Source organism: Gordionus sp. m RMFG-2023, chromosome 3 (genome assembly GCF_954871325.1).
Source record: "Gordionus sp. m RMFG-2023 chromosome 3, tfGorSpeb1-WG-v2, whole genome shotgun sequence".
NCBI classification, from domain to species: Eukaryota; Metazoa; Nematomorpha; class Gordioida; order Chordodea; family Parachordodidae; genus Gordionus; species Gordionus sp. m RMFG-2023.
In genome coordinates, this window is record NC_088777.1 from 46239664 (window position 1) to 46383842 (window position 144179).

Sequence of the window (144179 nt, forward strand, 5' to 3'; positions counted from 1 at the left end):
GGACCGATAAAATATCTTAAAAGAAATTTCGGGTTCCAGCAGGGTCGGCAAAACTTTTTTAAAAGAATTTTGGGCCCGGCCGGGCTTGAAAAATTAGGCCCGATATAGATCACTATCACTTATATTAGTTTCTTTGATTAAATATCATTCATACATTTATTTTCATTAAAAGAAATTTCATTATATTTCTTAAAAAAACGGAAAGCCCTGAAGAGGGATTATTTTTTTCCCAAATTATATGAAAGTTATAATGAGCAGACAAGTTCTAGACAGGTGATAAATATTATATGAATAAATAACTTGCTGATATTTGGTATTCTCTTAGGATTCGCTATATGAATAAAATTTAAAGTTACAAGGCCAGTCAAAGGTAAAACTAATCCCCGATTATATATTTTGCTTAATAAAACTATTTTCATACTCAAAAGATTTTTGGCCTTTATTGCTTGTTAATTATTTAGATATTTACCTTAGTCAATATGTGTAATATCTTATAAAATTGTCTGAAAATATAGCGTAAGATATATACATTTTCAGCAAAATGAGATTCTTTAAATATTTTAAAAAAAACACGATATATAAAGATAAATGCTAAATAGCCTAATCCAGACGAAAAAGTAATTCTATTTATTCTTAAGTGAGCAAAAAGGGGGAATTTATCTAAAATTAGCAACAACATTTGCAGAAAAATTGAAATTTGGAAATGTTTTAGGGAACTCTCAGTAGTTTTAAGGAGGCATGAACACCTACGCGCCCACCCTTCCTACATAATTCTATTCATGCAATCATGTTTATTTTAATTCGAAAGTCTAATTTTGGCTGACAGGTATTCCAGTATATATATAATACCTATCCTATAAATTTTAGACAATTTGGTTCCTGAGATTTTTAGCAATTTTTAATTATTATAATCAACCAGAGTTGACTTATATAATATTTAATTGTTAAACAATTTGATTTGAGCAACAATTAATTGTCAAAATGATTATAAAAATTAATGTGATTTAAAAATGTAAAATGAAATACATTTAATTAATCAGATAATTATTTATTTTTTTTATGCTTTGTATAAAAATTCATGTAATTAAAATATAAAATGAAATACATTTAATTAATCAGATAATTATTTTATTTTTTTTTATAATTTGTATAAAAATTGTTTTAATGTCAAAGATGATAAAAATATATATTTATAATTATTATAATAGTAAAAAATTAATAGCTATTATAACGGTAAAATTTGTTTTAGTAGCATATTATTTTCAAGGTTAATACATCTCACAAATAATCGCTGTCTCCGCAAACCTTAAACTCTGAATTTATCTGTTTCCTGATTAGTGTTTAAGTCAGTTAAGCCTAGTTTTAAGCAAATTCCAAAAAAGTGTAATCCAATAAAAATTAATATCTCTTCATCAAAATTTTAATTTAGCTTAAATTTGAGGTAAACCTAAAAAAATTTTTATATCTATTCTCAAGAGCGTTTTTTTGCCCATTTTTTACGATTGAGCTGAATTTTCCGATTTATAGAGGGCGCATAAAAATTGATTATAACTGGCTTATAAGCTCTAGTTACATTTTTCTATTATACCGATATCAGTATAATTTTATGTTATATCATAAACAACATCTACACAGATGAATAACATTTAAATATCATTACATATGACATTTGATTTTATTTGTCCTTGTTATGAATCAAATCATTTTTTATGAGGCATAATCCCATAAAACAGAGATAATTTGAAAATAAATTACCCTTTTTTTCCCCATATATCTTAATATAAACTAGTCTGGTTAATGTCTATCTATTTTTTTTACGTTACTATGGGAATCATCTAATTTTTTTTGTATAAAGTCTGGAAATTATATGTAATTATACCTCAAAATCTGAATAATCTTTTCTTTTTTTTAAAATGTATTTTGAACAAAAATATTTCAAACTTATGCCTCATTTATAGTAAGCGTGATTTGCTCAAGAAATGCGAAATTAATCGCCAGTAAAATCACAGCTCATTTGTCACAGCTGTACAATACTTTTTGATTTATACGTAAATAGCTATCACGTTATCGTTTCGCTCCTTATTTATAAATTATTTATCTCTTATTGGCTCGCTATGGTAAATTACGCAGCGTTTAATTTCGCGCCGCTTGTGCAAATCGCGCTTACTATAAATTGAGGCGTTGATAACGGTTTGCAGAAACGCAAGAGAAAAATTTGCAGAGGTCTACAGAGGTTAAAATTTTTGGTTCCGGTAAAGATTTGAAGAAGAAAAATATATTTCACTTTTAAGGCCCCGATAATTTTTCTATCATTTTCAAGTCCAGGCCGGTTTTGGAGATTCTTTAACCCCCCCCCCACCCCAGTTTTTATTTTGTGATTACCTTGTGGGCTCAGCCCGAAATAAATTTATCTTTATTTTTTTTTACTAATGTTGGCTCTTCTATTTTGCAAATCATTCCAAAAGGAAATTGAAAATATGAAACAATAAATAAATATACCACGTATCAATATATATAATTTTTAAAAATCGTATCTTTATTTTCTTTTAATTCTCAAACTCGGACCAGATCTTAATTAAAAGTTTTTAGGCCCGGCCCGGTGATAGAGAAATGTAATAACCCGTAATTTGTTCCGAAGCCTGAACTGGGCTTTTAAAATTTTTAAATTCGAACCGAACATGGATCTAATGATAAAATTAGTTTATTTAGGATCTTATTTTAAATTAAGATGATGGATGAGATTGGATTGGGTGGAATATTAAAATCCTTTTTTTGTAAAAAAAAAAATAATCAATTTTTTTTGTTCTCAGTTCTCACAAATAGCTATGTGCATAGAATCAACATTCCCAGGAAAAAAAATATATTCTTTGTTTCAAGAACGTGTATGATTTTTATTTCATTTAAAAAAAATCTAAGTGTGCCACCGCTAATGGCGATAAATTTAAATAATTTCGATCATATATCTTTTTTTTTATTTTAATACCAAAAAGTCAATTTTGAATTTTCGATTAAATATAATATTTAATACAATTTTCAATATAAAATAAAACCTCTTCTCTTTGTTATTTTTTAATCAAATAATTAATTAAATATAAACAATAAATACTTTTTTTTACAAAAATGACATTTTTATCTTATATGTAAATGAGATCGATTTGTAAAAGAACACGACACGTCTATCCTTAACAAGTCATAGTCCTTATAATGCGCACAAATTTAGCATTTCAAAAGGCAAATAATGCATTTTAAATGCATTGGTTTATATTGGAGACCATTTTTTTTTGTTTTAAATTTAGACGTTTCATATTAAAATAAAATTAACGGTTGAATTTAAACATAGCTGGGTTATTTTTTTTCCATTTGCGTTTTGAAACGCTGCGTTGAAACGTTCAATTTGTGCGCACTATTACATTTAAGAAAAAAATGATACAACATAATATAAATGCGTTTCATTAGTACATAATAATTTTAATTTTTTAAATATATATTTAAATTCACTATGCGACAGGATTCGGCCAGACATTAATTCCATAAATATTCCGGCATTAGTTGCCTCGTAGCGGCTTGTTTGAACTATCTTGTTCAAATATGGCAGAGACCTGCTGAGAACGGGCCTGCCCAGATTTTTTTGTGAATTTTTTTATTTTTCTTTAAATACACGGGTATTTTGCATATGGCCGAGCCTACCCGGGTTTAGGGCTACCTGAAGGTCTCTGAAATATGACTTAATTGAACATCAAAGTCCACATATATAAACAAAGTCTATCATACATTTTTCATGTCTTAGAACAGGAAAGAAATTCCGCTCGTATATGATACAATTTCCCGGATCACTTTACCCCTATAATAACAATTAAGAAATACTTAGGTTTTCAGGCCATTGGAATAGCTGCTGAATTTGCTACGAATTTCTCAAAGAAATGAGGCTTTTTTATCCATAGGAGGACGCCGTTCAATTCGTCTTATTTGCGAATATGGTCGAATCACCCCTAATTACTCATATTTCCGAAAAAGAATTTATATACGCTAATAATTTACTAGATGATTTTAATTTTTCCCAAATTATATTTTTGTTTAATATAGCAGCATGGCGACATCCCTCAGAAAAACGATTTTGAATCATTTGTATTCCGCGATTAGTTTTATAATAATATCCCCAAATAATATATTGACATTTGAGAGCCTATACGACTCTCTTCCGAAAAATGCAAATATCGAATAATTCCCTCTTGATTTCTTTTATTCCCAAAATTATATATTTGATAATATAGTAATATTACAAATTTTAGAATATTTTTATCATTTCATTTTACCATCACCCACTTCTTTATACGAATCTGGGATATTAATTTACTAGATGATTTTAATTTTTCCCAAATTATATTTTTGTTTAATATAGCAGCATGGCGTCATCCCTCAGAAAAACGATTTTGAATCATTTGTATTCCGCGATTAGTTTTATAATAATATCCCCAAATAATATATTGACATTTGAGAGCCTATACGACTCTCTTCCGAAAAATGCAAATATCTAATAATTCCCTCTTGATTTCTTTTATTCCTAAAATTATATATTTGATAATATAGTAATATTACAAATTTTAGAATATTTTTATCATTTCATTTTACCATCACCCACTTCTTTATACGAATCTGGGATATTAATTTAAATGTTAGATTGCAGTTTTACCTTCAAATAATTTTGATAATAGATAACCCGAATATCGGAAAAATAACTATTATATCCCCCTTCTATTCGCCTATTTACAATCTCGTGATCAGCTAGGTTTGACAGGTTATATTAAATAATATGGTTAAATTTTATTAAAAACCATTAATGTATTTCTACCCTAACTTGAGTTGTTAAACGGCTCGATTTAAGCCACTTTTTAAAAACGGCTAAATAAATATTTTAACCAAAAAAATATTTCCCAAGCCTCAAGATTTCGATAATAGATGTTCAAACCTTCGTGCCACCTATGAGCAAAATCTTAAGGCTTGCATAATATTTTTCCTTATAAAATATTGAGTCAGCCGTTTTTAAAAATCGGTCCAAAATGAGCTGTTTAACAACACTAACCCTCAATCTCATTAACCTTTAATCTTACATCTTTGAATTACCTATGCTTTATTTAATTAAATATATCTCATCTAATTTCAAACAAAAGCACCTTCAGTTGAACGTTCCTTTAGCTGCTATTATCTTAACATTTAACATTATAAATTGTATATTTTTTTTTAAAATTTTTTTATAATATTTCTTTCTAAATTATAATTTATTTCTTTTTACCTCTAACTTTATAGCGAGAAAAAAACCTGTCACATATTATTATAACACTGACTAATTACGACTTAAATAGTAGTACTATACTAATTAATTGAAAATCGATATATGTCTAACACCAATCCCTTATTACAATTCGTGTTTTAAGATTAAATGCGATTTTATTAGAAGAAAAATCGTTCCTCCCCTCACCCCCATAATTTTTTTTCAAATACTAATAGTATACTAATAACACCACTTGTATAAAATTTTATACAATTTTTATTTTATCCATTTTAAAAAAAATATTAAATTAACAATATTTCGGTTCATCATAAACATTTTATTTTTAAAAAAGCATTAAATATTTTAAATTTGAAATATATTAATAATACTTACATACAGTTTAAAAAAAAAGGATAAATTTTTAATAAGAATTTGTATATTTGCATTGTAAAAGGTTAAAAGGGTATTATGCTAGTATACTAAAGATACAACTAGTTGATATTACATTGTAGAGAATAAAAAATTAGTAATAAAAATAAAAGGCACAAGTAAAAAAAAAAAATTTTTAAGTTAAATTGTAAGTAATAAAAATAATAAAATTTTGAATGGGAAAAAAATTTACTTGAAACCAATTCTGTCTCAAAAATAAAAAAAATTAAGCAAAAATTATATACCATAAAAAAGGAAAGGCTAAAAATATTTTTTTAAAATTCTTAAAGGAACTTATTATTGAATCAGTTTGGAGAACAAAAATAAACGAACCATATTGAATTAAAGAAGAAAATTGGATAATTTTGTTGAGAATTATTATATAAAAATTTACTAAAAATCTTATGGTTCGAAATCAATTTTAATGAAAATATAGGGTGATAGATGAGAACAGAAACTAGTACAATAAAAAAAAATGCTGAGCTTGTTGTTTAAATAAAATTATTTATTTAGAATCTTTGGGAGTTACGAATTTATTAGAAATTTAATTATTTCCAAATTAATTATATTATTTCAAATATGTTATATCAGAACCCGCCATTTTTCAGACTTTTTTCTGATTTGTAAATTTAAAAGATTGATAATCAACTTTTTTTAAAAAAAAATCTATTTTGAAAGCATGATTGCAAAGTAATTTAATTATTTTTTTCGTATCCTCAAAATACAAATAATAAATTCTATATTATAAGGAATCTATTTTTTGACAATTTTAGTCAGATGATCTTTAATGTTCAGCAACCTTTTGTTCGAAATCGGAAATATACATGATATGGATTATTATAATTGATAATGTACGCTCATTTATTTTTAACCTTATACAGCTATAAGGTAAAGGGTAATTTTAAGACTAAATAATTTTTTTAATTCTTAAAATCATGATTTAGTCTTAACGAAGGGATAAGAGATCATAATAGTCAGCAAGCTTTATATAAAAATCGAAATACTGTGGTATGAAATAGTAGGGGAGACCGGGGTTATCCGGCAGATGGGCTAAAAAAGCAAATGGCTTTAATATTTTCATCTTTATGGCTAATTTTTTAAAATTTGATCAAAGGATGTATTTCTATACATACTATCTATCACAAGTTCATTTAGTAACGCGAGCTCCTTATTCAAAATATATTGATCAGAAACAATTTTTAGCATTTTTCAACAACTTTTTACTTTAAGTATTTTTTTTTTACCTTGAAGAAATATTACTTCTTCAAATTTTAGGAAATTTATATGCCATGTTGCTCAATGTCTGGACTATTGTAAAAATTTAGTGTGAAGTTTCTAGCTCACTTAAAAAGGTTTTCATAGCAATTAGTGTTGTTAAACGGCTAGTTTAGAGCCGATTTTTTGAAACGGCTAACTCAATTTTTTTACCCAGAAAAATATTGCCTTAACCTCGAGATTTCGATAATATATGTCTACTAGACCTTTGTTCCATCTATGAGCAACATCTTCAGGCTTGCGTAATATTTTTCTTGATGAAATATTGAGTTAGCTGTTTTTAAAAATCATCTCAAAACGAGCCGTTTAACAACACTAATAGCAATTTAAGCTAATTAATTACCCCCCGAGGCTAATCGTCAGGGGATAAAGTAACAAATAAAAGAGAATTAAATTGCATTTAAAAAATATGGCAAGATCTAAAAACGATGAAAAATAAATAATCAATTGAAATTGTCTAAATTATAACCATGATAATAAAAAACACGAAAACTGGATAAAATAGACCAAATGTCCTTAATGGGGGCATTCAAGTTGTGCTAGGAATGATCCATTTTATGTGAACCCTTATTGTGAAAATTAATTAAAATATTTTGAAAATAATAGTGTTCATTAATAACAATAAAAGTAAAAATTTTGTGCGATATGTTAAATTTTATATTTTTCATCTTACCCCAATGGTTTTGTCATCATACCCAGGGTCAAGGTAAATAGTAAAAAAAAACGCTACTGGCTAATTAAAATTCTATATAAAAATGCAAAACACCTGCCGTATAGCCCCGTCGCCTATATTTTAAATGCATAAATTAATTAATGTAATATGATTTATATTTTTCATCTTACCCCAATGGTTTTGTCATCATACCCAGGGTCATGGTAAATAGTAAAAAAAACGCTACTGGCTAATTAAAATTCTATATAAAAATGCAAAACACCTGCCGTATAGCCCCGTCGCCTATATTTTAAATGCATAAATTAATTAATGTAATATGATATTTATCTTTCTGCAAAATCGTTCCATTTGAACCGATTTTTAAAAACGGCTAACTCTGTATTTTATCCGAAATATTACGCAAGGCTGAAGATTTTTTCCCTCATAGATGGCACAAAGATTTGGACATCTATTAGCGGAACTCGAAGCTTAGGCTTTTCTGGCTAAAATATTGAGTTAAGAAGAGAAGAGAAGAGAAGAGAAGAGAAGAGAAGAGAAGAGAAGAGAAGAGAAGAGAGAAGAGAGAAGAGAAGAGAAGAGAAGAGAAGAGAAGAGAAGAGAAGAGAAGAGAAGAGAAGAGAAGAGAAGAGAAGAGAAGAGAAGAGAAGAGAAGAGAAGAGAAGAGAAGAGAAGAGAAGAGAAGAGAAGAGAAGAGAAGAGAAGTGAAGAGAAGAGAATAGAAGAGAAGAGAAGAGTTTAAAAATCTACTCATATGGAGCGATTTTGCGGCATTACTCAATTGTCTTTTATCAACATTGACTGACATACTAGATTTATATAATTAAATTTATTCGTTTTTTTTATTATCTCTACATGATTAATGTGATGGAGGCATACATATAATTTTTACACACAGTAGTTGGAGAGTTTGAACCGGGGCATGTCAAACCTAATATTTAAATTTTGTTTTAATATAGATTTTAGTGGCGTGTATTTATACAAAAAAATTTTTTAAAATAATTATATATATATATAAAATTTTGAATAAGATAAAAATGTTTGCAAAGATTATCATTTCTACTTAAATTTAAAAAATAATGTCGCATTGGGATATGGAATGTGGGGATTGGAAATCTCTCAATTTTAAACTCTTGAGCGATTTAAAAAAATTTAAAATCGGATTTAACCGGAAATGTATTTTATAGAATGTGTAAAATATTTACCCTAAGAATTTCAAACAATTTTCGTCATAGACATTTTAGTATTTTTTTAAAATCTATATGAAAAATCCATATAAAAATCAATATAAATAAGTAGTATCTAGAGTTTATGGCGAAATTGTTTGAAATTTACAGTTTGAGCTACTCTATACATGTTGAAATGCAATTCCTGTCAAATCAGATTTTTAACATTTAAAAACCGCCCTTAATAAATGATTCAAAATTGAGTAATTCCTAATTCCCATGGATTTCATATCCCAATACGACATATACAATATAAATTTAACCTTTATAGGAAGGTTTGATTGAACCCTCTTTTATGATTTGAGAAATTTATGGATATATTTATATTTGTAGTTGTCTCTAGACATTCGCTTAATTATCAGTAAAGCTACCACTCATGCATCATTAATGTAATTTAAATTTACATTCTATCTGTCATTTTATAGATTACTTATATATTTCATAAGACATTGTATAAAATGTATTTTAAAAAAAACCAAGTAATTTATATGTTTTATCTAAATGTTAATAAAACATTAATGTATCATACGATAAAATTGTTTAGTTTGCATTGCAAACTTATTGCATATTCTCTTTCCTGATTCAAAAATAATCAAAAAAAAACATAAAAATTACGAGAACAAAATACTAGTGATCTGCATCGGGCCTAATTTTTAAACCTGGCCCGAACCCGAATTTTTTTTTTAAGAAAATTTACCGACACGGCCCAGCTGGAACTTATTTAAATATAGAAATTAATTTTTATAATTACTCAAAATAAAAGACATATGTTATATTGCGTCTAGTTATATAAATAAAATCAATTGCGATTAAGAGAAACATTTTAGAGGATTTGATGGAAAATTATCCCCTTTCTTTATTAACGGATACCTCAAATAATGAAGAACCAAAAAATTCCCACTAAAATGCCCGATTCGATTTTTCAAATAGGCCCGCTTAAGATTTTAGCTAAAATTATATTTTGTAAGCATTGAAACTTGGCAATGAGATGTCAAAGCATTTCTGCCAGCTATGTGCAAAATCTAAAGGCTTACATAATGTTATTTTGGTTATAACCTTAATAAGGCCGTTTTTTTAAATTTACCAGTATCGGGCTTTTTAACGACATTATGAGATATTAATAAAGAAGCTGGTACTTCAAATAAACTTCTAAAAAAAATTTTTTTTATCGAACTTGGAGAAATCGAAGTATATAGAATCTAAGCTTGCGCAGAATTTTGATTTTAAAACAAAAATAAGCAATTTAATTAACAAGTATAAAATCTTTTGAAAAAAAAAATGAATAAGATTGTGATTTTATATAGTGATTTTTAGAATATTTTTTGCGTGCTTTCTTATGTAAAAATTAAATTGAATAAATTTTAGAATTATGTTACGAAAGAATCTGGCAACCATGGTTAAGCTCCGCTCATTATAAACCTTTAATTCGACGTTTTTAACCTAATTTTAAGTCATGCAATAACGATTTATTTAATACATATTATCTTAGGGTAAAAGAGTTATTTGTATAAGGGGGTTAAAATGTAAATGTTTCGTCTGATACAGTTGTAAAAAAGGGATTCATGAAACATTAGTATCTACATCTTATTAGAAAAAGTATTCTTCACCTTTACGACTATTTTTAAAATTTTCATTCCATACAACGCGCTATTTGTTACTTTGTTTGGGCACAACTAATTAATTTCTTTATATTTACTTATTGTATTGGTAATGATATCAAAATTGATAATGTTTTGTTCAATGTGTTAAATTTTGTTTTAACTATTTTACCTCCTGCTTAGCCATCCCTTGGATATGGGGTAAAGTTGCGAAAATGTCTCATTTTACACAAATAGTTTTCTAAAGGTATCATAGGTTAGAAAAATTTATTTTGTAGTTGTGAGATTGGTCTACATATTCATCTAATTTATTATGTTATACATTTGTTTTAAGTTTTTATGGTAAAAATGCAAAATACCGACCTTCTTGTCCCTGTCACCCCTGATTGATATACCAGTTGAAGGTATCTATTGATAAGAAAAACTTCTCAAGATATAAAAAGGTAGGGAAGAGCTTAAATTTTTAGTTCCAGTTCTACTATATCATAATAAACTATTACCTTACCAAGTAATGGGCGCCAAATTGAACAAGGCTAACTGGATGAATTATTTTGTTATGCTCCTATAATTTATAAATTTAGGAAAAATATATGCCCTCTAGAGCTGAGATGGAAAAAATTTTAAAGCGAATTGTGAGGTAGTGTATATTAGTGATATGCATCTAGCCCTAAATTTACAAGCCCAGCTTGGCCGCAAATTAATTTTTAAAAAATTTGCATAGTCCGGTCCGATATTGAATAATTTTTTTTTATTTGTCACTAAAAATCCGACCCAAAATAAAAATTATTCCGAATTTATTTAAATTTTTTATTTAATTTTTTTTTTTAATTGTAAATAAAATATTATGCAAATAATAAATATTGGTGCCTTGTTTCTTGCAAAAATTTATTATATCAATTTATTTTATAAAAAGGAAGATTATATTTAAAATTTAAGCCCAGTCCTGTTAGCCTTTTTAAAAAATAAAATGTCAAAAATAAAGCAAAATTGCTATTAATTGCTCTTCTCATACTTTATACTAGAGATCTGCAAATAACATCCCGGTCCGTACCCGACTCGAACCTAAGTATTTTAAAATATAATTTCGGTTTGGACTGGGTCGGGCCTAATGTTTTTGTTTCAGGCCGGGCTTAAATTTTTAAATATCATGTCATTATATTTTATCAAATAAATTGATATATTTTAAAATTCTTATAAGAAACAAGATATCACGTAAATTCGGAATAACGTCAAATCGGCGCGGCATCAAGTCGAAGCGTATCTAATACAAGTGCAATTTATTATAAATTTATTAGTTTATAAAATAAAAGGATAATTAAATAGAAGTCATTTTGAAGTATGGTTCAATTAATTATTTTTCCATTTTTTTACAAAAATCTCAATTACATTTACTAATTGTGTAATATCAATAAAATATGTAATAATATCAAAAAATCAATAAACCATTATTTATACCCTGAATTCTTTGGTGGACCAATTTACCAAGTAATAAAGTATGTTGATTAGTATGAGGTTAAACGGTCCGATTGAGACTTTAGCCAAAATAATTTTATGTAAGCCTGGAAATTTTGGGCATAGATGGCAGAAAGGTTTGGATCTCTATCTCAAATCTTGCTTATTTTGGCCAAAATCTTAATCGGCCGTTTTTTAAATTATTAATGTTGATCCAAAAAAATTCAAATTATTTTTCAGAATTCTTGGTAAGGGATTAACAATAGGGAAATCACAATAGTTTTTAAAAAAATTTAGTTTCAAATTATTAACCTAAGTTTGTGACTATTTTCCTTGGGGCAAATTTAAATTAATAATTAATTTTTTTTTAAAAATATCAATGAATACCAAGTTTATTATTTTTACTTTATATGCTCACTCAATTTAATAGAGATTAAGGCAAGCTACATTATAAAAATATAAATTAAAAAAATATTTTTCTAAGATTAATATATATATATATATTATATATGGTTTATGATTAATTTTTCTAAAAAATAGTATTTATAGAAACCGGAACGAACCGAAAAGAACTGTAATGAATTCTAAACCGAACCGCTATAAATTTTCAAAAACCGAAATAGAACAAGACCTTTTATAAAATTTTAAATCAAAAACTGAGACGAACCGAATAGCTATTCCTAACGGTTCGAAATCCTGGTTTAAATAATGATTTTTATTCTGATCAACATATCTTATAACATGGTAAATAAGGTCCACCAAAGAAATCTGGGTATAAATATCGGTTTAGTAAATCAATTTTTTTTTTTGATTTATTAAATATTTTATCGTTATCATGCAATTTGTAAATAAAATTGAAATTTTTGTAAAAAACAAAATGAAAAATATCCTATTAGGACGAAACCTCAACATGACTTCTATTTAATGATCCTTTTGTTTTATACTAATAAATTTATAATAAATTACAACTGTATTAGATAGGCGCTAAGTTGATGCCGCGCCGAATTTTAAGCGCTGAATTGTTGTACGTCAAATTTTCCGTGCCGAATTGACTTGGAACCCCGGGCGGATATTTTATTTTTTTCGAATCAGAATTTTCGGGACAAATAAAAAAAATTCGTTCGGGATCGGGCCGGTCCGGACAAATTTTTTTAAAAATATTTCGGCTTGGGAAATTAGGCCCGATGCAGTTCAATATTTTATATTGTAAAAATCTACAGAAAGCAATAATTATAAGTTAATAATGTATTTCTTTTAACTTGTGTGAGTTAAAATGCGAGTTTTTCTAAATTATAGTAAAATAGGCAAATATTGAAATAACCAGTTCAGTATATCTAACATAATGATGTCTAAAATATCTAGGGAATGGAAACATTACTCCATAAAACCCTTTAGAGAGTTAAAAACTTGATTCTATTCGATTTATAATACTTAAAATTATAAATATTTTGTGTTTAGTACCATGAGAAAAGATAGGAGTATTTTTCTTAAATAACTATAATACCATTGTTTGACAATGAGAGAGGTAGAATTAATTAATTAGTAATTAGATGAAATGGAAGTGATAAATTAATTATATAAATCGAAATTTTCCTCATCACAACAAAACAGAGTGCTGAAAAAATTGAGAAATTTTGATTTTAATTATATTTTCAAAATGTTATATACCACTATAGATTTTTCAATAATTAAAAAGACTAAAAAAGTTACATAAATAATATCATGAATTATTAATGAGATTCTATTTAAGTCTCACTTTTCCAACCTATTTTCTGGTATATAAAACAGATAATAATAATTAAAATGGAATAAGAATTTTTTTTTAAAAATATATTAGATGATATAATTTATATTATATGAAATAAAACAAAATAAAATACCTTGATAATTTTTAATGATTTATTATAAAATTTAATTTATTTTAGTAGTGTTTATATGAGCATCGAGGCTTGTATCTATTTTAATTATTAAATAGGATAATAATGGTCAAAAAATTTTATTCCCCTTCAATTTTAAATGACGTACCTAGAGTTGGACAATACCGCGAAAATTTGTATCTAAAATACAAAATCTTTATGTCATTTTTAAATAAAATACGTATATTTGTATTGATGATACTTAATTTTCAAAAGAATTTTAATTCCTTTATAGCAGATAGAGAAACGACTTTTTCATGATAAGTATCTTGTATCTAAGATACTTTACTTAGTGGTATTTGTATCTGTATATAAGATATATATTTTATAAAATATCTAGATCCTTTTTTAAGGAGCATCCCCTACTCTGTATACCCATATAAAGTTTCTCGATGAATATCAAAACCATGGTTCATTCTCTTGTTATTATCATACTAGTTACTAAAGATATAGGTGTAATGTAAATATAATAAATTTGCGTTGAAGTTCATTATGATCTCCTGAGTCTTTTTAAAAAATATTGCTATGATATCTATGCAAAAATAGGTTTTGTCCGATTGATGAAATTATAAATTCTTTCGCTATCTCTTCTCCTAATTTGTTTAAATTATTAATTTGAAAATAATATTTTTAAAGTATACACATTTTTTACATTTTATTTTTATTATATATTAAAGATTGATGCAATTATTTTTGAAATTTATGGGTGCTAAAAAATAATTAACCATCTTTTTCGAAGGGAGGGGGGGGGGGGTACTTTTTAATGGAGTATTCTGCTTCCATCGCTCAGAAAGTGTAGAGGCCACTCTCTCGTCATAGATGATCGAAGACAATTCTTCACACGTTTCATTGTGCAAAAATTTCGTACGATTGTATGAATTTTAATTAGTAGAGATAAAGCAAAAAGTATTGTTTGATGGATTTCAAAAGGGGTTATATATCTTGAAATATTTACGATTGTCACATTTAGATTTATATTTTATGATTAGATATACTTATTCTTCACTCTATTTCTAAATATTGTAAAAATGTTTGCCTTCCAAAGTGATGATTTTAAGATATTTCTTTTTCTGGCATGGTATATAATCAAAAGTCCGTTGTTATGTAATGCTGCAATTTAAATAATAATCCCTACCAGTTTGATTTTAACACAAAAGTTACTTGAATGGGGGGGGGGGGAGTGGCATGCATTAAACTGTGAAATAAATATTGTTCTCCTAGAATATTATTTATGTCAAGGATTAGATGGATTAAGATCCGATCTCCTCGGTAAATTGGTTGTTTGCCTAAATGATTAATTAATGGTAATTTATGTGGACTCACGATCCATTTGTTTTGATCACATTAGGATCCCTCTGCTTCAATTAAGTATAAGCCATTTTAATGCCTGGCACCTGGCATACTTATTTATTACAGGATTTATATTTAGCACACAAGGCATATAATAAAATCAACAAGCCAGTTTGGGAAAATTTATCATTTATGATTAAAATTATAGTTATTGGATTATTTCACTATAGCAAACAAAACTAAATTTAAGAGACCTTGTATCCTTTATAAATTGGAATATGTTTATGAGAACAATATAAAAACTTATATAGCTCAAGAATATTTTGATTATAGTGAATAAAATAATTGTTCCACCTTCAAAGATTTTTGAAAAATTAAAATTGATTGTGATCTCTCAATCTCAAATAATATATAGTTGATGTCTGGACTGAGAAAATTTTAATATTGAACTACGCCATTTAGCAGGTATTAATCCATTAAATTTATAAAACTGCTTTAAGAAAAGATAAGTAAATGATAAATTTTTCATTTTCCAACATATGGAGTATATTATGAGCCTTTATCTTGCTATATATTTTAAATTACTATATTTCAGAAAATAATTTCTAAGTATTATTTTACTAATTTTACTTTAATAACTTTATATTATAAATAAATATTCTCCATATGCAAGCAAACAAACTGTCCTAGTTTTTGTTTAATTTATACCTAGTTGTCGTTTAATTTGTAAAAGTTATAATATTTTTTTAATATATTTAAATGACAATCAACAATACTTATTGTTGATTGGTAGAAATTAAACAAAGCATCATTATAAATAAGAAATAATTATTCAGGGGCGGATGGGCCATAAGACCAGATGGGCATTTTGCCCACGAGGCCGCGAGAAAATGTCGATTTTTGAGGCCGATCAGAGTAAAATATCAAAAAAAAAAATTATTATGTTCTCATTATTTCCTCTTATCATTTATTTATTTTTAATGATATCTCTATGATTTGAATATCACATTCCTTGACAATTGTCTTTACTATAACTTAATGCATAAAATACCAGTAACGTCGTTTGACGCTATATATCATTACCACGTTCTTTTCTTTGTTTTTTTTTCAAATGAATTAAAAACGTTTCCGTTTGAGTAGAGTGAAAGCTAAGTTTTGATTAATTCATTATATTACATTTTTATACATTGATTTATTGTAGAAATAATATAGCCAACATTTCTTGTTCTTAATTCATTGAAATCAAATAAAATCCAGGTCGGTGAATCAGATTAAAGGATGAATGGTTGGGTGAAACAGAATAATTCATCTGGCCAAAATAAGTTGAGAAAGCTGCAAAAAATAGGTTAGATAAGGTGGTAGGCACGTGAAAAAACCCTTAGAGGATATATGGTAAAGAGAGCTTGCTGCCAATAACGATAAATGCACTTCAATTTATAATAGATAATAAATCATTTGAGACAAAAACTTGATAATTTATTTAAATTTAAGACTCTAAGTACAGCTATAATATATTTGGAAATTTTTGAAATAATTGGGCCACTGTCATATCTTCAAACTAAAAAATTAGTCACTTTGTCAGCATGGAAAATGATAGAAAATGCTAAGTCTTCTGTATCATCGATTCAAAATAAAGCAATAAAATGGCTTCTAATTTATGTGACACTTTAATATTTAAAGCTCCCGAAGAGTATCAGGGTACAGAATGCTCTGCCAAAAAATCAAATAGGACGAACGAAGAGAATATATAGTGACAAATGCCAAGATAAGCGTCCTCAAGAATCGATTGATCTTTATAGGCTCGGAGTATTTCGTCCTATAATTGATCAATATATAAGCAGCTTGTCAGAACGGCTTTCTGCGAATTGATAGCTTATTTTGAATGTGCAAAATTTGCATCCTATGATGCATACAAGTGACTATTTTTGGCATATGAATGCATTTTAACTTTATTATTTACGCAGGTTAATTGCGAGAAAGCATTTAGTAAATTAAAAATTATAAAAATAAGCTGAGAGCTAATATTGACCAAGAAAAATTAGAAGCGTTTTTAATGATGTCAGTTGAATGAGAACCATTAGCGCAGATTGAACTAGAAGATATTCTTGTATATTTGCGAAAAGGTTCAAAATTAATGGGAGATTCATTAAGGTAAAAATTATATATTTTCTTAATTCTTTTATTTGAATTTTATTAATATCTATTTACAATATGATCGGTGCCTGATTTTATAAGTGCAGCAATTTTATAGCGGTAATATTGTATAATTGCAATAATTTTATGTGTAAAATTAATTGATTTGATATATTGAGTATGTATTTTTTTATATTCAACATGTGGATGTATGATTTGATTTTATAGTGCAATATCGTTATAAATCTAATATAAAATAATGTTTATTTTATTGGTAAATCATGATCATGTATATACAAATTTTATAATTTATAATAATAATTATATTGGTTGACATCGAATATTGAAGGATATCGCTCTTATAAAATCTTGAAGGCTTCGCACCCCATCACGGTATTCTTCACAAAGTTTCTTTAGCCGAATCTGGTTGTTAGAACTCTGCGATTTTGTTTTCGATGTCCAACTACCTACGCGCCATCTTTCAAGTTTGGTTTCGTCGGCAGCCATCTCGCATTTCATTTTTTTAATGAGTACCCAGATTGATGGGTGTTTATTCCCAACCAGATTAGAAAAAAGATGATTCCAACCTTCGCTTGATTATTTGTTCGTTCTTCATCTGAGAGAGTGCTCTGATTGACGTTCCAGGTTTCATCGAGGCTCAATTCGACGTGTTTGGGATTGAGAATTGCTTCTCATGACCTCCCTTGATACTCCACTGACATAATTTTTATCGAAATAATCAAGTATGTCCTTACCATTGCTCGGAGTAACTGATCTCAGGAATGTCATTGCAATGTCCATATCACATAACGGAACGAATGCTAAGCCGTCCATCATGCCACAAAAAAAACTTAGAGTTTCATCGGTCCTGTATTCGCTTTCCAGACCCAGCTTCTGAATTTTTCTATGTGTACTTTGACACAAATGGTAAAAACATCCTCTAATTACGATGTGATCCCCTAATTGGAAAAATAAATATAAATTATTAAACATATTAATAATCATACCAATGATACTCTTAACCGCGGTCATAGCAGACTTTTCGAAATCCATGTATATATATAATGGATCAGGAAATAAATCCCTTTCCTGACATTTAGACATTATTGTTTGAAATATTATTTCATAAGTACTTTGAGTATGGAGTACACAATAAACCGCTGTAATAAAAATATTGTTTATTGCTACTCTAATCACATATAATTGTAGAAAATTTTGAGGGGACATGGCAAAATTACCATCCATATACCACTCTGTCCTATTAGATATTAGATTCAAGGAATCATATGTTGCGAACATTATTATGCGTTCTTCAGCTTGTGGGCCATTATCAAATAATAAAAATCGTTTTGAGTTATGGGAGCCACAATTTGCCTAATCACCTATAATATTTAAATTTTTATGAATATATAATTATATTTAAACTAATACCTTCAATAACTAGGTCTTCCAAATTCTCAAGATTTGAAGGGTTGTGATTCCTTAGAGTTCTTTTTATAGAATCTTCCGATAACATATGCGACTGAACTCGTTGGTCTAATTTTACAATTTCCTCTGCATAAATTTGAAGAGGTTTTGCCAAAGAGTCTGCACATCGCTTCTTCATGTTAGCGATGGATTTCATTGCTACTAGTCCATTAATATTTGATGGATGATTATGAGCTGTATCAAGAACCGGGTCTTGATTATCGAGTGTTGAAAAAAGTATTGCTCGGCATTTAAAAGAAGAATACTTTGAGCAGCGCCAAAGAATACCCTCCATATATGAGCTTTCCAGGATGAATAAAATCTATTAATTTTTTTTATAAAATATAAATTTTATGAATAAAATATTTTTGTAAATTTAATTTTTTTTTGTCTTTATATACGGCATAAAGATCCAAATAATTATTGTTTAATTTTATAAATAAATACCAATTATAGCGTTTTTAATTGATAAACAATTTTTATTCTTTTGATTAAAAATACATTTTAAAACATGATCATAATACATTTTAATATTTGTTCATTTAACTAGTTGCTGAACAATAATATTTTTAACAAATTATTAAATTGCAATTGTCTAAATACCAATTATAGCGTTTTTAATTGATAAACAATTTTTATTCTTTAGATTAAAAATACATTTTAAAACATAATGATCATAATACATTTTAATATTTGTTCATTTAACTAGTTTCTGAACAATAATATTTTAAACAAATTATTAACTTGCAATTGTCTAAATACCAATTATAGCGTTTTTAATTTATAAACAATTTTTATTCTTTTGATTAAAAATACATTTTAATATATGTTCATTTAACGTTGCTAAACAATAATATTTTTAACAAATTATTAACTTGCAATTGTCTAAATATCAATTATAGCGTTTTTAATTAATAAACAATTTTTATTCTTTTGATTAAAAATACATTTTAAAACTTTTAATAAGCTAAAAACTAAAGGTAGTTGCATATCAATGAGGTGATAAATCATGAATAAATTAAAATTATCACATATATTCAAAATACCAAATGCAAAAAAATCGAGTATTTCCCATTTGCATTTTAATGGTTTCAACTGAATTAAATTGTATATTGGGTGAATGTATATTTGTTTCTATTATAATAAATCACGAATTTATTTCAATATTCATCTTTTAAATATGCAATGAATTAAGTTTCTATTTCTTTATATACTGGCTGCTAACAACCAATCAAGTTATATACAGATGTATTTCTAAAAATTGATTATCTGCTTAAATAAATTTGTATTTTAAAAAAATCTGTTTGGATTGGCCTATTTATGCAAGCAGTTATTTCTAATAATTTATAATATATACATAACGTTTTAAGTATCAATAGTAAATATAAATAACCCATCATATTGGGGGGTAAATTTGGATGGTGCATCATATTCATAGGAGGTACACCAACTCCAGCAAGGCCCATGACAGTAGGAGGAGGAAGCATGAATGGTCTATCAGCAAAAAGTTGATGAGGTCATAATATTTTTAACAAATTATTAACTTGCAATTGTATTGCTAGATTATACTTAAATATGAGAGTGTATAAAAATAATCCCAAGGGGTTTTTTTCCTGGGGGTTTATTTTCCGGGGTTTTTTTTCCTATTACCATAAAATATATATGTGCAATGAAAATTATTTTATATCTGTAGTGAATATGATTTTAGATGTGCATTTTTTAAAAATAAAATATATGACTAACGTATAATACTATTCTTTTTTTTTACTAAAAATGTATATCTTTTGAACTTATTTTCAAAAATAAGAAGTAATAAAAATCATGGAAATCGAAGAAGCCATATAAGGGAACCCGGTCGAAGACCGAGCAAAAGCGGGGAGATATGGGGGAGCCTCCATATAATTGAGGCCGTTATAAAAAAAATGCCCACGAGGCCGTAGCGTCGCCATTCCGCCCCTGTAATTATTAATAGATTTTTCTTAACTTATATTTTTGTGAATATGAATAAGGATTTATGATATTTTTCTGGAAAATTTTTTAACTTTTGATTATGAATTATTAAATTGATATAAGAAATAAAAATGATTAAATATATTTGAAAGTTTAAAATAGTGTAACTCAGTTAATTAATATTTATTATTAAGTTGAAGAAAAATTAAGACTTAGAAAGTTTGTGATTAAATTAAATAATTATATTAAGTTAAGAGAAGATAAGGTTTGATAAATTAAGTTTATTAAATAATAATTATCGTACTCCGCATCTCTAGCATTTAATACTTGTAATAGTTTCCATAACTATATAATATTAATCTTAGGTTAATACTTTAATATAATTATAAAATATGTGAAATTCAAAATAAAAACGCAAATAGATCTTGAAAAATTTTTTTTCTAAAGATACATGGAACCGTGGATTGATAAGAAATTTGAAAGGCATATTTTTCAAGCCAATGTTTTGGCAAAGATAAGAGATTCCTTGGGATCAGAAAAAGCATATCTTTTATTTCCTATTACTTTTAAGAGAGGACTCGGAACCAAAGGCTCCCAATGTAGAGGTGGTAACCAAAGCGAAGTCCATATTGTTTATAAAAAAATATTTGTTCTTTTCATGCACGTGTAATTTCATGCGAGACGATCGGTAACAAAATCTGCCATGGAATACATGTCAATCCATAAGGCCTTCCTTACCATCGGTTATACCGAGGCCTAGAAGTTCTAGAGAGCATGTATGTTGGCTCGTTTTAAAGCTTCCTTATGTTGATTGAAAAATATCTTGGATGGCATCCTTCGAGAATTTGCGCAGTATAAAGGGAGGCGATTTTTCTCGATCTGAGTTTTACACACGGAGTATGTTTAGTGTTACAGTTAGCCGAAAGATGGAGACCAATAGTAGGGACTGGGGATTTTTTACAACCATTCGTGGTCAATATCCATATTTAAGTAATTTATTTACTTTTATTAATTATTATTAAACTTGTTTCTATAGTTATTATTCATTGTAATTGCTTCAATAAATTCCTTTTTTTTATTTTTGCTTACCTACTCTATATTTATCAAAGACCTGCAGACCGGGCCCAAAACGGGCCGAGAAGTATATTTTTTGTAAAATAAACCCGTGGTGACCAGCCGGGTCTAAAATGTATTTTATGGAGCCTGAATATGTCCATAGAACATAATGTTTCGGCCAACAAAAGTAGTGGTTGAGAGAATTTAGAGCATAAAATAAATAGTATAATTAAACTACTAATACTTTATTAATTAATATAAATACTAATTTCATAATCATAATTAAAATAAGAAATTAAAATAATATAAAAAAATTAAAATTATAAGATTAAAAATTAAGTTCGTAAAATCATAATTCGTTACAAGAAAAATATCCTCGATTATATATAATTTTCTATAATATTCATTTACATAATGTTTTACCCACAAACTGAAATAATCTTGAACTTTATTTAATCTGAATAATAAATCTTTTTTCTTTCTCATTTGAATATCACAACACCCTTCCACTTAGATTAGACCCCACATTCTGCGAAATACCAATATTCCTGCATGTATTCGATTACTTCTTCTCACCGGTAGATTCTGTTTCTTGCCTTCGTCTGGTATTGATTGCATGCTTTTAAACGATTCCCGATTGCTAGTCAATGATTATCGATACCCCATCTTAAATTCTCCTGTTAAATTATTTTAATCTTTGCTTGTTTCTATCTTCTTCTCTTGTAACTAATGATAAGTGCATTATCTCGGTCAACGATAAGCGAAGCTTGATCTGCGATTAACGATTGCATCCTGGTCTTGACCACTTGTTCTACCTAGTCGCTTATCAAGATATCCACGTTGCCTTAAGATCTCTTATACGATAATGATTTGTTGTATCTTTTGATCCAAAATAAAAATCCGATCTCTAATTGAGCTCGATTGCGACATGAATTTTCTAATGACGAAAGCCGTTTCTCTTCTTGAAGATTTTGGTTAATCAACAACCTAGTATTTTGCTAAATATTATCAACTAATATAAGAGTTAAACGTATCTTTAATAAAAATTATAACGAATTTATTTTTAGCTACATCGATCATTTGTACGTATAACGATCTCTTGTGACGAATTCCTTTTAATTAAACGACTAATTCTATTCTTTTTCGAATTACGACCATTAATATTGATACCATTGTTTTATTGCTCTCATTCTTTGTCTTAGTCGATATTCATTTCATACATCCCCTTCCCCCTTTATTTAGAATTTCTTTTCAGAGTTAATTAGACTGAATTGTTTAAATTGCCCTGTCGCCTCCACTCTCCAACACCAATGTAATATTTTAGTATTTTATGGAGCCTAAATATGTCCATAGAACATAATGTTTCGGCCAACAAAAGTAGTGGTTGAGAGAATTTAGAGCATAAAATAAATAGTATAATTAAACTACTAATTCTTTATTAATTAATATAAATACTAATTTCATAATCATAATTAAAATAAGAAATAATAATATAAAAAAATTAAAATTATAAGATTAAAAATTAAGTTCGTAAAATCATAATTCTTTACAAGAAAAATATCCTCGATTTCTATAATATTCATTTACATAATGTTTTACCCACAAACTGAAATAATCTTGAACTTTATTTAATCTGAATAATAAATCTTTTTTATTCTTTTTTCTTTAACTCATTTGAATATCACAACACTCAAATTTACCTACAAACCTAAAATCATACAAATTACATTACTTGTTTGGCTTATTTATATTTAAAATATAGTGAACAAATATTTTAAAATTTATTAATATTTAAACATATTATTACTCAATATATTATTTAATATATGTGTAAATAATAACAATAATTTTTCCTTTACATTTAGATTAATTTTTAAAAAAAAAAATTTTTTTTTAATATTAATTTGTCTTTTCTCTATATCTGTTATTGTGACATTATTTTTTAAGCGTTTCTATTGCCTCTCAATTGTTTGAATGTATATTAAAGGTGACCTTAATACATTTTTTTTGAATGATTTACCACATAATGATCATAAACTTAGTACAATAATTTTAGTCTTATGCAAATACTTTTTAATTATTCCTAATATATGCATATTCCCATAAACAACTGTCTCAAAGAAACAATTTATTGTTCTTTTACAGATTCCCCTAACAATTTAGCTAGCCCTATTAAATAGGCAACCTCTATTATGTATCCTTTTAAATAGATAAGTCATCTTTTTCTACTGGTCACCCAAGGATATAAAATTAGATTATATGCATAAGTCAATATCAACTATCATTTATAACTTTTATAATTCATCCTATACACATAAAAAACCGCTATTTTAAATGAAACATTTTGGGAATTTTTAAATGATTCTGATGAAGCATCAACATAGCGTTGAAATTTGTGAGGATGAACTCAATTCACCGTTGATAAAACAAATAACAATGACAATATTTTGAAGTTTTGGAAGCAGGAAAATTCATTTCCTTTTTTTGAGAAAATTACATGAAAAATTTTGTCAGCCCCGACAAGTTCGGCTTATAATGAAAGATTATTTTGATCGCTTGAGGAAAGGCGAACATAATTGAAATTAAAAAAAACATGGACAATCTTCTTTTTCTATATAAAAATTTTGATTTATAAATTGTAATTATTTTGTGTTATTAATTTAGCATTAGAGATAAAAACTATGATAGAATAAATTTAAATATAGCAACAAAGTTTTGAAAATTTTAACGCCGAGAATTCTAGGATGTGATTAAAATATGGTCTTTCGTGAGCAGGCGGATCGAGTCAAAAATTTATTTAGTGGTAAACGTGAAAAAACGTGAATATTTTTTATTACCACCGTAAAAAATTAAACCACGCCCACCTGTAATTTCGATTAAAAATTGCATATTTTCATCAGATTCGACTAAAAAACGCATATTTTTATCACTCACTTTTATTTATTTCACAATAAAAATAATCGTTTTTTTAGTTTTGTAAAGTAAACTTAGGAAAAAATTCCGGAGCTATTAACATCGTCGCTTACTTTTAAAAAAAAAAGCTAAGATTTTTTAAATTTTTTTATAGAATATCAAACATTTTCAGTAAATATATTATATCCATACGTTTTATTGACTCGAAATATTGATTCAAATCAATGACAAATGTTTTGCGATGCCCAGATTATTTTTAAGAGTTCACACAAAACAATACATAATTTAAAAGGCATAGGTCATATAATATAATAAAATGCTAGATTCCAAATAAGCCATCAGGGATTGTACCAGTCTAGAAACAACAACGAAAAGGTCAATACGATTAAAATGAATAGCATCCAAACTCTGACCCCTGCTTTGTGTTGAAGTGCCTAGAGTTTCATTTAAAAAAATATAATAAATAGTTTTGGGCTATTTGTTATAATTATTATTATAGTTCACTTGCAAAATTTCGACATTCCCTTGTTTAACATTTTCTGTAGTGTTAACTGTACTATCAGCAACCCTGTCTATGCTTTCATCCTTTTGAGAATAATTATTTAGAAAAATTAATAAATGAGAAGAACATGTATAGTGGGAAAGATTGTGACAATGTTTTGATATTAAAACAAAACAAAAAAAGGAGTAACTAGATTAGAAACGGAGGGTAAAATGAAAATGTGGTCTATTCACAAATTAAAACGTGATAAATTTTAAATATATGGAACAGACACAAAATGTCTAATTATAGGTAAAGGATTTGGCTTAAGCCATAAACAATCATCCCTACGAGTGTATGAACGTATAAGTATAAGGCCCCTTTAAGTGTTTTAACAAGGCACCTGTGTCAAAAGGTTGTCCGTCAGTACATCCTGTAGACGCGATATTTCGACCATCTTTTTCTCGATTGATCTGAAGTTAAGTATTTTCATATATTTAAGAATATAACATTTTTTACGGAGCAAAAGTATTTTTTCAAAACTTAAAGTAAAATCATTTCAAAAAACGATACTTTATGAGATAAATATAAATAATGAGGGAATTTATTTTTCTTTACTGTATTTCATTTAACGATGACGTGTATTCCTCGTATATTTTCCGATTTTCTTGTTCGAACTAAATAATTAATTTTCATCAAAAAAAAAATTTTTTAATTTACGAACAATTTTACGAAAAATAAATGAAATACATTTTCAAAACTACACTGTATATTTATAGTAAGGGAGATTCGCTCAAGTGGTGCGAAATTTTTCGCTAAGCAAATTTGCATAATCAAGCCAGTAACATGTATAATTCTTAAATACTGAGCGAATTGATGATATTTCGTGAAAAACACATGTTGCGATGCGATAATAGACGAATCAGCTGTTATTTTGGCTAACGATTAATTTGGCACGCTCGAACGAATCGCGTTTATTGTAAATGCAGTGTTAGAATAATTACCTCCTGGATCTCTTCCTGAGTAAAATTCGAACTTTTCTCATTTGCCCGATCCTCTGTATTTTGATTTAAATCCGCATCCAAATTAGTACCATATTTTGAATAATTTGTTTTCTTATCAGTAGAACCGTCAAGGCCATTATTTAAGGCATTGGAATGAGTGGTCGATGATGATGCGTAAGGAAAAACATCTTTTGCAAGAAAAAAAAATATTTAAATTAATATTTAAAAAAAATGTTGACATTTAGGTAAACGAACCCTTATTTATTTTAGGTTTGGCTTGTTTTTTTTCTTAAATTTAACTTTTGTATATATATATATATATAAACCAGACGATAAAAGTTAATGGTTACTACTCGATATTTTGTATTTATGCGTGATATTAAAATTTTTTTGTTACTTTTTTTATCATAAATATCATAACAATTGTCACATTATGTCTTCCCTATCTTTTTAACTTAATTTCCTAATTATAAATTTTCTTGTGTAGCTCGCCACTCACTTATAGTTTTATCGTCATCCCCTCTCCATCGGGGCTTTAATAGATTCCGATGAGTTCCCCATCTGGTCTTTCATGTTGCTTACTAAAATTTTCTCATACCATTCACTAAAAATTTCTCGTAAAACATGCTCTATTTTTTCTTGGGGTTCATGAATCGTTTTGCTCTATCCTGTAATTTCTTGATTTTAAGATTACTTTTTCGCAAAACTCTTCCTCCTCTTTACATCAAAGTTGAAGATATCTTGCTCTCGGGAGAGGTTTTCAAGGACTGATGCCACATACATTCGATATCGGTAAATCTCTCATACCCAATTAATATTTTAGTCAACATACTAACATCGTTTTAGAACGTCGGACTAAAAAAACTGCAAATAATTTTTGAAGGCAATGTTTGCAGCATTATAAAACTTCGATTTATTTATTTTTTTATATGGTATCATAATATTTATTAATATTGATCATAAATTATATGAGATAAAAGCATTAAGAGTAGTATTCAAATAAAAATGAACGCCATTAATGCTCGAGAAATAAAATAGTGGTCATTTTTGTGGAAATTCTTTTAGACAGAGGTAGACTAAAGGTCTAGCAAATTTTTAACTTGCCCCTATTTATTTGGATTTATTAAGGTTTATATTTGCCTATATCTTTTTTTATAAAAGCTCAAACACTTTTCTGGGCTTTATGCAATCCATTTCAGTAGCATCATAAAACTGATCGATGGAAACCAGAGGAAATAATTTTAGGAGCGTAACAGGAAGCGATAATCCAAGGGGCGAGGTAAGGAGAAATAATTCTAGGAGCGAAACAAGGAGCAATAATTTAAGGAGCGAAATAGGGAGAAATCATTCCAGGAGCGAAATCAGGGAAGATAACCCAAGGAGCGTAACGGGAGAAGACCCAAGGAGCGAAACAAAGGGAAATAACCCAAGGAGCGTAACAAGAGGAGCCAGACGAAGGAACGAAGCAAAAGGAAATAACCCCAGGAGGGTAACAAGAGAAGTCAATCCAAGGAGCGAAGCAGAGGGAAATAACGCAAGGAGCGTAACCGGAGGAGTCAATTCAAGGAGTGGGGCCGAGGGAAATAACCCAGGGAGCGTAATAAGAGAAGCCAAGTTAAGGAGCGAAACAAGGGGATGTAACCCAAGGAGCGTAACAAGGGAAGACCCGTCAAGGAGCGAAATAGACCAGTTAAGGAGCAAAACAAGGGAGACGCCTAGAGAAAATTGGGAATTAATGAGGGACAGAACACCGCTTAGGAAGAATTGATAACTAAGGAGGAGAGAGGAGAATTGGCTATGACCCAAGTACAAGAAGGAGTCCGGAGATTAGTACAAAGCTATCAGGAAATTTTTAATGAAGACTTAGGATGCCTCAGGGACTATGAAGTAGACGTTAAGTTGAGAGATGGTTGTGCCAAAGTTCTGTGCGTTACGGCGGATACCATTTGAGTGGAGAAAGGAAGTCGAGTTGGAATTGGATCAATGGGTACAAAAAGGAATTGTTTGTCCTGTGGAATACAGTGAGTGGGCAACTCCATTGGTGCCGGTGAAGAAAGCGAATGGAAAACTCCGTTTATGTGCTGATTTTCGAGTTACATTAAATCCATGGGTCGTGGAGGTCAAATATCCATTGCCAAGAATTGAGGAAATACTGGCCAATTTAAAGGGAAGCGTGTATTTTTCAAAAGTGGATTTTTCTAATGCCTATCTGCAATTACGTGTACGATCAAAGGTAAGGAAGTTATTAACTATTACTACGCCGAAGGGATTGATCGCGTTTTGTAGATCACCATTCGGACTTAGTGTCTCAGCTCCTATTTTTCAGCGGACAATGGCTGCTGTTTTCCAAGGAATGGAGGGAGTTTTCTACTATGTGTTGGTGACTGGAAGGACGCCTGAACAACATGAGCGGAAATTGGAGGAAGTATTTAGAAGAATAAGGGAAAAAGGATTGCGGGCCAGTGCGGAGAAAAGTGTGTTGGGAGTTATGGAAGTGACGTATCTGGGGCACACTATTACGGGAAAGGAAGTGAGACCCTTAGACAAGAATATGACGGGTATTAATAATATGATAAGACCTAGTAATAAAGCGGAAGTGCAGGCCTTTTTGGGAATGGTCAACTATTACCATAGGTTCGTGGAGGGATTTGCTCAGATAGCCGCGCCGTTATATCAATTGCTAAGGAAGGGAGAGAAATTTGAGTGGGCAGATGAACAGGAGATGGCCTTTGAGGAGCTGAAATTCAGGATTGGAAGGGAACCCATTTTAGTATGCTTCAACAACGAATTGGAGGTATTTGTGGCTGTAGACGCGTCAAATAAAGGGGTAGGAGGAGCTCTATTACATTGTATTGATGGGTTGGAAAGGCCAGTGTTATTTTTCTCAAGGATATTTAGAGCAGCAGAGACTAGGTATTCGGTGATTAAACAAGAAGCGCTTGCCGTAATTTTTGGGTTGACGAAATGTCGAGAGTATTTGATTGGGCGCCGGTTTGTGATTTACACGGACCATAAGCCGCTGGTACATCTGTTTAAGAAAGATAATAAGGAGCTGATGCTGTCGCCTTGCTTGCAAAGATGGCTATTGCTTGTAGGCAGCTTTAAGGAGCTGATGCTGTCGCCTCGCTTGCAAAGATGGCTATTGCTTGTAGGCAGCTTTGACGTACAAGTGAGGTATCGTCGGGGAAAAGAAAACTACTTACCGGACATTTTATCTCGGTGTGGAGCGGGAGAGGATTTTGGTGAGAAAGAACAGGAGGAAAGAGATGAGGAAAATGAGCAAATACTGATTAGAACGATGGCTGGGATATCCAGGGGTGGGCCAGTGACCTGGGAGATAATTAAAAAGGAAACCTTAAAAGATCGAGAATTAAGACGAGTCAAAGCATGCCTAAAGGGACGGAAGGCCTGGCAAGACGGGGATAAAACGTTCAAGTATATAGAGAAGGAGTTGGCAATTATAGATGATGTTTAGTGCGAGGGAGTCGGAGTGTAATACCGTTCAAGTTAAGGGAAGCCGTGATGGCAATGATTCATGCGGGACATCAAGGAATGGAGAGAATGAAACAGTGGGGGCGGGAGTATGTGTGGTGGCCAGGAAGGAACAAAGACATTGAAAACATCAGTCGAGCTTGTGTGAGGTGTAATTCATGGGCGCCTATGCCTCGAAAAGACAGAGAAAGTGTATGGCCGAAAGCAACCCAGCCGTGGGACCGCATTCACTTGGATTTCTTTGATTTCGAAAATGAGATATATATATTAGTGGTAGATGCTTTTTCGAAATGGGTAGAGTATGAGGAAGTGAAAGAATTAACCACTCAAGTAGTCATAAAAGTATTGAAAAATTTATGGGCTAAATTTGGGGTCGCGAAGACAGTGGTTTCAGATGGGGGTCCTGCATTTATAAGTAAACAATTCAAAGTCTTTTGTGCGGAAACTGGAGCGAAACACGTTTTAACGCCGCCTTACCACCCAAGTTCCAATGGACAGGCGGAAAGGATGGTAGCGGTCGTAAAGAATTGGTTAAAAAAATCGAAGGATGGGGGCGGAGAGATATGGGTAGCTGTGGCGTATTATAACAACAGTAAAAAAGGGAATGAGCCGTCACCGGCAGAAAAGTTTTTAGGACGGTGAACGCGAATTTGGTTGGATTCATTGAGGCCGGCAAATCAAGAAAATGAACGGGTAGATACGAGAAATGAAGCGGAATTTATGATGGGGCAAGCTGTATGGGCAAGAATATTTGGAAATAAAAAGAAATGAGAGCCCGGGGTGATTGTGGAAAATATGGGAGATCACGTAAATAAAGTCGAATTTGCCGACGGAAGACAAGGAGTTAGGCATAGGGATCAACTCAGGAGGCGAATCGATCCCGAGACCCTGAGGGAAAGGATCTGGGAGAACAAAGTAACAAGAGTCCAAGGAGATAAGGGAGAGGGGAATGTATAAAAGGGAAAAGCAAGAATACGTATATATGCATCTATTATGGTTAAAGTATGGAGTGTGTTTTAAAAAAAATAAATATATATATGTAAATTATGGGGGCAACAATGAGCCATTAAGCGATAGTTCTCCTTTCAATATTTTAATAAGCGTATCAATGAATATATTAATAGAGAAATAAAAAAAAAGGAAAAATATATATATATATAACCGTTTGGGAAGGGAGCGTTTTATTTACTTGTCCGTCTTAAAAGGGTTTAGCTTAATTTTAGCTCAAATATGCGCTTAATGAGAATATGTAAATAATAATAGGGCGCCTTTTATTCGTAATAATCTTGGTTGGTAAATTATTTAGTTTTAGAATAAAATAGTTAATTTGGGTAATAGAGAGATAAACAGCGGAAAAAAGGGGGTCTCCGTTTGGAAAAGAGTTTTTTTTTTAAAAAAATAAAAAATAAGAGAAAGTAGAAGTATCTTCGTTTGTTTTTTGTAAGGGAATTGTGAGGTTTGAAAGTTAAAAGAGAAAAAGAAAAAAACGCTTATTAAATAATTTAATTTTAACAAGGTTATCGTGTGAATAAGAAGTTGGGGTAGAAAATAATAGAAATTATTTGAAATTTTTGAGCAGGTGATAAGAGGAATGAGTAAAACATAAAATGTTTTGGGTAAAAGAAAAAGAGAAGAATTATATAAATTTGGCAAGCGAAGTAAGTAATTAATTAATAAATGTAGAAAAGTTGTCAAAAAGGGAGTTTTAGTTAATAAATTGGGAATATAATTAGCTTGATTTGAAAGTAAACATGACTGTGTAATTTAAGAGTATAGGGTATGTCATATTTTGTTGTTGGGCTTGTAAAAGATCGGAAATTCGCAAATTAATTCGGTTTGAAAAATCAAAGATTAGGGAATTAAGGTAAATTTTTTTTTTAGATATTTAAAGGGAATATTTTTTTTGGGAGGTTTTTAGTTTAAGGAAAAAATTGTTTGTGTGGAGAGTTTAAATTTCCGTTTTAAATTTTTTTGGGTGAAGAGTTTAAATATATGATGTAAAAAAAAAAATTTTGTGAAGAGTGTAAAGGTACGTTTAAAAAAAATTTTTTTGGGAAAATTTAGGTTTAAAGGAAAGGGAAAATATTTTTTTGAACAAAGAAATTTTTGAAGAACTTAAATTTATGTTTAAAAAAAAAAAAATTTTTTTTGTGTGAAATTTTTAAATTAAGTTTAAAAAAAAAATTTTGAAGAGTTTAAATTTACGTAAAAAAAAAGGGAGAAAGGAGGGAAAAGCGTAGAGTTTTGTAAAAAAAAAAAACCAAAAAATTAGTAAAAAAAAAATATATATTCTGCAAGGTTGTAATGAAAGGAAAAGGGGAAGGTAAGTAAAGGGCCAGAGCTAAAAGGGATGTTTGTGTAAATAAGTTATAAAATTAATTATGTTAGGGCAAAATAAGAAGAAATGGGAAAGTTAGAAGGGGAAGAGTGAGGGCAATCAATATTATGTTATAATATACCGAAAAGGAAAAAGAATAGCTGGCATGATCCGAAGCTGGATATTTGAAGATTATGAAGTGCATCTAATTGTAATTCCCAGGTATGCAGGATTACAAGGATTTGCCCAGTGGAGGGAACGACAACGATGAAGAAATGTAAGAATGCGATTTCCATGGAGGGATTAAGGATCATGGAGGGAACAAGGAACGAGATTGGGAAGCGACATAAGGAATATTCGGAGGATGCAGGTGGATAGTAGACGGTGCTACAACTGCGGGGAGCCAGGGCACCTACGGGCTCAATGTACGCGTAGCGGAAGGAGAGCGAGAAGAAGACGGGCGTCGAGAAGAGGACGGAAAAGGAGATCAGAGTTATCATGGGAAAATACAGCGGGTCAACCGTATGGATGTGTGGAGGAGCGGGAGCGGGTGGAGTCGAGGAGGGAGGAACAAAAGGGCAGACGATGCGTGACAGAAGATAAGAAGTCCGAGAAGAGGAGAATGCGGAGGAGCGGGAAGCTAACGGGGAACAGGAGCAACTAGCGTTGGAGCAAATGAGGGGAGCGGTGGTGGAAACCATGACGGATCCGGATGAAAGCCTGGCGTGGGAGGAGCTCATGTAGCTGGGAGAGATTGGAGTAGGGGAACGAAACGGAATGACTATGGAAGACTGGGAGCTGGAACATTATTATTTTTTGTCTTACTTTAATTTCTTCTTTTTTTAAACATACACCAATTTTTCTTTTTCAATAACTTCTCTCAACCAAAAAAAATCAACAACAAATTTTCTTCCCAGAATTAATAACGAAAATTTTTTCAAAAACCCGATTTTCTCTCTTTTTTATTATTTTTTTTTTCTTTTTATATTCACAATACAACTTAATTAATGCTAATAATATAATAATTTTTTTTTTTAACAAAACGATTGCGCAAAATAATATAATATTGAATTAAAATAATAATAATATACTGAAGTATACTAATCCTATTTAAAACAAATAACTACAATTAACTTCTTTTAATGACTATATTATAATTATACTATCAACTATATTATAATTTAATATCCCCAAACATCACACTTCCCCCTTTACATAAAACCAGAGTCCCCATCATCTTCATCCTCATCCTCTGACAGGATGAACTCCAAAAAGTGTTCCAGCTCCCAGTCTTCCATAGTCATTCCGTTTTGTTCCCCTACTCCAATCTCTCCCAGCTGCATGAGCTCCTCCCACGCCAGGCTTTCATCCAGATCCGTCATGGTTTCCACCACCGCTCCCCTCATTTGCTCCAACGCTAGTTGCTCCTGTTCCCCGTTAGCTTCCTGCTCCTCCGCATTCTCCTCTTCTCAAACTTCTGATCTTTGGTCACGCATCGTCTGCCCATTTGTTCCTAGTTGTTCCTCCCTCCTCAACTCAACCTGCTCCTCCACACATCCATACGGTTGACCCACTGTATTTTCCCATGATAACTCTGATCTCCTTATCCGTCCTCTTCTCGACGCCTGTCTTCTTCTCGCTCTCCTTCCGCTACGCATACATTGAGCCCATAGGTGCCCTGGCTCCCCGCAGTTGTAGCACCGTCTACTATCCACCTGCATCCTCGGAAGATTCCTTATGTCGCTTCAATCTCGTTCCTTGTTCCCTCCATGATCCTTACTCCCTCCATGGAAATTGCATTCTTACATTTCTCCATCGTTGCCGTTCCCTCCACTGGGCAAATCCTTGTAATCCTGCATACCTGGGAATTACAATTAGATGCACTTCATAATCTTTAAATATCCAGCTTCGGATCATGCCAGCTATTCTTTTTCCTTTTTGGTATATTATAACATAATATTGATTGCCCTCACTTTTCCCCTTCTAACTTTCCCATTTCTTCTTAGTTTGCCCTAACATAATTAATTTCATAACTTATTTACACAAACATCCCTTTTAGCTCTGGCCCTTTACTTACCTTCCCCTTTTCCTTTCATTACAACCTGAAATATATTATAAAAATATTTAACTTTTTTCTTTTTCAAAAACTCTGGAAACTTTTATTTGTTTTCTTTGCAAGCGTGAACTATAATCAACATATTATATAATATGTAGTGGTATATAACAAACACAGTGATATAATAACATACATGTCAATATGTTGCATAATCTTTTGTGCTTTCATAGTTCTTTCTTGAACAAATGACTGAGAGACTCCTATGTACATTTATTTTATAGATTAAAAATTTATTCAAAATTACTCTTTATTAGGGTCAATATTGAATCACAAACTAATTTACGATGCATATTATGTTGAGGTGACAATGATTCTAAATCTTATATAAAAATAATAGAATAGGTACAAAGATATATACATGCATTTTTGAGCAAAGCTAATTTTTGAAATGAGCTATTTAATACAATATTAACTAAATCTTCCATATTTTTTTCTTTGTTACAATCAAAATATTGTTTTAAAAACCTTTAATATATAAGGCTTTATAAATTTTAATAAAAATACCTGATATCCTGATTTTTTACTCTGTTGTCATATATTAGAGATTGTAATTGATTTAAGCAATTAACCTATATAAAATGATAAGATATTATTTTATAGCTATTTACAATTTCATTTGATTCCTGAGAAAATGAGTCTAAATCTTTTATTTTTTTAGAATTTTTATTTTTTTCTTCATTAAAATACACTTTTTGATTGCTTACATTTGTTTTAAATAAAAGTGTTAAATCTTTGCCCATAACTAAATATCTACTCTACTGTAAAATCAGATGATTGCCAATCTACACATATTAGGCATGTCAAAATTACACATTGACAGGTACAAATATTTGTTATGTTAATAACATACTCGTTGACAAAGATTACCGGTATTTAGATAAAGATTTAAACGCCTATATCCTTATCTGAAGATGAAAGAGTGAAGTATAATAATTTGTATTTATAAAATACAACGATATAGTTTAATCCATGGCAGTTTTCTAAATAGTTTAATTTGGTTTATTAATGATAACGAAATAAATCGTAAAATAATATTAGGGAGCATTTACATGATCAGTATTGGAGCAAAAATGCCTGAATTAAAAAGAGATCTTAGGGTTCTATAATTTAATAATACTTTTGATGAAAAATATAATTAATTTAAATGTTATAAATGTTAGTTTATTCATAACCGAGAGAAATGTCTGCGTACTAAATGTAAAAAATTAGTCATTTTGCAGTTTGTTGCAAATGAAAGAATTTAATATAAGAGTGTCATCAAATAATTCTATTCTTAATACATAAAAGATTCGATAAAATAGACAGAATTGAGCAAAACTAACTGCAGAGATTAATGTAGATGTTGAATTTGATATTGACTCTGGTGTATAGGCAATACCAAATATTAGATCGTCAAGTCATTGACCTTATATCTTGATTATCTAGTGAATGTTAAGGGCAAAACCCAAGTCAATGTTCAGATTGGTTCCTTGACAAGGAGCATACCAGTAGTAATAATGAACACTAATTGGGTGCCTTTTTTGGATTACCAAATAGTAGCGTTTAAATTAGGAATACCTCTTTATGTTATAATAAAACAAGTGTAGAATTCGGTTAAGGATGTTCCCTTGGGTCAATCTAAAATATCGAATGAGAATTTGAGAATTGGTTTATAAACATCAAGCAATTTGTAATGATAAAATATGACATACACGATTTTGCAGATACTGCTGTACTATTATTATTTTCAGCTTGCAGAGTACCATTTCCTTGGAAAGTAATTGAAATGGATAGACCGACTAGTGGCTGCCATAATTATAGAAAAGATAGTACAGTGGTCAAAGACAACGGTAAATGTGCTCAAGGAGATATTCAAATTTGCGCTGATTTTAAGTTACGCTTTATGCGTGTTTATTATCATCATGTTACTCACCTTAGACGATTTGTTAAAGAAAATAATTCCGAGTTCATGATAAATTTTACCATAATAGATCTGAATGATACATATTTGCAAATGGCAGTAGAATCGGAATCTCAGGCATTTATAACTATAGCGATTCGTAAGTGTTATTTCCGTTATCAACTAATGACTTTTGGACTGGCAAGTCCACCTATTATATTCCAGAGATATATGGATGAGTTTAATTTCCAAATGGCCGGTGCAATACCAAGATGATGTAATAATTTCTGGTCTACAGGCGGCTGGACTTAAGACGGAATTGACGAAAGTTCGATTTTACCAAAATCAGTATCATTTTAGGGGTGATTTTTAATTAATCCAGTATATATTCTAATCCAGAAAAGATGAAGACTATCTTGTAATGCTCCAAAACATAAAAATATACAATAACTTGGATCTGAACGTTTTCGTAATCTACATAGTAAAAAAGCGCTATTACATAGATTAACGAGCATGAAAGTACCTTGGCAGTGGACAGAAGATGAACAAAATCCTTCGAAGAGGTTAACAAATTATTTTCATCCAAGGAAATGTTAATTCCTTATAACGCGCAGTTTCCGATCATTTTTGAATACGACGCATCTGATTCACGATTAGGGGCTGTATTGTTGCATTAATTAGTAGACGGAAGGACAAAAACTATCTCGTTCGTGTTGACTTTATTAGAGTCAGAATTACGCTTCGATTGATAAAGAAGCTCGAGCACATTTATTTGGTTATTTAAAATTTTATTTATCCATTTATAGTAGAAGACTTTTGCTTCAAACTGATCACAACACATTAGAGCATTTATTTGGGAAGAAACGCTCTATACCTAAATTATCTTAAACGTTTGACTTGTTGGCAGTGCCTGAGCAGGATTTTCACTGCACTGAATGTAAACCCTCCTCAAAAATCTCTGCCTATCCATTTAGATGTATTGGATATTAAATAAAATATAGTCGAATTGAATAAAAATAAAATATCCTTCATTGATTCAATAGTTAATCCCATTAACTTCCTCAAATTTATTTTAACTTATAAACTTTCCTACTCCCAAATTTAAATTTCTATGAATTTTTTATTTATACTTTCATTATTGCTAGCCCAAAAGAATATATCAAAAACGAACTATGATATTATTTTTATTAAAAAGCTGTATTTAATAATTGTTATAAATATTTCTACAAATATAGCGTTCAGCAGGACGCTTAGCCCTGTATTTTCTTAAAAAGAATAGTTGTTATAATTAATATGGCATTTTCTAAAAAAAAATGTGGGAAAAATATAATTTTGCCTATTTAAAGCAAGAATAAATTTATCAGTTGCAAGTTACCATTTAAAATACATTATTAATATAACTTAAGAGTCAGAACTTCAATTTGTAAACTAGGGTCTGATAATTTCAATGATATATATTTCCACATATTGTCAATTTAAATTATCGGAATTTTAAATATTATCGGGATTTTTACACCTAACTAGTATTCACATATGGAATATAATTTAAAAAATATCAAAAAAACTTTGACGGAATCCGAAAAAAAACATATTAAAGAAGTAGAGGATGAAGCAAAAGTTTATTATATATATTATATTGTAATAAATATATTTCAGAAAATGGAAGTAGATGATTTAAGAAGACCTTTAGAAGGCTATTTGCAAAAATTTACAAATTTGATGAAAGGATATCAATATAGATGGTTTGTTTTAAATCCAATAACTGGAATGTTGGAATATTATTTAGTTTTTAAATTAATTCAATATTATAATGAAATTTATTTAAGTTAGAAGATAATTATAAACAAAAATGCAAACCTAGGAATGCAATTCATCTTGGGGTACCTTATTATTTTATTATCTCTTTAGCAGTTTCAATAGGGGGCTGTTATATCTCCAAGTGAAGAAGATTCATATACATTTATAATAAATGCAACTAATAATGAATTTTTTAAGATAAAAAGTAATCATTTATTAAATAACTACAATGTTTTTTAGCCATTGATGCCAAAGAACGTCAAATATGGATTAATAGGTTAAGATCTACTGCAGAGTTACATGTAAATGCTGATCTAGATCATGTATGTCTTTATATAATTTATTGTATATCTTAATCTATAATAAATTTATATTATATATCAAAAGAATTTGTCTATATCCAATTTACCTCCAATATCAGCAAAATCACAAATTATAAATACTTCTTCTGATTTCATTAACAATTTATTTTCATTTGATTTGTTATCTGGAAATGCACCTTCCATGAAAAAGTATTATGCTCCTCAATCAAAATCAATTGGAAATATCCCCATGTTAGATGCAAGCATTTCTCTTATTGAAAAAAAGTTATATATAATTATTCTCTTTACATTTGTACTTTTGAAATTTACTTGGTATTAAAGATGGGTGTGGCCCCCAGGCTGAGCAAAAAGATTTTTTGGGCTAAACAACTTGGTCAAAATATTTTTAGGGGCCTGAAGTTTGTTTATTTTTCTATAAACAAGTAGTAATCAAATTTTATCTGTTAAAAAGCTCATAAAAAATATAGTTAAATATTAAAAAAGGAACTGATTCAAATCATGATATATGGTCAAATACAATTATTGATTTTTATCATGTCTTATTTAATTTGGCTTGGCTGAAAACCTTTTCAAATATTTCCATAGATTGTTACAGACTTTACAATATATATATCAAAGACATGCAGAGGTACCATTTGCATGACCTGGTCCAGATTTTTTTAAAATATATTTTATTTAATTTTTACAGGTAATAATGGCAATTTAAAATATTTGATTTTAAAATAAGCCCTGTAGTATTTTTTAAAGAAAATTTTTTAGTCCTGACCCAGGTATTTTTTAAAAAAAAATTTAGGTCTGGCTCGGGTTAATTTTAAAAAACTTAATTACAGCCTGTGTACCCAGGCATGGCTTAGGACTGGGTCTGGCTTTGGGCCAGGCCTGCAGATCTGCTATTTCAAATTTTTAAGCATTTGCTTATTCTATATTTTATTATTTTTCAATTTTCTAACCCAACTCACCCTGGATTTTATTTAAAAATTTTTTTTACCCGCCCTGTGTTAGAATCTTGTAGGTCTGTCCCATTGGCCCAATGCAGAACAAGAACATATTAAGTTATATTTCCTTCACATTCTTCCTTTATATTTGCCTAATGAAATATCACCACAATTATAATCTTAATAAAAATAAGAAAAATTATTTAAAGAAAAATCAGGTGACATAATATTACATTTTCATTGTATATCTTGTTATAAATAGAATAAAATTGATAATGACCACTCAATTTTTCAAATAGTTATTAAAATTTAGAGTATTTTTGTTTAACGGCTCGATTTGAGCCAATTTTTATAAACTGCTGCTAACTTGAATCCAGGAAAAATATAGTGTAAGCCTTTATTTTGTTTATAGATAGCTCGGGTGGATATCTATTAACGAATTCTCGAGATTTCGCCTTATTTTTCTGGATAAAATACTGAGTTCGCCATTTTTTAAAAAAATCGGCTTAAATCGAGCCATTTCAAATAACACACATTTAATAGAGTATAAAATAAATTTTGAGTTTGAGATCTTATGCTTTTATAAAAAAAAATTTGAGCCCTAGCTATATGAGCTCAGAAAAAAATGTTGATTTTGCCAGTCACTACCCTTAGTTTTGGGGGGAGGGGGGGTTTCAAAAATTTTGATCACCTGCCCCAGATGTTAAAATTTTGATTTTATCATTTTCATTACTTTTTATTTTGATTAAAACGATTACAATTTACAATAAATTAAAATACAATTTTATAATTGAGTTCCCAAAGAGGAACCATAATGATGTCTAAAAATTATTATATTTTCTAAATTCTAATATTTCTATATTTTTGTAACTAAACCCCACAATAGTAAACGCGTTTTGTCCAAGCGTTGCGTTATTTAACGCAGCGCTATTACAAAATTAAGCCAATAAATAGGCATAAATTTAAAAATGTAGAGCATTATGATGATAGCGCTATGATAAAATTTCAAAAACATATTAGCGAATTTTGATTTTTCTTAAATATTATATAAAATAATTATCACCATTTTAACCTTATCTTAAATTAACTTTTGAAACTGAATAAGAACGCAATGTTTGAGGATAACGCATATACTATAAGCGCAGAGTTACAGTTCGAATATTTTTATGATTTTTTTATTTTCCAAAAATTTTGTGCAAAAAATCTTTTAAAAATCACAAAATGGAAGAATTTGAAATTTGATTTTAAAAAAAAACTTGCTTGAACAATTCTCAAAAATATCTTCTTTTCAAAAAAACAATCTTCAATGATCAAAATTTTTGAAGATTTTTTTTTTTGAAAAGCATTTCTTACTTTGATAAATTGTTTCAAAAATAAATTTAAACAAATATGAACAGTAACAGAATATTAAATGATTCATTTTGTAATTCTACAACTGATTAATTGATATATATATTTTTATTTAAAAAAACACTAGCTTTGTATCTTTTTAAAAAAATATAATTTTATGTCCTAGCCAACATATATAATACCTGACGATTCATTCATTAAAATGCATTTTTAAGCGTCGTTAAAAGCAAATCAGCTGGATCCGCCATTTTGGTAACACATATAGTAATTATTCTCATGTTAAAAACTGCTATTAAATTGATAACTTGCTTCCTTATTATCTCGATGATCCGGTAACTCTTTAATAAAGTTTGCATCAGATATAGGAATAAATTAGGCTCTCGTTTAAAATTTTAATAATGATTAGTGTAACCAAGATGACGTCTCCAGCTGATTTGCATTGATGTACACTTTTAATGAATGAATCGTCAGTCTAGGTATTATATATGTCATTGGTCCTAACCAAGTTTTGAAAAATTGTAACCATTTTATGAGACGCACCTGCAAGTTTCTGATATATAATTTCAAAGGAAAAAAAAATAGATTAGTGTAGAGTAAAGACCTCAAAAATATTTTGAGGGTGGGGAGGGGGTAAAAAGGCTCTTTTTGCCAGGGTATAATATTTAGTTTATTAAAGTAAATTTTCGAAGGAAAAGAAACTAGTTACAATTATAAGTTACGTTTCAAAATTAACTATTTAAATTTATATGCATTATTTTTGAAGTGTAATTTTTTTTGTTTTTTATTATACCGAGTAATTTGGGTGATTTACAAATTGTAATCAAAGGAACTTAAAAAAAAGAAGTAATAAAAATATCAAAATTTAAATTTTTTTTTGCAACTATGGGAAATTTTTTTTTATAAATAACGCAATATAATAATTATTTTCAGAGTTTGAAAAAAAAACATCTATGAGAATTCTTGGGCAAAGATCTTAAAAGATTTTTTGAAGAAGGGAGATTTTTTGAATAAATTTTACCTAAATTTATATGAATTTTAAAAAATTGAGCTATATTTTGCAAAATTGAATCTCACTTATTATAAATTTTTATTGTTTATATTTTTCTAAAGTAGTTACAAATAAATTTTTGATTTAAACTACATAACCATAATTGGATAAAATTTAACTATTATTTATTAATGATTAAGAATATAAAAGTAAAGCAATTTTTTTAAAAAAAAACTTAAATCCTTTTTAAATAAATTATATAATGCAAAACCAAATTTTATAGCATTAATTAAATGTCTTTTTTCTATTTAATTTCAAAAGAATAAATTAAAAACATGTTAACTTTTAATTTTAATGATTATAAATTGAAAAGAAGAAATTTTATATTTTTCTTTTTGTTGCAATAAATTACAAAAAGTAAAAATGTATAGTATATATATAAAGTTTACTAAATCATCTGAGCACAGATCTTAGAATTTTAATTTCGAACTAATCTATCTTTTTATATAACATTAATTATTAATTATATATTTTTTTTACTCTATTAATAATCCTTTTTGAATCAATAAAATTGAAATTAAAAAAGAATTTCGATTTTTTGTTTTCCTTCTTGTGAGGAAAAAAATATATATTAATATGTCAAGGCCAAAAATAATTGGCAAAAAAATAATAAGAAATCCGAATCCGGTTGATTATCTAAAGGGTATCACGTCAATTCGGCTTAGCGTCAATTCAGTGCGGCGACAATTTGGCGCGTATCTAATACAGTTGCAATTAGTATAAAGTAAAGGGTTCAAAAATATATAAATTTAAAACAAATATTTATTCTTAGATTTCTTTGGTGGACCAATTTACCTTGTTATAAGATATGTTGATCCAAAAAAATTCAAATTATTTTTCAGAAGTAAGGAACTAAAAAAGGGAAATCTCATAGTAGAGGCTGAAATTTTTGATCATATACAGCGATTTTATTAATTTGGAACATAATTATTGACTTAAAAATATATTTTCCTTTAAGGCTGGCTTATTTTATTGATACTTAAAAATCCTTAAAATTATTCTATTAATCATAAAAAATAAATATCATTTTTAAATCAGGGTTTCGAACCGAACCGCGAAATAGGAACGAACCGTTATAATTGAACTTTAACCGTAACCGAACTTAAAAAGAGCTAACCGAACTGTTATAAATATTCTTGAAACCAGGGTTGGCAAGTCAGTCAATTGACCAGTCAAATTTAGTCAATATTGACCGGAGGAGTATTTGACCGGTCAAATACTCTAAAAAAATTAAAGGAAAAATAAATTAAAAATATGTTTAAAAAAGGTAAAAACGATGTAAATACATGTGATCACAATGTTTGCTTATTTTTTGTGTCCACAATATCAAGAGAACTCACTAGTAGTGAAATTAATGAAGTATGTGATATAATTCAAGAATTAGCTATTTTACAAGGAAGTGATGACCAAAATATTTTAAGTGATATAATTAATTTCAGTAGCAAAAACAGCATGTTTAATATAGCAAATTATGTGGAAAGTAGTAATTTCCAGAAACAACAAATTCCGACCTCTAGTTAATAGATTAAACTTTGTCCACCCTGCCTATTAAGAGACTAACAATTCCTAGTTCTACTTCTTCTTTAGAAAGAAATAGGTCTGCTACAGATAGCTACACGTTAGTTATTGAATGACAATGAATTTAAAAAATTAATATTATAGATTCATTTTACTATTATATTCAAAATAAAGTTAATATTAACTTAAAAAAACATATATTTGAATTTGACCACATTTGACCGGTCAAATGCACAACCCTGCTTGAAACAAAATAATTCACAACAGTTTTTTAAAATAATTAATTTAATATTAACCTAAATTTGAAAATTTAATTTTCCTTGTGGGCAATTTAAATTCGTGATTTCTTATCAAATTAAAAAAAATTTATATTTAGCTATTATCTTCTTATCAATAAATACCAAGTTTATTGTTATTACTTTATATACTCAATATAATAGAGATTAGGCAAATTACTAGTTAATTAGATAAGAAATAATTTTCATGGTTAAATTATAAAAATATAAATCAAAAAGATTTTTATTTAAGAGTGGAACGAACCGAAAAGAACAGTTATAAATTCTAAACAGAACCGAACCTAAATGATATTCTTTAAAAAAACGGAAATTGAACAAAATCTTTATAAAATTTTAAACTAAAAATCAAAACGAACGGGACCGCTATACTTAACGGTTCGAAACTCTGGTTTAAATAATTTGATTTTTTTATAGATCAACATATCTTATAATATGGCAAATTGGTCCACCAAAGAAATCGGTATAAATATTGGTTTGTTAATATTTTTTTTTTGATATTATTAAAATTTTATTGATATTATTAAGATTTTATTGATATTAGACATTTAGTAAATAAAATTGTGATTTTTGTAAAAAAAATAAATATGAAAACATAATTAATAGGCAACATTCATAATGACTTTTATTTAATCATCCTTTTGTTTTATACTAATAAATTTCTGCGCGTCGCCGTGCTGAGTCGACACCAAGCCGAATTGACATGGAAACTACCTAAAGCAAAATCCCAAAATTCTTATTTCCTTCATTTTTATAAAGCCCTGCCCTGGCTCTTAAAGAAATAATATTCCGTTAACATTATTTTTTTTTCTGAAATATAAATAATTGCACAATATAATATGTTATATAAAATATGTTCTAAGTAATTACACATAGATTTTTTTTAAAAAAATATATAAGAAATCTATTAAATCCTTTTTATGCTTTTAAATATATTACCTAATGATTAGCCTCTTCCTTTTTTTGGAAATAGAATATACAAGTTTTTAAACAACCTACCTTCAGATCCTCTTATACATCCAACTATAAGAAACTACATGCAGAGGGCAAAATTTTCCCTGTCCAGGTTTTTATTTTGAATCATTTTTCGTTCGGCCCAGCTTAGAACTTTAGAAATTTTGTTATTTTGAAATAATTTTTACGAATCGTTTCGACTGGAAAATTGAAAATATGGGGGAGTAAATGAATATCGACTCAAATATAAGATTTTTCCCCTGGTTAATTGATATTTTAAAAAAATTAATCGATCCGTCCCGAATTTCAGTTCTACCCGGATTTTTAAAGTCATATTATTATCCGGGCTAGGTCTGCAAACTTGAAACAAAAAAAATATAGAGAGAACTTGAGTTGTTTTTTTAAATGGATTTAATCAGCTGTAAAAATAGTGATATATTGACAGTATATGATGTTTCGAATTGGGAAAAAAAAACAAGACAAAACATATTCAATATGTTTTTTTGTTCTTGTTTATAATGTAAGGGGATCCGGACTAAAGCTCCGCAAGGAAGAAAAAAATTTTCACCAAGCCCGACCCACCAAATTTTACTATTCTTAACCCATACATTATCAAAAATAAAAAAAAATTTACGATTCCTCCATCCAACTCACGGGTCGAACGGATTTGGTCAGATTTTGTTAAACCTTAACGAATATCGGATGGTTGAGCCTTTTTTAAAACGTGGTCTAATCGTTTTGCATAAACTCATTAGAATTATATACAGAAAGGCAATTTTATTATTTGCCATTATAAATATGCCTAATATGTACATTATGACAATTAGTTGGTATTTATTAACTATAATTTAAATAATTAGTTTTGATGTTGTTAAACTGCTCCAATATGTAAAAACGGATAACCCAATATTTCACCAAAAAAATATAACGCAAGCCTGGAGATTTTGCTCTTAGATGGCAGAAAGGTTTAGACATCTCTTAACAAAATCTGGAGGTTCGCGTAATATTCTTGGCTAAAATATTAGGTTAGTCGTTTTAAAAAATTGAGCCGTTTAGCAACACTAATTGGTTTCCTTTAAAAGTTAAAAGTACTATTGATACGTATGATTAAAATATTTTCGAGATTCTTATTCCTTCAAAATATCTATAAGGAAGAAAAAAAATAAAATCAATAGTGAGATGAGAATCTATTGCGCGACATAGTTTTATAAGATTTTATTATAGGAAGAAGCACTATTTGATGTGTTTTTTTTCATCATACATTTTTATTGGATAGTTTTAGGTACACTTACTTTAAGCCTAAAATAAAGCTTGGGACTTTTGGGTACTTTATTGATTTTTTATGTGTTTTATATAAATATTGGATAAAGTTGTAATATCCTTATATACGAAAAAAATAATTTGATATTTTCGATTAGCGTCTATGGCCTAATCGGTTCAGTGCGTCTATCACAATCCGATAGTTCTGGGTTCGAATCTAACAAGGACCATGATTTTTTTCTAAAGCTAACTAGGTGGTTCCGTGGGGGGGGGGGGGTGATATATAGTTGACTCGACTCTACCACGTGATTACGTTAATAATATAAATATTAAAAAATAAATAGTTCATATTGCATTTCAATAAATTTTTGTCGTTGTTTAGCAAAAAGCTAAATGCCGATTAATGTCATATATCATTTCCCAATGCTTTTTCTGAAAAGTTTAGAATTATATTCATTACTTTTAAAAAAGTATTAAGGCTATGTTCAAGGTCGGCTTAATACTTTATAGCCGTCTATTTAGCCATCTTTTAAGTATTGTCTCAATAGCTAAAAAAAAGTAAGAGAATTTTTTTTTTATAAAACAAAATTAAGAAAAATAACATAACCAAAAAAACAAGAATAAAATACGAAAGATAGTAATGCAACCAAATACTTAAAATCAACTAAAATGGGGTGTTCTCGATCAAATCCTTTTTAGCTTATAATAAAAAGCAATTAAGTTTCCAAATTAAGCCTATTTAGGACACGACCTAACTGAGTGGTATATTAGTAAATATATTTTGGGGAAAAGGGATGCATATAATGGGATGCTTAAATGATATTTACGAAAATAGGCAAATGCTTCCAATGGGAGAAGCCTCCCAGCACCTTCTCTTAGATACGCCTATTATTCTAACCCAACTTGAAAAACTGCTGGCATCTGCAAGTAGGGATATACGAAAATATCTAAAAATGTCAACTATTTATAAAATTAAAATTGATACATAATAATCTTTAAAACAATTCGTATTATGTCGAAATTTTTTCGAATCCGTTACAAACCTTTATTTTTAGAGGTTTATGTTATACATTTTTTTAACGTTAGGGTTCGGTTTGAATCTCTGAATGTGAAAACACAAAGAAAACCCTTGTAATAATAGTGATCTGCTTCGGGCCTAATTTTTTTAAAAAAATTTGACCTGCCCGACCCGATCCCGAATGAAATTTTTTTCATTTGTCCCGAAAAGCTTGTCCCAAAATAAAAATTATTTGTCGTCCCGGCCCGAATATATATTTAAGAAATATTTTGATTGTAACCAAAAAAAAATATAAAATATTCTACAAATAAAAATAATTAGCGCCTTGTTTCTTGTAAGAATTTTAAAATATATCAATTTATTTAACAAAATGTAATGATATCATATATTTATAAATTTAAGCCCGACTCGGCCGGTTCGAAATTATTTTTAAGACAGGCTAGAGATAGGCCATGTTGCAGATCTGTTTATATTTTCAGAGAATCGGCTTTACTTATGGATTATTTTTGCTCACTTCATGTTAGTTTTTTGATTGTCAGACCAAACCGATATCCAGATCTCTTTAGACCATTTATTTTTATGATGCAAAATGGCATAACCTCCGTGATTAGAAATCCTTGCCAACATCCCGAATCTGTACTGTTAACAAAAAATTTCATCTGACCCTGTATATTGCTATTTTAATGGTACCTACAACACAAGTTGGCAAATATAAATGATCCCAACGATTTAATTTATTTTCTCCATAAAATATTATGTGACTAATAAAAATCTTGGAAATTCTTTATTCTTTTAGAGAATGATAAAATAAAAAAATATGCACTTCTCTTAACATATATATCTCTTTAATGCGTTTGTATGTGAAAAGGTTCAATAACAAACCGTTATTGTTATTTGAATCTATATAGTTCCCGATCCATTGTCTGCTAATGTCTACCACGAATTATTGGCTCCTTATATTTACCATCGTAATTTAAATCTAAATGTCATTTGAAAAAAAAAGGAAAACAACTTCAAATAATCAATTCAAAGCTGTAAAGGAAGTATTGCGCTGCACCGAAAAGCATTACAAAGATATCAAGTATATGATAGAAGTATAAAAAAAATAAAATTTTGCCACTTCTTTTATTATTCTTATTAATTCAAATTTTAAATTTGTAATTAATATCTTCTTTCTCTCTTTTTGATATTTCATTTTTAAGACCTTACCGAAACCTATCTCTTTCGATAAAGCGTCTTATAAAAGCGCCGCTCTTACTCAATCTCCAAGCAATGATACTCCGCTCAATTCGCCCGAGCCCGCGGATGATGCATATCGTGACCAATGCTCATTATTAGGCCCACTCGATCCCGATTTATTGTTGCTCAAAGCCACCGGCTGCGCCACGTTCAATTCTCTTAAAACCTGCCTCTCCATTTTGGAACATCAACTTCTCGAATCCAATCTCGTCGTTGTTGTCCGCGACGCAAAATCCGCCGCGTGCCACGACGCATTGACTAGTCCCTTAATTTGCAACGAGTTCACTCGGAGCCCTTATAATAACAACGGGTCCAAAAGTTTAGACATTCTCACGCGTAGCAATAATGCGGACACGATCAAAGGGAAGAGCACGTCGTGATAAAGATAAACTTTGATTCATTTTCAACTTGCCATCCCTTTTTTAAAGAACCAAAAGACAATCTAGCGAATGATCGTTAGGTTTGCGTGTGATAATGATCAAATATGCCTTCCATTTATATTTTGCACTTACAAAGATTGTGATAATTTATTTTCCCAAAGAATCTACATTTTTAGTGGATGTTCGTATAGGCATGCATTATTTTGGGAATAGCTGCTAATTTTTTTGGGCATAGCTGCTAATTATTTTGAGTCATTTTTTATATTACCAGTGTTCCAAATTTATATCTTTTTTTTGTACATGTATTTTTATATTACATTAACCAAACATTCCCATGCTTCAATAATTCATTAATTTCCTATATTTTTTTATCGTATTTAATTTGTTCCTCCCCTACAAACTCATCATGCTGAAATATTATAATTTATTTTAACTGTGCTCACCAAAGAAAAATGATGTTTATTTAATAAAAAGTGATATTTATTTAGTAAAAGTGATATAATTTCGTATAATTTTTAATTAAATTTAGATAATAATCATAACTTAGTGGTTAAACGAGCTCGATTTTGGAAAAATAGCAAAACCCAATATTTTAGTCAAAAAAATATTACGCAATCTAGACATTTTGCTCACGTCAGTAAGGTTTAGACATTAACAAAATTTCTATAGCGGTGAACCTGAACCCTTTTGAACCCCTCAATATTTTACAAGCCCTTTTTTAAATTTAGGGTTAAAGGAAAGATACTGAATAATATAATAATATATTTATTTTTGTTTGTTGAATTATAAAATTAAGAGTATAATCAAAGAAAAGAACTTAATCACGAATTCGCTTTAAATGCAAGTTGCGATGCACTGTCAAAGTTAGGGATAAAAAATCGATATTTAAATTATAACATCTCGATTTTGGAAGATATCATGCTATAGCTTATGTTCTTATTGCGAAGTTGTCTTCTTATTCCCATACAAATTTACTTTTATCCAAAAATCAAATCAATGCGAGAATAAATCAAATAATCTTTTATTTTAAATCAAGATTAATACAAAGTATACTTTCTGGTTCAGAGATATTTCACTGAACATGAACCCCCTTTTTTTAGAAGGAGGATTTACAGCCCTAAAAATTTTGAGGCTTGCATATTGGCTAAATCAAACCATTTAACAACACTAACCGTATCTGGCCTACAACAAAAACACGGGTTCATAAATTATAAAAATTTCTTTATTATTAATAATTATAATAATTTATTCTTCTAAGCCATGCATATGAGCAAGCTAATCTTTTCAAAAACAATTTTTGATTCAATTATATATATATATTTTTAAAAAAAAAGATTTATAAAGGGTAACAATAAGATTTTAATAATATAATTTGTAACGATTTGTTACCATGTTAATAATACTATCAATATTTTTTAATTGTTTTTATATAAACAAAATTACGAATCAAAATTGGTTTTTTAATTGTTTTAAATAAAAAAATAAATTATTATTATTCGATTAAAAGATGTTAAATTTAAATGCTGCCTTATCGCTTATTCACATTTAGCCCGAATTCATGGCGAATTATACGATTTTTATATACTTCGCCGGGAATCCGCGCCAACTATGAATGCAGGGTTATCATAAATACTCCTTATTTTTAAAAAATTGGTCGTTTGGCGAAAATTAGGCATTTGTAAGCTTTATTTTGGATGCTAAAAATGAGTAATTCCTTTTTAATTAACTAAAAAAATGATTATATTAAAATGCACGTGTTTATAATCATTTAAAATAGGGTAGTAAAAGAGGTAGATAATGTTTTTAGAAGGCGTTGTTGGGATCGTTATTTTGTTTCCTGTCGAGCGGTTATCTCTTCTTTCAATTCAAACAAGGCGACTTCCAGCTTCCCCTTCAGACAAACTAAGCTATTCAACGTATTGCTACGGTCCCTGGGTTTACTCCCGATCTTTTTCAAAATTTTTATAGCGTCCAAATTGTCGAAAGCGTAATGATTGCGATTTAAATCGATAAAAATGGCCCAAGTTCGATAAAGAGAATGGCTGGGGTGGGCCAAAGGATTCGTTTCATATTTATTCACGCCAAATATTATTTTCACGTGATCGTTCAAGAAATTTATCTGAGTAGTGCCGTCGTTCAAGCGCATGAGCAAAGTTTGATACCTAAAATTTGTTTAGAAAGAAAAACAGGTCATATTAGGACTGGGAAAAATAATTTTTTTTTAAAAAAAAGCGCAGTTTTAGAATCATTCTTTTTGGGTTAAATATTTAAAAGTAAATTTAATTTACCTTACGAATTTAAAAATACAATAAATTCGATTTTATTCTAGTTTTTAAATAAATAAATAATTATGCGCGTCAATGTTGTTCTTTCAATCAATATGTTACTTTTTCAGCTCTTAATCCTTTATTTGAGTGCGTTTTTTTAATTAAAAAAAATCTTATTTTGCTGGAAATGTAATCCGACATGCGAAAAAAACCTAATCTGTGATTTATTAAAAATTTTGTCATAAATTTTTGAACTTAATATAATTTATATTCGTTTTTATAATAGATTTTTTTAATAATAAATGATTTAAAAGTTAACGGCAATATTGTCTGAAATGGGTATCTGGTAAAATTAGATTTTTAAAAACAAAGCGTTCAAAAAATTATCTAAAATTTATAACACAATTATATTAAAAAATTAGACGTTTTTGATTTATTTTGTCGAAATTCATTTTAAGTACAAAAAAAAAGAAAATTCTATACCTTTCTCGGTTTTTGTGTCCATGAGATCGGTTTTGAATACCACTAAATTTTTTTAGAGTAACAAAACGTGACGATTCATCTGTCATGGATGATTTTAGGGCGACGTAATCCATTCCATCTATGAGATTTCTTTCCATGAAACTGGCGAAATGAGAGTATATGCACAATTTATCGTGGGCCTTATTAGCAAATTGATTTTTGGCATGATTTATATTGCTGGCTTGTCCAACCTTTATAGCGTCATTTAATGGCATGGCGAGTCTTAGCACGTTTGAGTTGTCGTATAATGATAATCTTTAATTTTCGATTTATTTTTTAGGTAGAATACATATATGATTTGCGCATTGAAGACCAAATAATTTTTCAATATCCGAGAACTGCTGGCCCGGGATAATTCACTTTAGTGACCCCGGTAAATTAATTTTTTGAAACCGACTTGTCGGAAAGAATAACCGAATAAAATACCCAGGCTGAGCCGACTAGATAAAAATATTTATAATATCAAATTTCTAATATGTTTGTTCAAATCCTTATTTTTTTAAAAATCTTATATCAATGTTATATAGAAATCATGAAAATGTCGCTCAAAGGTGGCACAGATGTTTATCACAAGTAAATCAAGTTAGAAAGTGTAACCTTTGGCCTTCGACATAAATTCGTTCGTCGTCCTTGAATAAAACACCTTGTGAGCCGTTTGATAATTGATAGCCAAAACCATATTTTTCGGCGTAGTCTACCCATTTAGTAACCCACACAAATGGAGAATCAATTAATTGAGCATTTTTGTTCAGTTTATTGCATAATGATACATCTAAATATAAAAGAATTTATTATATATTATTATTTAAGTAATATGTAGACGGGAAAAGTAAACGATGTTCATTACATATTTCGGATTATTAGAGTGTTCCTGTGTCAGACCTATTTTTCAAATCCGGCCAGATTTGGGAAGAAAAAAAATTATCCGGCCAATCCAATCCGAGTGATAATATTTTTTTCCGAAGATTCGTGTCCAATTAAAAATGGTATTTTAAATATGTCCAGATTATATTTCAAAAAAAAAAAATAGGAAATCAAAATATTTTAAAATTTTGTTGAGATACGAGTCTCGCCTGAATTAAATTTTTAAAATCAAAGTCCGAACCGCGTCGACCCAAGTTCGATCGGTTGTGTCTACGTAGCTCTAGTTGGCATAGTCATAAAAACGTGATCCAAGCTTTTATAATTTTTATTATTGATAATTTTTTTTACAACTCAACAAGCATATATATTGTTTTTTTAGGCCAAACTTTAATGTAAAATAAAATATTAAAAACCTAGGATATTTTCGAAGGATATATCGTGAGATTGCTTATTACAACTTTCTTTGATTTGAGCATCGAAAGTTTTCGAGTTAAGATAGGAAGAGCAAGAGAGTCTATTCATCTCCAAGATGGATCTTTCGCATTGATCAATCAATTTCTCGACCGAGCTCCGTAGCCTGTTTAAAATACGAGCGGCTTCGCTTTCTGAGTTCCTTTTTTTGGCCAACACCGATAAGACTTCTTTACGCGTCTCCATTACATTTCCTTTTTTTTTGGAGTCACGGTTAAAGGGGGGATATTTGTCTACATTATCCTCGTGACTGACCAGCAATATTTCGGCCAGCTTGTCTTTCTGACTATTAGAGCCCGATGAAGGGGAGTGGCACTCTATACCGCTACTGCTGTTGCCAGAGTCTTCCTTATTGTTACATGCCCGCCTAGCACCGCATTTTAGACGATCGTAGCAAAGTTTTTCTTCGAACGACGAGGGAAGAGGAGAACTGGACAAATCGCTGCTAATTTTATCGGTTAATTTTATGAGAGATTGAGCCTTTTTGGCCGGTCTATGATTGCCTGTAATCGATTCCTTGGAAGCAAAGTAAAGAGGTTTTCTGCCATTGCCTATACGCTTATTTTTAATAGCAATTTTAGAAAATATGGCATCGTAATCGTTTTCGGCATGAAACTCCTCGTTCTGGGAGGGGCCAGCGTCATGATCCAGATCGTGAAAACCACCGAGAGTCGATTTGAAGTCGGTTTTATCGTTATTAAATAAATATTTATCGCCGTTCAATACGCAAGAAAATCGTTTCTTAATGTTTAGACCAAGAGAGGGTTCAATCGAAGTCTTGACTTGTTGGGGAATGAGTATGGAACGAGATCTTGATCTTATATCTTGGCCACCTTTTACGGATAATTAAAATCTTTATTACTGAAAAATAATTTCAATTTTTATCATATTTCTTATGTTCACATCAGATATCGGATTTTTAAAAACAAAATATATAAATTTTGTCCGCAAAAATCAGTCTGGATATTTAGTTAATCCGTCCAGTCGACCTTAACTAGAAAATTTTTTTCTCTCTAAACAAATCAATAAAAACGGGATAAGAGTTTATGCATTAGCTCTTTATAATGTTGTACTTGTTTCATTGGCAAGGAAAACTCTGTACGAAGCTGATTTTTGGGGTTTGGCGGATTTGATCAAATCGGTCTCAGCATTGCTTTTGAAAGTTTTGACCTTATCAACCCAGCGCATAAATTTACCTTTAATCCTTTTCGGTTCGAAGGGTTTGAAAAGCTTTTTCAAAGGGTAAGGATGAGGGTTAGAGTTGTCAATATATTGGTTGTCGTTATTGACCACGTCGTTTTTCCCGCGATTTTTATTTATTTGGTTATCTCCCATGAATATGGTAGACACTGGTCTCGCGGGACGCTATTTAACATGTTATTACAACATATATATATTAATATCAATATAATTTTTAGATATTTATTTGGAGATTATTTAATATTAAAATATTGGGTATAGAACGATACTCTTTAATTGGCCTATTTGATCCTATATATTGAAACGACTTATAAAAAAAATTGAATACAACGTTAATATTGAATCAGAATAATATTTGGAATAGCCATAAAAAATAAAACTTGTAAAGTTCTAAAATTTTTTGTATTAATAATCTTAAAAGGCTTAAAGTCGTGTCTTAGGGGGACTTATTACTAAATAGCCAAAAAGGTTAAAGAAATCAGGGAATTTTCAACAGAGGGAAATTTTTTGATTGGGTGAAATATATTTAGTATCTGAATTAAGGAGTAGAATTAAGGGTTAGAGATATGTTGGTTATGGTTATTTAAAGATTTGAGGTTAGGGCTTAGATTGGTTCTTTTTAATAAAATTTAAACGTTCTTATTTATAACCTGTCATACCTGACAGGCCACGTGATTACAAATATACGAATAAAAATTTTAACAAATCAGCTGTTGTAACAGCAATTCCCCTTGAGTTGGGGTCATAATTTTAACATTTCAACCATTTTTCTTTTTATATATAAAGTTTCTTAGTATAAATATGATAGAATAATACATAATTGTGTTTGCGCATACTTTTATTGGTTTTCCTTGATTTGGGTCAAGTTTATCGCTATAATATTTTATTTATTGCAAATGAAAAAAAAAGAAGTCAATATTGTATATAATGTAAATAATTTGCGATCGATAGTAAAATAAAACATAATATAGTTCATATTTTAATTATTTTGTTAATTTGTAATTTGATACGAATTAAAATTAAAATTTCCCCAAATAACTATATAATTTAATATGATGGATCAAAATTTAGGATTTAGTCAAATTAAAATTCAGGGTTTGCTATTTTTATTATTGTCACGTTTTAAACAATTTAGGACAAATATAATATCCGAATAAGGAAATTTGAAACATTTTATTTATTTTTTTTAAAAAACCACAAAAAGAACATTATAAACCTATCCTTAAAATCGATGGAAATATCCAATAAATGGCGCTGTCCCAGCTCATTTACGTGAGTTGATTGGTTCGAAGCTGGGCAAGCCAAGCTGTAACGTTTGAGGTGACTTATTTTATTAGTTGGCGTACGCTTTTTAACCAGTACGCAGGATATCATCTCAGGTGCGCTATGCTTCTTGGCGTTTTGTAAAGGGGAATGAACGGAAGCCTTACTTTTTCTTCGCGGTCAATATAGATTGTTTAATTTTAAAAAGTTTAAAAAACTGAGTTGGTAACCGAAACTCGAACCCGGATCAAATTTTAAACGTAAGAACAACCCCCCTCTTCGCCTAATTTGAAAAATTAAAGTTATAATTACTCTAAAAGGTGTCGTCTCTCGTGAAGGTTTTCCATAAAATAAGGGTGATCTATGGCGGCGCACAGATCGATGCGTAGGTGTGGTTGAGCAATTAGAAATTTGGCGATAAGATCTTTGGCTTCGGGGGATAGATGGTGAGGTATCTTATAAATATTTTTCGAGATTCTATGATACGTTTCCCGCAGGCTTTCGGATTCGAAAGGTGGCTTTCCGCTCAGCATTGCGAACCTAAAATTTTTGAGGAATACGTTAAAAAAATATATATTTATCTATACAATGTCTTGTGGCATTGATCCAAAAAAAAATTTCACTTCCACTTTTTAGAACCATATTACACATTTTAAGAAGTAATGCTATGTTAAATATGGAGTGGTTTACTTTAATAATCATTTATAATTTAGATAGTTATGGCCAAATTAGCATTTATTCTATAAAATACAGTGTGGGTAGGATTTGTTATTCGAGCAAAAATAGCAAATTGATAAGTTAAACAATTTGTTAAAAAAGTTGTTATAAATATATGGAAATGTTTTACAACAAATCAAATTGATACTGTAAGTGAATACCACCAATGTTTAAGTTTGTGAAGATATTAAGATTTGATATAAATTCATTAATTATATTGTATATTATAAGTAGTAAAATTAAGTCGGGGAAAAAAAATTAATTATTCAAATTGACTATCAATTAATTTGATCATCATACATAAAATAAATAACATAGACTTAAACAAAAGGACCATTAAACTTTATAGCATACACAGTACAAAGCACCTGCCATTTTATAAATTAAAACATTAAGAAATTATATTATCTTAACGATGTACCACCATAAAAATATGACTTTGTCGCGAATTTTGAAGAAATAAAAAATTGAAATACATACTAGTAAAAAAAAACACTTGTGCTAGAGCTAATTCATCAATATATATATAAAGGGGTGAGAGATTTTAATACTATTTTTTTTGGCGAAACTACGCAAAATTTAACACCTCCTCCCCCCCCCCTTTAAAATAATTTATGCATATTATGATTTTAAGCTTTTTTTTGTACTTAAGGTAGTAAAAATTTTACGGTTCCCATATTTAACAATGTGTCCATTCCTAAGTTCCTTATCTTATCTTACCTCAAATATATAATGAATTATAAATAATAACGTTTATAAATGGATAATAAATTCCCCGAAATTGTTTCAAGATTATTATTTATCGTTACCATCTTATAAGAAAATAAAATAAATTAGTTTGATACCTCCCTTTATAAATTTTTTTTATTGTAAATGATTTTAAAATATTTAATTTTACGATATAAATAATATTTTATATTTTAAAAAAAAGTTTATCACAGATGGCGATTTAAAGATAAAGTTTATAACGTCGTGTCCTAATATACATAGAAAAAGAAGAATAAAATATATAATGTCGCACTGGATATTTTTTTTTAATATTCATTTTTTTTATAATTACTCTACCACATCAAACATACCAATCCCATCAAATCAACTTTATGTATTTATGATCTTTTGGTCGTTTATTGATTCAATAAAAAATACCACCATTTTTTTTTGTAAAGAACTTATTACACATTTAAAATTATATTCAAATATTTTTTTTACATATCTTATGCTTATCTTAATATTTATATCGTCATTTTTATAACATATGCAACAAAAGAGGAGACAGAGAAAAATAAATATTGACTCTATTTTTAAAAAAAAATTACCCTTTTTTCTGTGGTTTTTAAAACGGGTTAAAAACTTAAAATTTGATTTTAGTTCTTTACATCTTCCACATTATAACAGTTTTCTATATGAACTTTCCTAGTGATGATTACAATAAATCGTAGTTTTTTTTAAAAAAAAGGTTATAAAAAGATAGTAAATAGTAAAGTCAATCTTGATGAGAAAGAACGTTTTGGTTTTAATATACAAAATTAAATTTATAAATATATATAATATTATGATTATAATTTTAGCCAAAGGATATTTTAATTGTGAATAGAATGAATGTAAGATTTATCAATGAAAAAAATTAAAATTTTATTTTTAAAAGGTAATACCAACTAATAAATATAAAAAATTAATTTTTATCGCAAAAATATAAAGGCTTAAATTATACTAAAATTTTTCTTTTTTTACAATAATAAAAATCTCTACGTGATTTTTTAAAAGAAGAAGGGAATATTTGTGTATGCGGTTTGTGGAGGTTTTACTTTTTAAATATAATTATATTTTAATGCATTTACCTAGTGGATAAATATAAAATTGTTTCTTTCTAAAAACAAAGAAAGATAAAAATTATTTAGAAACAAAAGTGTTAAATAATTAAAAACCTTAAACTTATAATAATATAAAAATAAATTGACAAAAACAAAAAGTGCCCCTTTTTCTTCTATAAATTATTTTTCGACGAAATATTGACTTCTAAGGGCTCGGTCGACTAAATATTGACTTCTAAGGGCTCGGCCTGGATTGGGTCCTAAAATGAATATTTTAAAAGTCGAGGCCATGTCGGGCTAAAAAAAATATATTTACAAAGCGGTCGTGAAATATATTTTTTTTACAAAACCTGGGCCAGGCCAATTTCCTTAAAAATAAATTTAAATTACATTAATTATATGACATATGATAAAAATTCAAATTAATCCGCTAGCTCAAATTTCCATTTTTAAAACAATTTTTCCGACCCCTGGTCAAAAATATTTAAAATGACAACATTTTAAAAATACTGCCATTTTTTAGAAGTAAAATTCGAGCAGGGTTTGAAATTCAATCCGGTCCGGGTTTTAACAAAAATTAATCTCTGCATATCCCCTTAATTTCTATTATTATGATAAATTGGAGCTTCTTTTAATAAAGCCGCATAGTGGTCGAATCGATTTCATCGCATTATTAAGAAAATTTATTACTACTTTTTGATAGTATTATATGTAAGTAATGTACCGAGGTGGAAAAAAAAGAAGAAATGGAGAAAATTAACACGTCCAACCGACCGCTTTTTCATAAAAGTATGGTTGGTAGAAGGAGAAAAAAAACTTTAATAAAAGAAATTAACATATCTTTCCTCTCCCTATATCATCGATATTCTTTTTATATAATAAAATAATCGCCGACAAATATTTCGATTTATATATTTCTTATATTAGCTTTTCGCAATTTCATTAGTAGTATAGGTTTTTTTTCCCTTTATAAAACTTAAATGAGATAATATAATATTTTTTTTTAAAAAATAAATATAAATTAATAAAATATATAAGAGTTCAATTATTGGTTTAATTTAATAGGCGAACGCGAATATGAGAAGAAATACAAAAATGTAAACGTGGTGATATTACAACGTTCCCGCTGCGAAATAACCATCTGATTGATTTGCATAAATTTTGGCTTTTATAATTAAAGAATTCTTTTATATAAATCGAATATGGTATTTATTAAAATAAATACTTCAATATTCTCTTCTTAATGATATGCATAAATTAATTTTTTTAAAAAAATAAATTTCAATAAGAAAAAAAAAATCCTTATGTAATTGAGTACCAAGGTTAAAGTTTAGAATTCTGAACTACATATCGAAAAATTCATATATTGATTTTGATTATATAATTTTTTAATTATAGGTTATTCATAATTTTTTATAAAAAATGCATGTAAAATATGAGTGGAGTTATTATATCATATATATTTTTCTAATGAACCGTTCGTAAATAATTAAACTTACATTATGCAACCAATTGCCCATATATCAGCTGGAAAGCTATGTCCCGTTTTGGATAATATTTCAGGAGCGATATAATTGGGTGTCCCGCAGATGGATCTAAATGATATATAATATACAAAATATAATTAATAAAAATAAAACGCATTCATTATTATACTTTTCACTTACACTTTTTTGTTGGTCTCTTCTAATTTGGAAGAAAGTCCAAAGTCTCCGACTTTCAGGATGAATCGCTTAGTTAAAAACATGTTACCAAGTTTAAGATCGCGGTGTAATATTTTGATATTGTGGAGATATAAAACAGCGCCAAGAATTTGCTTCATAAAAAATCTCGTTTCTTCTTCCGACAAAGTACCATTATCTTTAATTAGATCGACCAGAGTCTGCGATTTTAAAAAAGGGAGTATAAAAAAAAATATAACATTTATTTGAGTCTTCTCTTTAAGAGGGTAGAATGTTGTAAAAAATAATATATAATACCCAAGTTTTATTTAGTAAAATGTATAAAATGCTTAGACAATGCAGTTTAATTGTCAGACAGGGTTATTGTTTCTGAGACAGCTAAATTGGGGAATGAAATATTCATTTCGTTCTTCGAATATTCGATTACGAATAATTCGAATTTATTCTGATGGAATATTCGTTTTAAAAAATTTTTCCCCTAATACTTTTCTACAATTGTGATATCGGCACTTCTTATCAACTATTCTTAATGAAATTATTTTATTTTTTTTAATTAACAAAAATCAATTTTCGGTTTTAAAATTGAAATTTAGTCACAATGTCCTTTTATAATATATATATCCTATTATAGTAGTTTCGAAAAATACATTTTATATTCATAATTGGACAAAATACATAAATACAAAATATGATATTTGACTGGATTGAGAAATGTGGTTTATGAAAAAAGGCTAACCCAATATTTTAGCCAAAAATATTACGCAAGCCTGGAGATTTGGTTCATAGATGACAGAAAGGTTTGGACATCATTTAACAAAATCTCGAGGGTATAACATTTTCTGGTTAAAATATTGGGTTAGCTGTTTTTAAAAATCGATCTATTTAATGACATTATTTATGCCAAACAAACTAAACTAAACCAATAACTTACTCGAGCCAAAATTTATATTTTAATGCTGGTTCAAATAAACAGGATTTTCCATGCAATATTTTATTATTTTTTCTTCTTCTTATATTTACAATATACAAATATAGAGATATATTTTAAAATATCTAAAAGATGAATGTAATCAATGTCATTAACGGTAAAATGATTGATATTCATAAAAATTTGATTCCTTTTCAACACTTCGACTATCTTAATATTTTTGATGATCAATAAAGTAAAAAAAGAGAGAGATAACGGATAATTATGTAGTCTTTTTTTATACATTTCGTTTGTATTAATTTGTCGATTAAAATCAGAAAAAAAATTACCATTAACCTATATTTTTTTTATCTCGATTTTATTTTGTTTATTTTAAATCGAAAAATGTTATATATTTTGTAAAATAAAAGACTTTCATTTAAAAAGGCAAAACGAATTATCAAATCTACCAACTTTTAGGCATGAAAACATGGAACATAATTAATACATTATAATATTTGTAAAACAATGATTAAATCCTTTTTTCCTCACTATATACATTAATTTATAAATATTATAATATAAATGTATCTTTTAATTAATGCAAAATAATGTTATGTAATTTATTATAAAAAAAAAAAAATTCCGTAATATAAAATGAGTTTTAAAAATATATAAGATGTCATGTTAACAAACACTTAAGATATTTTCTTATAACTTTATAAATATTATATAAAATATAAAAGTTCTTGAAAATGCTAAGCATGCATAACATTTTTTTTTAAATAAAAATAACATATTCAAGACTTTAACATTGTCTTGGGAGGTAAAATATTTGTCGCAACGCAATAAGAGATATGTTTTTACACTTAGAGATTGTATCATATGATTCTAGTCTCCATATCATAAATATACTAATATAATTTAATTTTTTTTTAATGATCATTCTTATTAATTCGCCCACTTTTTTTTGCGATTTTTTGTGTGCCGCCCTTTGGCAAATTTTAACTAAGATACGCCGTAGAACAGCCTTTCTTCGAGATCATTTATATCCCTTCCTCTCAGACTAAATTTTGGGTTATGACTGCCGTCGCTTAAATTTTAATTAAGAAGGTGATAATTTGATAACTCGTTTTATTCTATCATAAGTAACGATAAATTGGAAAAAAAAAATGAAATTCAAAGAATAGCATACTTTATTATCACAGTATTCCAAGATGATATACATGTAAAAATCATCCTCAAAATGGCTTTGTAAATGAACAATGTTAGGGTGAAAAAGTGGTCTGTGAATTTCGATTTCCCGCTTAACCTGAAAAAAAATATATAAGTTACTTTTATGGTGCGAAATTAATCATTAATCGCAAATAGAAGTAAAAAAAGTGTTTAAAATAAAATGAGTTTGAAAAAAAAAATTTTTTTAATTTCATCTTGTAAGATTATTTATGCATGAAAATTACAAAAGATTTTGGCATTTTTAGGTAAAAATTTGATCCAAAAATCTTTGTTCTTCAAAAAAAATGCTCAAAAATTTATTTTTTTTTACCAAAGTCTGAATAAAACTAATTTATAACATTATGATAATCTATCATCTCACTTGTTCTTTATGGGAAATTTTCACTAATTGAGATTTGCATATCATTTTTGCGGCAAAATTGATGTTTGTCGTAACTTCTGTGAATTTAAAACATTTTGCGAATCCACCCTTTTTTGAGTAAATAAAATAATTACAATAAATTTTTAATAAAAACTGGTCGTATTAAAATATGGATAAAAATTAGAATCCAGCAAATCGGCCCAGAGTCCAGTTGAACTTGGGCCTTAAAAAAAATTAGAAAAATGATGTTATCGTTTCCTTTCATTAAAATAAAATAATAATTTCTCTGGGATCAGGACAAAGCAATTAGAGATTTCTCTTTTTTTTAAAAAAAATTTTATTTTAAACTTACAAAAAAATACGTCCAATTTATATTTAATTAATTAAAAATTTAGGACTGGTTGGGTTTCGGGCCTAAAATAAAATATTCGAGCGGGAAAAACGGAGCCGGAAATTTTCGAGCGCTGGGCTCTGGCATAAAGATTACTAGTCTATAAAATAATTCGCAGACACTAACTAAAAATAAAAAAATAAATGTAGTCTAGATCCGGCCCGACAATGGATTTAAAAATTATTATGCACAAAGCCTTTTTTATTTTTTTTGTACAATAACTAAATGGTTTTTTAAGTTGTAAATCGTTTAACTAATTTATTCTCAACTTCGAGAACAATTTGCCGCTAAAAGGAATTTATCGTGAACAGGCATTCTCCTGGACTCGTTCGAATTCGAACCTTACCGAAGTTCGGACCTCGATAAAATTTCAAATTAAGTTATTTACCCTAGTTTGCACTTTTTTCTTAACAGTCTAACCCTGCATTCACAGTTAGCGCAAATCCATGGATGATGCAGTGTAATAAGTAAAAAAAAATCAGGCTCAAGCCTATTTTTTTCTAATATAAATTTCGGAATAAGATCAATCAGAACTAGAACAGCAGAGTTGTTAAACGGCTAAGCCGTTATTATTTTGACTAAAATTTTTTAAATTTGCTAAATTGAGCCATTTAAACAAATAAGACAGGTGCTAAGTTGGATTTCCATTTTTTAATAAGAAATAAGGGAAAAATAGGGGATTACATCTTCCGTGCTTGCTTACTAGAGGTCCCATAATAATCTATTATAAAAAAAAAACCTTTGATGGTAAATCGACCAGTCAAAATTGACAATAATTAATAATCTTCAAAACAGTTGGTATTTAAAAAGATTCAATACGGTTTATAGACATTAGACACAGGATGGGGGTGACAAAATTTTCAACGATTTAATAAAGGTCAATGCCGTTTTAATTGATCGATTTGCCCTGCACACGGATCTTTGAAATTAAAAAAATTCTTGGATCGAATCCTAGGGCTAAATAAACGTTTTAAATTTATCCGAGGGGGGGGGGGTTGCTTCGAGGTTTGGGAGAGAGTGGTAAAATTAACGCTAATTATTAATTTTAAAAAAATTTTCCTTTAATAATCTATAATATTATCTGAATTTTTGAGTTATTGACTACGAAGTAAAATTGTACAAATTAATAAAAAAGAAAATAGATCATACAGTTAGTTGTTTATGCTTATTTTTAAGGTTACTTTTTTAAAAAAAATTGAATTTATTTTTTCGCAATAAATCACTCTTTACCTTATAAAATATTCTTTTTTTCTCATTTTTTTGATACTAAAAAATTGCAAAAAGATAAGGGATTAAAAAAAATAGTAAAGTTACTTTTTAACTAGTGTTGTTAAATGGCTAACCCAATATTTTAGCCAAAAAAAATAAGACACAAGCCGCGAAATTTCGTTAATAGATGTCCAAACATATCTACTAACTATATGAGCTATATCTCCAAGCTTGCATAATATTCTTGGATACGATATTAGGTTTAACCGTTTTTTTATAATCGAGTCGTTTAACAAAGCTACTTTTAAACAAATTGATTATTATAACTTCAATTACAAAATAAACTTTTAAAATTTAATAAAATATATTTAAAAAAAGATGGCAAACAAAAAAAAATATATATAAACTTTAACTCATTCTTAAGGGTCAACGCCTAGATATCATAATTTTATTTTTAAATGATCTATAGTTATTTAACACGGAAATTATATTAATATTTTTCTTTCTTTTCTCTTTCTACATTTTTTTTTACCTTTAAATTACAATCTTTTTAAAGATATTAAAAAAAAAATCAAAGAGAAATAAATTTATTTTCTTGCATTTTTTAATATAAACATGTCACAGTGGTTTAATATAATATTTTTCTATTTTTAAAACTTTAATGTACAGTACACTTTTACGTATCTCCTCAATCACAAACACAAATATCATGTTAAATGAAAGGTGAAAAACTGGATATTTTTTTTTAAAAAAAATGGTTTCTAAACTTTTTAAGTTCCATAACCATTTTTATTTCATGTATTGCATATACTCATTACTTGCCGCTATAATTCTTTTTGTACAAGTTTATATATCAAAAATATAACATTTTATTAGTGTATTATATATCGTTTTGTTCATCGTGCTTTCAAAACATATTTTTCTTTTATTATAATAAATTTAATTTTAAATGTATAATTTTCGAATTTTTAAAGGATGATACGGTCTTTAGCCCCAAAATAACTTCTTTTTATTTCCGAAATATAAATATATATCTTCGCGTATACGTGCAAAATGTTCATAAACCAAAAACCATAAAAATAATTCAAAATATTAAGTTTATTTTGGGGTTTTTTATAAGAGTTCAGCAATTAGTGTAAATCATCTCCTAACTTTGGCAAACTGCAGAAGCCCGATTAGCTAGGTTTTTTTATTCTAAAAAAATTTTGCCTCAATCATCAAATTGGCGCTCATACTTAGAAAACCTAAGTAAATTCTCTTAGCGTTTGGCTAAACAGTTTTGGATATTTTAAAAAATGCTCGACCAATCCCAATCATTGTTTTTCAAAGATTGAAAGCGAAATCTTATTTTGGGAAATCGATCCCATGCCGATACGGAGGAAAAAAAATTAAAAGCAATTTTCTTTTCAGGGAGGGAAAAATTAATAAAATTGGTCGAGGAAAACAAAATGTTCTCCTTTTTTGAATATATAAAAAGAAAACACCAATAGGGAAAAAATAAAATAATTTAAAAATTTTAATCTAATTTCCAATAACATTTTTTTCCCGAATCATGGACTCCCAGAGTTTGTTTGTCCTACCAATCATCAGAGTTCGGTCATTTTAGCTCATATTAACCATATACGTAATATCGCTATTATTTGTATCGGAAACCGGCAAGCCTGTCCCTAAGCCCGGCCCGCATTTCAATTTTTTATATACCCGCGCTGGGCCTAAAATTATTTTTTTTAAATACTTGACCGGGCACCGAATATTTTAAATCGCCCTTATTAGTCATAAAAATTAAAAATAAATGTAAAATATTTTTAAAAAATCCGGGGGCCTGAAAATGCAAATCCGGGAGGGGGGGGGGGGTGTTGAAAGAAAATTTTTAAAAAAATATCCGGACCGTTATATGGTTCCTCTGTAGGTCTCTGATTTATATTTTCGCGTTTCTTTTTAAAGAAGACACCGCTTTAGATTAATTTTAACTTATAAATATTTTCTTAATGTGAATGTAGTACAGAAATTAAAAAAATATTTTTTTTTTACTAATAAATTGTCTATTCGGCAAATAAAAAATCTATTTTTTTCAAAAAAAAAAATAGCAAATTTTCCAGATTTGCAGGGGTAAACGCATTCAAACTTAGCTCCTCTATCCCCTAAAACTTGTTTGGCAATATTAAACAAGTTTTTATGGATTAATCGGAGAAGTTTGTGCATATTTCTATATAGAAATTTTAAAAAAAACTATTTCCTAACATAAAAAACTGTATATAAAAAACAAAGTAGAAATTGTTATAAATAAATAAATTGAATTGATTGTGGCTAGGGGTAAGCGCAGTCTGGCCCTACCCGAAAGCTAGACCCGCGGTCGAGGAAGATTTTTGAGCCTTGTTGGAAAAAAATTTCCATGGGGCGAGCCGGCCTAAATTTTGAAGATGTTCTTAAAACTGATAGATAATTAAGCAAATTTGTGTCATTTTCATTGAAAAGAATTATTACGTGCTTAAAAAAACCCTGATGGAAAATTTAAACGGGGGTCGATTCGGTCCTAGCTGACTTATAATTATGACAAAAAAGTTTTGGTAGATTATATTTTTCGTGACACGTAATATTAAACCGTCCCCGTTATATATATACTAATAAATTGAGCAAAGCTTTGGTTCCCTAAAAACCCATCAAACTGAGATATAAAATTTTAAGTTGAATAATTAGGCCACAAGTCACTTGTAAACATATAAGAATCGTAGTAGTCCATTTTTATAATAAAATTTAAGGCCATGTTCCGGTTTGTCTTATTTCTAAACATTAGTCTGTTTCCGCCTATACGGCTTCCTCTAAACAGCCTAAAGAGATAGAGGCTAAACGAATTATTCTTTATTCGATTTGAAGTATTTTACGCACACGAAAAACAAAAATTATTCGATTCGTGAATTCGGAAAATAGACTATCTTCCTAATATTTTTTTACTCTATTGTTCGATTAAATTATTCGAGATTATATGTATAATTTAAAATTATTCGTATTATTAGTAAATATTCGAAATAATTTGTTAATATTTGCAAATATCATAAATATTCAAAAAGAAAATTATTCTTAATTATTCAGCATGTTCCTTTGCGGAACTTTTTCCACATCTGTAAATCACTTTTTAAAAATTTTAATAATCCATTTTTTAAAGAATTCAATTTTCGGACAGAATAGAATATTCGACGAACTAAATCGAATAATTCAAATAAAAATTTTAACTATTCGATTCGAAAATAAGAAGTTTGAAATTTGTTTAAAGGCTGGACTAAACAGAACTAAGTTTCAAAAATAATATAAACCATTACACGGCCTAACATTTGGGTTTTTCCCCCGTATTTTAACAGAATTAAGTTGTCGAATCGTATTTCAACATAGATAGTTTATCGCCACCAACCCTGCACTGAATAAATATTTTTTTCTTTCATTGTATACATTCTGGAATACGATTCAAGAAAAATCAGATCTCAAAATTAAAAGACGCTAGCTATGAATTATATAAGTATTAAAAATTGGCTTTTCTCCTTTTAATGAAATAAGACAAACTATTACACGGCCTAACAGTTGGTTTTTCCCCTATTTCTCTAATTATGATGTGATGTGATTTAATTTTCTATTAAAAATATTTATAATGACATAAGAAAAGAAAAGTATTATATATATAATTTTTTACACCTTGCATTAAATTTAAAAAAATATATATATTATAATCCAAATTGTCCACCTTTTTTTGTTAAAAAAGGGTATTTTATTTTATATAAAAATGTTATTACTAGACATAACAATTAATAATAAGATGTATAAAGCCTTATTTATTTATTTTTAATAGGTGAATGATAGGAATAGGATTATATATATATATCTCTAGGAAGATGTCATTCGTTTGTTTAAGTTCAAGTATTATTTTTATATTTCTTGTAACAAAAAAATCTTTTAAGACGGTTATTTTCATGTTATAATATTATTATATTTATATAAATAAATTTTGTTGAAAGGAATATTTTTTTTAAAAAAAGCAATTATCAAGTCTCTTCTATAATGTGATAAATTATTGTGCCAACTCCCCTTTGTGAATTCCACTTTAAAATTAAAATTATTGTAGAAGTGAAAAAAATAGTATTATTAAATTATGATTGTAAGGATTATGTTATTTATTGGAAATCGGATTTTGGACGATAATGGAATTTTGTTTAAAGTGTATTCGTTATGCCATGGGAATGGGACTTTTCTCAAGATATCGTAAATTACTTCACAAGTTCAAATAAGATAATACACCTGTGACCTATCTTTTTATAAACCATTTGATATAATATACCTCTTTCTATTTCTGTGATTTTTTTTTTGAATAATGAATGTTTATAATACTAAAAAAATATATATTCGTTTTAAAATCCAAAAGTTGCGAAAAAAATTGCGAAATTTGATTTTTTATTTGATTAATCATTATTTACGTGATTCTGATCTAGTGTTGTTAAACGGCTCGTTTTGAGCTGATTTTTAAAAACAGCGAACTCAATATTTCATTTAGAATAATATTATGCAAGCCTGAAGATTATGTTTGTAGAAGGAACAAAGGTTTGGACATCTATTAGCGAAATCTCGAGGCTTGGCTAAAATATTGAGTTCCGTTTTTAAAAATCGGCTCAAAACGAGCCGTTTAACAACACTATTCTGATCTGATTTATATAATTATTATAAATGCTTTAAAGAGTACGAGTACAGACACTTCCAAAAGTATAATAAGACTCATCTAGAAAGTTAAAGAAATTAAGATTTTTTTTTAATAATAAAAACAGGGAGTGGTAGATGATAAATTAAATTTCAAGTTATGTTATCAATTATGATTACTAAAGGAAAAATACAAAGAAAACAATATAATGTAATCACACACAAAGCTAAAAAAAAAGAAAAATTGAGCTAAGAACAAAAACACGATTTATGAATATATGAACTTGTTACGTATTTTATTTTTATTTTTTTAAAAAAAGAACATCTTGAAATCTGACTTTGGGGATTGCATTAAAATTTAGATTTATCATGGTAAAAATATAAATAATTGTTATTTCATAAGAGTAAAAAAAGTAAAAAGATAACAAACATTTTAAATCATTTAAATATTATTAATTCATAAACTGACTGACCTAAGTTAAAATCTTATATCCCATATTCGATCTCTTAAAAAAATGGTTGTCAGGTTCGTTTAAAATTATATTGGATATACCCATGGAGGCCAAAACATAAACAAATATTTTTATTTGAAAAAACATATGATTAGACCTGATCGTAATTTTAACGTTAAGTCTTCCAATTTTGTATAACAACTTTAAAAGAATTTAATTAAGGGGCATTTTTCGGTCCATGTGTCCGAATCAAAAACTCTTTTGAACAAAATAGTGGAGTATTTTTTAAAAATAAAAGTATATTCTATTCTAACCTTGCCCAACAGTTTTCCTTTGATGTAGGAGGTTTGGGATGATTTGTCGTGAACGTATTGATAACACCTTTTCTCGAGAGCGACCCTATTGGCCAGCGAACCATCGATGGGGTCTTCGGCCGATATGTATTTGACGTTATAAAGTTGAGGGTCGACGTTAACGTTATTGAGGTAATAGCAAGATTGCGGGCGATCCTTGTTTGACCTATCAGTGCGACAATTTCTATCCTCGTTACGTTTGATGAGGCTCCAAGGTACTGGGTTCCTTGGCTCGTCGTGAGCGTGGTGCCTTTCGCATAGAATTTCTTGCATATCATCACACATTATGTTTCTGTCGATAACTCTGAGACCGCCGCCGCTTAAGCCGCCAGGAATCGCCGGATTAGATGGATGATCGCAATTTTGAATGTTCGAAATATTTTTGTCATCCATCTTGGCTACTTTTTTCCCGTTGAGATGACGAGATTCCTGGCAATGATCCTTGCACCTATTTGAGGCCACCTTAAGTCTCCAATTAGCGTAACAGCCGTTATTAGCATTATTTATCAATGAACGCATGCGCTCGTAGTCATACCTATCTATGATCGGGATGTGTGAAGAATCCATGTTATTATAATTCTCTGCCGATATGACCATGATTTGATTTTTTTAAATTTTTTTTTTAAAAAATTTTAAATTTATGATGTTTTAAGTTTCGTGAATTTATCATCCTTTATTTCATTTTTTTTTTATAGTATAGTTATCCTTTAAAAAAATTTAAAAAGAAAATTTAATTTTTTTTTATTATAAAATTGTTAAATTAAACATTTTTAAAAAAACACAATTGGAATAATAAAAATAATGAAATTGCTTTAAATGTTTTCTTCAAAAAAACATTTTAAAAAAAACAAAAAAAAACAAGGAGCAAAAAAAAATAGGTTTTTGCTAAAAAGGGATTATTCAAATTTATTCAAATTTTTAATGGGCCAATTTATTTATTTTTATCATTATTTAATAAATTTTTTTTAAAAAAGGGTGTTTTGAGGGGAAAAAAAGTAGAAGACAAAATAAAAATTTAATTTAATTTAAAAAATAATAATGAAAAATAAATGAAACTTATTTACTTATAAAATAAAAAGGGATTATAATAAATATAATATATATAATAAAAAAAAAGCAGAATTTTTTGATGTGATGTGTGTATTTTAATTTATTTATTATTTCATCTTATTTATCACACTCACCCACACCTGAACTAAACTTGTAAATGTAAACAAAACAAAATTTATTATTTATCACTTTTACCTTTGATTTAATATCATCATCTTAATCTTCTCATCACTATATTACATTGTATACTGTAAAAATTTAAAAGTCTCATAAAATTTGTTTTTAATCTTGTGTATTATATTTTATTTATTTATATACTTCTTTTCACTTTTCGCCTCTACCTTTTTTTTTAAATCTTTTTTATTTATTTAATTTTTATTTTGTTTGTTTTTTTTTTAAATTTTTGTTAATAAAAATTAATTTATTAACTATTTTTTATATTTATTTTAATTTTTTATTTTCACTGGTAATATAATTATCTTCCCATTTACCTCGAAGAAGTCTATAAATTATAAGGGAAAAAAAAGGAGCTCTTACTAAGAATAACGCATGATGTATCCTTTTGGTGAGATAAATGAAATATTTAATTCGCCAAAAAAATATATATATAAAATTAAATGGTAAAAGCGAAAAATAATTTCCCGGAAGAAAAATCTCTCAATAATAATTCCCCGGAATTGATTTTCCTAAAATTTTTAAACATTTTATTTGAAGATATTTTATTTCGTGAAAATATTTATTTATAAAGAAATTTTTTCTCCTATTTTATTAATTTTTAATATCTTTAATAATACGGGGATTTTTTTTTCCGAGGAATTATTTTCCTAGATTCAAATTAATTATCCAATAAGTGAACGTCCTATTCAGTGGGGATATGTTTTAAACTACTCATCTTGATAATGGATAAATCGACGAAGCCTCCCTTTAATCATAATTCTAATGAAAGGAAAACAACTAGAGAATAAGAGTGATATATTTAAATTACGACATTTTTTCCTCTATATTCATTCTGCTTTTCTAAAAATTTTTTGATATTATAGATAGATCTCGCTAGATATTGTCTTGTATTGCTTACATTAACATTAGTAATATGAATTAATTTATGCTATTGTAATTAAGTAACAATAATAAAATAAAGTTTAATACATTTTATTTTTTAATATATATAAAAAGACATTATTTTGACAACTGTGAAACATATAATCCACTCAAAAATGATTTGAATTTTAAATTTAATTCCATACAATGCATCATACAAAACAAAATTAAGTGATGAAAATGAAAATAAAAATAAAAAGGATCTAAAAAAAAATCATGTTTTTTTATATAAAAAGATGATTTTACTTTTTTCCTTCCCATGATAATAAATAAATATATTTTTTGATTTGAAAATTCTGTTTTCTTTTGAAATATTTTCCGAAATTTGTCATGAATGGGGAGGGAGATACAAGTATTTTTATATTATAAAAAAGAATTTTTTTTCATAATCCTATTTCATTAACTTTATTTTTCATTAACTACTTGTTAATCAGATAATGTAAAAATTATCTCCTTGAATAAAAAAAATAAAATTTATCATTACAAAATATTATATTTTTTATAAAAAATAACTAACCTTATTTCGGATATTTATTAGAAAAAATAGAAAAAAATTTAGATTTTGGAAAAATGAAAGATTAAGGATGTTAAAATACCAAAGGTAGTGTTGAACTACTCGGTATTTTATAAAAAATTGCTTTCATCTATAAGACACACACACATGATTATGATATATATCAAAGACCTGCATGCCCTAAGCCCTACTCGGGTTATATAGGACGGGCCTTAAATCTTTTTGGATAAAAATCCGGGCCCGGCCTGAAAATATAAAACCCGGGCTGGGCCGAAATGAAATAGTACCTCTGCAGTTATCTGATATATATTTTTTTTTTAAACAATCCTTATTTTCTAAAAGCGTGTGCATATATGACTAATCGCATAGTTATGAATTCGAATTCAATAACGGATCTCGTTTTTGTGTACTGCGGGGTATGATAGATCCATTTTTCTTAATAAAAATATTTTTTTAAAAAAAAACATATCTTATTGTAAAAAAAAAAATTGGCTATTTAGATAATTTCTATATGTTGTCTTGGCCGTAACTAACATAGGAATACCTAAAAAATTTGTTATGCTCGATTTTTTAAAAATCGACTTTCCTCAGAGATTTTGCTCATTGATGGTTAGAAAGGTTTGGACATTTTTTAACTAAAATCTTGAGGCTTGCGCTATGTATTTGGTCTGAAAATATTGAGTTAGACATTTTTTTAAAAAATGGAGCCGTTTAACCATACTACACTGAAAAAAAATATTATAGCTAAATATGGCCAGTTTGGCCCGAAAATTAAATCGCTAGATTTTAAATTGATATAAATTTGTTGTAAGCTAAGCTGGCACAAGCTGATTCGAAACAAAAAAATAATAAATGGGTAATAAAATAAAATGATAAAATAAGATTTGTAATTTTATGTTTTTTAAGAAACTTTTATTTTTTCTGTATTTATAGATCTATTTTCTATCTTTTTATAAAAGTTAATTTATTTTTATTATACATTGTTAGCGTCAGTCAATGTGTTTTCGGCAATGTAATTATTTTTACAACTTTAAATCATTTTTTGTTTAAATTTAAAAATCGGATTTTACCGGAAATACATTTTATCATGTTTGGAATATCTATCTTATGAATTGTAGACAATTTTGCTCTTAACCTTAGAGCAATTTATAATTTGTATATATTAAGTTTAACAGTTCGTGGAAAAATTGTCTGAATTTCTTAGGGTAGGTATTCCAAACATCATGGTATACATTTTCGGTAAAATTAGATTTTTAAATTTTTAAAAACGCGCTCAAAAAATTATTTAAATTTGAAAAAATAACACATTGCCCGAAAAAAACACATTGGCGATAACACAATGATGTAAATAAAAAAAGTAATTTCGTAATTTCCTTTATTTTTATGCAAGAAAATGTAACGTTTATTTTATATCCTCCGATAAAAAAAAGGAACCTGACAGACATCAATATAAGATATATTTTTTATCACTAAAATTAAAAACCCGGCCCATATTCAGCTGGCCCAGAGTTGGCGATCGGGCAGGTTTAGCTTTATGTGGATAATAACAATTATGAGATGAATGCTGTAAATTGCGCATGAATACAAGTTTTTTTTTATTTATAAATATGGCCCCAACATTTCTGTGGTAAAAATTTTTTCTGGGAATCAAAAAATTGAATTCATATTTGAAACGAGAATTTTAATATAAAATGTTAATTAAAAATAACAGGAAATTTAATATATTTTATTCAAAAGATTATTTTTTTTCACCATCATCAATATATTTGACCTATCGTATTAAATTAATTTAAAAATATCGCAATTATTCATTTTTCATTTTAAGGCATAATATTCATTTAATCAGTAAATATTCAAATAAAGTAACCCATGACGGAAAAAATTTTTTTTTTATTAATGAGCATTTTATTTTAGATTAATTTATAAAAATGGCTGCCAATATTTTTGAAGTGGTAAAAAAAATTGAGACTAATTGGCATATGCAATTCAAATAAATAAGACCGCCAATTAATTTGAAGCGACAATTTAGTATAAATATATTCGTATAAAATGTATTTGAAAGTATGATACATTCAGCTCGTAGTGGCACATAGTGTTGTTAAATGGCACGATTTAAGCTGATTTTTAAAAAATGGCTAACTCAATATTTTATCCATAAAAATATTACCCAAGCCTGTTTAATCTTCATTTACAGTTCAAATTTTAAATTTCATAATATAAAATATAGCCAAAATGGAAAAATAAAGAGAAAAATTATTTCTTAGATCTAAGTCGGCGCATAAATTGATAATTTAACCCCTCCAGAATATTCCCTCTTGGGGTTAGGATCTATAAGACTTAAGATATGATCATTGATATAATACTCGAAGATGGTTATTAATTGTCATCTCCAAATCCTTTCTGTAGCTTCGTTTAAGGTTATATATCTCTTAGGTTATATTATTTGTGTTTATCCAAATTTTTTTTATTAATTTTGGTTTGGTAATTTATTTTCCAATTTTTAAATTGAAATATGAAAAATTTATACAATATTTACAATTTACCTTCATCTATTTTTTTTTTTTAAAAAAATTGGCATAAGTTATTTATAATTATCTTCAACATTTTTATCTAAAATAAATAAAATGTTTTACAGAGTTTACGGTTTGATTTTTTGGGGGGGAGTATAATGCCAAAATAAAAATAATGAATATAAAATGGAGATACATTTCTAAATTTTGATGTGTCGTCGTACCCCACAAGAGTGGTTATGTCAATCTATTTATTTTTAGTAAACGTTGTAATAACTTCACGATAATAATATTAGAATATTTTTACCATAGTTATTAGATTACTCTCACTCTATCAGTACGATATCCATTAAACACTTTAAATTTTCTAACTTTCTTTTCTTTCCTTTTTATTTTAATTTACTTTTCTTTCCTTTTTTCTTCTCCTTCTCTTTTGATCTCATATGTCTCTATGGCGATGAAAGCAATTGTTAAAATGAGGGACTAACCTATTTTTTTTATAACGTGATATTTATAGGTTTTTTATAAAAAAATTTTAAAGACAATAAAAAAAGGCGTGTTTTTTGTGAGATAAATTTTTTGTTTATTAATAACAATTTGATTTTGTAACTCCCTTGATAAAATTAGAATTAATGTAAAACCAAAAATATAAAATTTTATAGTGGGGAATTACAACGGAAATTCCTTTTTTTTTATCTTACAATACAAACTTAATATAAATAATTTATTAAAGTAATATATCGAAATATTTCTTCTTTTTTTTAAAGTTAAAGTTAACGACAAAATATGAGGAAAATGTTACAAATTTTATTATCACTAATGTCTAGTTCTTATCGCGATTTGATAACCAATCTATGACACAATGGTCAAATAAAGGCTTTTGTTAATTTATAATAAAAAAAATGATATGATTTTAATATGTATGTTAGTAGAGAAAAAAAGAGTCAAATAAATTGATAAGAAAAGAGTTACTAGAATGTGTGGGTACTATACACTGTCTCTAAGACAAGTCCTGTTTTCAAGATATCGAGTCCTAAGCCGATCATTCAACAATGGAAAATTCGTTGTTTTTTTTTATTTTCAATATTAATCACTTCAAATGTCAATATTTGGGTGAAAAAATATTATTTTTTAAAAAAAGAAAAATTTATCTTAACTGTTTAAAAGTAAAAACTTGCAAATGCGTTTTAAAATTTATGAGTATAATCAGGTTAAACTTCCTAAAATAAAAAGTGCTTCAAAATAAGCAATCTTTTATCCAGTCCTAGCAGTTTTGGATCCACTATCAGTTTTCGGCAATTGAATCAAGATTCGGTCGAATTTACAAATTAAGTTTACAGAACTCCAGTGTCATATTTTTTTCAAACAAGTCTTAATTAAATATAAAAATAATTTTGTAGATATTTTTAGCTATAATTATTGCAAAATAAATCGTCTACTTTTCACTAAAAATAAAAATTAATGCTAAGCCCACATTGTTATTGGGGCAATTATTTAAGTAATCCTCCGATTTGTAATTTTGATAAATCGATAAATCTTTTTCAGTTATTTGAACTAAACGATATCCAGGAACTAATTTAATAGAAATATATATGATATGATTATGGCAAAGTAAAAATAATCAAGGTGTTTCTCAGTTGAACAAAATCAATTTTTTTTTCATTTACACCAGCTATCAATTGATTATGTAAAAAAATTGCATTTTCTCTATCTTATTTATTTTGAAAAGTAAATTTTTCTCTGAAAGAAATATTCCATTGATTATGCAAATTTAAAGAAATCTTATCATTTAAATGGGTCTGTAATGATGAGTGCCAAACACCACATGATTTTACAATGTCATGTAACTATGTTCCTCCTGTCATGATTATGTAAAAATATTACTTTCCCCCTGACTCAAATGCATGATTTCAAATGATGCACGTTTTTGTGTATGATAAACTATGAGCTATAAAGCTAAATGAACACTTTAAGATGTACGAATGGAGTAGGACCTCAAATGGACTCGGTCGTAAAATGAAGGATACTAGACAAACTTTTATTTCAGAAAGAAACCTTTAAAAAAATTTTTTTATGAAATTATAAATTAATAATATTTTTGGTGAGAGGTTGTAGATTATATATTTAATTTTATATAATATCATATGACAATATCATAAGTTATGATTGTCATAAACTGTCATTAATTATTGTCATTCGGGGAGCTGCGAGATTGAGCGAGCAGTCCTTTGTATGAATGAATAAATAAATGAATGAATGAATGAATAAATGAATGAATGAATAAATGAATGAATGAATGAATAAATGAATGAATGAATGAATGAATTAATTAATTAATTAATTAATGAATGAATGAATTAATTAATTAATGAATGAAAGATTAAAGTTTGAGTAAATTTAATATAATATGTACATATTATCTAGATGTATATATATATTTATGGGGGTTATTTTTATAACTAACACCTCCAGTAATAGAAATACTTTTTTGATCTTCTTATCAAAAAAAAAGTTTATGGGTGCATTATTATTCTGCAATCAAATTGCCAGTTGAGATGTTGTTTATGGAAGTTATAGGAAATTTAAGAAAAACTCACTAAAGTTATTATCGTAAATAAGTAGTAAATCACAGATCGACTCTCGGGAAAGATTTTGAAATCCACTAGATGTAATATGGATTCATAAATTACTCATTTTTACAAGGTTAAAATTTAAGCTACTATTTTTTTCTGCATAATTCGACCTTTATGTGTATAATATATATATAAAGCCAAAGAAAATTTACAACCGCATTTCGTTAAAAAAAATAAGATTTTAGTCTGGACTGGACTTTTAAGAAGTGGAATCGAATATAGTATTTACCGATGAATACACCCTCCCCCACCCCTTACCATCTTCCCAGAAAATTCTGGCTACGCTCTTGGAGCCGACTTCTATCGTATCTCACAAATCTTTGAAATTATATTTCCATTACCAAAACTCCAATTATTTCTATATTATTTAATTGCTAAGCGTGTAAACAATTTTAAGATGAAAAGGGTAATTACCGATGCAAAGTCAAATTTTTTATCTTATCCTTTAAAAAAAAAAGGTTTCTAAAGAATCCTTTCACGTCCTATTTATAATTTTAATTAAAAACTTTTTCTATGTAAAGCTGCTAACATTTATTTATCTTTTTTAAAAAACTATCATTTTAATATAACAAAAAAGAGGGAAAAATTTATTATATCAATTTTTGAATTTAAAAAATTTTTTGATTTGACCGGAAATGTAGACATGTCATGTATATAGCATCCACACTAGTCTTGATAAACGGCCCGATTAAGATTTTAGCCAAAATATGAAGAGCCAACCTTCTCTTCCACCTATAATATTCTAATACCCACTACCAATTTCCGGCAATTTTGGTTAGAACTTTTGAAATATATATTTTTTAATTTATATCAACTTATTAAAAATTTTTAATATAAATTACGAGGATAGTTTATGGCAAAAATTGGTTAAAATTTTATAGGATAGGTATTCTACACATGCTGAGATGCATTTCCGGTCAAATCAGATTTTCGAAATTTTGAAATTCCCCTCACAATTCAGAAATTACTAAATTTTCGTATCCCACCCCTATACCATATATATTATTGTTTTATGCATTTTTCAATAGAAAGAACATTTTTCTTTAAGGTAAATAATTTTTATATAATATGTATTATTGATCGTTTTTTTAAGGTGCCATATAATTTAACATATGATGATCATTTAAATTCAATTAATTATAAATTTGTTGTCTCGCGTTATTTCATTAAAAAATTTGTGTATTTTTAAGTTTTGTTGAATGAATATTATATTTTAATAAATACAACACAATTAACAAAACTAACTATATTTTTTAAAAATTCTGAATGGTATTATATAAATTAAAAGTTATATAGATAGAAGGCGTCTAAATTATAATCTGTTTATATTTGTGTCAAAAAATATAATAATTAATTTCCAAATATATAGGAATGAAAAATTTAAATGAAGAAAAGAAAGAATTTCATCTATATTTGTTTTTGCGTGAATCCTCACATTATTGTTGCTTTTTTAAAAAAAAAAATATATAAATGAATTAAATATCTAAATATTTTGTATCGAAATGTTTTGGAATGGAGAGATAACAGGTCTGACAAAGTCGACTATAAAGTTGGACATTTATATAATCTAGACTGAAAAAGGTTATACTTTTAAAAGGTATAAATATGTTTATATAATAGATTGAATTGACTTTGAGATAAGAGAAATTCATATGGGGGACCGGTTATCACGCGAGCCAGAAGGCAATCTGGGATAAAAAATAATTTTTAATAAGATAGTATCCCATTTTGCCACCCACCCCCCAATCCCCTAACAACTTATTCCACCAAAAAAAATGTTTTGTACTTTTACCTCAATATTAATTTTCAGGTTCTTTCTTTCTTTCTTTCTTTCTTTCTTTCTTTCTTTCTATTTTTTTTATTAAAATAAAATATTTTTATAAAGAATAGGGTTCAATCTTTTGTATAAGATAATTGTTATTTAGATAATCAAAACTTCTATATATTTATGTTTTTTTTTTAAATTGCAGTATTTTAAGAAGATACCTTTTAAAGGAGTTAAATTCATATATTGTAACATAACAATTTTATATGGCACCCAATATAAAAAAAATTTTTATAGCCACATATGCAAAATTATTATATATTTTTATAAAAGAATCAACCATTAAAGTTTTGTACTCGAGGAAAATCCGAATTCTCACAAGACCCTGGGTCATGTGAATTCCGCTCCCCGCCTATACTAATAATTATCCATTATTTGATTATGCACCGCCAGATCCAATCGAACCTACGTCGGCGGACTAGGGACTTCTATCACCCCCTATACCAATAACGAAATTTTACCCCCCCCCCCCCACCCACCAATTTAAATTCAAAATCAGCAAATAAATAGGAAATCAAAATGGACTAAAAGGGGACAAATCATGATCTCCTTCATCCTCCCACTCCCCCCTCCCCTCCAGTTTTAGTCAGATAGGGATATCGTCTTTATGACTGATGAACATGCGTCATACCACCACTTTTGAGTAGAAGTCGCTGTGTTACACTCGGACAGACATACTTTCCGGCTTTTCTGGTGTCCAACCTTTTAATTTTTTTTTTCGGACCGATCTCAGATCTCCACCATTTAAAAATATTTTGCTTTTCCTAACATTTTTAAATTAATATTTCAAGAATTATCACTAATCCATCTTATTTGACTCTTAAAATTTAATTTTACCTCTTTCGATATCGTACTTTTTCAAAAGTCCTATTGAAAAACGGATGTTTCGAATCTTTGAAAAAAATAATCGATACTCTGGTTGGATCGGCTGAACAAAATTTCCCCGATCGGGTCGAACCCGAGAACTGTTTGGGCGTTAGATTTAATTAATTTTGAAAAGACTTGAATTGGACACTCAACGTACTCCTAACTCCCCTACATTTGATTTTATGGATTAGGCTAGTGTATATTTTTTTTTCTGCGGAGCCAATGTATTATTTTTTATTCTACACATATTTTGATTTTCAATATTTTCATGATTTCAGACTGGAAAGACCCCATATAGGTCCTTATAGGTTTCTTCATCCTTTTATTTCTAAATCCTATTCGTTTAAAAGTAAAATGAATAAGCCTAGCCCCTAAAAATAGACAACTAATCTCATTTTACCCGACTAAATATATTTTATAATATATACTATAAAATAATTTCAAGGGAAAGTAAGACCATTAGTTTCATTATTTTTTTAAACAAAGATAACTAGTCTCGTCTAAGCTTTGCCTTATATATGTTTAGAGTATAATGGTTTACGCTACTAGTATTTAGAGTTTTGAACAATAACTATTTTGGAAAATTATATTTAACATAAACTAAACAAGCATGAGCCATAAAATAAAGCTCTATCGTAATTAATTAGGGTTAATGTTTATGAAGTCTAGTTTAGGATGAGATCCAATGAAGTCATTAGCTTTTGGTGTATTTTTTTAAAAAAAATTTCCGAAATTCGCATTAAAATATAATCAAAAAATAGTTAAAAAAGAAAGTAATTTCATCCTAAATGTACGAAAAAGAAATTTTAAAATAATATCCAGAGTTTTTTTTAGTAGCGTTGTTAAACAGCTCAATTTTTAAAAACGGCTAAACTAATATTTTTAACCAAGAATAAACTAGCCTAGAGGGTTCATTGATGAGCGAAAGATTTGAACGAAATTTAGAGGACAATTAAAATTGGCAAGATCTAAACCGTTTAGCAACACTAGTTTTCAGAAGACCTGCGTCCCTCTGCTATTCCCTCAATGACACTAATGGTTGAAATATTTAGAAAAGTGCAAAAATTTAATATTTTAAATGAGGATTAACCCCACCGATCAACTTTATAGCTTTAACTTCTTGGTTTTTTTTTAAAACCTTTCGATTTTACATGATTCAACTTTACAATTTTTGTCCTTTAGAGAAAAATTTAATCTGCTTAAAATTTATCATTATTAAATCTTATCAATTATTTTTTTTTTTAAACTACTTGATCTTAATTCTTTTTCATGATAAATGTAAATTTTTATTACTTTATTATAATTTCCTTACATTTGTAAAAAAAAAATAATAATATATATATAACCTTAACTTAGGTCAGATAATTATTTCAAAGTAGCATTAGCAATGATTTTTCTTTTCCAAATATTCAGAATTGTTTACGTAAGTTTAGCAAGGTTAATAAGCCACGATTCATTGAAAAAAGTTTTAAGCAAATTGGTAATATTAAATTTTCACGATTATAAACTTTGTTTTTATTTCTTCTCATTAAAAAAAATCTCTATGATAAAACTCAGTAGCGTTGTTAGACACCCGATTAAGATTTGGGCAGAAGTAAAATTTTGTAAGATTCGAGATTTGGCAGATAGAGGTCCAAACCTTTCTGCGATCTATGCGCAAAGTCTTCAGGCTTACATTATATTATTATGGCTAAAATCGTAATCGCGCCGATTTAAAAAATCGACAGCTGTTTAACAACACTAAAACTCGGGTAAGGAGAAGAGGTAAACGTTTCCCTTTGATCGTTTAGTGAAAAATAATTTGCTACTTTTTTCTAATGTTATATTTAAATGCATTTGGCCTTTTAAATTTTACCTTTGTCCCAATAATAATGAACACCCTTGGTATCCTTGGGGAAAATACGGTCAAATTTTTAAGTCAGATTGCCAGACAAAATTTTATGAGAGGTTGAATCTAATCAGACCCTGGTCAATCTATTTTCATTGCAGATAAACTATCAATTTTTTAGATGATCTTTTTTACATAAACAAAAACAAATTTCGAAAATATTCAAGATTTTCGGAAAGGCTCACCCAAAGAACCACAAGTGCCCCCACCAATTACTGATCTACCTATGTGTAATACATATAGTGCCAATATTTTATTTAATACATTTGGTTACTTTATTAACAATAATATCTTAATAAATCCAAATGTAACAAGGATCAAGAATATACATTTTAATCTATAAATATAACTCTCACTCACGTCTCAGTTGAATATTCTCACATATAGTCGCTAAAATTATTATCAATTGCAAATATGTAAAGAAAAAATTAAAAATATATACTCAAATATGATATGATATTTTTATTTATTAAAAATATATTATACTCATTATATTATATATGAAGTCTTTCTTTGTCATTTACTTATTTCATTATAATTGAAAAGTATAATAATATCAAATTTCTGACGCTTTATTTTGGTATGAATTGTTAAATAAATACTAAAATAAAATCGTTTAAATCAATATATATATTAACAAATGATTTTTTTTTAAAATTATTATTTATTGATTCATACTACTATAAGTTATTAATATAAATATTATTATTAAAATTTCATTTTACCACTAGAGATATTATATTAAAAGATAAAAGCAATTGAAATGACTATACTATTGGTATCATTTTACATGTGAATTTTTAAATAGTAAAAGATATACGATTACTTACTAAAAAAAATATGATTTAAATAAGTGGTTTATGTCAATTCATTCTTAATTTTAGATATAATAATTTTAAACTTTATTTTTTAACTTGGTAACATAAATCTTCAATATCAACCTTTATTTCGTTCAAACAATTTTAACATCTAATAAATAGTCATTTGACCTAAGACCTTTTTGACTAATAAAACTAATCCAATTATATTTAGAGGTCATGACATGAGAATACAAATATCAAATGTTTAAACTTGACCCAGAGCTTTTATAGTGATATATGTTGTTATTTCCTGATATATATCTCACAAAACGGAATATGGACCATGGGAAGGAGTTTGTCAATTTCGAATCATTTACTTGCCCACATTGATATATAATGCTGTGATAAACTTTAGTATATTTCTATAATCTATATAATAATTATTAATTATTGCACAATTTAAGAATAGTTCAAAAGCTCACAGGCGAAAGTATCTGAAAATTGAAGATTCATTATACATGCTGGAATATATTTTGAATTTAATCAGATAAAACCGCCTTATAACATTGAGTGACTCCTATTAAATGCAAATTCCATATCTCGTATGCATATTAGGGATATAATCATGGCCACGGGGTCTATTTAAAAAAATATAAGTTCATGCCGGGTCGGGCCTAATTTTTTAAATAGGATATCATTATATTTTGTTAAACAAATTTATATATTTTGAAATTCTTGCAAGAAACAAGGTACTAATATTTTTTTGTAGACTTTTTTATTTACAATCAAATAAAATATTAAATTTTTCTATGGGCCGGACCCGGGCGGACAAATAATTTTCATTTCGGTTCCGACTTTTCGGATCAAATAAAAAAAATTAGTTCGAGATCCCGGGCAAATTGTTAAAGGACCGATGCAGATCAATAATGCACATTATGAAAATAAGAACTCCTCTTTAAGTCTCTAAGTCACATTAATTATATCCCTTCTGTTTTTTCTATTCTTTAAGCACCAAGCTCGCATTTTTGTAAGGGTATGTAATAGATGTCTTCATTCCCAGGCCCAGACCATCGTTTAAAAAAATATTATTTGGGCATGGCCGGTCAAAACAAATTAGCCGACCGGGCAAAAAATTGTTGGGCTAAGATTATTGATGAATTATGATATTCGATAGAAGTGATAATCAAGAGAGTGTAGTGTTTATAACTTAAACAATCCAAATTATTATAAATAGTTGTTTATTTTGTTCAACTACATATATTTCGGGTTAGGTCTGTGTATTTAAACAGAATCGGGTTCGGCAAATAGTAAAAAAAATGGAAATTTGACCGGGTCGGATTGGGTAAAAGATAAATTCTAACCAGGCCGTGCCCTATTTGCAGACCTCTCTTGTATAGCTTTTCTTAAAATGTCCTTTCTCAATCTCATAGTATCTTTTCATGGTCTAATTAGCTGATAAACATTTTTGGAGATTTTTCGCGCATTATTTTATTAGAAGTTACTCGTCTATTTTAAGGATAATCTATATAGACAATTTCCGCATTATAATTATTTCCAAAAAAAATTATATATAAGTGTAAATTAAATACTAATTAATTTTAAGCTTTTTGGTGAAATACAAACTAAGAGGTAGTTAAATATATAACTCGCCACTTGACAAAAAAATTTTTTTTTTAAAAAAAATCTATATTTAGTAAGTTAGATAATTACCTTAATTTACATCGATTTATATGTAACTCGAACCCTTTTTATACCTCATAAATTTTAAATATTAATTATATATAATCCCTTATAATTTTGATTTAATAAATTTTCAATCAATAATATTCATGAAGCATTATCAAAAATCCATGTTTGTTGAATAACTCTATTCGGAAATCCAAGATCTTGAATCTAGTGTTGTTAAATGGCTCAATTTGAGCCAATTTTTAAAAACGGCTAACTTAATATTTTATCCAGAAAAATATTATAAAATCCGAAAGATTTTGCTCATAGATGGCACATAGGATTGAACATCTATTGGCAAAATCTCGACCCTTAGGTAATATTTTCCTGGCTATAATGTTGAGTTAGCCGTTTTTATAAATTGGCTCAAATCGAACCGTTTAACAACACTACACCCCCCCCCCCCCCGCTCTATTAAGAATTATCAGGATGAAATCATTATAATCTCAGCTAACGGTTTCTTTTTATGTTTAAAAATAAATATTTTGGTAACCGCCCACTCTCTATGTGTGTTTCCTCCTCATAATGAATCCTCTTTATAATAACTAAATTGTGGTCAAATTTTTTTTATAACGAATATATAATTTTCACTTGTAATTCAAGTTCGATACTGCTACAATTATTATATTATCTTTAATAAATTTTTTTATTATAACCAGTTACAACTAACAATAACAACTTTATTAAACATCATGTTATTTGGAGTATAACGACAAGCAAAAAGTGGTGTAGGCCAAGATGTATCTAGGAGGTGGGGGCTGAAAATGTTTTGAAGGCTGCACCATCTATTTTTGATTTTATCCTTGTTATATTATTTTTATTCTACTTTTTAAAATATATAATATCTTAATATCAGAGACCTACAGGCTGAGCCATATTATATATTTTAAATATATCCAGACTGAGCTTAAATTTTTTTTATATATAATAATCGGGCCGGGCCGAATATTTTTAATCGACATTATTATTTATAAAAATTTAAAATAAGTAAAATATTATAATTTATTTTTTTAAATCCTAGCCTGGCCCTGCAAATAATGGTACCTATGGAAGTTTCTACTTTATATCATATCCGTTAAAGTTTGTTAAACAATTAGAAACACTAGTTCTAAAATCTATGCCAATGTTTTAATGCTTTATTAGTAGTGCCCTATGAGTGCTTTAGGAGGAAAAAATTATTGACAAAATTTTGACCAACCTTAAGATTAGCATTTATTTTATTTTTATCAATGTTTAATACTTAATTTTATATTATTTTAGTCCAATAAAGAAAAAAAAAGTTAGAAAAGAGTGGAATTAAACCAGAATGGAAAATATAGAAGAACAAATTAACTGATTTGCGCTTATTTCGTGATTGACTAGTGCTTATTAATTCCTCAACCAGTTTTACGAACGATAAAAAAGAAATCTAGTTATAAATAAAATGAAAGCTAGATTAATTTTGTAACTTATATCAAACCATTAAGTAGTGCTTTAATTGGTACATTTTAATCGGGTGGAGGATTTTAAAGGGGAAAAACTATTGGCTAAATAAGAAAAAAAAATTGGCATCCTGCCCAAACGTAGAATATAAATGTTCGATATCTTGTTTACCTTAATATGTTATAGGGCCTTGTTAATTCTTCAATATTTTTACCAATTACAATAGAGATAATCAAATTGTAAGCCAAATAAAAACTATAATATTACGCCTTAAGCGTGAAGTTCGAAACTTCTTTAAGCTATGATCTTATAGTGCCTATTTAGTACTCTTAGTATATCAATCCTTTTGTTAGATATGATATGAAAAGAAACAAATTGCTAAGATTGGCATCATGCTGGAAAATTCTAGAAGGAGCCTGGCAACATTTAAAAACAACAACTTTGTTAGGCAGAGCCGGACAAATTATGCAAAAATTCCAACGGGCTAAACGGGCCGGGCTTTGCAGACATCTAGCATACAATGCTTATTATTTTATATATATTATATATATATATATCGTATTGGAATATGGAATCTATATGGATTCTAAACTTAATTTTATATCATTTATTAATTAAGCTTTTTTTTTTAATTTTAATTTTTTTTTATTATAATTTTTCAATTTCAAAAATATATTATTTTATAAATATAATTATAAAAACACTCATTCTATAAACAGAATTGAGGACACAAGTTCCCCCAAAAAACACGAATAATTATATTTAAAAATTTTTTGGGTTCTGATGTAAGGGCCTTATAAAATTAGAAGGTTTGGGTTGACAGGAAATATATTTTAGAATGTATAGAGTACCCAGACTGTAAATTTCAAACAATTTTGCCGTGAAATTTAGAACTACTCATAATTTATATTAATTTTATATGATGTTTTTTTTTCGAAAATTATAAATTGAGAAAAATTATTTAACGTAAATTATCTAAAATTTTTATGCATTTCCGGTTAAACTGAATATTTTAAATTTAAAAATGGCCTCAATAATGATTTAAATTCGAAAGATTCAAGATTCTCATAAATTCCATAACCTAATATACCATAAATATAAGGTTTCTGTTATTTTTTATTCCAGATATAAATATAATATGCAGAATACAATTAAGAATCTTTTTAAATTGAATCGTTTTTTTAATAATAATAAAAAATTACCATAATATTATTATTTAACCTTTTTTTCTCCTCAATATCTCTCTCCCCTTTATGTATTCATCTCTTTAATCTAATTTATATTTCTTCATATTGGTTCTAACTTTATGGCCCCATTGAATTTTGGCCTTCCTCTTTTACATTTGCCTAACTTCCAAACTCTTAACCTTATTTCCTATATAGTTCATAGGCGTTCTCATTGTGTGCCCATACCACCTAAGTCTGTTCACCATTATATTAATCTTAATAGGCACTACCTTTAAACTTCCTAGTATTCTTAACTCCCACCTTATCCTTTCTTGATACCCCAGCAATCATCCTCAGCATTCTCATCTCCATAGTTTGTAGACTTCTCTCGTCTGATTCTTTGGTTGGCCATGTTTCCGAACTATATTGAATAGTTGTGCACTATGGAACTGTAAATTTTTTCCTTTAATTTGTGTGGGATTTTTTTGTCAGAAAGCACTCCAGATAAAGATCTCCACTTTAACTACCCTTGATTAATTTTACTCTTTATCTTTTTCTCTATTGTGCCGTTTGTTACAGCTTTCAATTGCCGATATCTGCTACTCATTTATATCAATGCTCTCTGTTTCATCTCCTCCTATCACCATATATTCCTTCTTTTCTTTGTTTACTTCTAGTCCGTGCTTTTCTAGGATATTTATCAAACTCATTAATCTTTCTTTCATTTCATCCTTGGATTTGGCAAGTATCACAATATCATCTGCAAATATGATATTCCACCGGTCTGTTTGAGTTATATACTGTGATAATACGTCTATGTTATGAAGAGAAGTGGGCTCAGAGCCGACCCTTGATTATATCCCTCGGCTATTGTGAAGCTTGCTGAAGTACCAGTTGTGCTACGGACCATTGTTGTATGGCCTATATACATATCCTGAATTTTTCCATATATTTTTCGGAAATCTTTTAATGGCGTAGCACCCACCAAATAAGTTTTCTTAGGATTCTATCGAAGGTCTTTTCTAGATCGAGAAAGACCATGTGTAGCTTTTTGTTATTTTCCCTGTATTTTTCACTCATTTGCCTAATTGCGTGGATTGCATCAGTCGTTAATCTTCCAGCCATAAAGCCAAACTGAATCTCTCCTATTTTGACTATGTCTCTTAACCTTTTTCCTGTAATTTTTCGTGAAGTTTTAAACAGTGTGACATTAATTTTATGCCCCTGTAAGTTTTTTTCATAATTATTATTAGTTGACTTTACATGTTTAAAAATCAAATTTGTTTATTTTAGATTATATGTTAAATATCAGTTGCCACGAATTGAGAAAATGACTGACTTAAAGAGTAGATGTATATTTTTCAAAAGTGGATTTTTTGAATAGCTTTTTCCAGGGCTTAGAAGGAGTATTTTATTATATAGATTATGTATCGGTGACAGGGAAAACTTCCGACCAACATGAAAAAAGATTGAAAGAGGGGTTTAGAAGAATTAAAGAAAAATGGTTGCGAGTATAGAGAAAAATGTGTTGGGAATGACATAGTCGTGTATTTAGGGCACAAGATTACCGAAAGAGAAGTGAAGCCATTGGACAAAAATATGGCAGAAATTACGAATATGCTGAGACCAAATAATAAAGTGGAGGTGCAGGCCTCTCTAGGAATGCTAAATTATAATCAATTTGTAGAAGTTTTTGCGCAAATAACGGTGTCATTGTATAAATTGTTAAATAAATGAAAAAAACTTGAGTGGAAAAATGAACAGGAAGAGGCCTCTGAAGAGTTGAAATGTAGAATAGGAAAAGAACTAAATTTAGTGTGTTTTAATAACGATTTGGAAGTGTTAGCTGTTGATGCGTCTAATAAGGGTGCAGGAGGAGCGTTGTTACATTGCATGGATAAATAGGAAATGGACTAAACGAGATACTCAGTTATTGAACAGAAACCGTTGGGCGTCATTTTGATTTGACCAAATGCCGGGAGTACTTAATAGGATTTAGATATATAGTGTATACGGATCACAAACCGCTTGTGCATGTAGGAGATAGACCAGTAAAGTGGGAAAAACTTGAAAAGGTGGCATAGCCATCAGTTTTAGCAAATTATAATATTAATCAAACAATTAATTTGCAAATGATTAGGTTACGTTCGCAAGGTCAAATTACCGCGGCCATTAATTTATCAATGTTATCATGTATTAATTAATTTACTCGATAGAATATGTAGGATTAACAAATACTTAACGTAGTGCATCAAATATTACTAAAACAGCTGTCTTTCATTGAAAGATCAAGAATTACTGCAAGTATGCATAAAGAGGCGAAAGGCATAGCGGGATGGAGATAAAAGCTTCACATAATATATAGAAAAAAGTTAACATGTGCGGTACGAAGGAATATAGGTATAATGCTGTTAAAATTAAAAGATGAGGTGTTGGAAATTATTCCCGGGGGCATCAAGGTGTTGAGCGGATGAAGCGGGGGCGGGAATATGTGTGGTGGCCTGGAATAAATTAAGAGATTGAAAACATAAGCAAGAATTGTTTAATGTGCAATGGTGGGCCAAGATGCCCTATAGAGACAAGTAAAGTTTTTGGCCAAAGGCTACACAGCCATGCGAGCTTATACAAATAGATTTTGGTTTTGAAAATTAAAAAATATATATATCCTCATGGTGGACGCTTATTTAAAATGGGTTGAGTACTAAGAAATAAGGAGTTAACTACTCAAATGTTAGTGAAAATTTAAAAAAATCTATGGGCCCAGTTGGGGGTGACCAAAATAAATGTATCGGATGGGGATCCAGCTTTCATCAGAGAACATTTCAAGATATTTTGCCCCATCAACACGATCTCAAATGATCAGGCAGAGAGAATGGTAGCCGTGGTTCAAGAATTGGTAACGAAAGGTGAAATATGGGTGACGAAAGATTTGGATGGCAGTGGCTTATTATAATAGCAGTCGGAAGAGGAAAGAACAGTTCCCCACGAAAATGTTTATTGGGCAGCGAACTACAATCTTGTTGGATTTATTGAAACATGCACCAGATACAGAGGTAGAAACTAAAATAAGTTGTCTAAATTCGTAATCAGGTATGGGCCAGAATTTTTAAAAGTAACAAAAAATGGGAGTGGGGGGTTGTAGTTGAAAATATTGGACGAAAAATGAGTAAGATCTGGTTCAGAGATGTTGGAGAGGAATTAGACTCTAGGATCAAATAAAAAAGGAGGTAGAGCTCCTAAGATTGAGATCAGATTCTGGTATCGTAGTGTGTGGGGAGGGGGTGTCATGGTTTAAACATACATTTTATTCAAGAGTTGTAATTTATATTTGATAGAATAAATCGGATATGGATATGTTCAACAACGGTGCAAGTTATGGATATAGTTAAACACCAGTGCAGTCTATGGGGATGGTTATTCAACACCGACAAAATCGATATTGTCGAAGAAAATAATCTGCAATTATAAGCGAACAAAAATGTGGAGATTTACGGGACTAAGAAACCAGCAATACTAATGTTAGTGATGGATCAAACTCTAAACGGAACAATAATTATGGAAAGCGGCAAGTAAGTAGTCTTATGCCCAGCTTGAGAGGTGGGAATATGATATTTGATTTCAATTAATGGGCGTGATGTATTTTCCTTTTTTTATAGGTTATTAATTTTGTCATTTCATTGATATATTTTTAGGAAAAATATGTTATTTTTAATATCACGTGTGTAATCTTTTTATTTGAAATTTATTTCTATTTAATATCAAGTCATTTTATAACCCCACAATTAGTAGTTTTACTGGCTCACAGGTATAATTAGAATTTAAGAAAAGTATCCAAAATATTATTTTATGCCAATATATAAAATGCTTTCTTAAATTTTAAAAGTATCGGTGAAAATAATGCAATGGCGTATCCAGGATTTTCTTATAGGGGGGGGGAAAAAATTTTTGGGGGCTTCGCCCCCAAACCCCTTTTACCTGGCCTTCGGCCAGCTTTCCCCTGGTTAGCTATTCTATTAAATTATTCATAATTTAATAATAATTATATTTCTATTTTTAACTATTATTTACTAATTCGTGCTTATGGATAGGATATTACAAGCCTCTTTTTTATTATTTCAAGTTAGGTATATTATATTTAATAAAGTTTTTTTAAATGTAAAGGTTTTTTTAAATGTAAAGTTGAAATAAAGTGTAATGTCATTTTTTTATAAAATTTGCTTTAAATACTAGCCTCAGCTTAAATTCTCATACAATATAAGTAGAATATAATTTTTTTATTGAAAATACTAATAGTAGTGTGTTTAAAATATTGACTAGAAAATAATTAAATTAACAAGTTTTTTAACTTCTTATCAAATACAAGATTTTTAATTATTTCGTTTGTCGTTGGAACCAAATCTCTGTGTATATTTAACAGAGCTAACCCATTTAGCCGAGATTCAGTACTTCGTAAATATGTTTTCAACATTCTCAAGTTGGAAAAAGTCCTTTCATTCGTACATGTTGTAATAGGCAAACATGCAAGAAAAAACAACTTCGAAATATTAGGAAATTGAGCCAAGGTTTCTTTACACCGATTGAGCGCATCAATAGCATGCTCAGGTAAAATAGCTAAACGTATAAATATTTATACCACAATTCGAATTCACAGATTAAATTTATTTCAGTATCAATCTTATAGGAATAAAATTTTTCTAAATATTTAATTTTACCAATGGCATTAGAAAATGAAGAAGGATCTTTGGGTAATAAAACTTGAAGATTGCTAAATGTTTTTTATCTAAAACCCGTACTTTTATTTGCGATAAAAAAGTATCTAAGAATGAGATGAAAATGGATATTTTATAATATTCTTCAGTTGAGCCAATATTTATTTTCATCTCAATAATGGCCTAGGTGCTAAACGAGGTTTAATTAGTGTTATATCATAAAATTTAACCTTCGATTCAACGTCTAGATAAATATTATGAAAATATTTATCTACATTCATTCTTATTGTATCTACCTGTTCATGTATATTTTCCGCCAAATCAATAACCTGAACCAAATCTTTAATTTTTGTAAATTTCTACAAAGTAGTGAGCTAAAAATAATTTATTGATGCAACTAGCAGCAATGATAAACTCTGATTGATCAATTGAATTCAATAATGATATCGCTGCTGACGACACATTACTTTTTTTCATGCTCAGCCTTATTTATAAATTATCGTTTGATTTCAATCTTTGACTAAATATTTTTCCATTTTATTAATATTTTTGAATAATATGTTGGAAAATTGATATTCATATATTTGCAAAATTTTGATTGGTGGTAGGGGGGGGTGGAGGGTGGGGGTAAAATTTTTATTAGCTTAAAATGATATTTATGAAAATAGTTAAATTTGCGATGGGGGGGGGAATTTCCCCCTTTCCCCCCCATTGGTTACGCGCCTGAAATTATGATTATATACTAAAGTGATAAACAGTATCAATGAAACTTCCGAAAATCAACCCGAAATAGCTTTTTATTGAAACTTATGAATAGTAAATCCAGTTAATAGATCTAGCCAGTTAATTATAAATTGGCTTTTTCCTAGATTTGTTATTCTATAGATTATATTATATTTAAGTTAAGTTTTAGTATATTTTATTCTAATTATTGATTCTAATGGTAATTAAATAGCAATATTTTATTCGTTATCCGCCGAATCTGAGCGCAGGCGCACATTACTATATCATCCATTTTTAAAAAAAGTTGGTAAAAATAATCGGATTGCAAGGGTCTGGCATGTAAATTGTAATATAGAAAGCCAAATACGTACACACATTTAGACGGTTTTAAAAAGAAAAATCTGTTGAAAGCAATAATTATATATAATGTCTGACCATGGTGAGGAAACTTATAATGATGCAAATGGTGGGGAGGAATGGAATAATAATTCAGAAACACCTATTGCGATCGAAAACGGCGTAAAAGAAGAAGAGGATGAATACAATTCAGCAGAAAAAATTTCTAGTAAATTATTTATTAAATTCATAATTTAATAATTCTTAGATACTCAGGAAAATGGAAATCGCACAAATGAAAGGGAATTAGCATCAGAAGTGGTTATTATACAAAATAAAAGGTATTATTTAGATGTCAAGGAGAATATGTATGGGAAATTTGTAAAACTTGCACAGGTTATCATTCTATATACAAAAAAGAAGTCATAAATTTTATAGGTGATTCCCAATAGACCTAAACAAAGAATTGTGCTTGCCATGGATAAAGTGGTAGAATTTAGAAATGTCTTGTCAGAGTTTGGCGAATTTTATGTTACTTTAGGTAATTTAAAAAATTTATTTAAAATAATTTCTCTTTAGGACCACCACCTGAAATAGATAATCAAACTAGGGGAGGTATATTGAAGAATAAAATGATTAATGCTAGAAACAGAAAGTATTGGCTTGATTTAAAGGACACACCAAGGGGGAGAATTCTTAAAGTACTTATATTCTAATAATTTTCTTAATACATTATATATAAAGGTTAGTCAAATATTGACTAAAACTAATCAGAGATCAATTATAATAATTCCTGCCCAAGGAATTATTGAATTAAGAAATAAATTGACCCATTTGATTGAAGAGTATGCTACAGAAGAAGGTTACCTACAATTACTTTAATGCCTTATTTTTTTTGGTTTAGATTTGAGATCTAGTGAAAATAAAAATGAAAACATGAGAATAGGTAATAAAAGAATTTATTTTGAAACCAGATCAAATCCACGTGGAAGATATCTTAGAATATCTGAAGTTTTTTACACATTAAATAAATATATCAATGTATATTCTTATATAATAGCTAAGGAATAATATAACAACATCCTCAATGATTATCCCAGAAAATTCACTAGATCGTTTTAAAGATGTGCTGTCATCTTTGATTGAAGATATGAAAATTACTTCTGAAGCTAGAAAGGCAGCACTTCCTACAGCCACTAATTAATAATAGTATTATATGTAACTTTTTTGTCATATTGTTTTTATAACACATAGTGTCTTCAATCTAATTAGTATTAAAAAAAGAACACCATGAGTTAAAAAAAATTATATATGACTAAAAGGTATATATAGTTTTGACATTTTTTGTGATTTATTAATGTTTGAATTTTTAAGCTCTTTTTATAGCTTGACCTTTTTTATAGTAATTAAGAATTAAGACAGCGACCGACCTAAATTTTGTATATATTTATATATAGTATATTAAATATGTAATTATTTTTTAACACATTATATTAGTATAATTTTTTTGGACAAATTTTTATTAAAATCATGTCCATTCCAATTATCTTAAAATCATTGTCAAGCTATTTAAATGTAAATATTGCTTGATTATTTTATAGTTAATAAACATTCAAGTCATAATTGTGAAAACATTTTTATAACAGTTTGATATAAATTTTAGACTAATAAATTTTTGACTTAAAAATCTATTGTTGTTTATAACCAGATTCGCTTTAATAATTTATAAATTTCATGATCCATTTGTAATTTTTAATTATTGTTTTTTGTTTTATTTTCAAATCTACATCAGAATTATGAAACCACACATTTTTTTTAATAATCTAATAAATTCTGATAACACAGGAATATACCCTTTTGAAATGAATTTTATTTATGATTATTTATAATAGGAAAGATACAATTTTTTTTTGATACTGGTTGGCATATGCTTAGAAAATCTGTTGATGTGTGAGCTGATTTATTTCTGTGTCAAATTTAAACCATTTTTTTAAACGATATATATACCATGGCTTCATTGAAAGGGGTAGTTTTTATTTAGATGCTAATTTTGATTTTCTTTTTTTTGTTGATTTGATAAGTGGAAGGGTATAACTCTACATTAGCCATGGGGGTTGTAAAGTTCATGCATATGACTGTTTTGGTTAAAAACTTGCTATAGCCACTTAAAAAATAGAACAATTAATAATAAAACTATTTTTTATATTTACTTGTAAAATTTCCTCTAGCAATATTTTGTTTTTAAATATTATCTTATAATGTTCTCAAACTATATTATTATATTGATACTGTTTAGAAGTCGTTAAAAAGTTTAATTGGATTCATTTTTAGGAATGGCCTGAATAAGATTTTAGCCTAAATTATATTGTATAAGCCTGCAAATTTTGCTCATCTTTAGGTTTCATAATATTATCTTGACTAAAATCTTAATCAAACATTTTTAAAAATATTGGGCTTATTAATAACATAATTTAGTGATAGCACTTAAGTTTCATGTTAAATATCAAAACATTATTATATATATAAAATAGTTTTTAGAAAAGGGTTTATTATAATTATACATAAAATTCTTTCAATTGATAACATTTACAATTATTTTTTAAAAAAATTGACTATTCAAATTTTTACAATTCAAAATATCCATAATGTTATTTGGGTTTTGCTTGATAATTAAATTTTTTTTTAATAAAATATAATGACTTGATATTTAAAAAAAGCTATGGAATTGCATTTTGTTTTTCATTCAGCCCACCATTCATCTTCAATAGAAAAGAAATTTATGATATTGGAGAAGAGCTGGAATCTAGGAATAGGCTTATACTTCTTAACCCTAGATTCAGTTCTAAAAATTTAAAATGTATTTGATTTGATAAATTCTAAGATTTTCTTAAAATGGGATAGGACTTTTCTGGGTGGCTCTTATTTGAGAATTTTTTGGATAGATATAAGTAGTTCCATAAATTATACTTCAAAGAAGAAATGCGTTATTTCTTTTGTCAAAAAAGAAACTCATTAACTCGACTTGTGAAAAAGGTGATGCGCGTTACAGGTTATTCAGAAAGTAACGTGTTACTTGAAAATTTTAAAATTATATATAATATAAATAAAAATATGCAAAAATAATAATATAAGATATTTTTATAATAATTTTTAGCAAATGATTTCTAAAATTTTGATCATAAACAAGAAGGTACTCAACACTTCATTTTCCAAAACACGTTCAACTGGTGTAAGGGGTGGGAGGATTGTATTATATTTATTATATAAAAATTTAAGAATAATCATTATTTTGAAAAAAGCTTAATAGATCCTTCAAAAGAATTTTCATTCAGATCTCATCAAATTTTATCCTTATTGGAATATAATCTGGTATTTTTGTTTTTTAAATGAATCAGTCTACTTTTTCTCTGGCAAGATCTATTCTCACTGGAAATAAGTTTAAGCTTTCTACCTTTGTTGACCTGTAAATTTATCCAGGGCTAATTATAGATGAGCTTGAATCTATTGAAACAGATATAACAAAATATAAATTGTAAACGATATTTCAACTATACCTTTTATTTTTAAACACTAGCCATAAAAAATTATTAATTTAACGGAGTTATAAAAAGAAACTATCAACATAAATTTTATCACATTCTACTTATGTGAATTTTAATTTACAGAACAATACAACATTTAGCTCTCAAGGTCGTCTACACAATGTAATACGCTCCAAAACCTTTACTGGACGCATCTACGGCTAACAATACTAAATCATTATTAAATCACACTAGAACTGGTTTTCTTCTGATCCTAGATTTGAACCCCTCAAAAGCCTCCTGTTCATTCCTTCATTCAAATTTTTCTCCTTTCTTTAACAATTTATACAACGGCGCTGCTATTTGCGCGAAACCCTCCACAAACACTGATAATAATTTACCTTTTCCAAGAAAAGTCTGCACCTCCACTTTATTATATGGTCTCAGCATAATAATCCCAGTCATGTTTTGATTCAATGGCCTCACCTCCTTTCCATTGATTTTGTGCTCCAAATATACCACTTCAGACTTTTTTGAACGCCTGTCCGCAAACCCCCTTTCTCTTAAACACCTCCTCCAACCTCTTTTTGTGCTGTTCGGCTGTTCTTCCAGTCACAAACACATCGTCAGTAGAAAATTCCCTCCATTCCTTGAAAAACGGCCATCATTGTTCGTTGGAAAATAGGAGCTGATACACTAAGTCCAAAGGGCCATCTACAAAATGCAAACAATCCCTTAGGCGTAGAATCGTTAATAATTTCCTTACCTCCTATTTTACATGCAGCTGCAGGTATGCATTTATAAAATCGACTTTAGAAAGATAAATACTAAACTTCAAATTAGCGAATAACTTTTTATATTCGCGGTAAGGGATATTTCACTTCCACAACCCCCGGATTCAATGTAACCCTAAAATCTGCTCATAGACGAAGCTTTCTATTCGCCTTCTTTACCGGTACTAGCGGTGTTGCCCACTCGCTGTATTCTACAGGACAGACAATGCCTTTTTGTACCCATTGATCCAATTCCATTTCTACTTCTTTCCTATATTCAAACGGTAGCCGTCGTAACGCACAAAATTTTGGCACACATTAATATCCACTTCATAATCTCTGAGACATACCAAATTTTCGCTAAAAATTTCCTGATAATTCCGCACTTCTTGCACTTTAATCATTCCCATCTTTTCACTCTGCAATTTCGTTGCGTCTATCCTTTTTCTTCATTTCCATCTCAACCCCTCGAATACGCGCTTTCCCTCTACCTTTTCGCTCCATCTCTTCGATTTCCACCGTGCATACCTCTGGTAACTCTATTTTTATAAAAAAATTCCCATCGTATCTTCCTCTACAGGTCGTCCCTATTTTCTCTTTAACAGTCACTCACATTTCTCTTTGATATTCCCAAACCCAATTACTTTTTTCTTAGAATTATTTCCCCCGATTTCTCTCCAGGCCTTATTCCCCCCTAGAATTACGCACCCCTATTTCTCTCCGATTGATCTCCAATAAGTCCACCCTATTACTCCTCAATGACCCCCCCCCCCCCCCCCCGATTATTCCTCAACGAGGCCTCCATATTACCGCCCCTTATTTCTCTCCTAACACTATTTCCCCCTGTTTCCTACTTAGTATCATGCTCTCCTATTCCCCCCTTAGAATTAATTTCGTTTATTCTCTCACTTCCTAAGAATACTGACCTCTTACCCCTATCACTCGTAGTTTCTTCTCTTATCCATATGATTGTCCTTCACTCTCTTTTCTCTCTATTCCACGCTGTCCCAAATTCTGGTAATGCTTCTACGCATCCTCCGATATGTTACCATACATATCTTGTCGAGTTAGAGGTACAAACATGCCCCACCATGCAAATACTTTCCAAAATCTATACCACGCCTATTCGGGTGGTCCAGTCCCACCCCATCACCGCTTTAACCCTCCGATTGATAATCCATAAATCTAATATCTCCACTCTTAATCCCAACATTGCTTCTATTTCAACTCTCCCAATTACAGATACTTGTGATCCATCGAATTGCCGTATTCTTAATCCTTCATTTTCAATCATCTCATCAAGCCAAATACTCCGATATTTATCGTATCCAATTACCGAAATAGCCGCTCCCTGTCAAATAACATTGGTACCATACTCCCATAATTTATCATTACTTTCGAACATGGGTCATGTACTAGTCCCTCTTGTATCATATTTACACATCCCACTATTTTTATTTTTTTATGAGAACACACTTTGCCCATCTCTTTTAATCTCCTCATCTTGACCCGTGTATTTTTATTGCCATCATATAGTCACCAATACTCTCATTTAGCCACATGCCCTTTTTCCGACATCTAAAACACTCAATATTTAGCTCCTCGAGTTTTTTCATTAGATACAGTGATCATTCATTTCTCTCATCCTCAATAGTCCGCACGTTTGATGTATTTTAATTCATTCATCTTTGTGGAAAACCCTCTCTGGTGTCATAATTTCCCATATTACATTCCTCTTTATTGTGTCCAGGGACATGCAGAGGTACCATTTGCACGGCCCGAATTAAAAAATTTTCGGCCCGGCCCTGATTTTTTTTTTCAAAATTTTTTACGTCCCTTCCCGGGTTTAAAAATTGTAGGCCCGGCCCGACTCGGATATTTTAAAAAAAATTTTTGGGGGCCCGGCCTGGATTTTAAAAAAAAATTTTTTTTACCGGCTCGGAATTTTTTAAAATTATATTCGACCTGGTATGTACTAAAAATTCATCTATTTGGTATTTTATCATATTTTTCGGCGAGTATTATCATTTAATAAGCAAGCATATTAGCTAATGTTGTCAAACGGCTCGTTTTGAGCCGATTTTCAAAAACGGCTAACTCAATATTTTCTCCAGAAAAATATTGACTAAGCTTATAAATTTCGTTACTATATGTCTAGACCCTTGTTCCTTCTATGAGCAAAATTTTCAGGCTTGCATAATATTTTTCTGGATAAAAACTGAGTTAGCCGTTTTGAAAAATCGGCTCAAAACGAGCTTATTAACAACACTAATTTTATTTTTTTATATTCTAAACAGATATTTAGTATATTACAAATTGATTTGTTTAAATAATATTTTGAGAATATATTAAATTAATTGTATTTATAAAAAAAATAAAACTGATATTTTAATTAATAAAAAATATAACATACGTTATATAATAATGTATAATCCTTTGCGTATTTATTCCATGGCAGGAAAACTATAATTATATTATGTAATAGATAATACTATGAGTGTTAGCTAGTGTTAACTTTCACCAAACATGATATTAATCATAACTATATATAATCATTTTAACCATATCTAATTGACGAATATAATAATTCATGTTTGTATAATTTTTTTTTTTAAAATAGAGCCCGGCCCGTTTTTATTTTAAAAATTAAAAATACGGCCTGGCCCTTGTACCCGGATCGGGCTTAAAGTCGGGCCTGCAGGTCTCTGATTGTGTTTTAATCTTTCGAAGCCCGCACATCGCAATTTTTCTCGTTTGCTCGGACATTATGGGGCTATATGTCTAAATTTTCCACATTCAAAACCCGACAATCCCGCACCATATGTCCTTGTCTCCCGCAATTATAACAATTTAAATTCATATTCCTTCTTCCTCGCGAATCAAAACCCTGTCTCATTCCCCTTCTTCTTCCCCGTGAATTCTCTCTTGTTCCTCTCTGCATTTCCCCATTTAAATATTGTCGGTCTCTCATCTCTAGTCTACGTACTAATTCATTTATATCACACTCCGACCATCCTTGGATTAACTCATGAACTGGTAGCCATGTTAACTTTCACATCACATCTTCCTCCCCATTATGTCCTTCTATTGTAAGAGTTTGTCACTTTATTCTAACACTGCGACTTCTCCTCAGCCTTCTTCCCCAAAACTACACATCCATATTAATAGCCAAGTTGACAAGGGGGGATGTTCTCTTGTCTTGTACGTTAGAATTGATAGAAATTAGTTGGGATTTAGTTCAATAAAAGAATTTAAAACGATTCTTTATTTAAAAAAGTTAACTGATTAAATTTTATAATATATACCTTCTATAATGAAAAAGTATATATATAGTTACAAACATGTAACATGCAACACTTCCAAAAAATATTAGTATCGGGGAAAAAATGTAATGGGAATTAATCTTGAAAAATAATAATATAAAAACTGGGGAAAGTAGGGAAAGAAGTTTGGCAAGCGAGAGATATCTTAAGTAAAGATAATACAATTAAAAGTACAAACAAAATGATGCTTTATCAATCTTTGAGAAAGTAAAAATAAAGTAGGGAACTATAAAAAAAATTATAGAGAATCCTTATCATTTATGGCTAAGGGAAATATTTTCCATTTTTTGGATGCAATCATTATTAACAATATATTTTAATTTAATACTACAAAAGGAAATAATATATCATGTTAACAATTTTTGTTGTTGTATTTTAATTTTTATATACAATCATGATTACAAAAAGTAGGGGTACACACTAATTTTTATAAAAGGGAGGAATATATAAATTGGGAAAATTATATCATTAAATTGATTAAGTAGGGAATTAGGAGTACTGTCTATATATATTCAAAAAAATATATATTAGACATAATATATATAGGAAATAGTACATCATTATGTTAATAAAATGAGGAACTATGAGGGCTATATATATTAGGAAAATTATATCTATAAGTTGATCAAGTATGGGATTATAAGGACTATATATATATTAAAAAAAATACATTGAACTTTATATATATATATATGAGTATATCATTATGTTTATAAAATAGAGAACTAGGAGGGCTATATATCTTGGGACAAAACGTATATTGCATTGTATATAATATATAAAAAATAGTATATCATTATGTTAACACAATAGGGAACTAGGAGGGCTATATATCTTGGGACAAAACGTATATTGCATTGTATATAATATATAGAAAATAGTATATCCTTATGTTAACACAATAGGGAACTAGGAGGACACTATATATATATTAAAAAATATATAATACTATATATTTGAACAACAAAAATATTGTTGATATGCAAAATACAAAAATAAAATCTAACTGAAAATTTAATGAATATTAATGAATAAATGAAAATTCAATTAAAAACCTCTAATTTGATCTATGTGAACAATCACATTTTATTATCTAACTGAATCTTCTATATGACATTACTAATTCTCCCACTGACAATCCCCACACGCCACTCTTGATTGTTGCCCATTTTTACAAACACAGAGTTGCCTAAAGTTAACTCTCTAAAATTTATTCTTTTCAATTTAGGTCTACAATCACAGTCATTGTCTTTTAAGAAGCTCCACTTCCATCTCAATTCCCTTCCGAATAATATAAAAGAAGGGGATGATTTAGTTACCGAATTAGTATTACGATAATTTAATAAAACATTTATTAATAACTTATCATCCCAGCCACCTAATTTATAAATCATATTTTTTGTTGAGCGTACCATTTTTTCTGCCATACCTGAAGAAGGATGGTATGCAGGAGTACAAATATGTGTTATACCTTTTTTTATTAAAAAGTTTTTAAAATCAAATGACCTAAAAGCTGGTCCATTGCTGGAAACCAACTCTACTGGATTACCAAATTTGGAAAATATATTATTTAAAACCATAATAGCGATAAACAAATTAATGTTCTTAACCTTAATAATCTCCAGCCAGATAGAGCACACATCAATCATTACTAATCCGTAAAAATTTTTAATCGGACCAAAAAAATCAACATATACTCGGTACCATGTCTTGTTCCGTTGTACCCAATAATTTTGTTTAACTTTCGGTAATTTAGGCTACTTTAATATCTTTATTCACTCCAGGCCACCAAAAATATCTTTCCATCGTATCTAACATCCTAAACAACCAAATATGACCCTCAAGAAAATCTTTTCTTAGACTTTGAGGAACAACAATCTGTTCTCCCTTAAAAATACAATCATTCTTAATACTCAACAACTCCCAAAGCCTTATATACTCTGCGAATAGTCTCCAACTCAAAACAAATTTCTTAACTCTGATTAATTCTGAATCTATCAAAGTTTCTTTTCTTGTCAACTCTAAATTATTAATTTTTATTACAACATTCTCATAATTATCAACATTAAAAAAACAAATTACATCTTCCTTAATTAACCTTGATAAACCATCAGGAATAATTTGATCTTTACCCCTCCTATAATAAATATCAAAATCAAATCCGGCTAAACAAAAATCTGTAACTTTGGAGACATATTGTAAAGTTTAACCGGATCTGATCCAAACAAATTAACCAGAGGTTTATGATCCGTATAAATTTTAAATTTCCTCCCCATTACATATTCCCTCCATTTCTTAACAGCTAAAACAACCGATAATCCTTCTCTCTCAATAATAGAATATCTTTTTTCTGCACCAGCCCACATGCTTTGGACATAAATTCAATTGGCCTTTTATGACCATCTTCTTCAACATGAAACAAAACTGCACCCATGCCCTTATTAGAAGCATCAGTTGAAATAAACAAATTCTTACTTCTACCATAATGGGCAAGAATTGGTGCATTGCATAATCTTTATTTAATTTCACTAAAACTAACTCTTTCATTAATATCACAATAAAATTCCTCTTTTAAGCAATTCATATAAATTAGATGCCAATTTAGAAAAACCTTCTATAAATCTCGAATATAATTCATAAGACCTAACTAAGAATGCAATTTATCCTTATTCTTAAGTTCAGTCATGGTACTTATCGGATATATCTTTTCTTTGATTGGCTGTATTCCTTAATATTTAGTACTATCTTTGTAAAATTTAATTTTTTTAATACTTCCAATCAACCCAAATTCCAGCATTCTTTCAAACACTCTTCTTAATTTATTAAAATGATCTACCTTATCCTTACCAAAAATTAATAAATCATCTAAATAATAAATACTCCCATTAATGTCAGAAAAACTTTGTCCATGGTCTTTGAAAATAAGCAGTTGACACCGTTAGTCCAAAAGTTAACCTGCTAAATTGAAAAATACCCTTGTGGGTTGAAACGGTCAAAAATTTGGATGTTTCTTTAGAAACAGGAATTTGCAAATATGCCGAGGAAAAATCTATTTTCGATAATTTCCATTTCCTACTTTAGCAATTATGTCACCTATTCTTGTAAGAGGATATTCAAACCTTTCTAATTGTGGATTTACAGTGACTCTAAAATCAGCACAAACTCTCAACCCATTATCTTTTTTTTAACCAATACTAAAGGAGTGGCCCATTGAGAAAATCTAACAGAGGTTATTATACCCTGTCAAAGCCATTGTTCTATTGTGACCTCTAATTCTTCTTCTAATTCAAAAGGCACTCTCCTGGCCTTCAAAAAATCTTGGTTTAAGATCATCCTTTAACAAATTAGCTATTTGTAAATTTTTAACTTTGCCAATTTTACTATTAAAAACACAATTGAACCTTTTAATTAATATATTAATATCAAAACTCGCTTCAACACACCCTTTTTCTGTAAATATCGACTGAATAACTATTTTATCTTTATAAATTTTATCATTATTTTTACAAGGATTGACAAAAGTTAAAAAAATTTCCTATCACTTATCTAGCTTATTAATAGTGTTAATATCAAAGTTGAATTAAATTTTAAATTCTTTGATCCAGTCTGACCACATAAAGGTGGTCCTTCCCCTTCCAAAAAAAAATCTAAATATTTAATCGCATTAAAATATTTAATCTTACAATTACTAACTTGACCAATGACTGTGATCGGCGAATCATCATATGATATCTCGAACAACTTTTCAACTCAATATCTTCATAATTGGCCAGCTTTTCAAAATCTTTGATGGGCAAGGTATTTTATTGTATCTCCCAGTATTTAACAAATTTTAAACTTTTCATCCCGGCAAGTATAAAAAAATTATGATCAATTTCAAAATAAAAATTTTCGTTATTTATAAAGTCAACAGATAGGATAGTATTAATAGCGTAATTAATCCAGTGATGCACATATACACCCACAATTTATATGTTTATATATGACAATAATTAGCGCCAATTCCGTGTAACATTATATCTGAAAAAATGGGCAGCACTTCCATGTAAAAGGTGTCTTGGAAAAAAATGGGAAGTACTTCCGTGTAACAGATGTTTTGGAAAAAATGGAAAGTACTTCCGTGTAACAGGTGTTTTGAAAAAAATGGACATACACTTCCGTGTACCCGGAATCCTTCAATTTATGCAAATACAATCCTCGAATTTGCGCTAATGCAAACCTGCCCTTATGACCTTTATATTAATCCTCCAATTTGCGCTTATGCAAACCAGTCCTTACGGTTTTATATTAATCCTCGAATTATCTCTGATGTAAACATGCTATGGCCTTTATATTAATACGTTATTACAAATTTTATTTCCTACAGTGAATCGTACATCAGTCCTGGCTGCCAAATATTAATTTTTAAAATCAAAAAATTATTACCTTATAAATAGATTTTAAATATATTAATTCCTTTGTATTTTTCTTTCACCCCTTTTTGTGCGCTTTTCAATAGCCTAGAAGTCCTACAACAAACTTGCAAAGACGAATAAGGACTACTATAATGATTTTATTTTGTTTTTTTTCCCCTTTTATATTCATTATAAAAATAATATATATAGATTAAATAAATCATTAATCTAAAAACAATTTTTTATATAAATCCATTTTAAATAATAATATATTAAAAGAATGATTGCGCAAAATAATCAAAAAAATATTCATCATCAAAAATAATATGACTCAGCAATTTATCATAAAAAATGACTCCACATTTTAACATAAAAAACACACATATTACCTGGCACAGCAAATTAAGGATGCAAAAATCTATTCCTAACCCATTAATCATGTTTCCACATCTTTTAAGGCGGGTGACACAGATAAATAAAAATCACAATAATTACCTGCTCATCAAGGCCAGGTTAATATCTAAAAAACTGTATAACCTGAATGATAAATCCGTAATACGTCTGGCAATCTCTGACAATAAGGTCGCTCCCTACGATAAACTAACTTATCAAGCTCTTCTCCTAAAACACCATTCACACGATCTTAAGGATGAAAAACCGTATTACCATGAAGCTTAATCGCGGCCATTTATACCATATGCGACGTTGGAAAGACTATTTTCTCCTTCAAACGCGATTCCTCACCTGAGTTTAATGGGTTTCGCCCTATTCATAAAGGATCTAACCGCGCTTTACATCCCCTAACAATGCGATTACCGAACTTATCAACCGTATGCTTACTGGAGGCATACCACCAGCAATTATTCAACTCCTATGCGGAATTTAACTCATCGCTCTCCATAAATATATAAAGATATTCGCCCTATCGCTATTGGTGAACAAATGGGCCGATTAAAATCCTAGCTAGTAGTAAGCAGAATATTGTTCACAATATCCAATCATGCCCGAATCAATTAGGATTAAACTTAAAAGGTGAATGTGAAGTATCCCTTATGACCCGGATGTATCTAAAAACAGACCCCGACGTAGTGTTGTTAAACGGCTCGTTTTGAGCCGACTTTTAAAAACGGCTAACTCAGTATTTCATCCAGAATAATATAACGCAAGCCTGAAGATTTTGTTTGTAGAAGGAACAAAGGTTTGGACATCTATTATCGAAATCTCAAGGCTTATGCTATATTTTTCAGGCTAAAATATTGAGTTACACCACTACCCCGACGATATCCTAATTAAAATAGACTTTTCGAAAGCCATAACTCTCTAAGGCGTAGAGCGTTTCTAAATCCTACCTTCACCCTTTATCCACAATAATGGTGACCTATCTTGGTTACTTACAGGCTTTATCAACCAAATCTGACGGCATTGGCGTAAGGTCGCCTTCCCTTTTCGTTATGCGTTCATATCCTCTCTCATGTCTTGCGAGCCCATCATACATACAATCACAAAACATCCTGACCCCTTAGTTCTGCAGGCAATTGATCTACATAAGTCTCTCTCATTAGTCGATCCTCCTTCATGCAGAAGGACTGGGATAACCTTTTAGTTGGCAACTCCGTTGCATACCTTAAGTTGAGGCAGCGTCTACATGGCAGAAAATTTGATGGAGGCAAACCCCTCCAAAATCTACCCATACCCACCTAAAAAAAATCCTGCGGCCTTCGGCCGCGAAATTTACAGACCTACGATGGTATAGTGATTTTATTTAAAAAATCTTATCTGCCACCATTTATAACCTTACAACATAATTCTATTTACAATCTTTCAAGCCTATTTAGGGAAAAAAAATTTAAAAATTTGTAAGTGATAATGAACTTTTATTTAAATAATGCAATCTTTTCATAATTTGGTATTCACTTTATTTTCATAAAATATATATAAGTGAATTAAATGAGATAACATATTAATATTTCTATGAAAAAGATCTAAAATATTGTAGACGAATAAATTTAAAGAGGTATATTTAGCTTGATTCCACATAATTAAAAACATGTATTGTATAGAGCTATTATATAAAATATTAGAATAAAATGAATTATAGTATATTTTGCATTGAAATTATAAAATGTTAAATTAAATATACATTATTTAAAAGCCTATATATTCGCTGTGAAAAAGATACATTAATTATTTTATTAATAATTTGGATAACCTTATTGATGTTAAAGCAAATTGTGTTATAATATCATCAATTGTAAATTTTTCAAAAACATCAATTTCGCTGGATATTAACAGTAAATTTTCCAAAAATGTCCGAAATTTTATTCCGCATTCGAGTTTTGTTAATTTTTACTTTACTCATGGCTCTTTCGGCTGAACAGGAAGTTGTAGGAAGGGTTAATAAATATTTATATAATAAATTTAAATTTGAATAAGAATTTAATTGATTTAAAAGTCGGTATGGTAATATAAAAGAAAATTTTATCCATTTTTTTATTTTGGTCATGATTTCGCTGTTGATATTTTCTTTGGTAATTTGATCGTTTGCAATACCTTTAATTATACAATTACAAATAAAATATCAATAAATTACTTTCATCAATATATAACGCGTCATTCTTTTTAACTTTTAAAAGATCTTCGCAAAAAATGATTGATTGAGACTCCAAATATAAAGAGCGAAAATCATTATATTCATCAACAATGTTTTGGACATCCAATTGATAAGTATTACAAATTTTGGATATTTGCCATCCTTCTATTTTTTCATTATCCATAATTCCAGCGGGAGTAAAAATGGATATCTGTGATAAAAAATTTAAACAATCATAATTAAATCGATCATTTAGGTGATTAATTATTGCATTTAGAACAGGGAAAAATATTTCCATTCTATATCTATAATAATAAATAATAATTTAAATTTTTTTAATTTATTCAACTTGTTTTTTTTTTGTTCAACATAATTATTGAATTCTGTTTGATCCAATTTGAATATTGATTTCATATTATACAAATCAGTTATTACATTATTCTTTTTCAAAAAACTATTAGATAAGGAATGTAATTTTAAAAATATATTGTCTCCATTAGCTATATTTTTAAATTATTTATAGAAATAGTAACTAATATTAACCTTTTAGTTTTTGTAATTTATTTTTTGTATGTTGTATTAATTTGGTTACCAAAGCCAAATCATTACCAACTGCCTGCATTTCAATACAAGCCTCATGTGTACATTTCAATATTTCTTTCAAAATAAAAAGACTTAATATAAAATTTTCATCTTTAATTCTTGATAATAACCCATCGGCAATGGAAGAGGTGCTTGGGTCATTAGAATCTTTTAATTCAACTAATGATGCTAAAATATGTTCATAAACATCTAAAAAGATTTCTACAGATTTGTAGGATGATGACCAATTTCTGAAAATATATAAGTTTCAAGTTTCATTAAAAATATTTTATTTACCTTGTTGTGTTTTTAATTCTTTTAAGAGATTTCTTGGACTTTCTCATTTGATATTTAACAAACACACCTTGACGTCTAACTCCATTCATAAAATTATATAACTCATCTAATATTCCCATTGCCTTTTTCATTTCAATTTTGCATCCACAAACATGAGCAACTACTAAATTTAGCCGATGTGCATGGCACCAAATATAGATGGCTTTTGGAGCCACTTTCAATATTAAAGCCTGCATTCCTTTGTATACTCCTCTCATATTCCCTGCACCATCCATACTTTGTCCAACCAAATAATCAAGAGGAAGACCAAGATCATTAAACTTAGAAAAAACATGTTTTTTTATATTTTCCCCAGTGGTTTCTGATGTTGTAAAAACATGTATGATCCTTTCTACAGGATGTGGATGCAGATCATCTTCTATATACCGTACAAGCAAAGCTATGCATTCTTTTTTAGACACATCATATGTTCCATCTAATATGATGCTATAGGCACGATTCTCTTTAATTGTTTGAATAATGCCTTTTGTTATTTTTATCTTAATAATTTCAGTTATTTTTTTCACGTGGCCATATGACAGTAAATTTATATAAGGTCTCGAAATTTTATCTGATTTTTTTCTCCGCAATTTTTCGTTGTTATCCATGTATGCACGTAAAGTTGGAACCGTTTTTGTCATTAATTTTATGAGACACATAAAATTACCTTCATTCGAATTAGAACCCCAAAAGGCTATATTACATTTTATAAGGTACATAATGGCATTGATAATATTATGAACTATATTACGATTTTCCATGATTATATCAAGCTTATTTGAAATGATCTTGAATGCGTTTATTTGCAAGCCAAGTCATGTTTGCATATTCACAATCTTTATGAAGAGAAGATGCTTCGTGTCTCTCTAAGTCACGCTTTATGTTTTTCCAATTATTTACCCCATGTTGAGTGCAAAAAGTATTGGACTTAGGGCCACCAAACATAATACAATATAGACAAAAGACTTTGTCTAAAGTAGTGCTATAAGATAGCCAATTTCTGGGGTTAAGGGAACCATCTATATTAACCTTTCTATAATAGGTTATATTCATGCTCCTGTTTAAAAAGTAAAAAAAAATATATTGGTATAGAAATAATGGATGGGTAAAAATAATGAAAATAAATATTATTTAAAACCTCTTGTTAGTAACAGGATATTGAAATTTATTTGTACATGGCTGACAAGGGCCTACAGCAATTATGAAATTTATAAAAATATTTGTCATCCTAAATAATATAAAGTGAAAAGGGTCATTTGGTTCCTTTTTTTTGTATAGCTGGATAAGACTTGGACTTTGAATATCCTCATAATTTATTCCCTTCAAAAGTCATTATATAAATTTTATTTAAATATAATGCCTCATGCAAAGTAAGTGCCTCAATAGAACCGGGGATTGGATGAGGAGATAATACAATTTGTGAATCTTCAATATTGGAGATTTGCTATAAATAAAGAGTATAATTTGTTTACTTATGAAAAACTATTTTTAATATAATTTCAGCCAAATGGTCATTTTATTCTTAGCTACATTATTATTAAGTTAATCAATAAATGTTGGAAATATTTAAATGTCCTAATTTATTTTCTTCAAAAGTTATCATATAATTCGTATTTAAATTAAATACCTCATCATACAAAGTAAACACCTCACTGGAACTGGGGATTGGATGAGGAGATAATACAATTTGTGAATCTTCAATAACTGAGATTTTCTATAAATAAAGAGGAGTTTAATTTCTTTCCTTATGATAACTATATTTTTAATAAATTTTTAGGCAAATGATAATTTTTTTTAACTACATTATAATTAAGTTTTTAATAAATGTTTTAATTCTACATGAATACATGATTGAGAAAACAGGTATTAAAAATATTATGAAGTCCAACATAAAGTTATCAGGTTACAATGGAAAGATGATACAAGTAATAGGTAAAGCACAAGTGAATGTAGAATACAAAGGGAATTCACATATTTTGAACGCAATAATCATAAACATCAATATGACTTTGTTAGATCATGTAAAAACATTTTTAAAATATACTTGAAAGATTCATAGGCATGATAGATGCAGATTAATATAAAACTGCGATCACATGAAGAAATCATAAAACAATATTATAATGACTATAAAAATAAAAACAATATTAAGTATAAATAAAATTGTGAAATTCATGATGAAAGTATATTATCTAAAGAAATTCTAATAGCTAAATAAAACAATGATAATAAACATACCTAATATAACACATAATGTAAATAAAGGGGATGAAACTCACACAGATAACATTTTGAAAATAGTTGATTCCAAATCATATTTTATAAGATTTATATTTAAAAAAAGTAAAAGAATTTGAAGTCTTAATTCAATTAAAGATGAAAAGATTTAAATTTAAAAATTCCTAGAAATTAACATTACCTTATTTTACTACATTATATTAACTTAATAAGTTTTTTTAATACTTTGGTTTTAAATTATTATTATTAACTTATTAAACATATTGTTAAATTGAACTTTATAAAGTATATATAGATATAAAAATAGTGTGATAAACAGTTAAAAAACATTATATAATAATATATATAATTTATTTTCTCTATACCCTGACTACTTTAATATTAATATTATTCTGGTAAAATTTTAAATCAGTTTCTATTAATTCACAAATTTATAGTTACAATAATAAATAAAAATATTACTTTTTGGAAGTAAGATGTTATTGTCTTTTTTTGCAACGGTGTTTCAACTCCATTTGTGATATTATATGGAATATCACAATTTAAAGATAACCAATTATTATTATCTCTTTTGATGGCTACCTTTGTAAATTTCATATCAGCTGGCTTGACATGAGGATGTTTATGTTTATAATGTTCATGTATCTTGTCACTTCTTATTTTAGAAGTTTTGCAATTTTTAATATTGCACTTAACTTTAAATATGGTTTTGTTACTTGGCATCTAGAAAGAAATAATTATTATAATATAATTTTTTACATATTATGTTTTTTATTATTCTTTGCTTGCTGATATATGTTTTTATGCATGACTCAAAAAATTACCTAAAATTTATCCTTCTAAAATCTATAAATTTATTAAAAAACATAATATAAATATATTAACCTCTAAGAAAAGTACCAAATAGGAAATGTGTAAATATTAACTTGATAAAATGCTAAATGAAAATCGTTGACAAAGAAAATTTATATTATTTATTAATTGACAAATATCTTTACTTTAATTGCCATTTTTCAGAAAATCAAACGATAACCATCATAATCGTATCAATTAATGGATTAAAAAAAGATTATAATTCATATCAAAAATTACCCACCAAAAATCAATACCTACCCCCAAAAAAATAATGCCTACCCCCAAAAAATTAATATCAACCCCTTAAAATCGATACCTACCCCCAAAAATGCTAATATATTTTGGAGGCATTTGTCTCCTACCCCCCCCCCCCCCCGGCCATGTAGACGCTGAGTTGAGGAGCCAACCCGACTATTATCTATTCTCTCCATCACGAAACCTTGACCTACTACTAATGATGAGCTACAACACGCCATCGGTCTTAGACTTAATTGTGATATGGTAATACCCTATTATTCTATCCTCTGTAAAACTTCGGTCCAAAGGCCAATACTCGCTGCACTGCAAGCGCTATATAGGTAGATTCATTAAACAAAAATTCAATGTACTATTGCCAGGGCCTTGAAATATGTCGGCATCTCATCAACTATCGAACCTACTGGCTACAATTCCGATAATAAACGGCCTGATGGTTCTACCATGAGGCCTTAGAAGAGGGGGCAATTCTTAATCTGGAATATCTCATGCATCAATCCTCTTCCACTTTCCAATATAAATAGGTTGCTCTATTAGACCGAATAAATTCGTTAAATATTTGCCACCTCTTACTGCTAACTATACATTCCTGCCATTAATCGTCACGACTCTAACATCCTTCGGTTCTCATGCCCTGGTCTTTAAAGAGCTGGGAAAACGGATCACCGCTAGGACCGAAGATCCCAAAGAGGGATTCTACCTATGCCAAAGGTTAGCCCTAAACATAATAAAATGCAGCTATCCCAGCTTTATACTCTCAATGACAGAAACCCCCTAATTGAACATTTATGCATAGGAAAGACATAGGCTATTTAGCTCTCAATTATAACGTTGACGCTAAAAGGGAACTAGGATATCAATCAATAAAGGACAAATTAATGACTTTATTAAATTGTGATTTACTAATATTATATTTATTTTTTTGCGAAAAATTGTAAGAATTATAACTTATTTTATAATTTTAAAATCATTTTTGACTTTATACTAAGCTTTTCTATTAATTGAATGGTTAATTAATTAAATTGAAGTAATTCCTCAGAAAGAAAAAAAACTAATAAAATAAATATATGCTGAAGGCGGCAAATTTTTTAGAGGAGATATTGATTTTTGAGGGGAAGCCGAAGATCAACAATATCATTGCTATAATAAATGTATTAACAGCAATATATTTTGTCCTACTTCTTCCAAAAATTTAAATTAAACCACCAATAAATTTATCCTACCCCCCTTAAAGGCGCCTATCACCTACCCTTTCAGAAAAATTAGAAGTAAACTGTCCCTCCTTCTGACGCTCACGTAGACGCTGCTGTCAATTCTAAGTTTAGTTATACTGCATGGTAAAATTTAAAAATATTTTTAATACTATATTTTTTTAGTCTGCACTTTTTAATTTCCAAAGTTTACTAATTGTAATCGTATTAATTATTTGTACCTGTACATATATAAGACGATACTTTCCTTTAGAAAATAAAGCTGGGTATTTACTTGTTTAAATAATATATATATCAAAATTTTTTAGCATAAGAGGGGTATTTTGGAAGGCAGCTAGAATTGGTGAAAGAAAAAGTCAATATATATCATTTTTCTGTATTTGTTTGGGCGTTAGTATTATAATCTGGGGTAAAATTAATAATTATAAATTATTTTTTAAATTATTTTTAGACTAAATTTATGGAAAAACATTACTTTAAATAAAATGTGATATTATTGTATTTTCTATTTTTAAGTTTTAGTAATTTTTATAAAATCCTATAAGTCTATAAAAGTCTTATTTATGTATTTATCCAGATTTATATTTTGTTTATCATTTTACTTTCAAAATTTATCAAATTTAAATATGTTAATTTATTGTTGTTATACATAGAGAATTTGATAAAAATTATTAATCTATGCCTTTTTAAATATATTTAATTGCAAATTATGCATTTTAGAAATTATTAGAACTTCAAAGGTATCATATATAGATAATTTTTAATCTCAAGACAATAAAGAAAATTTATTAATAAAAATTTGAAATAAGAATGTGCCCCTTCTTAGACTTGTCACTTATCAAATAAATTTTTAGTTGCCATCCATTTTTTAGGCAATTAATATTTGAAAAAAATTATTGGCAAAACAAAAAACATTTTGTCTGACGTCTCTGTTAAGGAACTAGGAATTTTTTTTATAAAATGTTGATCTCATTTAAAAATTTGCACAATACCCCAATTTTAAAAGAAAAAATATCAAATACATGAAAATGAAAAAATAAAATTTTTTTAGGCCACATATATTAATCCAATATAACATGATTAGGTGATCGACTTTTAAAACTGTTTATAAGTTCAACTTTTCTATATTAAAATTGATAGTTCATTGAAGATAGAATTAATATTAATAAAGAAAAATTAATTTAAGAAATAGATTTTAAAAATTGATTAGCTATAATAGTGTCTGATTGAACACCACTATGTATGTGGCCTAAAGCTTACATTTTTTTCTTAAATAGAGGTATTTTTCAAAGACCTCATAGGCTGGACTAGTCACCAGAGGCCAGGTACCTAGGGAAAATTTTTTGGTGCTAAAAGCCTGTGCTTACAAATATTTTTTCCTGGGCCTGCACAATGCTTGATCATAAAATCAAGACCCTTGAAGGCCTTATAATTTTGTCTTATGCATTTATGCCAAGAATATTTCTGTTTGAGATTAGTTTTTTTATTACAAAAAGGTTAATCATCTTATTTAAAATTTGGGAAATGATCTGGTTGAATGTGCACTTTATTTTTAAATAATCTGATTTTTTTATAACATAATAATTTGAGGTTAATTTTATAATTAGGAAGTTTCGTATAAAATCAATAATTATGGCTACAATCTAGCTTTGACTAATTTTTTCCTTCAATACCCTTTTTTTGGCTCTGCAATGTTAGAATGGTTTATAGATATTTATATAAAATTAATAAATTTGGAAAATCAAATAAATTATTTAGTAATCAGTAATGTTAAATCTAAGAATGATTAAATATTTGCAGTATTTTCTTCACATTTACTTTCAATGGGATATAAATAATCAATACAAGGTACCTTCCTGGTCAGGCCCAGTCTGTAATAATTTCTTATTGGCCCAGGCTCATATTTAATATTTAAAAACAAAATTAAACCCTATAATAGGTTTTATAAAATTTGCCAAGCCCATAATCAGAAGTTTAATTTACTATATTAAATTAAAATAAATAATATTTAATATTTAGGCAATCATTTTGGTTTGCATAAATTTATTATTATTAGAAGAAAAAAATTACAAAATTTTTGCTAAATATAAATTTTAAAAAAATTTCAAAAACCTAGGCCCAGGCCCTGAAGATCTATGGTATAAATATTATTATAATAAATTTACAATTATGCAAATTACATCATTGGATTTGGCCATCTTATAAATTGTTCCAAATTCAATTTCTTTGCATTTGTGTTAAAAGGAACATAGCTCTCTAATATCGTTTTTTATACACTTCTTTTCATATAACCCTTTTGGATTAAAATCATATTATTAGACATAACACTAAGTTGTCTCTTACGCATCTACATTAGTAGCAAGGGTAGACGCCATGCCTCTTATTTCTCAAAGAAAGGTTGTACGTAGGCATCTAAGAGTTATAGGACGAAGTAATAATAAACAATATTTGTAAATGGAGAGCAAAATTATTGGGAAAATGAACTTTAATTTATTAATAGATATTTATTTCGATTTTAATGTTTGAATTAGAATTTAAATCATTCATTTTCAGTTAACATTTAACTAAGCATTGATATTTAGATTTTGTTACTCCTCTCCACATGATGCACTGAAATAATTTTGGTTGAACCTGAACGCTGTTTAGAAGATTTTTGCGAACGACAACTGAGCCCCACTTCAAGGCAAATTTGGTGCATTTCATATTATTTTATTAAAATAACATTTTAAAAAAATATGTAAATTTTTTAATATACAAAATAATTATAAACCATGGAAATATTAAAGGTAAAAAGATTCTCGTATTCATTCATAAATTTATTAAAATTATCTATCGACAAACAATTAACAGATTCGATGTAACTCTGAACCAGTGTTGTATCCCAGTTTTGTTGTCTATATGATCGTAATAAACAGAACCGCCACCGATCTCATACGGAAAATAGGGGTGCTCAATAAATTGTGTATGAATATTAATGATGTGGGCAGCTGATTTTCTCAAAAAAATAAGGATGTTGGTGGTTAGAGATATTATTTCCATTTATCCTTTATAATAAGTCATTTTCATATATAGCTCTAATTTTTGATTCTTGATGTGAAATATCCAAGTTGATCTCGAACTGTACTAAATCTTGCATGTATTAAAATTATTTTTTAAATAGGAAGAAAACTTCCTGGGAGGAGGTAAAAGCAAATATTATCCGAAAAACAATGTATATGTGATAATAACAAATTAATTTTATTATCAAATAATATATATCAGGCCCACTTTCGAAAACTATTATGGTTCAAAGAACTAAATTATAATAAGAATATAAGAAGGATAACTTATAAGGAAATCTACTAAATTTAGATATTTTTCAGATGATATCTTAATTTGTAGAGAAGCCAATTAATTTCTACATCTTTCTAAAATTTGAATCTATAGTTCAAAATCTCCCATATTATCTTAAAATGTTTAGGTTGCTTGCTTTGCTTATATAAAGGTATATAATATAAAGATTTTTTTAGAAAAGTGGTGATCAAATCAAATGTGAAATCAAATTTTTTTGATATTTATCTGAAGCCTTATTCCCTCTTTCCCCACACCGAAATATTTCCCTTATATATTATAATGCCTAAATACTCATAACTCTGTAACTAATACAAGGTTATAGAACTTTATTTATTAAATCAACATTTTTATAAAGTTGTTTTACCTAGAATTTATAATAAAATATAATGTATATATAGGTTATCGCTCTCTGTTTATGATAAATGAAAGAAGTTAGGTTAAATTGGTTTAGACAATACAATATGTTTTTAATTGAGAAAATATCAAGACTATCTTACGTTCTTGATATATATTTATCATATAAATATCCTAGTTTTTCTGCCATTAAACCTCTAAGTGCGGGGTTACCGAAAACTATTAGATAAGGATAAATGAAATGCTTAAGAACTAGAAATACATAAAAGATTATGTAATATTTAGAGTTACAACTTTTGTCGAATATTGTGCTCAATCGTAAGAGATGTCATTATCATAATCGGTATTGAAAAAAGTGATTGTGCTCAACACGCTAGCGATAATGACAAAATTACGTAATCTTGTATTTCATTTGATTACCCATCGATACACTAGCATCTAATACAATGTTAGTGGTAGGAATAATTTTCGATGTCATATATATTTATATTTTTTATATATAAATAACCATTGCAAATTAATGATCATTTACGCAGGGTAATATGATAGCCACCACTAACGTAAATATATTTTACATGTTGAAGAAGGCTTTAAATTTTTCATTCTCCCGAATAGAATATTTCCTTTTGAAGATTTTTTGCCATTTCTAATATGATAAATATTCTTGTTAATTAGATAATGTAAAGACGTTATAATGGATGCCACTAATATAGATAACATTATATATCCGTCCCTATTTGATTCTTTATCTAAAATTGTATCTTGTAAAAAATGGGATATTTAATCGCGATAAAGCCTCTTACCGACATGACGGCCATCACGAGTTTTTAAAAGAATCCCTACTGACAGGAATAACTTTGGATGATATATATTTACCCTTTTTATATATAAGGTACCATGGCAGATTAAAAATCATAATGAAAATACAAGGCAACATGATACCCACCACACCAACATAAATTTATAATACACGTTGCAGAAGGCTTTGGATTTTTCCTTCGCATAAAATCGGAATGTGGTAATGATACAAAATAATAAGACTTAAAACCTACCAGATCAGGTAATATCGGCACTGAAAGGTAGTTTTAGTTAAATTGCGATAGTTAAAAACAGCTTGTATGTAATCCATAAAATTTTGGTGTATATATATATATATGAAATTTATGAAATTAAATAGGAATTACATTGATATTATCATAAAATAATGTATTATTTATTCGTTGAATTTTATTTATCATAGGAGTCAAAAATTAACAAATAATCTGATTTCTTTATTAAAAACGAGCCAAAAATTAATAATTGATATTAGAACCCTTATTTTAAAAAGTAGTGATGTTAAACGGCCCTGTTAAGATTTTAGCCAAAATAATAATATGTAAGCCTCGAGATTTGGCAAATAGAGGTCCAAACCTTTCTTCCATCTATGAGCAAAATCTCCAGGCTTGCATAATATTATTTTGGCTAAATCTTACTCGGGTCGTTTTTGTCGTGTAACAACACTATTAAAAAGGTTAAAATGATTGAATGTTAATATAATAAATCTTTATCGCCATAAAAAGTAAAATTCTCACATATTAAAGAAAGAAAAAAAGAATTTTAATATCCAGGAAGGTGAAGGGGCTAGAGGGTCAAAACCTTTCCCCGATCAAAAATATTTTTTTAATTTTAAGTAAAAACAAAAAAAATTAAATGTACGTTATAGGCTCAGAAGTGTCCTGAACAAAGTGACCCGGGAAAAAACCCGGGTAAAAAAAATACATCGGACAAAAATACCCAAATCAATTTTCTTAAATATTAAGAAAAAGGGGAAAGTTTTCTTATAAAAACATTAAATTCTTTATCATCTATATTTCATTCTTCTTAAAAATTATTTAGCTAATGGTAATGCGCAATCGTTGTGTATTTTTACACAAATTTTTATAAATAACCATGTACATATGTGGAGTACTTGGGAAATGTTTCGATGTTGGCTCACTGGGTGACCTTCTATTTTTTTAGGGGCAGTCAACCTATATCAGAGACCAGCAGGGCCGGGCCGTACCAGCCTGGCCGAATATTTTAAAACTAAATATTTTGAATCGCAAGCATTATCTTAAAAATAATTATATTAATATATTATATGTTAAAATCCGGGCCTGGCCAAATTTTTTTTTCCGGGTTTGACCAAAAATTTTTTTACTGCCCCCCCCCCCACCAGTAACGCTACTGCCATAAATATTATTTAGCATAATTATTTATAAAATAATTTGATGAGCTTGGGCTGGGCTTGCGAAAATATTTTGAGGCTAATGGCCTGAAATTATAAATTTTTTATGGGCTTGGTAATAAAAGCAAGGTCCATGAAGGTCTGGTATTTTTGTCAGATATCCTTTGTCCAGAATATTTCTGTTTGTGATTTGTTTTTTTTTAATTCCAAAAAGGTTAATAATCTTATTTAAAATTTGGGCAATGATCTGGCTGAATGTGACTTGTTATTATTTTTAAATCCTTTTTTTTTGTTAAAATAATATAACAAAAAAAATACATACTCATTATTTTTAAATAATCGGATTTTTTTTTATAACACAATAATTTGAAATTGGTTCATTTTATAATTAAATTATATAATTATGGATACAATGGTAAATAACCAAAAAAAGATAATATTTGATACCCTTTTCGAAAAATTGCTTAACCCAATCTTTTTAACAGAAAATAAATATTAGCCTTAATCATTGAATATTGGCAGAGCCCTAACTTGAATATTGTTATATATATATTTTTTAAATTTACTAAAACCATTAGCACATAAAAATAATGACAGTTGCTTTCAATTCTGATGCAATTATATATCAGTAGATTGTTATCAATTTGGTTACCTTCTATCACCCATGAGCTCTAAATTTTAATGCCACCTAGGTGGATACCATATGATGCATACACTCCCCCCTCCTTCATAAAATGTTATGGTAACTTAAATTTTTTAAGCTGCTGTGTTTTTTAGTCAGTTTCTAATTTTTTATATTCCTCATTATACTCCTTCGGTTGTGCAATGTTAAGATGGGTAATTTATATAAAATTATTAAATTTTGAAAACCAAATAAATTATATAGTAATCGGAAATGAAAAATTAAAGAATGATTAAATATTTGCAGTAATGTCTTCACATCTGCTATCACTGAGATCTAAATAATTGATGCATAAGGTTCTGTAATAATTTTTTTTAATGGCCCAGTCCCATATTTAATATTTTAAAAAATTCAAGCCCATAATAAGTTCAAAAATTTTACCCAAACCCATATTCGAAAATTTAATTTATTGTATTAAATGAAAATAAACAATATTTAGGTGTATCTAGGCAATCATTTTGGTTTGCATTACTGAAATTTATTATTGAAAGAAACAATTTTTGAAAATTTTTGCTAAATTTAAATTTAAAAAAATTTCAAAAACCCAGGCTCATTAGAAAGTATAAGAGATAGATATGGCCATGGGCTGGTCCTTGAAGGTATCTGGTATAAATATTGCTATAAAAAATTTACAATTATGCAAATTATATCATCGAATTTGGCCATCTTGTAAATTGTTCCAAATTCAATTTCAATGTATTTGTGTTAGCTCTCTAATATCGTTTTTTTATACAAGTTTTTCATATAACCTTTTTGGAGTAAAATCAAATTATTAGCTAAAAGCTTGGCTAAGCAATTATGGAGTTGACCAAAGCTAGGTAATTTAACAACATTAAATGGTCTCAAGCATCTACATTAGTGGCAGGGGTAGATGCCATGCCTCCAATTTTTTAGAAGGAAGGTTGAGGGTAGTAGAACGATATGGTGAAGTAAAAATAGAAAAAATTGTAAATGGAGGGCAAAATTATTTGTAAAAAGCAGAGTTGTTAAACGCTACTTTTAAAAGTAGCGCGCTACCGCTATCGCTATTTGTCAAAAAAAGTAGTTCGCTATTAGTTACATTTTTTTTAAAGTAGCTCTACTTTTTATAAAAAAAATTTACAAACAAATTATTTATTTTTTGCTTATAATGTTATTGTATAGTAAATATATAAAAATCAACAATTATAAATATTAAAATATAGTTAGTTTTGATTATAAAAAAATTTATGCAATAAAAATAAATATTTATGGTAATTTGTTGCATTTTAATAATAAAATCATTTCAATATTATCATCCCCAAGTCTAGAACGACGATCAGAAAGTATAAGTTTTGCCTTACTAAATAATCTCTCGACACTAGCACTTGGTAAGGGCTTATTTAATCTTATATACATATTTTTAATATAAGATAGATTATCAATAATTTTATTTTCAAGTGCATTGTATGTCTGGCATCCTATTATCATTTTGAGGGCTAATGCCACAGATCTTCTTTTTAAAGTCCTAGGGCCTAGCCAAAGGTCTGTGATTCCCAAATAAAGCTCAAAAATATTTAATTAAACCATTTAAATATAAATAAGTTTTTAACTTCTGTTATGTGTCCAATCTGCCGTGATACATATATATGATAGCTCTGATAACTCTTACTAATAGAACATCTTTCATCATTTTAAAGTTATCTGCTATTTTATTCATTAGTGTCTGGCGGCATAAAATCATTGTACCAGGGGATAGAATTTTAATCATCAGGGTAAATGATGGATTATCAACCAAGGACAATGGCTGAACTGTATAAATGATAAAATCAACAATAACTTTATCAGCCAATGAGGAATGCGCAATTAATTTGGTTTGAATTAAATTGAATTAGTCTTTTTGGATGTAGAGTCGCCTATACCAAAATTATTTAGATGTTTTATTCATTTCCTTAAAACTCATGAACAGTCTTATAAAATAAATATTATAAGAATGTAGAATGACAATTTACCTTTAGGTGTTTCTTGAGGTTATTACTGGAGAAATATTTTTTTTTACATTTTAAACAAATAAATTTGAAGCCAATTTTAGATTATATATTTATTTAAAAAAAATTTGAAATTTAGGGAATGGGAAATTTGTATTATAGCTATTAAGAACATTTTCTTCCCTGGTATCTTTCATTTCGTTAATATCATTGTCTGAATCACTTTCAACGATTATCCATAGGCGATGACATTTTAAATTATTAACACGTGATTTTGGGTTTATAATACAAATAAAAAAATTATTTACAAATTGAAAATATATTTCAATTTCAAAATTAAATAATAAATCATATTAATTATGATATTATATTTAAATTTTCATGTTTATACTTACCTTCATTATATTATTTAAAAAGTAGCGCGCTAAAAAATTAAATAATTACAAAAAAAGCAGCCGCTATTAGCTATAGCTACCAAAGCTACTTTAACAACTCTGGGTAAAAATCTAATTTATTAATAGATATTTATTTCGATTTTAATTTTTGAATTAAAATATAAATCATGCATTTCCAGATAACATATAGTAGCACTAATTCTCGGATTTAGTTATTCCTCTCCTTATGATGCTCCGAAATTTTAAGATTTTTGCACACGCCAACTCAGCCCCACTTCACAGCAGGTTTTGTGCATTTAAAATCATTATAAACTAATGAAATACTAAAGGTAAAAGAAAAACAACCATTTCTCATATTCATTAATATATTTGTTAAAATTTATTCATTGGCGAAGATAATATTAAGAAATTAGATGTAACTCTCAGCCAATGTTGCATCCCAGTTTTGTTGTCTATATGATCGTAATTTATGCAGAACCGCCACTGGTCTCGTGTGGAAACTATAAAGTAATGCTCAATAGATTTAGTATGGATGTTAATGATATTGGCAACTGATTGTCCCGAAGAAATAAGGACACTTAAGGATAGAGAAATTATTTCTATCCACCCTTTTTGATAAGTTTTATAGCTTTATTCAAAGGCGAGAAGCAATAAAATATCGAAGTTGCTCTCTAGCTGTACTAAATCTTGCTTGTATTAAAATTATTTTTAAATAAGTAGAATACTCCCGATGAGGAGTTAAAAGCAATATTATCCAAAAAGCAAAGTTTCAATATATGTGATATTAATAATTTTATAATCAAATTTATCAGCTTCACTTTCGAAAACTATTATTTTTTTCAAAGAACTAAATTATAATAAGAATATAGGAAGGATAACTTATAAGGGATTCAACTAAATTTGGATATTTTACAGCTGATATCATAATTAGGAGTGAAGCCAATTCATTTCTATATCCTTTTAAAATTTGAATCTATAGTTTAAAATATCCCGTCATATTTATTTTCTTAAAATGTTTAGATTGCTTGCTCTACTTATATAGGTATATAATGATTTTTTTTAAAGTGATGATTAAATCAAATGCGGTGGCAAATTTTTTTGATATTTATCTAAAGCTTTATTTTCTCTTTCCCCACACCAGAATAATTCCTCTGTTATATCAATCTTATTTATTAAATCAATTTTTTTAGAAAGTTATATTACATAGAATATAATGTGAAATGTATTCGTTCTGTTAACTATGATAAACTAAGGAAGCCGAGTTAAATTGGTTATAACAATACACGTTTTGTTTTTAATTGATCAAGTTAAGACTATAGTTCTTATATATTTATCATATAAATATCCGAGTTTTTCAGACATTAAACTTCTAAGTGCGGGATTACCGAAAACTATTAGATAAGGATAAATGAAATGCTTAAAAATTAGGAATAGATAAGCTAGTATGTAATAATTAGAATAACAAATTTTGTCCAAAATATTGTAATCAATCGTAAGGGATGTAATTATAATAGGTATTGAAAAAAAGAAAGTGATTGTGCTCAACACGCTGGCGATAATAGCAAAATTACGTAACCTTGTATTTCTCATTGTACATCTCGATTCACTAGCATCTAAGTCAATGTGAGTGGTGTCAGGAATAATTGTCGATGCCATATATTTATATTTTTTATATATAAAGTACCAAGTTTGCAAATTAAAAATCATTATAATTACGCAGGGTAATAAGATGGCCATCACCAACGTAAATATATAGTACACGTAGAAGAATTCTCTAAATTTTTCATTATCCCTAATAGAGTATTTCCTTTTCAACATGTTTTGGTCATTTTTGATAAGATAAATATTCTTGTTAATAAGATAAGGTAAAGAAGTTATAATGGATGCCATCAATAAGGATAACATTATAAATCCGTCCCAATTTGATTCTTTATCTAAGAATTTGGCCTTGTAAAAAATGGGATATTTTATGGCGATAAAACTTCTTACCGACATGACGGCCATTAGAAAATGGGATAAAAACAAAAAATTGTAAAGTAATATTTGTCTACATTTGGCACTTAACATCACTTCCAACAGATTCATTTCATGGTAAAAACACATTCTGCGATCACGTAAAATCCAACTAACCCTGTAGGCGCTGATAATACAAATTATAAGACTTAAAACATGTATCCAGATCAGGTAATATCTGCATTGGAAAGTGTAAAGTAATTTAAGCGATTTGCAAAAAGAACCTCTAGTCCCGGGTAGTAATGCATAGAGAACCAGAGCGTTTCCTAGAAACCCGATAAAGGTCAGCAAGCCAATAATGATAAGTATGGTCTTGCCGGATAAATAAGAGGCATCCAAATTTTTATTGTCAAGGGTCAGATCTGTAAAATTTGTTGATACGCTGTTGGTAAAAATTGTGAATATGTAATCCATACAATTGTTGCAGGTATTTAAAATTTATTGAATAAATATAATGAACTATATAAATGTTTATACATTATTTATGCTGATTAATTCATTTAATTATTGGTAAAACCTGAAATAATTTTAAAATTAATTTTCCTAATTATTTTATTTTTTAAAATAATTAATTTTATTTCTTTATAAATCAAAAGTCAAAATTTGACAATTGATTTCTATATAAAAAAGAGTCAAAAAAAATTAGCAGATAATTATTATAATATTACTGGTGTAGAATTTTAAAATGAAAAGGTTAAAATACAGTTTATAAACATAATAACACGTTACCCCAAAATTCGCATGTGTTATAGGTTAAAAATATCAATTTAAATATGAAAATTGTCAATCGAAAGCAAAATACTCTAAAATGAAAGGGTTATTTTTTTTGTTGTCAATTTGAAGATTCTGAAAGTGATTTTTCTTTGGTTATTTTTAATTCTCTATTCTTTTTTATTTTTAACTTTTTACGATCTCTTTACGCCATTTTTAATCTATTTTCGTCATCTTTTCTCAATTTTTTCCTTCTCATATTTGATATTTCCTTTTTATCTAAATTCGAGCTCGGCCCAACTTTAAATATTTCATATTTATTAATTATTCCAATAGCTAATCATAAAAAAAATGAGATAATTAAAAAATACCTATTTGTTTTATGATCATCTGCCGTTATTGAGTTTAAAATTTTTTTTAACAATATTTGACATTATATAACTTTCAAGGTCTACCATTATATAAAGAAATTTAAATGACTCTTCTAGCTCAATTATATCCAAAGATATTAAAATCAAAGGGAACATTTTTTCGACATTTAGAACCCCATATCTCAGCCGCTGTTTGGAGATGAAAGATTTTTTATTTTTTTTCTTACTTTTAGCATATGCAACCTTTAGTAAAAATTTCAGAAATATCTGAAGAGGTCTGATTGATATCCATGTTGATTTGTCATGGAATTTACCATATATATGTATTTGCCCTGTTAAGATAACAAAGGAAGCCCAGTTAAATTGGTTAAGTCAATAAAAGTTATGTTTTTAATTGATCAAGTCTATTTTAAGTTCATAATATCTACCATATACATATCCTAGTTTTTCCTACATTAAACTTCTATATCCTTAGTAAGAGTTAGATGATCAAGTAATTGGAATAACAACTTTTCCCGAAAATATTGTGCTCTGTTTTAAGAGATTTCATTATGATAACCGGTATTGAAATAAGTAAATGATTGTCAATACCCTGGCGACAGGAAGAATAGACCACGTGATTCCGATAATATACATATATTAAAATGTAAATGAGTCTTCTTGCATTTTAATAAATTTTGGTCGTTTTTAGCAACTTAGACTGTTATTTCGATAACTGATATATGTTTTGGCTGTGTCTATGGTTAACCTTTTAAAAATCGGCTCAAATAGAGCCGTTTAACAACGCTACTCACAGAGTTGGGCAATTCCGCGAATACTTGTATCTAAGATTCAAGATCCTTTTGTATCTTGTATTTAGTATCTCTTTGACATTTTTAATAAGATACTGGTATCTGTATCTAAGATCTTTTATTCTGGATAGAATCGTGTATTCTTTTTATTTTCTTGACTTATACAGACGGATTCTTTTTAGTATTCATGTTTAAAAATTTTACATATCACATATATCTTATTTTCTTCGGGAAATTTTGTATTAATTTCCTTATTTTTTTCCTCCACATTTTAAATATATTGATAATAAAATAGCTGGAAAAAATTTATAACTCATATTAAGATAGATAGATAAACAATAACAACACCTAAACGAAATAGGTAAACATTGTATTTTATCTATTTTATTAAAAATAACATGTTTTATAATATATACCTATACATTTTCAAAATTACACTTGGTATTAAAAAAATTCAAAATTTGAGAGGAACTCTTCAAATTTTTCAGCGGGCTCGAGCCTCTGCGCCACCCCCCCCCCCCTTTACGCAACTGCCATTAGTATTATTTCAACATCAGCATATATGAAATAATTTAATGAGCTTGGACTGGGCAAGGTTGGGCAAAATTTTTTGAAGATGCCTGTGCTTATAAATTTTTTTTGACCCTGAGCCTCGGCCATGTTTGATAAAATCAAGGCTAATGAAAGTCTGGTATTTTCGTCTGATACCTTTATGCCCAGAATATTTATGTTTGGTTTTTTTTTAATTTCCAAAAAGTTTATCATCTTATTTTAAATTTGGGTAATGATCTGGCTGAATGCGACTTGTTATATAATTTTAAATCCTTTTTATGTTGCAAAATTATATAACAAAAAATAAATACATACTCTTTATTTTTAAATAATCTGATTTTTTTTTATAACGCAATAATTTGAAATTTGTTTCGTTTACAATTTTGCAAATTATATCATCGAATTTGGTCCTTGTAAATTGTTCCTAATTTCATTTCTTTGTATTTGTGTTTAACTTATAAAAGGAACATAGCTCTCTGAATATCGTTTTTTTAAATAAGTTTTTCATATAACCTATTGGATTAAAATCAAACTATTAGGCTAAAAGCTTAGCTATGCCATTATGGAGTTGACAAGTTAGGTGTTTAACAAAATTAAATTGTCTCACGCATCTATATAATGGCAAGGGTAGACGCCATGCCTCTAATATTTTCGAAGGAAGGTTGAGGATAGGCATCTAAGAGGGACGGAATAAAAATATACAATATATGTAAATGTGGAGGGAAAAATTATTGGTAAAAAGGACTTTAATAGATATTTATTTCGATTTTAATGTTTAATTAAAATTTAAATCACCATTTTCAGATAACATTTAACACTATAAGTACTAATTCTTAGATTTTGTTATTACTCTCCTTATGAGGCCCTGAATGATTAAACCTGAACCTTGTTTAGAAGATTTCTGCACACACCAACTGTGCCTCACTTCAAAGCAGGTTTGGTGTATTTAAAATCATAATTTAAATATTTGAAATATATATATATTTTTTTTATTTATTAAAATATTTATATAATATTTTTTTAAAAAATAATATTTTTAATATAAAATACACAAAATAATTGTAAGCTATAAGATAAATTGAATAATTCATAAATTATCTGTCGACCGAAAATTACAATTTAGAGTTTCGATGTAACTCTGAATCAATGTTGAGCTTGTATGTTAATAATGTGGGCAGCTGATTTTCTGGAAGAAATAAGGACACTTGCAATTTTTTTGAAGGTAAAGTAGTCTGAGGGATAGGTCCTTTTCATATATAGCTGTAATTTTTATTCAAAGGCGATAAGCAATCTTGATGAGAAATATCGAAGTTGATCTCGAGCTCTACTAAATTTTGCATGTATTAAAATTATTTTTTAAATGGGAAGAATACTCTGTGGGAGGAGTTAAAAGCAAATTTCATCCGCAAATTCAAGTTTCAATATACGTGATAATTAATAACAAATTAATTTTATAATCAAATAATATATATCAGCCCCACTTCCGAAAACTATTATGGTTCTAAGAACAAAATTATAATAATAAGGGAGGATAACTTATAAGAGAATCTAATAAATTGGATTTTACTGCTGTTCTGCTTTTAGATTGCAAATCTTATATTGCTGATAGTTTCAGCTAATATAGGGATTTTTTTTAAAGTGATGATTAAATCAAATGCGAAGTCAAATATTTTTGAATATTCTGTAATAAATATAAGGTGATATAATCTTATTTATTAAATCAACATTTTTAGAAAGTTGTTTTACATAGAATTAATAAAATTTAATATATATATTCGCTCTATTAACTATGAAAAACAAAGAAAGCCGGGTTAAAGTGGTTAAGACAATACAAGTTATGTTTTTAATAGAAAATATTAAGACTATCTTAAGCTAATATATATCTGCCATATAAATATCCTAGTTTTTTCAACATTAAACTTCTAAGCGAGGGGTTACCGAAAACTATTAGATAAGGATAAATGAAATGCTTAAAAATTAAGAATAGATAAGCGAGTATGTAATAATTAGAGTAACAAACTTTGTCCAAAATATTGTAATCAATCGTAAGGGATGTAATTATAATAGGTATTGAAAAAAAGAAAGTGATTGTGCTCAACACGCTGGCAATAATGGCAAAATTACGTAACCTTGTATTTCTTATTGAACATCTCGATTCACTAGCATCTAAGACAATGTGAGTGGTGTCAGGGATAATTGTCGATGCCATATATTTATATTTTTTATACATAACGGACCAAGTTTGCAAATTAAAGATCATTATAATTACGCAGGGTAATAAGATGGCCATCACCAACGTAAATATATAATACACGTTGAAGAAGGCTTTAAATTTTTCATTCTCCCTAATAAAGTATTTCCTTTTCAACATGTTTTGATCATTTTTAATCAGATAAATATTCTTGTTAATAAGATAAGGTAAAGACGTTATGATGGATGCCACCAATAAGGATAACATTATAAATCCGTCCCAATTTGATTCTTTATCTAAGAATTTGACCTTGTAAAAAATGGGATATTTAATCGCGATAAAACTTCTTACCGACATGACGGCCATCAAAAAATGGGATAAAAACAAAATATTGTAAATTAATACTTGTCGAAATTTGGCAATTAACATCACTTCCAAAAGATTCATTTCAGTTAAACACAATATACGATCATTTCGAATCCAACGAAATCTGAAAGCGGTGATAAAACAAATTATAAGACTTAAAACATGTATCCAGATTAGGTAATATCTGCACTGGAAGGTGTAAAGAGTTTTAAGCAATTTGGCAAAAGAACCTCTAGTCCCGGGTAATAAAGCATAGAGAACCAGAGCGTTTCCTAGAAATCCGATAGAGGTCAACAAGCCGATAATGATTAATAAAATATTGCGGGATAAGTTTATGACCTCCAATTTTTTATGATTAAGAGTCAAATCTGTAAAATTTATAGTTGAGACGCTATCATTAAAAATGGTGAATATGTAATCCATAATTGTAATACGTAATTAAAATTTATTGAATAAATATAGTGAACTATATAAATGTTTATATAATAAAATAATACATTATTTAGGCTGATTAATTTTATTATTTCTTAGTAAAATCTGAAATAATTTTAAAATTAATTTTCTAATTATATTATTTTTTTAAAAATTAATTTGATTTCTTTATAACAAAAATAAGAGCCAAAAATTAACAATTAATTAAATTTCTATATAAAAATAAATGAGTCAAAAAAAAATTAGCAATTAATTAATATAATATTACTTGTGTCCTATTTTAAAATGGAAAGATTAAAATAGTTTATAAACATAATAACACTTTACCCTCAAACATAAAAGAAAAATTCAATAAAATTAATTATAAAGGGTCTCCTATTCAAAAAAAGGCAAAGTCCCCATTAAAATATGAAAGTGTCAATCGATAGGAAAAGGTTATTTTTTTTTGTTGTCATCTTAATAATCCTGAAATGTCACTTTTCACTAATTTTTGGTTATTTTTAATTCTCTTTTCTTTTCTTTTCTTTTCTTTTCTTTTCTTTTTTATTTTTTCTTTTTGAGATCTCTTTACGCCATTTTTAATATACTTTTGTCATCTTTTCTCAATTTTTTCTTCTCATTTTTGATATTTCTTTTTTATCTCCTAAACCTGCTCGGTTCAACATAAAATTTTGCATATTTATTAATTATTCCTATAGCTATTTATTAAAAAAATTTGATAGAATTATAAAATACCGATTTGATTTTATGATATTTTCTGATTTGATTTTATGATATTTTCAGATTTGATTTTATGATATTTTCTGATTTAATTTTATGATATTTTCTGATTTAATTTTATGATATTTTCTGCAGGCGCGTACGCAGTGGGGGGGGGGGCAGAAGGACAACTCCCCCCCCCCCCCCCCCCCCTTAACCCCCCCAGCCAAAAATGCAGATGCCGGATTATATCTTTCAAAAATATTATTGTTAATATTAATTTATATTTGTTAATATTTATATATATATAATTACATTTATTTATCACATTCATCTACTAAGTTATATTATCAATTAATTTCGATTTCAAGTTTTCCTTGGTACCTATTATTTTCAAATTTTAGTGACGTAATATTAATCTAAATGTTTAGTTAAATAATAATTATCTCTGAAACACCTTGTCCAACATGGAGAAAGAAATTGCAAGCTTGTCCAACGAGATCAAGTCTCCGCCATTAAGCAGTAACAGCTTTTATGGAGTTAGAAAAGCCGATTAATGCTATTAATGAAATATCACAATGGCTTGAAAGAAATATTTCCTCAGAAGCAAGAAAATTATTGGATTCAATACTTATTCCAAATTTTTTTTCTCATTAGAATGTATTATTTAATTATACAACTATTTTATGTAATACTTTCCATACACATGACATTGACTTGATTAAGAAGATGAGAATAGCGGAGAGCATTTTATTAGAACTCAAGGAAATTAGAGCTAATGTTGATGAAGAATTTCATATTTTATATGTTATTGTTGAGTCAAAAGCATAGCTATAAGTGTTTAATATTTAACCCCCTCAACTTGCAGCAAGCAAGCTCATCGTCAAAACATTAATATAGGATCAGTAGAAGAGTGTTATAAAATAAATGTTCCCTCTCTTAGATACATTTATAACCCAAATAAATGAATGGTTTTTAATTCATCATGCAGCACTTACAAATCCGCAGATATTACTTCCACAAAAGCCTCTCCAACTTTTTCAGATGGTAATAGAAAAAAAATATTAGATTTTCATCATGAAGATGTTTAAATATTTTATGATGCCTTTAAAAGATAACTATGGTTGATACAGTCCCAAAAAAGGCTATGAATGCTTTCCATTATTTCAAACACATTATAGATTATGTTCCCAATGTATTAAAATGGTTATATATATATTAGCAACTCTTCCCATTAGTAAACTAATGAGAGAACTCTTTTAAGAAAAATAACAGAGCCCTGCAGAGGTACCATTTGCAGGGCACGGCCCAGATTTTTTTAAAATAAATTTTTCGGCCCGGCTCGGCTTTTTGAAAATAAAATTTTCAGGGCCCGAATTTTTTAAAAATAAATTATATTTATTTTTGATTTTTATAGCTAATAATGGCGATTTCAAATATTTAGTTTTAAATACAGCTCGGCCGGTATATTTTTTCTAAAAAAATTTTCGGGCCCAGCCCTGTGTTTTTAAAAAAATTTCGGACCCGGCCCTGGTATATTTAAAAATATTAAAATACGGTCCGGCTCGGGGGCCGGGCCTGCAAGACTCTGAAAAACATACCTATAAAATACAACTTCTAAAATTAGATTGAATGATTTGGATCTTTTGAATATTCATAGGCATTTATCGCCAAGCAAGGATAGATAATTGAAAAATTAGCTCAAAACATACAAAATACATTTTTTCCTAAAAAACTTTTTGTGTATTAATTTATATTTCCATCATTTAATTTTTTTATACTTTATATATTATATATTTTAAAGGCTCAAAAATTTTTATTTCGGGTCATTTAAGTGGTTCATGTCGTGGTTATATTCACTTTATATTTTATAATTTACATTTATTTTATAGTTTTTCAAAGCCGGTTTATATATATAATTTTTTTGTAATTCACATTAGTTTAAAATTGTACATTAGAAAAGTTATTAGTCCTGATAAATTTATGCTTAGTATTTTTAATTAACAATAATATTTTCTAAAAATTTTATTATCCCCCCCACAGATTAAATTCCTGCGTACGCGATAATAGCAATATTTGACATTATATAACTTTAAAGGTCTTCCAATAGGCTATAAGAAATTTAAATGACGTTTCTAGCTCAATTATATTCAAAGATATTTACCCATATCTCAGCTGCTGTTTGGAGTTGAAAACTTTTTTATTTTTTTCGTAGTTACATCATGTGCAACATCTAGTAAAAATTTCAGAAATATCTGAGGAGGTCGGGATGAGTTGATTTGTCATGGCATATATATGTATTTGCACTGTTAACTATGACAAACAAAGGAAGCCTAGTTAAATTGGTGAAAACAAGAAAAGTTATGTTTGTAGTTAATCAAGATTATCTTAAGTTCCTAATATTTACCATATACATATTTTAGTTTTTCCGACATTAAACTTCTAAATGCTTAGCAAGAGATAAGTGATCATGTAATTGACGGAATAATAGCTTTTGCCTGAAATATTGTGCTCAGTCTTAAAGATGTCATTATGATAACCAGTATTGAAAAAAGTAAGTGAATGTCAATATGCTGGCGACTAGGAAGACTTGACCATGTGATTACGTTAATATATAAAATGTATGTAGGTCTTCATGCATTTTAATAATTTTACTTGTTTAGCAAATTAGACTGTTATTGACAAAAATTGATATACTTTGGCTTGGCTTTGTCTTTCATTAACATTTTAAAAATCGGCTCTAATCGAACCGTTTCTCAACCCTACTTATAGAGTTGACCAGTACAGCGAATACTTATATCTAACATACAAGATTCTTTTGTATCTTGTACTCAGTATCACATTTTTAATATACTAGTATCTGTATCTAAGATCCTTTATTCTAAATAGAATCTTCTATCCTTTTCATCTTGACAAAAGATACGACCTAAAATTTTTAATTACCTCATTTTAAGTATATTTAATGGGATAAATGTAACAAATCATTATAATTTCATTAGTATTATTTATCAAACTACACTATCCTACACACTTTGGATAGTGCTAATTTTATTTTATTTAAAATCACAAATTGAGATCTTACTTGTACTTAACAATAACTATAAAGTTCAAAGTGTATAGGTAGTAAATATTAATTTTATTTTGAGGGACCCTATTTTATTAACAATACATGTTTTATATATATACCCATACATTTTTAAAATTACACTTGGTATTAAAAAAATTTAAGGGGCCTCTTTAAATTTTTTAGGAGGCTCGAGCCCCTGCATACTAATATTTACAAAATCGCTTTTTATTTGTAAATTGATTTCTAAAGTATAAAAAGTTATGTCGAAATGCGTTATTTTAATCAAAATTAGTGTTGTTAATGGCTCAATTTGAGCCGATATGGCTAACTCAATATATTAGCCAGAAAATTATGCAAGCCTGAAAATTTTGCTCATGGATGATACAAAGGTTTAGACATTAATCGTGAAGTCTCTAAGCTTGAGCAATATTTTTTTGGTTAAAATATTGAGTTAGTTGTTTATAAAAATAGGCTCAAATCGAGCCGTTTAACAACATTAATTAAAACGATCAATAATTCTAGGAATTTTATATTATAAGAAAAACAAATATGATTTTTAAGATATAATTTGCCAAAGACCGGACAAAAAGTTTATATGTATAGACCCCCACTAAAGAAAATTCTTAACTACGCCACTGGATACAATGATAAAATATCCAAGAATAATTTAATATTTGATTTTTTGGAAAAAATTGGCTTAAGCCAATCTTTTAAAATATGGTAAATATTAGCCCCAATCTGTTATTTAATATTGGCTCAACCCTATTGAACATTGTATTATATATATTTTCTTTAGAAATTTGCTAAAAACATTAGCACTAAATTTAAAAATAATGACAGTTACTTTCAATTCTGATGCAAATATTTATTAAATTATATATGAGAAGATATCAATTTGGTTGCCTCTATCTCCCATGAGCTCATAAATTTAATACCAATTAGGTGGGTACCCTATGATGCAGACACCCCCCCCCCCCCCCCCCCCTCTTCTCCATAAAAAGTTATGGAACTTAAATATTTTAAGAAGCTGCGTTTTTTTAGTCTAGTTTTGATTAATTTTTTCCTTCCTCATTATAGCCTCAGGGCTGTGCAATGTTAGGATGGTTTAGATATTTATATAAGATTTTGTAATTACTCTCCTTATGATGCCCTGAAACAATTTTGATAGAAAATGTTTATATTGCATGATCTGCATATATAAAGGTTTATAATATAAAGATTTTTTTTAAGTGGTGATTAAATCAAATGCTAAGTCAAATATTTTTAAATATTCTGTAATAAACATAAGGTGACTATTTATTAAATCAACATTTTTAGAAAGTTGTTTTACATTGAATTAGTAAAATATAAAATATATTCGTTCTATTAACTATGATCAGCGTCTACATGAGCGGGAGGGGTAGGAACAGTTTGCATCCTATTTTTTTGAGGGGGTAGGAGGTAAGCTGCTTTATTAGGGGTAGGATAAATTTTTTGGGGGGTTATCTATTAAATTTTGAGATGAAATAGGACAAAATTTATTGCTGTAAAAATTATACTTTTATTATAGTATTATTATAATACAATTCATCGACCAAATCTATATATTGCAAACAATCATACACATTGTTTTCCAAATAAACTATCCTTTTAAATGTAATTTAAAAGGTTTAGATATTTTAGCAAGCTCATAATACCATAATAACTAATTCATTGTAAATAATGGAGGTTTTAATTGAATTTATTATCTAAAAAATAAATTATTTATAATCACAAAATATAGAGAGTTGGTAGTAGATATAGATTAATTTAAGTTATCCTTTATAAATTCTTTGAAAAGAGTATCAATAAATAAATAGGTAAAAATAATGATAAAGAGACACCGCCGCCGAAGGTGGCGATTTTTAGGGGAGTAGGCAAAGGTTTTTGAAGGGAGTTTGCATCCAGTGAAAATCCTGTCATGTAGACGCTGACTATGATAAACAGAGAAAACCCAGTTTGGTTAAGAGAATACAAGCTATGTTTTTAATTGATCAAGTGAAGAGTATCTTAAGTTCCTAATATATATCTACCATATAAATATCCTAGTTTTTTCGACATTAAACTTCTAAGTGAGGGGTTACCGAAAATTATTAAGGATAAATGAAATGCTTAAATAATAGGAACAGATAAGCGACTCTATAATAATTAGCGCAACAACTTTTGACGAAAATATTGTGATCAATCGTAAGGGATGCAATTATAATCGGTATTGAAAAAAAGAAAGTGATTGTGCTCAGCACGCTAGCGATAATGGCAAAATTACGTAACCTTGTATTTCTTATTGAATATCTCGATTCACTAGCATCTAAGACAATGTGAGTGGTGTCAGGGATAATTGTCGATGCCATATATTTATATTTTTTATATATAAAGTACCAAGTTTGCAAATTAAAGATCATTATAATTACGCAGGGTAATAAGATGGCCATCACCAACGAAAATATATAATACACGTTGAAGAAGGCTTTAAATTTTTCATTCTCCCTAATAAAGTATTTCCTTTTCAACATGTTTTGATCATTTTTAATCAGATAAATATTCTTGTTAATAAGATAAGGTAAAGACGTTATAATGGATGCCACCAATAAGGATAACATTATAAATCCGTCCCAATTTGATTCTTTATCTAAGAATTTGACCTTGTAAAAAATGGGATATTTAATCGCGATAAAACTTCTTACCGACATGACGGCCATCAAAAAATGGGATAAAAACAAAAAATTGTAAATTAATATTTGCCGACATTTGGCTACATCACTTCCAAAAGATTCATTTCATGATTAAAATACATTCTGTGCTCATGTGCAATCCAATAAAATCTGAAAGCGGTAATACAAATTACAAGACTTAAAACATGTATCCAGATTAGGTAGCATCTGCACTGGAATGTGTAAATTGATTTAAGCAATGGAAAAGAACCCCTAGTCCCGGGTAATAAAGCATAGAGAACCAGAGCGTTTTCTAGAAATCCGATAAAGGTCAACAAGGCGATAATGATTAATAATATATTGCGGGATAAGTTAGGGGTCTCCAAATTTTTAAGGTTAAGGGTCAAATCTACAGAATTTGTAGTTGAGGTGCTGTCGTTAAAAATGGCGAATATGTAATCAATACAATTGTCGTACGTATTTAAAAATTATTGAATAAATCTAATGAAACTATATATAGGTTAATGTAAATTAAAATATTATTTAGGCTGGTTAATTTTTAAAATTTATTTTATAATTATATTATTTTTTAAAAAATTATTTTGATTTCTTTATAACAAAAATCAGAGCCAAAAATTAACAATTAATTTGATTTCTATATAAAAAAAGAGTCAAAAAAAATTATTAAAAGGAAAAGATTAAATTTATAAACACTATAACACTTTACCCCCCAAAATAAAGGAAGAATTCGGTAAAATTATTTATACAGGGTTTCCCATTAAAAAAGTCACGATCGAAGAAAAGTTTGCTCAAAAAGAGAAGGTTATTTTTTTTGTTGTCATTTTTATAATTCTGAAATGTCATATGTCATTTTTCTTTAATTTTTGGTTATTTTTAATTCTCTTTTCTTTTTTATTTCTATCTTTTTGCGATCTAAATGTACTCGTTATATTAAATATAATAAACAAATGGAAAACTAGTTAAAATTGTTGAGACAATACTAGTTAAGTTTTAATTGATCAAGACTATCTTAAGTTACTAATATATCTACTATTTAAATTTAATTTTTCCGAAATTAAACTTCTAAGTGCTAGGTTATTGAACATGATTATATAAGGGTAAATAAAATACTAAATATTTACCAAGAGATAGGTAATCATGTAATAGACATAACAACCTTTGTTCGAAAATTTTGAAATTGATGGCGCTCAAAAGGCTGGCGAAAAATTACGCAACTTTGTGATCGCATTTGACTACATTTCGATACACTAGCATCCAAGCCAATGAGGATTAATTTTCGATGCCATATATTTATCTTTTTCATATTTAATGAGAGTTACATAACGGGTTTCTAAAAGAATCCCTAATGACAGAAATAACTGTCGATGATATATATTTATCCTTTTATATATATAAGGTACCAAGATTAAAAATCATTATGAATACACAAGAAAACATAAATTTTTAATACAAGTTTATAGAAGGTTTTAATTTCATTCTCATAAAATCGTAATAATGATACAAATTATAAGACTTAAAACATGTATCCAGATCAGTAATATCTGCACTGGAACGTGAAAAATAATTTAAGCGATTACCAAAAGGACATTAGCTATATGTAATAAAGCACAGATGACCAAAGCATTTTCTAGAAATCTATTAGGGTTGGTCAATAATAATAAGTAAGATCTTACTGGATAAGTAAAAGGCCTTCAAATTTTGGTTAAGTCTCAAATCTGTGTAATTTTAGTTAAACTGCTATCGTTATAAACAACCAGTATGTAATCCATAAAATTTTGGTATATATATGAAATTTATGGAATTAAATAAAATCTACATTTATATTATTATAAAATAATATATTATTTATTAGTTTAATTTTATTAATTATAGTAAATAAAACCTGATAGAATTTTTAAAATTCTCTCTCTTTTCATGATCTAATTTTTATTATTTATTAAAAAATTAATTTGATTTCTATATTTAAAAAAAAGAGTAAAAAATTAACAAACTAATTTGATTTCTTTATTAAAAAAAGTGCCAAAAATTAATAATTGATATTATTATTAGCACCCTACTCTATTTTATAGTAGTGATATTAAACGAACCGATTTAGCCAAAACAGAGGTCCAAACCTTTCTGCTAACTATGAGCAAAATCTTCAGGCTTACATAATATTATTTTGGCTAGATCTTACTCTAGTCATTTTTTGTCTTGTAACAACACTATTAAAAAGGTTGAAATGGTTGAATGAACATAATAAATTTTTACCACTAGAAGAGATTTAAAAAAAAAATTCTCATATGTTAAAGAAAGAAAGAAAGAATTTTAGTTTTTTTTTTAATTTTAAGTAAAAACAAAAAATAAATTAAATAAATTGTAATCGCTCAGAAGTGTCATGAACAAAGTGACCCGGAAAAAACCCCGGTAAAAAAAGACACCGGATAAAAATACCCAAATTTTAATAATTTTCTTAAATATTAAGAAAAATTAAGAAAAAGGGGAACGTTTTCAAAAAAAATTTAAATTCTTTATAACACCTATATTTCATTCTTCATTAAAATAAGTATTTAGCTGATGGTAATGCGCAGTCGATGTAGATTTTTTCCCAAATTTTTATAAAAAACCATGCACATACATGGAATTCTGATAACTGAGTGGCCTGCTATTTTATAGGGGCAGTCAACCTATATCAGAAACCTGCAGGGCCGAGCCAAATTTTATATTTTTAAATACCCAGACCGGGTCGAATATTTTATAAACCAAATATTTTGAATCGCAATTATTATCTCTAAAAATTAATAAAATATCTTTTAAAAAAATCAGGGTCGGCCAGAGAATATAAAATCCGAACCGGGTCAAGACAAAAATTTTTTTTGGTAACTTCCGCAGCTCTCTGACCTATATTAATTCTAAAATTTTAATTTTCAAATTTATCATTAATTTATTTCCCTAAATGATTTCACCACCTTCAAATTACAATGATTAGTAAAAATGAAAAATACAATTTCTACTCGTAGCACAAATGGTACCAACAGGCTTCATAATAGCCGAGGGAGTTCATCAAGGGTCGGCTCTCAGCCCCCTTCTCTTCATAACAGTAATAGATATATTAGCACAGTCTATACCACAAACAGTCCCGTGGAATATGATATTTGTAGATGATATTGTGATGCTTGCCAAATTCAAGGATGAAATGAAAGAAAGATTAGTGAGCTAGATAAATATGCTAGAAAAGCACGGATTAAAAATAAATAGAGAAAAGACGGAGTATATGGTGATAGGATGGGATGAGACAGAGAGCATTGATATAAATGAATGGCAGATATCGGCAATTGAAAGCTGCAAATATTAAGGCTCCACTATACAAACAAACGGCACAATAGAGAAAGAGATAAAGAGTAAAATTAATCAAGGGTGATTAAAATGGAGATCTTTATCTGGAAGTGCTCTTTGACAAAAGATTCCCACACAAATTAAAGGGAAAAATTTACAGTTCCATAGTACAACCAACATAATTTGGAAACATGGCCAACCAAAGAATCAGACGAGATAAGTCTACAAATAATGGAGATGAGAATGCTGAGGACCATTGCTGGGGTAACAAGAAAGGATAAGGTGCGAAGTACAAGAATACTAGGATGTTTAAAGGTAGTGCCTATTAAGACTAAGATATGGTAAAACAGACTTAGGTGGTATGGGCATACAATGAGCATAGATATGAGCTACATAGGAAATAAGGTTGAGAGTTTGGAAGTGATGGGTAAACGTAAAAGAGGAAGGCCAAAACTTGGGGCCATAAAGTTAGAGCAACGAGATAGTATGAATAACATAAAGTGAAGAGAGATATTGAAGGAGCTTACCACCAGAAAAGTTGAAAGCTAAAAGAGAAAAAAAAAACTAATTACTAGCACTATTATACCAATCAATGTTCAATTTGCTCAGGATATCCAGCGCATTTTCCAATTTCATTTAAGGTTGTTTGAAAAGCTTTACTCAATAATCCTTTGCCAAATTATTTTATAAATGATTTTAATTTTGATTGTGTATCAACGTGATTGGGGTTCAAAAATTTCAATAAGCAAAAGTAAATTTTAAAAATGATTTTCATAAATATGAACCTCTGAAATAGCCCCAAACTCTCAATACTTTAAAATTTAGTTTTATGGTAGTTTACACCTATTTTTTGTTACAATAAAGAATAATTTTATAAAGAATAAGGTTTATTGGATAATTAGAACCTTTATATTTTTTTTATAAATTATAGTTACTTTTGAGAGTAAAAAACAATATAATGTGTTACAAAAATTTTATATGTGGCCGATAAAAAAATTATAGCCGCATATGCATAATATAGTTCTATATTTTTGATTAAAAGATTTAACTAATAGAGGCTGAGTACTCTAGAAGAAAACTTTAAGACCGCGAGAACCTCAGGTTTATAAGATCCCCAATCTCCTCTATCAAAAAAATACTATTGCATATCTACAGATCTTTCGCTTTAGAAAATGTTAAGGGATAATTGATTCGGAATCTGTTTTAGAAATGCACACATTCTAAAAGATCTGATGTATATCATATTTGATATTTCAAAATTAAATTTATTTTGAAAAAATTTCTTTTTATGTATCCTTTATAGAAACCGAAAAAATAGTGCGCATCCATCACGATTTCCTCTTTTTAACCTTCACCTTTTCGTGGTTTAAGTTCCTTTAAAATCTCTTTCCATTTTGTATTTCATTTTATTCAATTTATATTTACGCGCTATAAATTTCTCTACAATGAGTAATCAAGCAAAAACCTGTTTTTATTCCTAAAAAAATATCTGCATCCATTTGTCATCTTAGCATTCTTTTTTCTGGCTTCTTAAATATCAACCAAAAGCTCTTTCTTCGATAGTTTTTAATATCACGTGAACGAGCTTTAAAGTATATTTTTTAAAAGCGAATATTGAATCTCTTGCGATGACATAAAATTTGAATAAACTTTTTTAAAAATAAATTCTAAATTTTTTTTATAAATATCTTAAAGTTTCCTCGTGGCATAATGGTCAAGAAATTCTCCACAGTATATATACAAACTATAAAATTTATCTTCAAACGTTCTAGCTGAGAACATTTTAAAAAATATTGAAGTCATATTATAAAAATATCTAGCCTCAATTAAAACTTTTTTTTTGACTCTACTCAAAATAATTTTTTCTTTATTATTCAGGTATATAAGAGGTGCTAGAACAAACCACTTTTTTCGTCGATAACTGCTGCACCCTTTTGACCCTTGGGATATGCTATATATCAGAGACCTGCAGATTACCATTTGCTCTGTCCGACCCGGCAAGGATTTTTATTTAAAAAATTATTTTCGGCCAGGCTCAGACCTGGTTTTATATTTTCGAACTCGTCTCGGTTATGAGTTGAATCCTATTCAGAAATTTTCAACTTAGGAATTATATCTTCCAATTCAAGATCTTGTTCATTTGTAATATAAGATGATGTTGACAAATCATCTTCCAGCAAAGGATCATAATTGGCTTCTACGTCCAAGCTCTCTATAGCAGCCTCAAATATATCACCCTCGGGGATAAGTGTAGTTATATCTAAATGCATATTAATATTAAAATCATTTCATGTTACATGTTATTTTTAAACATCTAATTAGAACCTCTCCCTAATGATTAAAAAGATGATAATTTTTAAATAAAAATATTAATATATATGTAATTAATAATAAAATTACTACTTATGTTTTTAGCAAGTTTTGATAACCAAAAATATCAATTAACATTTTGGCGAGAAAATGATACGAAAAAATTGATTTTTTATAACTATAATATGATATAATGACATATGAAACAAAACGAGTTAATGATAAAATACGAAACAGCTATTATTAAAAATAATCAATGGCCATTTTTAATTCCTATAAAATACTATTGAAAAATTATGATTCCAAAAGTTATCCATGAGCGCGAACGGGTTAAAAAAGAAAAATTAATCTCATAAACAGATTTTAATAATTGATTAGTTGTAATATTGTCGGATCGAAATTCTTACATTTTTTTTCTAGAATAGGGGTATTTTTCAGAGACCTTCATGTGCCGGCACGGCTCCCAGAGGGGTTACCTTATAGTAGTGTACTACATCGTGCTTAATTTTTTTAAGCCTGGCTTGGACCTTAATTTTTTTAAAAAAATTGTCCTGCTTAGTTCGATCCTGAACGGATTTATTTTTATTTGTCCCGAAAATCCTACCCGAAATAAAAATACAAATTATTTGCCAGCCTGTCTTGGTCCGAATTTATTTAAATTTAGGAAATTTAATATTTTTTTGATTGTAAAAATAAATATCCGAGACCTGTAGAGGTACCAGGCAGACTCGGTCCGCTTTTAAAATTTTTTAGGCCTGGTCCGATATTTATTTTTGATTTTTATAGCTAATAATAGCGATTTCAAATATTTGGCTTTAAAATATATGGTCCGGCCCCGGCCCGGGTATATTTAAAAAAATTAAAATATGGGCCGGTTTAGGCTTAGGGCTGGGCCTGCAGGTCTCTGATAAATATTAAACAAATAAAAAGTATATACCAATTTATTTGACAAAATGTAATGATATCAATTTTAAAAATTAAATCTGACCTGGCCCGGTCCAAATTTTTTTAAAAAATATCAGGCCTGACCCATAATTTGCAGATCTTTATAATATATCGCAGGCTTGGGCCGGGTTTGGGTTTTTAAAATTCTTCTGTGATGGGTTTGGCTAAAATTTTTAATTAGCTTATTTTAAGTATATAACAAATCATTGTAATTTCAATACGATCATTTATCCCACTATACTATCCTACATTCCTTACAGATTGCTAATTTTATTTTATTTAAAATCACAAATTTAGTATCTTACTTATACTTAACAATAACTATAAAATTTAAGATAATAAATATTAATTATATTTTAAGGGATCCTATTTTATTAACAACAACATGTTATATATATCAGGGATTGAACCCTTCGACAAAAAAAAGGGTTCAGGTCCGGGTTCGGGTACAGGAATAAAATTTAAAAGGACCCGGGTCCAGGGAACATAAAAATAATGACTCAAAATAATATTTTTTTAAAATTCATTTATGCGTTAGGAATAAAAAAATATGGACTAAAGACTCAGCCGTGCTCAAATAGATTATATTGGGTTCAATATATACATATATTCATAATTTACAAATGAAAAATTTAAAAATGATATAATTTATATTTTAAATGATTTATTCTCGCACAATCATAATATCTTCTAAAATATCATCTTTGAAATTTCCACGTAAAGTTAGACAATATATATTTCAAAGATGAAAATTTACGTTCTACCCTTACCTAAAATAGATAGTTATCTTTATAAAATTATTGTACTGGTGTCGCCGGTACAGCTATGAAGATTCTAAATAAGATATATAATTCTGAATATATTAAAGAATTTTCTTCCTTAATATATTTATATCCTTATTTATTCTCTTAACTTCTGAGAACTTTACTAAAAGATGCAATATGTATTTTTTGATCCTCCTTTCTATCTGTTGATAATGATTTTTTTTTCTCTAGCTCAAAAGTAAAATTTCAAGATCATCAATGTTGCTATCATTATTATTATTATCAATACAACCAATAGGTATTGTCGTAGCCTCCAATATATTGTAAATAATGGAGTTTTGCTTATGTCATAAATCCTTAAGATGGTCTTTATAGAAGCATACACAACACTATTTTGCAAATATTGTTGCTCTCGAATTTTAATGTTTTCTAATATTTCATATAAAAAGGATTGTAAATTTTTCTAAATTTAATCGGCATCTAATCCATATGCCTAAATCAAATAAACATAATTGTTCTGATTGTAATCTTATTAATGTTATTTTTAAAGGAACTAATGCACTAGTAAGGTCCTTTATTTGGCACCAATCATCTTCCGACAAAATGACTTCACATGCTCCTATAATAAAATCATAAATATTTCAAACTTAATAATCGTTCTAGCATCATACAAATTGAGGACCAACGTGTTGGCATTATCATTTAAATTATAATTTTATACTACAAAATAATTCACTTTCAAAAAAATCAACTCTACATAGTATATTAATAAATTTACATAATAAATTATTATTACACTGGAAAATAATTTATGATCTCAATCTCTAAATTAAATGGAAGTTCAGGAAGAAAATTGGAAGAAAAACGCGAAGATAAAATAAATATTCCACAAAAAAAATTAATTAAATTTAAAAAAATTTATATTATTTTTTAAAAAAATATTTTTATTTTTAAAAATTTTTATGACACCTAGAACCCTTGGACCCTCCACTTTAAAAAGGGTCCGGGTTCGGGTTTACATCCCTGATATATATAAAATATATATATATGTTCAGCTGCTTTTATGTAGGTCTAATAATCATGGTTATTCTAGGTAAAAAGTAAAATGCATCAATCTATAACTTTTGGCGGATAAATTTTTCATACTTTTTAATAAAGTTTTTTGTGGAAAGTAGGGTCTTATCTAGTCATAAATGCAAATCAAATTGATAATAAAATTTTCTTCTTATTATTCAATTAAATATGATAAAGCGATTGTTGATGATATATTATTTTTAAATGATAATTTGATGATATAATTTAAATTTTTATCAATATTATATAATTGCTACAGAATATTTTATTCCATTAGTCAGGGGGCGTCACTAGCCCTAACAATTTCAGGACAAAAAAATATTTTAAAATTATTTTCAAAATAACCCCTTTCCTCTTTTTTTTCCAGCTATTATACAAATTTTGTTAAGCTAACATCTAAAATTACTTCTTTTTTTATAGCTATAACATCAAAATTACATTTGTTATTTAAAAAATTTAAAATTTAAAGGGGGTCTCTTCAAATACAGGGGGCTTGAGCCCCTGCACCCCCCAGTGATGCTACTGCTTGGGTCGGGCGTGTAGAATATTTTTTATAGTTAATGGCAGGGGCTTACAGATTTTTTTACGTCGGACCTGGACAGGGCTTGGTCATTAAATCAAGGCCCTTGAAAGTCTGGTATTTTTGTATGATGTCTTTTTGTCCAGAATATTCCTGTTCGGGATTTGTTATTTTTAATTTCAAAAGGTTAATCATCTTATTTAAAATTGACAATTGGCTGATTGTTATATATTTTTAAATCCTTCTTTTTGATTGTTATATATTTTTAAATCCTTCTTTTTTGCAAAATAATATAGCAAAACAATAGTTATACTCTTTATTTTTAAATAATATTTATTTTATAACACAATAATTTGAAGGTTAATTTTATAATTAGGAAGTTACATATAGTCAAATTGCATAACTATAAATAAATATATATAGTAATCGATAATGTAAAATCAGAGAATGATTAAATATGTGCAGTATTGTCTTCACATATGCTATCACTGGGATCTAAACATAAGGTACCCTCATGGGCTTTGAATGATCAGGCTCAGTCTGTATTAATTCTTTATTGGCCCAGGCCCATATTTAATATTTTAAAAAAAATTCAACCCGATAATAAGTTTCAAAAAAATTTGCCAAGCTCATAATCAAAAATTTAATTTACTGTATTAGACGAATTATTTAAGTGT

The 144179-nt window shown here is 28.3% G+C and overlaps 6 protein-coding genes across 7 annotated transcripts; 2 read left to right on the forward strand and 4 right to left on the reverse strand.

Annotated features, from left to right (window-relative positions):
• Window positions 1–17622: 17622 nt before the first annotated feature.
• Window positions 17623–18355, reverse strand: LOC135926460 (uncharacterized). The gene is made up of 2 exons (XM_065462346.1): window positions 18266–18355; window positions 17623–18217 (listed from the first exon to the last, which is right to left on the reverse strand). The coding sequence occupies exons 1-2, from the start codon at window positions 18309–18311 to the stop codon at window positions 17907–17909; spliced, it is 357 nt and encodes a 118-aa protein (XP_065318418.1). The 5' UTR covers window positions 18312–18355; the 3' UTR covers window positions 17623–17906.
• Window positions 18356–24839: 6484 nt separating this feature from the next.
• On the reverse strand, window positions 24840–34818 carry LOC135926458 (syntaxin-18-like). The gene is made up of 11 exons (XM_065462344.1): window positions 34663–34818; window positions 34559–34623; window positions 34413–34519; window positions 34299–34373; window positions 34188–34254; window positions 34068–34123; window positions 26130–26317; window positions 25744–25802; window positions 25529–25598; window positions 25149–25229; window positions 24840–25078 (listed from the first exon to the last, which is right to left on the reverse strand). The coding sequence occupies exons 1-11, from the start codon at window positions 34792–34794 to the stop codon at window positions 24983–24985; spliced, it is 996 nt and encodes a 331-aa protein (XP_065318416.1). The 5' UTR covers window positions 34795–34818; the 3' UTR covers window positions 24840–24982.
• A 2670-nt stretch (window positions 34819–37488) lies between these two features.
• LOC135926457 (oxysterol-binding protein-related protein 11-like) lies at window positions 37489–48435 on the forward strand. The gene is made up of 8 exons (XM_065462343.1): window positions 37489–37550; window positions 37590–37718; window positions 37760–37813; window positions 37854–37935; window positions 37971–38053; window positions 38118–38317; window positions 47433–47523; window positions 47632–48435. The coding sequence occupies exons 2-8, from the start codon at window positions 37593–37595 to the stop codon at window positions 48046–48048; spliced, it is 1053 nt and encodes a 350-aa protein (XP_065318415.1). The 5' UTR covers window positions 37489–37550; window positions 37590–37592; the 3' UTR covers window positions 48049–48435.
• A 1141-nt stretch (window positions 48436–49576) lies between these two features.
• Window positions 49577–69288, reverse strand: LOC135927044 (uncharacterized). Its single transcript, XM_065462980.1, has 13 exons — window positions 68393–69288; window positions 61350–61457; window positions 60948–61064; window positions 58831–59045; window positions 58663–58758; window positions 54948–55175; window positions 54589–54807; window positions 54209–54245; window positions 53246–53537; window positions 52115–53005; window positions 51435–51609; window positions 50799–51092; window positions 49577–50210 (listed from the first exon to the last, which is right to left on the reverse strand). Exons 1-13 carry the CDS (start codon window positions 69026–69028, stop codon window positions 49874–49876), a joined length of 3645 nt encoding a protein of 1214 aa, XP_065319052.1. The 5' UTR covers window positions 69029–69288; the 3' UTR covers window positions 49577–49873.
• Window positions 69289–91624: 22336 nt separating this feature from the next.
• On the forward strand, window positions 91625–93386 carry LOC135927700 (transcriptional activator protein Pur-alpha-like). 2 transcript variants are annotated; one of them, XM_065463871.1, is made up of 8 exons: window positions 91625–91926; window positions 91966–92093; window positions 92136–92238; window positions 92277–92398; window positions 92442–92559; window positions 92602–92708; window positions 92758–92906; window positions 92952–93386. In XM_065463871.1, exons 1-7 carry the CDS (start codon window positions 91788–91790, stop codon window positions 92899–92901), a joined length of 861 nt encoding a protein of 286 aa, XP_065319943.1. In that variant the 5' UTR covers window positions 91625–91787; the 3' UTR covers window positions 92902–92906; window positions 92952–93386. The 2 variants fall into 2 exon arrangements, with proteins under 2 accessions (XP_065319943.1, XP_065319942.1); XM_065463870.1 differs by having other exon boundaries at window positions 92758–93386.
• A 13077-nt stretch (window positions 93387–106463) lies between these two features.
• LOC135927045 (zinc finger MYM-type protein 1-like) lies at window positions 106464–107977 on the reverse strand. Its single transcript, XM_065462982.1, has 4 exons — window positions 107178–107977; window positions 106842–107131; window positions 106648–106798; window positions 106464–106509 (listed from the first exon to the last, which is right to left on the reverse strand). Exons 1-4 carry the CDS (start codon window positions 107975–107977, stop codon window positions 106464–106466), a joined length of 1287 nt encoding a protein of 428 aa, XP_065319054.1.
• Between the last annotated feature and the right edge of the window lie 36202 nt (window positions 107978–144179).

Bases quoted from the DNA above. Each gene is read 5' to 3' on its own strand.
- LOC135927700 (XM_065463870.1), top strand. From the start codon at position 91,788: ATGTCTGACCATGGTGAGGAAACTTATAATGATGCAAATGGTGGGGAG. The intron at 91,927-91,965 runs GTAAATTATTTA...AATAATTCTTAG, and splicing joins TTCAGCAGAAAAAATTTCTA to ATACTCAGGAAAATGGAAAT. The intron at 92,399-92,441 runs GTACTTATATTC...TTATATATAAAG, and splicing joins CAAGGGGGAGAATTCTTAAA to GTTAGTCAAATATTGACTAA.
- LOC135926458 (XM_065462344.1), bottom strand. From the start codon at position 34,794: ATGGGCAAAGATTTAACACTTTTATTTAAAACAAATGTAAGCAATCAA. The intron at 34,255-34,298 runs GTAATTTTGAAT...AAATGTACATAG, and splicing joins AATATTGACCCTAATAAAGA to GAGTCTCTCAGTCATTTGTT. The intron at 26,318-34,067 runs GTTAAATATTTT...TTCTTGCAAAAG, and splicing joins AGTTTTTGAAAAAGAAAAAA to ATGTTTTTCCTTACGCATCA.
- LOC135926457 (XM_065462343.1), top strand. From the start codon at position 37,593: ATGGAAGTAGATGATTTAAGAAGACCTTTAGAAGGCTATTTGCAAAAA. The intron at 37,814-37,853 runs GTACCTTATTAT...CAGTTTCAATAG, and splicing joins GGAATGCAATTCATCTTGGG to GGGGCTGTTATATCTCCAAG. The intron at 38,054-38,117 runs GTATGTCTTTAT...ATATATCAAAAG, and splicing joins TAAATGCTGATCTAGATCAT to AATTTGTCTATATCCAATTT.
- LOC135926460 (XM_065462346.1), bottom strand. From the start codon at position 18,311: ATGGATTTCGAAAAGTCTGCTATGACCGCGGTTAAGAGTATCATTG. The intron at 18,218-18,265 runs GTATGATTATTA...TTTTCCAATTAG, and splicing joins CGCGGTTAAGAGTATCATTG to GGGATCACATCGTAATTAGA.
- LOC135927044 (XM_065462980.1), bottom strand. From the start codon at position 69,028: ATGGTCATATCGGCAGAGAATTATAATAACATGGATTCTTCACACATC. The intron at 61,458-68,392 runs GTTAGAATAGAA...TACTCAAAAAAG, and splicing joins AAGGAAAACTGTTGGGCAAG to GGTGGATTCGCAAAATGTTT. The intron at 55,176-58,662 runs GTAAGTTTAATT...CAAAAATTTTAG, and splicing joins TGGGCAATTGGTTGCATAAT to GTTCGCAATGCTGAGCGGAA.
- LOC135927045 (XM_065462982.1), bottom strand. From the start codon at position 107,977: ATGGAAAATCGTAATATAGTTCATAATATTATCAATGCCATTATGTAC. The intron at 107,132-107,177 runs GTAAATAAAATA...ATATATTTTCAG, and splicing joins AGAATTAAAAACACAACAAG to AAATTGGTCATCATCCTACA. The intron at 106,510-106,647 runs GTTGAATAAATT...TTTTTATCACAG, and splicing joins GTTGAACAAAAAAAAAACAA to ATATCCATTTTTACTCCCGC.